General features: G+C 45.0%; 2 protein-coding genes and 1 pseudogene across 4 annotated transcripts; 1 reads left to right on the forward strand and 2 right to left on the reverse strand.

Annotated features, from left to right (window-relative positions):
* The first annotated feature begins 4102 nt into the window (after nucleotides 1–4102).
* COPB2 (COPI coat complex subunit beta 2) lies at nucleotides 4103–30623 on the forward strand. The gene is made up of 22 exons (XM_063114153.1): nucleotides 4103–4199; nucleotides 9427–9564; nucleotides 13058–13144; nucleotides 13349–13475; nucleotides 14344–14492; nucleotides 16318–16464; nucleotides 17284–17383; nucleotides 18034–18176; nucleotides 18431–18630; nucleotides 19947–20057; nucleotides 20443–20531; nucleotides 20620–20726; nucleotides 21798–21941; nucleotides 22580–22710; nucleotides 22964–23171; nucleotides 26239–26349; nucleotides 27506–27720; nucleotides 29163–29255; nucleotides 29344–29524; nucleotides 29716–29784; nucleotides 29942–30007; nucleotides 30254–30623. Exons 1-22 carry the CDS (start codon nucleotides 4197–4199, stop codon nucleotides 30347–30349), a joined length of 2715 nt encoding a protein of 904 aa, XP_062970223.1. The 5' UTR covers nucleotides 4103–4196; the 3' UTR covers nucleotides 30350–30623.
* Nucleotides 30624–31185: 562 nt separating this feature from the next.
* Nucleotides 31186–43183, reverse strand: MRPS22 (mitochondrial ribosomal protein S22). Of its 3 annotated transcripts, none has more exons than XM_063114156.1 (8): nucleotides 43002–43183; nucleotides 40275–40438; nucleotides 39012–39176; nucleotides 36851–36994; nucleotides 36471–36554; nucleotides 35004–35149; nucleotides 31930–32038; nucleotides 31186–31394 (listed from the first exon to the last, which is right to left on the reverse strand). In XM_063114156.1, exons 1-8 carry the CDS (start codon nucleotides 43171–43173, stop codon nucleotides 31299–31301), a joined length of 1080 nt encoding a protein of 359 aa, XP_062970226.1. In that variant the 5' UTR covers nucleotides 43174–43183; the 3' UTR covers nucleotides 31186–31298. The 3 variants fall into 3 exon arrangements, with proteins under 3 accessions (XP_062970226.1, XP_062970225.1, XP_062970224.1); XM_063114155.1 differs by having other exon boundaries at nucleotides 40275–40441; XM_063114154.1 differs by having other exon boundaries at nucleotides 40275–40468.
* Nucleotides 43184–44754: 1571 nt separating this feature from the next.
* LOC134390037 (gamma-soluble NSF attachment protein-like) lies at nucleotides 44755–74192 on the reverse strand (annotated as a pseudogene).
* Nucleotides 74193–144179: the final 69987 nt, after the last annotated feature.

Below are 144179 nucleotides of genomic sequence, written 5' to 3' on the forward strand. Positions count from 1 at the left end.
CTCCTTTAAATGTCAATCATGGACTTTCAGGATCTGAGCCTCATCTCTCTTTCTAGTACCATTTCTTAATCCTCCCTTACTCTCTGGCCCAGACATGCTAAACTATTCTTAGCTCTCTGGAAAAATCCAATATTCTGCAAAAACTCTCTTGACATTTGCCTGGCTAGCTTCTACTCATACTGCAAATGTCCATTTAGTTGCATGCCACCATTTGGAGTGTTATCATAAAGTAATTAATGTCAACCAAACCCAAATGAAGAAACAGTCAACTCACTTTCAGTAAGACATGTCTCACATCAACACTTGCCTTTTCATCACTAATCTCTTGGTAAAATAGTTTATACTCATGACCTTCACCTTCTTGATCATCCAATCATTTCTTAATCCTTTGCAAACTTGCTTCCCCTAGCATTAGTCAGCTCAATATGCTTTTCTGAAGGCTACTAGTGTCCTCATAATCATTTAATTCACTGGTAATAGTTTTTCCAACTAATAAGGGTCCTTAAGTTTTCTAATGCCACCAAAACTGTTAGTCACCCTGTTATGTTTCCCTTCCCTTTCCTTCTGTGCCATAAAGTTTTCCTGGGTCTCTTTCTCTGATTGTTCCTTCACTGGTTCCACTCTCATTCACTGGCTCCACATCTCTCTCTAATTAAAGATATTCTTCTGGGTTCATCAGATTCAAAACATCAGCAATAGGATGACTCCCAGTCCCTCAACTCAACAAACTCAAGTCACTTTTAAAAGATGACCAGTAAGGGGATCTCAACCCTTGACTTGGTGTTGTCAGCACCACGCTCAGCCAGTGAGCGAACCGGCCATCCCTATATGGGATCCGAACCCGGGGCCTTGGTGTTATCAGCACCGCACTCTCCCGAGTGAGCCACGGGCCGGCCCTCAAGTCACTTTTATATTCAGTTGACTCTAGCTTCCCAGGGAAAAAGAAATTACAGTCCAGTCAAAAGGGCATTAGTATCATTAGATATGACTTAGGTTCATATCTCAGGTCTGTCACTCATTTTTGAGCAATATGGCATGGAGCATATTACTTAACCTTTTTGGGCCTCAGTTTCTCATTTATATGTTTGAGAAAATAACGCTTATCTTTTAGTACTACTATATGAATTGCAGTACACAAAGTGCATATTCCAATGGTGGGTACACAGTGAGTATTCAACAAAAGTTATTCATTATTACTGTTATTTCCATACCAACTTCCCCAAAATTTGTATAGTCTCTCTGTCCCAAGTCATTTCTTCTAATCTGTCACACACATCAACAAAAGGTAGTCTTCTAGAGTACAGATATGAACAGATCTCTTTTCTGGTTCAGTTGTTCCCAACTGCTTACTAAATCAAAGCCAATTTCTCCCTATTTAGATATCTTCAGTTTCTAGCCTCAACCTCCCTCTTCAAACTTCTCCCTCACTGCTCTTTGAAATGAACACCATTCTCCAAGCAAACAGAATTTTTCTGGTCCTCTAACATACCATATACTCTTCACCTCAAATCCTGCGTCCTTTATGAAACTTGTGACCTCCCAGCTGGATATTTATCTTCAGAGTATTTTATTGGTACTTTTCTCTCAGGGCACTCATACACTGCCTGGTATTCAATTATTTGTGCATAATTGACCTTTCCTGACTACAGACTGTAACCCCTTTGAAGGGAGAAACTAGGTTCTTATTCACACTGCTATTTTACCACTTTGCTAAAAGATGATGCATGTATATTAAAAACAAACAAAAAAACCTAGACTTTCCCTCAAGGAATTATTTTCATTTCCTCAACTTCTTATGAAGGGGTAGAGATAGGATGAGGAGAGTATATATACAGCACTGGATACAGGCACTGCTGGCTGATTCCCACTTGGAATTCTTCTAGCAGGATCAAAAAGGCAGGGTTGAAACAGCCATCCTAGAAATTAACAGGGTAAGACTTTAAGATCTGTTGATCAATCGCAATCACCCTCTTGGGAAACTTTTTACTAATTTGCTAAGCTTGTCCATGTTTCTTTTCTTCCCCAGAGCTATTTTTTCTAAACTTCCAGTCTCCTCTAAACCAAAGAGTAAACAAAATATTTTATTTTAAACCTATGGTCGAACACACAGAGATATATATGCATATAGTTAATGTTAGTTTATATATTAGTTTATTCTGAGCATTTTACTTCTTTAAAATGAAATTTCTTGCAACCTAAATCCAAGACCAAATTTTTATGACTATTATCTTAGGGCAGCACCTAGTATAGTGCTTTGTATATTGTACAAATTCAGTATGTAATGGTTGAAAGAATGGATTAAAAGTCCACAACTGCAGAGCTTAATGTGGCTAATTGCAATGGAAAAATAAGAAAAGATACAATGAAAGTAAGCATGACATGTAGGGCTCAACCCAACATCAATACCAGCTAGATAAATCCATGTGTGCCTCCTGGTATACAAGGATTTAAGTATCCCTAAACAAGCCCCTGAAAATAGAGATAATCTATTATTTTATTTTGTGCTACTTGGTACTGTGCCAAATCCAAAGATACTCTCTCAAGTGCAAGAGTAGCCAGGAATCAGAAATCCTGGAAGCTCCATATTCAAGCAAATTAGGTAAAGTTCATACTTGTAAACTTTTCGACTAACTCTTGATCCTCACTTGCTCCAAAGAGTAAGCAAATTATTAGTCTCAATTTACATATCATAAGATCACACTGCTGGCACTAAAACCCAGTTCCAGACCCATTATTCTTTCTATTGAATGTCACAGAAACACAAGATAGTACAAATGGGAAGAACTTTGGAAATCATCCAGTCTAATTTTTTTTTTCCTGATTTTTTTTTTTAAGATGAGGAAAACTGAGGCCCACAAAGAGGTCACATTAATACAAAGCTCTTACTAAAAGCCAATTAACTTGATGCAGAATACACACGTGTCTCTCTTATTATCACATCACTGTCTACGCACACACGAGGGTACTTCAAAAAGTTCGCAGGAAAATTAAATTAAAAGATAATACGAATCCTTCCACGAATTTTTGAAGATCCCTTATAAATACATACATACATATATATAAACACCTATATATCTTGCCTTTCTGAAAATCTGGGTGTCTAAAAAGTCTCCAGGGTTTTTCTCAGATCAGAGATACATGTTTATATGTAATCAGAGGCAAATTTTATTTGGCCCACGGTGTTTTCTTCAAAAAAAAATTTTTTTTAAAGCAGGAATGGAGGGGAAGTGAATGGTGAAAGGCAAATGTTCCTGCACTTTATTTTGCAACTGCTATGGCACAGGCCCTTTTTGTAGAACTCAACTACCTTAACAAAAAGATACTTTGATGTAGTAGAAAGAGCACAGTCTGAGTTCAAATTCTGCCTCTACCACTTACTATGCGGTCTTGGCTAGGACACTTTACTCGTTGAGTCTTAGTTTCCCCATCAGTAAAATGAAGATAATACAGATGTGATGTGAAGATCTGAAAGTGTACTACGCACACAGCCGAAGATCGACAAATATCTGAATGAACGAATGGATCACAGCCGACACTCAATAAAAGGCAGCCCTGTCTGTCTCCTGCGAAGCTCCAGGGCTCAAGGCTCTTCGGCCTCCCTGGACTTCAGAAGCCTGAAGCTCCAGCCCGGAGTCTGACCCCATCTCCTCAGAGCCCGCAGAGGACGCTCTTGGCCGCGTTCTCCCGCCTACCAGACTACGCTGGTCTCAGAGCTTCCTTCGCCTTCTCTGTCCCCATCCTCCCAATGCCACAGGAGGCCCGAGAACGCTGCCCCGCGTCGGCAACGCACCTTCACCATAGGTGAAGCTTCTCCGCCATTAGCGTCCAGAGGTGATTACGTCTTTCGTTTTGCTCATCCTTCGTTTAATCTGTCTTTTCCGGGTCCACGCTCAGCAGCCCCAGGCCATTGCAGTCCGAGGTCCAGGCCATACCCCACCTCCCCGGCAGCGCCAGACCAGCTCCTGGCGCTTTGTTAGGCCACGTTGCTTAGGAAACTGGGGCGGAGCTTGGGAAACCGTAGTCCTAGTCCTGCTCGGCATTTGCGCAGGCGCCCGGGCCCTGACGCCCGACCATCGCGAGAATCTCCTCCCGGAAGTTCCACGTCAGTCAGTCGTCCGGTCTGCGGGGCGGTGGGTGTCTGAGGGCCTGCGTCGCGGGTGGCAAGTGAGGGCAACCAGGTGCGGACAGACGCAGCCATGGTAGGTCCAGACCCCGCAGGAGGGAGTGGGGGTCCTGTCGGCTGCGGCCGATTTCCGGAGCTCCTGGACTGAGGGCCGCGTTAAACAGCGGTCCGGGCTCCTGCCGCGGCCGCCGCCTTCGGCCTTGCGGGATCCTGGTCCAGTTTGAGTACTGGGTGGGAGGAGGAGTTGGGCCCAGGAGGCCGCGATGGTTTGGGGAGGCAGTGCCTGCGACTGAGGGGTCCCTGACTCGGCTAGCGTTTACAGCGCCTTCCAGAGCTTCTGCGGTCTGCAGCGGGCTCGGTGGTGTAGGGAAATGCAAGAGATGGGAAACCTTGAACTCCGTAGGAGGCTTTAACCAAACTACTTTATTCTGCCCTTAAAACAGTTACAGCTAATCTTGCACTCGTTGGGCTTGTTCCTGGACTAGTGTGTGCTGATAACGAACTACAAACGTAAAGAAGCCAGTAAATAAATAAATAAAGTATATATGGAGTCAAAGTGGAATTTCAAATGCTTTGGGATCCCAGCTCTTAGGTTTCTAGCGGGGAAAATAAGAGTTGGGGGCTGCTTATAACACTGGCTGGTGTGCTTCTCCGCATGTGCAGATACAGTGGCAGACAAGAATAGCAGTCATGACAGCACTTTTTTATCATCGCCCTCACCCTCAAAAATGCCCTAAAATACTTTGCACAAGAGTGTTATAATAATAAGGGAAAAGACAATAGTGTGAGAATATCTTTTCTGGAAAAAAATGTAAGAAAGTCAGTATTTAATATTTAAATATTTCCCTGACTTTTTTACTCGTTACGAAGCACAGCATCAAAGATTTGGGAGCTTAAAAATGATAGGGATTAATAAATCCAAGTTCCTCATCTTGCTGTTTAAAAAAAACAAACTTAAAATTAATTTGTACAGGATTAATTGCAACCAAATTGGAACAGAGGTTGATCTCTTGAGGAAACTGGTGAAAGTTATGGACACTCCCAGAAAAATGCAAAGAGAAACACATTTTTTTTTTTTTTTTGTATAAAATTTAGTGCATTCACTCACAGACACCTCCCCTCACGTCATCCACTGACTTTCTTGGGTCTCTAGGTTAACAGCTCCTCAACAAGACCTCTGGTTTCTTAATTATACCATTTCATGTTACTGCACTAATGGCCTGCTCTGGTCTGGTCTCCTGTGCTTCCAGTAATGGACATTTTTGGAAAACATCCTTGGACTTGCCTAATTTTGTTTTCTTTTGGAGTCTTTACATTTAAGAATGTATTTTTATAAGGAGATAACTGTCTTAGATATATTTTTAATCTTCTGTGCAATATAAGATGTGAATTTATTCATTCGCTCATTTACCGTATTTACTATGTGCCGTGCACCTTGCTTAATATTTGCCACTTAATTCTCACAACAGCTGGTAGATAGAGTTACGGTAATATTTATGGAGTGGTTACTATAGGCCAGCCAATGCTCTAGCATTTAATGCCAAATTTAGTTCATTCAGCACTAAGAGGTAGATAATAATAATATCCCTGTTTTACACAAGTCAAACATGAGAGGTTAAGTAAACTTGCCCACTGTTGCACACCTGAAATGAGTATTGGAAGTGAAATTTGAATCCCTCACAACTCTAGCTCTGTTATACTGTTTGTCCTTAAACCCCCATACCCAAATATATAAGGTGCTGTGGAGATAAGGACTTTTGTAAGTAATGACCCTGCCCTTAAAGAGCATCTGCTCCAAAAAGCAAGAAGAAATGTTTGCGCAAATATACTATGAATGGTTAAAATGAAATCCTATAGGATCCCCTAGGAAGGAATTCTTCAGGCTAGGATAATCAGAAAGGTCTTATTGGTGGCAGTGGTGTTTAAGCTGAGTTGTAAGTGTAACCACCTTTGTAAGATGGAGATAGACATTTAGACTTGATGATATAGTGTGAACATCTTACTCATCTTTGTCACAGAATGCCTAGTACAATGTCTTATTCAAGGTAGTCACTTAGGTGGTTCACAGCATTGTGAACGTAATTAATTCCACGCAATTTTATGTTTAAAAATGCTTCAAATGGCAGTCCTTATGTTATATATATATTTTACCACAGTTAAAAAAAATTTTTTTTAAAGTAGTCATTTAAATTTTGGGAGAAAAATCAGAGCAAGGGTTCTTGCATGTGCTTTTTAAACTTGCGTTTATGGTTTGTGGATATGTAGAGATGTGTTGGGGGTGCTCAGAGAACCCTGGCCGACCTTCTGGAGCATCACTTTTATTCAATAGTCAATAATTTAAAATATTTTAATGGTAAAACTTACACAGTTTATAAGCGTCCAATTTCCTCAGTTACTGGAGGAAAAGTGTCAGGTTGCTGGCTTATATGAAAACCCTTACCATGGTTCCTGGCACGTAATAAACACTTCATGTCTGTTGACTCTGAAGAGACCAGAAAAAGGAGTTAAATTTTGTGATAGTAATTAATGAGGCAAAATTCAGAAACGGATGAAGTAAAAATTCCAGCTTCCCTGAACTTGGAAGGAATGCGAAGATGTTTTGAAAGTAGAACGTTTGAGATGGAGAGGAAGATAGGACAATGGAAACATTTTTGAGGCAAGTGAAGAAAAGAGCCACTGGTAAAGGTTGTTTCTAAAAGTGAGTGAGGCATGTATAGAAGTAACAGTGAGGTTTAAAGTAGTCAATGACCCAAATGTGATAGAGATCTAAAAAGAGATGAGTAAAAGCGTTGTGCGGTGTTTGATTTGTCTCAGGATCTCTGCTAGATCTTCATTTTATGTTGAAAAGTAACTTTAAATTTCTGTCACAATCGTGATCATCATAGAAGATCACAACAATAAAGATTTGACAGTAACTCAACCTGCCAAATAGCTTTTAGGTTGTGTGTTTAAGACCTGTTGAAGGGCAAATATATTTTAAATCAGTCTTTCTCAACCTGACTCCAAGAGATAATTAAGCCTACTGCCCTAAGGCATCATTGTATGTAATGAATTAACTTTTCTCTTAGAATGGCATCCTCGGGAGAATGGCGAAAGTAATTACTCAAATCATTTTCTGTTCTGTGGTTCAGGTGAAGAATCTGGCTTGAAAAAGGCTGTCTCAAATTATTAGTATTTTCTGATTTGACAGTATTTTCATTTTTGTTTAAAGTTGTTCTAATTTTTATTAGGTTTCTGTGACTTAAATTAATTAAAATATTTCAAACGTTCCCATTTGATTCCAAAGGCCATCAGAGACATGGATGTAACCCTTCTTGCCTAGCATTTACTAATATTTTTGCCAAAATAAATTGACTACTTACTTCAAAGAACTCAATTTAATATTATGGTTTAGGGTTACTAGACTTCATGAAATAACACTTATTCAGAATATTTTCTGGTATGATACTAATAACATGGGCATGAGATTGTGATTTTAGTAGGTATTTTAAATTTACTTACTAGATATTCTATAAACTACGGTTTCTGAAAGTATGCTCTGTGATTTTTTTTTAGGAGTCCCCAATACTTTTTCAAGAGGTCTGCAAATTAAAACTGATGTTTTTGGCTCTTTTCACCATGTTGATATTTGCACTGATGGTGTAAAAGTAATCAAAGTAAAACTTCTGGTGCAGTGGCACCAAATCATACTGATAGTATATTCTTCATGGTCACACAATTTTTCAAAAAGCCAGTTTACTTAAGTAAGTCATTGATGAAGCAGTAAAAATTATTAATTTTATTATATCTTGACACTTGAGTATATGAGAGTACTTCAAAAATTTCATGGAAAGATTCATATTATCTTTTAATTGTATTTTTCTACAAACTTTTTGAAGTATTCTTGTACTTTTAAATATTCTATGTGATAAAGTGGGGAGTATGGATAAAGTGCTTTTACTGCATACCGGAGTATGATGGTTATCTCAAGAAAAAATACTTCTTCGGTTGTTTAAGTTGTTTTACTTGAAACAGTGACTGAGGAAATATGGTTATTCTGACTTGATTATTTGGTAGACGTTTTCTGAAAACTAAAAGAAGTTAGCTGGTACCTGACAGTATTTGTTGCTGATGATAAAATTAGAGCTCTCAAGTGAAAGTTAGAATTTTAGAAAACTTCTATCACTGAAATTGATGGATTTCCAATACTTAAAGATTTTTCAGTTGAGGTAGGTAGTGATATTAATGAATGTGATTTTTTTTTTTTTTTTGATACAGTATAATGACATGTGTCAACATTTGGAAGATCTGCATAACTCAGTGAACCAAAGTTTTCTGATTGACCAATGGTGATGTTACAAAATCATGCATAAGTGAATAATCCATTCAAAGTAAAGAATAGGTCAATGGATTTTAATGTAACAAAGTATAAAAAGATATGGTTTCAGATTCCACATTGCAAGTAACCTTTAAGAAAACTACCACTTCTGGAGTTTCAAAGAAGAATATCCTACTATTTGAAAAAACTATTCAAATATCCCTCTCTTTCCAACTACATATCTGTATGAGACCAGGTATTTTTTGGTATACTCAACCAAAGCAGTGTATCACAACATATTGAAGGCAGAAACAGATATGAGAAACCAACTGTCTTCTATTAAGGCAGATTTTAAAGACTTTTGCAAACACGTAAAACACTGTCATTCTTCTCAGTAAATTTCTTTTGAAAACGTAGTTATTTCTCATAAAAATATGTTACTTTAGTTAATACATATGGGTTTATTTTTGTTATTTGTAAATGAATTAATGCATATTTTAAAGTTGTCTCAATTTAAATTTTTAACATAAAGATAAAACCCACATAAACAGAAGATAAAACTCACATAAATAAAAGTTCTTTGGGATCCCTCAGAATTTTTAAGAATGTAAAGGGGATCTCAGACCAAAAAGTTTGAGAACCTCTGCTATAAATTTAAATTTTTTTTTTTTTTTTTTTTTTTTGTCTTTTTCGTGACCGGCACTCAGCCAGTGAGTGAACCGGCCATTCCTATATGGGATCCGAACCTGCGGCGGGAGCGTCGCTGCGCTCCCAGCGCTGCACTCTCCCGAGTGCGCCACGGGCTCGGCCCTAAAATTTTTAAATATTATATTTTGTATGTATGGGTAAAGAAATCGGTGTTTTTAGACTTGAAACTTTTTTTATAATTTAGCAAAGTAAAAAACCGAATTGTTTTGTAGGCCTGTTGACACACTGTTTTTAGTTAAGATCTCCAACGTGTTTTATCTGACTTAGCAATTTAATTTTTTATGTTGTTTCTCCTTAGCCTCTGCGACTTGATATCAAGAGAAAGCTAACGGCTCGATCCGATCGAGTTAAGAGTGTGGATTTGCATCCTACAGAGCCATGGATGTTGGCAAGTCTTTACAATGGCAGTGTGTGCGTTTGGAATCATGAAACACAGGTAGTAATTTTTAAGTACTTTATTAGAAATAAAATACTATGTTAGACTGTGTTTATAATGAAAAAGAAGATATATCATAACAGAGTCCAGTAACTATATGCAAACTGCTTTCTTAAATAAATTGGTACAAAATATTTTAAATAAGGAGGAACTAACATTTTTGAGAGGATAGTTTGTGGGAGAAACTGTTCTGAGGATATTACGTACCATATTTAAATATAACAACTCTGAATGTAGGTAGTTTAACTGTTTGAAGTTGAGAAAATTGACGCTAATGTATGATCACTTGCTCTACAAAAAGTATTTAATAGTTAATTTTCCATTCAGTGAATATTCTGACTGTCTTAAGAATGGGATTATTTATTTACTTCTTCCCCTTCCCCCCTCCATGCTCAGTGTCATGATATGCAGATAACTTTCAACCAACCATACAGATTATAGATTATATCAAGGAAATATTTGTAGTCAACTTTTGATTACGCATATGAGAGTATGCATCTTACAGATTGTCTGCCTTAACTTTATGTTTCATTCTCTTTTACCTGAGTAAATACAGTCAGCCCTCCATATCTGTGGGTTCTGTAACTGTGGATTCAACCAATTGCTATTAAAAATATTTGGGGGGAAAAATTGTGTCTATACTGAACATGTATAGACTTTTTTTCATGCCATTATTCCCTAAAAAAATACAGTATAACAACTATTTACATAGCATTTACATTGTATTAGGTTTGTAAGGAATGTAGAAATGATTTAACGTATACAGGAGGATATGCATAGGTTACATGCAAATACTATGCCATTTTATATCAGGGACTTGAGCATTTGAAGATTTTGATATGCACAGGAGGTCCTGGAACCAATCCTTCATGGATACTCAGAGATGACTGTAATATAGCCTTCAAATTAGTTTATCTTATATTTTCCACAGTCTTTCTAGACTAGCTTTACTCTTTTTCTTCCCACATTCAAAACATATAGTTAATACTATACCATATAGTTGTATGTCTACTTATAGTATAGTAATTATCCTCAACATCTAAAGTTAAGTTCTTGAAATCTAGGTAAAATTCACATTTGAGGAATTTAAGATGGCAAAAATAGGATTAGGGAACCAAGGTCAGGAGTAAACCTAAAAACACGCTTATACTCAATATAACGAAATTGCACACTAAACCAAGACCCCATCAGTGACTTTATACACATTGACATTTTGTTCTCTGCTGTATCCCAGTAATTAAGAACTAATGAATAATAAGCATTCCATTTATCACTAGTTCAGAACTTTTGTTCTCTGCAATTTCATATCTTTATCTTGTGAATTCCTTTTGTTTTGATGCAGATAATATGCATGCTAAGTGGCTTTTTTTTTTCCTAGTTCTTCATCCAAATGTTTAAAACGCTTCTGATTATGCTTAACAAATATGTTAATGTCCTCTCCCCCTAATTCTTCCTAGGGATTCCCTCCATCAGTTCCATTTACCCATCACTGTTGTGTGTTCTGAAGCCTCGGTGTACTTCCTTACCTTTCTCTAGGCTTTACTGTAATGTACCTCTGCTTTATCTGGGTCATCCACTTTGTCTCCTTTTTCCGCTTTGTACCTTTCCATGCCCTCTGACAGGACTGTCTGCTTCTCCTTTCAGTTTATTTCACTGATAATTTCGTGTTTAATTTCCCTTTTCTCCAAGAATGAAGAGGACAAGGATTACCCTAGTCTTATTTCCCACTGTTGCTTCAGTGCATAGGGCATAATCCAGCACAGTGTCAGGTTCATGATAGATACTCAGTAAGTCTTTGTTGAATGATTGATCTATCTTTGGTTCTCCCTGCTTTTTTTCCTGTATTTATCACCAGCAGGAGTTATTTACCACTCATGTATATTAAAAGTAAAATTCTTTAGAGAGCCAAAAAGGTTTTTGGAGGTAAATTCAAATGTACTTGAACTTCAAATAAGGGAATATTATATACTCTTTGAGGTGGTGGATCCAGTGATGTAAAAAAAAAAAAAAAAGTTTTAGAATGCAAAGCCAACCTTCTGATTAAATTATTAAGCAAGCCTTTTTTAACCATGGTTATCCTCAGTTGACTTATCTAAAATGAAGATGATATTGTTACCTTCCCTAAATCACGGGATTGTCAAAAGGATCGAATAAAATTAGATAAAATTGTGTATGAGACCTATAAAGTACCATACATGTATTAGTCATCATTTTTCTAACTTACATTTTGGGTATTTATATGTACAGCGTTTGTGCCGTTTCCTCTTTAGATTGTTTAGCTTCTAAAGGGCAGAGACCGTTTCTTATGGCAGCCACGGCACCTGTTTTGTTGAACCATGACTGTTTGTTCTGCAGCTGCTTTACTTTTACTGTTTAGCAGATCCCTGGATTTGTTGGCTCCTCATGAGCTTTCATGGATTTTTATGCTATGTTATAGATTGCATGTTCTCTCTGCTCTCAATGTCTGTGTCATAGTAACGGTTGTACAGGTTAGAGCTGATGCCCCCATTCATTCAGTCTTTGTCTGAAAAGTCCTTGAAGTTTAGTTTGGGAAGCCAGAGTAGGCTCAACAGTTCTTGTGACCTAGTCATTATTCTTTTTTTTTTTTTTTTAGTCCACATGGTTGATGAGTCAGTAAGATTGTATTGTGTTCCTTAGTTATTTTATTACTGCTCTCTGATACAAAAAGAGGGATTGAAAACTGATAGTTTGATTTTACAGTTTTAAAGAATAGACATCAAAGTGGGAGGACAAAGACATGCATTCACTTCTGTTCTTTCTAGGAAGGTCTCCTAGTTTTCTGCCTTTAGTCTATCTGTGTATCTAATTCCACCCTGAACAGCTGGAAGGGACATATAAATGACTGTGTTTTTATATTTTACTAAAAAAGAAATAAATGGCATTTATATGGAAGCATATTGCTAAAGCATGCAAAAGAATTGTACCCTGTTGATGGGTTTTAATTTTAAAAAGAGACTAAGGGCTAATTTATTTAACAAAAACATGTTACACACTAGTTGTATGCCAGCCACTGTTCTAGGTTCTGGGTATACAGTGATGAACAAGATTTCTGGCCTCAGAGAGCTTAGCAGGAAAGATCAACATCAAACACATATTTATGCTACATATTTATGAAAGGGAAATACAATTTCCATGGGTGGGTTTTCCAGGCAGAGGCACCAGGAGCAGAGGTGAGGCTGGGAGTAGCCAAAGGTCAGGCTGGAGAGGGAGGGAAGGGCTAGAGCACAGAGGATCTGGAATACCATCTTATGAACATTTACTTTGCCTTATTTTGTATTAGTGTTTTAATTTTGAATCTGTTAAAGGAAAGATGATTGGTCTATTTTTTTCATTTGAGTGTTGAGCTTTCATATTCTAGCCAGAGAATATTTTTACATAGTGATATAAATAATTGAATGTTTTAAATATAGCAGAACAGATTTTTCAGATATTTTCTCATAAACTCAGTGTGTATTCTTGTTAAATTTTAAAGACACTGGTGAAGACATTTGAAGTGTGTGATCTTCCTGTTCGAGCTGCAAAGTTTGTTGCAAGGAAGAATTGGGTTGTGACAGGAGCGGTAAGTAATTATATGAATCTCTAATCTCATTTTCTGAATTGGTCAGTGATTGTGTAAATTAGTTGCAGAATTTTGATTTCTGATTTATTTCGTTAATTAGCAGAGTGTTTCAAAGCATGGACCTCATTCCTTGAGCCTATAATATGGCTTTTTGCGCAATATACTTTGTAACAGTGATGACAGTTTTACAATTTCCATTTCTAGGATGACATGCAGATTAGAGTGTTCAATTACAATACTTTGGAGAGAGTTCATATGTTTGAAGCACACTCAGACTACATTCGCTGTATTGCTGTTCATCCAACCCAGCCTTTCATTCTAACCAGCAGTGGTAAGTGATGACCTGTTCTGGTCATGTGCATCTCTTTGGGTAATTCATTTTCATTCAGTGAGACAGGCTATTCCTTAACTGCTGTTAAAAGTAGAGTTTTAATTCCAAGCAGTCTTTAAACTATTTAAATTCATTACCATGTTATTGATGCTGCTTGCTTTTGTATTTTAATGAAATATCAACTGTATTTAGGATTTGTATAGCAATTGCTACAATTCCTGTCAGGGAAGACCTGAAGGTCTAGATGTTTAAACATTTGCTGAAGAGAAAGCTCATTTACATGCAGATGAGTTCGTTTTTGGCAGATTGCTGTAGGTCCTAGTCAGTTTTATCTTTATATTCAGACTAGTTTGTTCCTTGTTATTATGTATAAAAAAACAGTAGACCTTTTGGAGAGCAATTAAAACAAGTGGCACTGAATTGGTAGTAGCTCTTAGAAATGTTCTTACGATAAAAACTGAGAAATAATTTAGAACTTTGTTTAACCAGTCTTGTATTATAAGAGCAAATGCTTGTTCTCTAGTCAATGGTATCATTATTTAGTCATACTTAAACTCTAATCAGACTTGTATTATTCTTTTGTCATTCTTTAAATCCCACTGAGTTTTTCTTAAAATTTTTATATTTGCTGTTAGTAATCTATTTTATTTATTTTATCTCCACTCTTCTCTAGAGAGTTAAGTTTATTCTTAGGACAAAAAAAGATTTTGAAAAATCTATTCAGTTTTTATTCTATTTCTCTAAGTCATGGATGATTTTTGTTAGGTTTGCTGCCTTAAAAGGCACCAAGACTGTGTCTTAGTTTTGAAATGAAAAAAAAAAAAAAAAATAGAAATTGCAACTAACTTGAGACTTTCATTTGGCCTAGATGACATGCTTATTAAGCTCTGGGACTGGGATAAAAAATGGTCTTGCTCACAAGTGTTTGAAGGACACACCCATTATGTTATGCAGATTGTGATCAACCCCAAAGATAACAATCAGTTTGCCAGTGCGTCTTTGGACAGGACCATCAAGGTAGGGTTTCCACTCTTTGTGTCAGTTATGATTGTTAGTGAAATATATTTGTTTTAGGTGTTTTACTACTGGCTGGCCAGAGAGTTACTCCTTTCTTAGAAGTTTCTCAAAAACTCAATTTGAAATCAAAATAGGACTTCTCATTTTGATCCCAAAGGGCATGTTCTGTTTAGAAAAATATGTAGCAACTCAGTGCTCTTAATGAAGGAGTGTTTTACTATGTGGAAGCAGTATGTTGTAAAACTTTTTTAGGCTTTGGAAATCCAGAATAAAAAAAATGCTGACATCTTTTCTAGATTACCACTTTCCTCTCTTTTTAGTGCATTTGTTGTTGGCCTCTGCTCATTATTAATCTGTTTTATATTTAAATTCCCTCTGCCTATATTCTCTCTTTCTTACTCCATTTCTCCACTGCTGCCAGTTATCTTTCTAAAACATAGATTTCATCTTGTCAGCTCCTGATGTAAAGATAAAGTCCAAGTGCCTTACTGTGGAATACAAATATTTCTAAGACTAGCCTGGGCTAATATTATGAGACATCTCCTATAACCCTGGTCTTTTTTCCTTCCTCTACAAACCCATGAATGTTCACAGACCTTATTTTATTCAACTGTCGCTTCTGCCTGCAGTCTTCTTTATTCTTCCTTTTTGTTTTCCTCTGGAGAACTACTCAGCTTTCAAGACTTAGCACAAATATTTACTCTGAGAAGCTCTCATCAGACATCCTCCTCACCTTTACGCAGAGCCAGTTATGCTCATCCCATTCCTTCCATTGCTTTTTGCCTCTATTATGGCCTTTCTTACATGGAATCATAATTAATGTGTTTTTGGAAATCTTTATTTCCTGAAATGTTGGATGTTTGGGGCAGGAACTGTGTTTGTTCTTCCTTCCCCCAAACAGATACCCAGTAGCCAACAGCACAGTGCCTTCCTTTTCTGTACTAGATGCTTCATACATGTTGCAATGAGTGCAATCATATTCCTTTTTCCATCAGAATTTTTAAAATATCTCTATTTGCATAGATTTAGAATCATATTAACTTTTGCTTACGCATTTGCTTACATCTTTTTATTTTGCAACATTTTTATTAGTTTTCCTTTACCTTATGTAAAATGTAATGTGTCTGAATATCTTAAGGTTTTCACCTTACTTTTTTTTCCTTTCATTGATTGTCCTTGCTTTTGACATAGGTTGGAAACTTTGAGATTAGTTTTAAACTTTCTTCACTGAATTAAGTTTATCTTAAGAACAAGATTTGTCCTCTCTTTTGCTCCAGTAGAGTTTGTTGTATACAGTAAGTGGTAAGCATTTGTTTACACATCTTTATACTCCCCACAGGACCTCCCACATGATGGGTATTCAGTAAATGTTTGTAACGATAAGGCTCAATTCTGTACTGTGGTAATTTTTGACTACTTTATTATACTTTACATTTTTTAATTAAGCAGTTGTGTTCTCCTTTTAATACATCTTACCAAATACACTTGCATTAGGTTTATATTAAATCTCATAAAATCATTTCCTACCCTTAAAGTAGTGTTTCTCAAAGTATTAAACATCTAGATTCCTGGGCTTTACTGTAGATCAACTAAATTATAATCTCTAGGGATAAAACATGGAAATTGGCATTTTTAGAGAACATCATAGTGATCTGCCCCCTGAAAATTCAAGTAAAGTGTGTAAGAACAAAAACAAACAAGTGAAAAAAAAAAAAAGAATATTCCTTAGCTTTGGCATTTTATGTAATATGTCAGAACTGTGGCAGATCTGCTTTCTGAAAAGCAAGGCCCTGTATTGACAGGCAGATGCATTTGCTCTCTGAAGGTGTGGCAGCTGGGCTCTTCATCACCAAACTTCACTCTGGAGGGACACGAGAAAGGTGTGAATTGTATTGATTACTACAGTGGTGGCGACAAACCATACCTCATTTCAGGTGCAGATGACCGTCTTGTTAAAATATGGGATTATCAGGTATAGACTTTTTATAACCTTGCTTGCCATATAGTAGACGTATTTAGTATTTCTTACAGGACAGTTAAAAGATGTGTTGCTGAACTCTGTTCATAGCATAATAACTTAAGGTCTCAATATTACTCCTGAATTGTGGTCCCCAAAATTAGAAACTTTAACATTTTAATGTTAAATTATATATCCTCCAGTATCCTCTTTGGCAGAGTTCCGTTTATATTTGAACTAGCAGATCAATTAATAATGTCATGATATAACCATGGTACAACCATTTTGCCACATAGATATCTTATAAACCTAGTTATGAACTCTTATTAGCATGTTTTTTGCCTCCAAGATTTTCTTAAATTTCTATTTTTTTGGCTTTTTACATCACAAGTCTTCATAAGCAGTTAATAAAATGAAGCCTAGAAGACCAGTTTTACTTGGAAGCTTTTTCATTTTGTATTTAAATCCGGTATAAAAATATTAAAGGCTAAAGCAGCACTGTTATTTAGTCCACAGATGGTAGTTAAGTATTAAGGGGAAAATCCGTACCATAAGAAATAGGTGGAATAATATTCAGATGAAAACCTAGATCTTTTAGTGTTTTTTTTTCCCCCTTCTTTAAATATGGTGGTTACATTTATTTTTACCTGTTCTGTGAAATAGAGAAAATATTCATTTGTACAACAAGATAATTCTACTTCAAAAATTTCTGTATTGTATACTATTTAGATTGTCATAACCACTATCATTTGTAATGTATCTGTGCATTGAGAAAATTAAGGATGGTTTACCTGTTTTTTAATAATAAAAATGTTTTCTGTGTCTTGATTATAGAATAAAACATGTGTGCAGACACTGGAGGGACATGCCCAAAATGTGTCTTGTGCCAGTTTTCATCCTGAGTTGCCAATCATCATCACAGGTTCAGAAGATGGTAAGTTAGAAATGAATGTTTATTCCTGTGTTTGTAATTACTCAGAATATACTTAAACCAAGTAGTGTCCCTGCATTGTAACTGGAGGTTTCTAAGGATTTTGATATTTTTATTAGAGTACTAGACTTAAGGTGTGAAAGAATAAAAGGACATTATTATCATCATCACTCTAATGTATTCTGATTCTATCACTTAAATAAGAGGACACCCAAATTTTGTAGAGAAAATCTAAAAAGCATGCACTTCGGAGTCAAACAAAGCTGGGTTTAAATTTAGTGAATTTCATGAATGTGGTTTGGGCAAATTATGAAATAGGAACACACATATCCACTTTATAGGATTATAGAGAGAGGGTGAGAAAAAAATCACTTGTAGAAAGCATCTGGCACATAGTACTCTACTAAGGAAATCTTGTTATTATTTCATACTTAAAATCACATTTCTTAGTTTTAGGTTGTTATAAATTTTCTATTATTATATTTATGTTGCTTTATAAAACATTTAAAGACTGTAGATACAAAAATTGGTCATTAAGCTGCCAGGAAGTGTTTTCTATTTGAGTAGAAAGACTTCCATTTGGCCCATTAATCTGACACAGTTTATTGTTGGATGTTCATATCAAAAGGGAATATTCACATTGCTCTTTTTAGGAACAGTGCGTATTTGGCATTCAAGCACCTATCGGCTTGAGAGCACATTGAATTATGGAATGGAGAGGGTGTGGTGTGTGGCCAGTCTAAGAGGGTCCAACAATGTCGCTTTGGGCTATGATGAAGGGAGCATCATTGTTAAGGTAATTATACCGTCTCTTTAAATAGATGAACACAGGCAAAGCAGTTTTCCTTGTATTTTAGTACTGTCACCTTCCAAGTCACCACTTTTGTTAAACTAGCATTTCTTTCAATAAGCACTAGAGATTAAGTAATGGAGATTTAAAGTGGAAGAAAGGAAATAGAGCTTCTGTTAAATGAAAAAAAAAGCGTCTGTTTTGTTGGGGTTGTATTAGTTTTCCTTTTCATTGCTATGAGCCATTTGTCATTCTTCCAGCTTGGTCGGGAGGAACCTGCCATGTCCATGGATTCCAATGGAAAGATAATTTGGGCCAAGCATTCAGAAGTCCAGCAGGCCAACCTAAAAGCGATGGGAGATGCTGAAATTAAAGACGGAGAAAGATTGCCATTGGCAGTAAAGGATATGGGCAGTTGTGAAATATACCCTCAGACTATTCAGCACAATCCTAATGGGCGGTAAGCCATCACCAAAATCTCTCTCTGACCTTCTGTGTATGTTAGAGCAGGGTTTGTGTGTCCATGGCATATTCCTCTTTTTCCCTGTGGTAGGCATCTCTCATCATCCCTCACTGAGCTTTTGCCTTGGCTTCACAATCCTCAACACAGATTGAGGCACCTGTGCCAGTTGGTCGAGTTGGCATGCAAAGTGGAACATGTTTGCCCTCCTGGCCTTGTTCTGTACCACACGATTTTGAACTGTGAAATAGTATTGTGTTTACTTTTATTTCACGTGTGTTGGGTTTGTGTTCCTGCATGCTCCTTTGAGGGCAAGGATCATGTCTTATCCTGAGACTTAGCAGGTACTCTAAATACTTGCTGACTCATTGCTCTTAAGAAAATCAACTCTGAGGTATATGTCTTTTGAAAAAAGTTTTGGGATTGGTAATAATTCTGCTTCTCATTCATAATTTGAACTGTTTCTCTCTTAAGATTTATAAAACATCTTGTGAGAGAGGAGTTTCTAGCACAATGAGTTTAAACCTGTGGAACTTTAAAAATTATTTTACAGTAGATCTGAGCATCTTATAATGCTGTCCTGAGTATTAAAAAAAGACCAAGTATCCCACCTAGTTCAATAAATGGTATCCATAATTATTTGTAATATAATTGTCTTATGAAGGTTAAGAACGCATTGTATATATTTCCCCAGTATCATAAAACATTCTTTGATGTTAGTTTTGCATTACCTTTGACAATCTTTTGGTAAGAGCCATGACAGTATTCTAAAAGGTGTTGTTTTATGTCTATTGGGAAAACTTTATTTGACTACGCAACATTCTCTTTTACTCATTATTTAAATGTTAAAATATTCTGTTTACTTTGATAAATTTAACAGTCATTAAAAACTGGAGTAAGATATTTTTACTCATTTGAATAATCAGCTTTAAAATGAAGATAGTCTTGCAGTAGCAGTGCCTCCCTGTGGTGTAAATGTCATAAGCAAAGTGCTAGGCGTCTTAGTGCTCAACAAATACAGTTGAATAGTTGGAATCCTCCTCCTAGGCATTTCTAGCCATTCTCACCTTCCTGTCCCAAATCTCTTTTGTTTATAAGACATGGCCATTGTAATAACATTTTCAGCAATAACCCCATATTCATAAATTGCTTTTGGATTTGTTAGCTAGAATATTTTTGTCTAACTCTGTATTCAAAGAAGTGTATCATAACATTTGTTATTAAAATTATTTTACCATAGAGATGAATTATTGTTTCTTGACTTCTACATGTCATTGGTTCTCTGTACTTCCCTCCCTGGTCTTTGTACTTTCTAGATTTGTTGTGGTGTGTGGTGATGGGGAGTATATCATCTACACAGCAATGGCATTGAGAAACAAGAGTTTTGGATCTGCCCAGGAGTTTGCATGGGCCCACGATTCTTCAGAGTAAGTTTTGGCTATGTGATATCCAGCTTGCCATGGTTGCAAATGAGTGTCATGTGCCACTCTATAAGAGATTCTCAAAGCTCGATGTGGGCTGTTCTTCATGTTAAAAAATAAGCTCTTTGCCCTTTCTCTATTCAATATTGAGCTGGCTTATGTAAGCTGATCTAATAATCCCATTAAACTGGGGACTCAGCACCCATTTTCTTGATGGAGCCATGGCAGGACCTGGTGCTTATGGGCTTAAGGCAAAGTAGGCCCTCAAGTCAAGTCCTTGGCAGTCTCTTCCTATTATGTGGTGTCCTAATATTTGAAAGTATTTCTAACATTTGGTGTAATTATGGTTTAGCATATAGTATGCTGTGTTTGCTTTTCTTTTTTCCTCCAGATATGCAATAAGAGAAAGCAACAGTGTTGTAAAGATATTTAAGAACTTTAAGGAAAAAAAATCATTTAAACCAGATTTTGGAGCTGAAAGTGAGTGCTATTTATATATAACACATTTTTAGAAGCTTTGTAATGGCTCAAAAACATCTAAACAAAAATCTTTTTATATTCTTTTAAGGTATCTATGGAGGCTTCTTATTGGGAGTCAGATCTGTAAATGGCTTAGCCTTCTATGACTGGGACAATACAGAACTCATACGCAGAATTGAAATTCAGCCCAAATATGTGAGTTTTCATTCCTTTGTTGTTTTTGGAATGTTCATCTTTGAGATGAGTTCTGATTATGTTGGACACAGTGCCATTTATCTTATGATTACTTAGAAAATCAGAATTGTGATATTTGAACAAGGCAGCATACATTAGATATTTTGAAAAATATAAAAAGTTATGCAAATTCCAAGTGCTATTCATGTTTTAAATAGCTTTTGACAGAGTAAAAAAGCATGTTTTGAAAACAAGAAATCAGGGAATTCTTGACTTTGAAAGGTTTGAGAAGCTCCCACACAGTCCAAAATGCTTTTTCTTGCTTTACCTGATGATGGCTCCTTGAACTTTAGGTGACCATCTCCAGTGACAAAGTCTTCTATCTTTAGAACTGCCTGCTGCTTTGACAGCTTTCACTTTCAGGAAATCATCTATGAAGACAAAACCACCCTCCCTAGGGTCCTAGTTCTGTCTTCTAGAGCATGCATTCTCAATGTGGTTTATAGTACCCCCATCGGGGCAAAAATTGGTTGGGGAGGGGAGGGAGTGAAGAAAACTTTATATGTATAAAGCATAGACATACATATGCATGTAATGTATATGTGTGTATATATATATGCATTAGATAGATAGATAGATAGATAGATAGATAGATAGATAGATAGATAGATAGATAGATAGATATACAGTATACCTGTGGTATTAAAATTTTATCAAGGGAGGTGATTAAGAAAAAAAGTCTAAAAAATCTCCAAGTGGGATGAGTGATAATGCAAATAAAAGGTGAGAATGCTGTTCTAGAGCAATAGAGAATAGGTTGCTGCTCCTCTAAATTAATGTTTACTGACAGTTCTCCTTCCTGTCTCCCTTTTGCCTTTCCATTGCTAGGCTAAATAGAACAACCCTGCCCTAACCCTGCCCTATCTGCTCTCCCAAATATACATATAAGTTCGCTATGTAAAACTATTAAGTGCATACTTACTATCTTAATATAGGAAGATAATCCTTATAAGGAAACAAAGTATACGCAGTTTGTCATATCCACTCAGAAATCCAAATCATTTGTCTGTGTTTTTATTTGTTGTATTGCAGATTTTCTGGTCTGATTCTGGAGAGCTAGTCTGTATTGCCACTGAGGAATCATTTTTTATCCTTAAGTATCTGTCAGAAAAAGTCTTGGCAGCACAGGAAACACATGAGGGAGTTACTGAGGATGGCATTGAAGATGCCTTTGAGGTAATTGCATCAGTGCACCTTTAGCTTTGTTTTTAAAGGATTTATATTCTTATAACAGACTTCACTGATTTTAACATTTTATTATAAATTAGTTTGGGGGAGGCTAAAAAGCATTTAGGGGGGTTCTGGTGAAATATGAAAATTAATCTTGGCTTTAAGGTCAGAATCTGAAAGTAAATATGTTTAAAAGAAATTTGTGCTTAGATTTTAGGAACTTTAGATTTACTTTGATATCTTTCAGTAGGAAATTTATAGTTGTTTTGATCCTAAGACTATTTAGCCAGAGTGATTTAAATGAGCTCCCAAAACGTAAAGATAAATCATCCCTTGTGAGTATATCCTAGATGATTTAAGAAATAAATCCAGTTTCGTTTGTATTAGGAGGTTAAGATCAATTCTCTTTTAATCACAGTTTTGATGCAACAATAAGATTTCACATTACAAATACTCATCTAGAAATCTGTTCTTAAATGAAGAAAGAACAAAGAAATTCCAAGGAAAGATTTTCTTTCTTGAAATAGGATTTTACTTTGTATTCCTTATTCTACCTTATCACCCTCAATTATATTCAGCTTTTTGTTATTGACAGATTTCTAATGTTGGATAAGGTAATAATAGTCTTTATTTTCTTTCTGCAGGTTCTTGGTGAGATTCAGGAAATTGTGAAAACAGGGCTGTGGGTAGGCGATTGCTTCATTTATACAAGTTCTGTGAACAGATTAAATTATTATGTCGGAGGAGAAATAGTCACCATTGCCCACTTGGACAGGTAGCTGAGTATTGTTTTGCTTTTGTCTTAAGCATCCTAAATTTAAAAGTGTGCATTTTAAATAAAACATGTTACTGGCTTATAGCAGTGATAGGCTGATTTTTCAGTGTTAGAGATTTCATAGGTTACCTATTGTTAACCAGAATTATATCAATCAAATGGAAAGATTTTGGGCAAGAGACAATGGGGTGTGTGTGTGTTTGTAGCTGCAGATTTGAACTTACTTCTAATTCAGTTTCTGTTTCTATTATAGGACAATGTATCTCCTAGGCTATATTCCTAAAGACAACAGGCTTTATCTGGGGGATAAAGAGTTGAACATCGTTAGCTACTCCCTGCTTGTTTCAGTCTTGGAATACCAGACAGCTGTCATGCGGAGGGACTTTAGCATGGCTGATAAGGTCCTTCCTACCATTCCAAAAGAACAGAGGACCAGAGTTGCACACTTTTTGGAAAAGCAGGTAAGAAATTCTCTCTTTTCTTTTTGTTTGTTTTCCAAGATTAACAATTTGAAAGAATGTTAGCAGGGATTTGAAAAACTTTATTTGTTAATCACCGCTGATTCCGCTTGTTATATATGCACTTGTTACAGTATATGGTATGTTTCCCTAATATTCTCCATTCTCCTTTCTCAGTGCCCTTAGAATTTGTACTTCTTTTAAATGTTGGAGGAGATTTATTGGTCTTTCCTTTCTGTACACTTCTTTTCCAGTCTCCTAATATTTGCATTTCCACACTGCATTTTTCTCTCTGTCCCATCTGCCTTTTTTCTTTTTCTTTTTTTTTTTTTTTTTGTAGTTGTGGTAAAATACACATAATATAAAATTTCCCATTAGTGACACACCTTTTTTTAATGTAGTTTTCTAGTCAAAATTACATGTGCAGAAAGCATAAAGTAAGTCTTGCTGCAAGCCTTAAGAAAAAAGCAGCTCTCCCTTCTTTCCCCTCTCCCTTTCCTACTCCCTAGGGGAATTACTTTTAATTATTTTATCTAACTCTTTTGGTATTTATTTTCACATCTCTAAATAATATCTGATATATCAATATAGCTATTTCTTCATTTCTCAGCTTTTGGCATTTCTTATGATTTCTCACTCTGTAAAAGGTGAGGGTTCAGCTTTCTTTCACTCCCCTGTATCTGCCACTTCCCTATCCCCTATCCTTTCAGTATAGTTATATCACAATTTTGATTAGATCAGTATTCGATTTTTATGTTGTTATGGCTGTGTAAATAAATACTGTTCATAGATGAGCTATGTAGTGTATTATCACTTTCCCTTCCTGCAGTCCTTTTCCCTGGCGTTCATAATTGCCTTTTTTTTCCTTTGCTTAATTTTCTCTGTACTTAAGTTTAATTCTCCCTACACTCTACTAGTTCTCCAGTTTTCCTTAAGGTCTCCTTTCAGTGGGTTTAGCCGGCTTTAGATGGAACTGTTTTTTCTGCTCTCATCATGGATATTCCCTCACCATCATGTCGGGACTTCCCTTCGCCTCTCTCTCGAGTTGGATCCATTGTTTCTTATGTTCCCTGTATTCTTTACTGCTTTACTCTCTCATTTTGGTGGAGCATGCATGTCCTTCAGTAGTTTCCTGAGAAAAGGATTATTAATGGGAGGTAAATTATTTTTTGATTGAATATCTGAAAGTGCCATTGTTCTACCCTAAAACACATTTGACTGTTTTAATCTGGTGTAGAATTCTAGGTTGGAAGTAATTTTCTCTTAGAATTTTGAAGGTATTGTTCCATTGCCTTCTAGCTTCTGGTTATTATTGAAGTCTGAAGCTATTTTTATTCCTGATTCTTGGTACATGACCTTCTTTTTTCTCTATGGAAGCTTTTTGGATCTTATCCCTGTTGTACTTAAATGTTATGATGATGGTGGGCCTTGGTAGGGGTCAATTTTCATTCTTTCCGCTGGGTATTAGATGAGCTCTTTGAATGAGAAACTCATGTCCTTCATTTCTGAGAGATTTTCATGATTCATTCTGTGGTGATTTCCTTCCTCTGTTTTGTGTATTCTCTCCAGTGTTACTCAAATGTTGGAGCTCCTGCACCAGTTTCCTTATTTTGTTATTCTCTGACTTTTTAAATCTTACTTTTGTTTGTAGATGAAGGTTTGTCTTATCTCTCTGAGGATATGAATGATATATATTTTTTTGTTTTTGAAGTTTTCTTTTCCTCATATATGGTATGCTTACTTCAAGTTGCTTTTATTGATTCGGGCTTCCAAAATTTTGTTACTAATGTTTCCCCTCCATTTCTGTCTGTCCTTGGGAGTTTATGCCTTAAAAAATAAAATCCCTTTAGTTTCATTTTAGTGGGGTTTTGGAGGAAAACACAAGTGTATATATTTAGTCCACCTCATTTCATCTGCTTTGCTCTTGCCTGTATTTGTCTAGTTCAAAGATCTTTTATCCTCTACTCTTGGGTTTTATGTTGTCTACATCAGTGGTAGTGAAGAAAAGGAGTTAACGCTGATTATTTAGAATGTTTCATTTGTATTGTACTCATGGATAAATGGAGGGAGTGGCATTTTGTATAATGAGAAGCTAAAACATTTCAAACAATGATAAAGCCATCTTGAAGATCTAACCGGACAGAACTCCAAAAGCTGTCCAGCTTCTCCATCCTGACCATCACATAACTGAGCATTCTCCCCAGTCTTATGAAGAGGTAAACTAGCCTTGAGCTTTTTGTCTAACACACCACATCCCTAGAGCTGAAAAGCTTGCCCATAGGGCAGACCCTATCAGTACTGTCTGTCTTGGGGGAAAAACTAATTTAGTAATTACAGTTGTTGGTTTAAAAGTCCGTTCCTGATGGCTTAATGGAGTATGGGAAGGAAACTTTAGACTTTCCTGCTGATGAATAAACTGGACAGACATGAGACCAACAATAAAGGCATAGATGACCTGATCAGTGTCTGGACCTGAACAAAATGTTTGCTAAATGACCTACAGATGATAGAAAATCAGAAGGTTTTATATATGATTTATTTTTCTTTGTCCGTTTACTGCCAGTAATCTTCATCTGTAAAATGAGGAACTGGACTAGATGATCTCTATAGGCCAAGCTTAGATGAGTAAATTACCAGCAGCTAGGTTTAAATCCTGTGCCCGTTTTTCTTCTTTTGAAATGACTTTTGCTCAATCAACTTTCCAAAATCCCTTATTTTTGACATTTCTGTTAACGTTTACATTTCTAATTTTATTAGTAGGTGTTTTACTTGAGTTAAACAAGTAAAAAAATAGTATTGTCCAGCTTCCATTATCTTAAAGGGCAGCAGGCATTATGTAACTGAATATTGTGTCTGCAGGTTTGTTCTTACCAGTTAATTTAATGAATGTTTAATTTTTCTCTGTCTTCTCATTGAAGAGTATTTTGTTATCTATTAAGTAGTGGTGTTTCTATGTCAGCAAGGTATTTTTAGTTTGCTCTGTGTGTGTGTGCACTATTAACACATGCAACATACATACATTTTTCTATGCATAAATCACACACACACACTTTTTTTTAAATCTGTTTAGGGCTTCAAGCAGCAAGCTCTTACAGTATCCACAGATCCTGAGCATCGTTTTGAGCTTGCTCTTCAGCTTGGAGAGTTAAAAATTGCATACCAATTAGCAGTGGAAGCAGAGGTATGTACTAATTCAAGATGGAGAGGCCAGTGGGTACTTATTTGGTTTTGGTAAAAGGTTTTGGTATTGAAGTTTTCTGAGATGCAAATTAGTGATTCATTTTGGTGAGATTGTCTCTCTTTGATCTTTTTTTAAAAAGATCAAAGGGGCTGGCCAGTTAGCTCAGATTGTTAGAGTGTAGTGTTGTTAACACCAAGGTCAAGGGTTCGGATCCCCTTACAGGCCAGCTGCAAAAAAAAAAAAAAATCATTAAAGGATCCCCATACTGGTCAGCTGCCAAAAAAAATAAAAATTAAAAATTAAAGATGCATTATGTTAATCTTTGTGTAAATTAAATGGATTATATTGAAGATATTCTTATACTCTAATTTGTTTTTTATAAAAAATATTTTCATATCTTATGTGAGATCTGTCTTGTAAGAGAAAAGGGAAGATATAAGATAGTAGGTAAATAAGTCTGGGAACTCTGAAAGAGTACAGACATAGGAATTTGGCAGTATCCCAAACTAGCGAGAAAGATACTGGTTTTAAAGGATTCTGACATTTTGAAAGGCAGTTTAATGACATATTTGTGGATCTTTGTATATAAAGGGTTCCTAGTTGTGGTTTAAGTCTAGCATTTACTCGTAAAGTAATTTCATATGTGCAAAATAAATTTTAGCTATGTTAAAATCACCCCAATGTGCAGCATTTCATTTGATTTCTGATGAGCTATAAATGACAGATAGTATCTATTGTTCGGTATTTAAGGACATAACAATTTTCTCTTTCAAAAAATGTGGTATTAAATCACTCATTAAAATAATTGCATTCTAATTACCTTAAAACTTCAGTTAGATGGTTTTACTTTTAGTTTCACTTTATAATTACAAAATAAAAATATAATGGGTTGATGATTATTCATGCATCATTAAAATTGATTTGTGTATTTGAATTAATTTTGTATAAGTGAATAATTTCCATTTCTTCATTATACATTTTGTAATGCTGTTCTTATTTTAATTGACAGAGCCAACTTAACAAGCACAGCTCAGTATATATGTAAATATCTTCCATTGTCAGGATAGTAATGTTCAAGTTAACAGAATAATGTTGATGTTGGAAATTTAAATGGCTATTTCCAAAGATATTCTAACTTGGAAACTCTTTCTTATAGTCAGAACAGAAGTGGAAGCAACTTGCTGAGCTTGCAATTAGTAAATGTCAGTTTGGCCTAGCACAGGAGTGCCTGCACCATGCACAGGATTATGGGGGTCTGCTGCTTTTAGCCACTGCCTCTGGAAATGCTAGTATGGTGAACAAGCTAGCAGAGGGTGCAGAGAGAGATGGCAAAAATAATGTGGCATTTGTGAGCTACTTTCTACAGGGCAAGTAAGTATTAATCTAAGGTCTAAAAGACCTTGGTAAGCATAGTCATTAAAAGCAGTTATTTCTACATTGACTTTGAGGATGGTCTTTGGAGAGAAATGCGAAGAATGAACTGATGGATGGTGAATGGTGTTGAATAGTGGGGGCAGTCAAGGGAGGACAGTGCTACCTTGGTAGCAGTCACCTTCAGTAAGGGATGCTCTTAGCACATTTGGTCTAAATGTTTGAGCTAAATGAGCTGTTTGGGGAGGGTCAAGTGGGAGAAAAGTTAAACCCCTTTCTCAACAGCTCTGCCAGTTAATGGCTGAGGCATTTTATTTTATGACAGCAGGAGGCTATTGTGCTGCTCCAGTTGGTACCTGAATGGCAGGTGATTTTACCCAAATTGGATAATTTTGATCTATTTATGGCAAGAATAAAGGGGGATGAGCATGCCAGTTACTTTTAGATTCAGCCCTAACTGTAAAGTGTAAAAATGCCACGTATTTTTAAGTCTAGCACAGTTAGTGCATTTGCCCATTACTTGGCCGTATTATGAAATAAAACACAAAATTAATCACTAACCTTGCCCTACATACTGATTTTTTTAATCCCACACTTTATTAAACTTCAAATGTATACTCCAATATACGTATATTAATATATTTATAAATTTATATACCAGTAAGAATTGGTCCACTATTCCTTATCCATAATTCAAAAATCTAAAAATATTCTGAAGTTTTTTATTTGATGGCAAAACCTGACCTGCACTCTGACTTACTACTTTAGTTGCTTTAATGCCACTTGGTATATTTTAATCATATTTAATATTCATGTGTTATTGCAGAAATACGTTTGTGGCTTTTGTGTGATGCTGAGGATGTTAAGTAATATATAGTATATGCACTGTATTACCTCTCTAAAATCCAAAAACTTCTGAATCTGAAACATTACCTACTTTATAAAATTTGCAAAGAAAAAAACTGAAATTAAGAATTGAAGACAAAAAAAAGACACTTTCTATTCTCCTGCAGAGCACCACTGGATTGTCCCAGCCCATGCTGGTGACAACTGCCCTAGACATTCATACTTGTGAAACTGAATTTCTGCTCACATACATCCTGAAGCCCTTAATTGCTAATCTAACTTGCCTAAACTCCTCTTGAAAAGTACCTTTAGGTTCTTCTTAGGGGTTGTTAAACCTAAGCAGATTCTAGAAAGTGGTCACAAAAGCTGTCTTATTTCTCACACCCTTGGAGTCCATTGATTATGTAACATACCATTAAGAAAAGTAAATGGCTCAATGACAGAATTGAGATGTACATGGAGGAGGGCAGGGGAGAAGTTTGACTTTACAACACTAAGTCCACATTTCTTTAAGGTGTTAAGTACCATTATTATAGTATTTATTCTTGATAACAGTACCTCTTTTCTTTTCTTTTTTTTTTTTTTTTTATCTTTAGGCTTGATGCTTGCCTGGAGGTCTTGATTAGAACTGGGAGACTTCCAGAAGCTGCCTTCCTGGCCCGAACTTACTTACCCAGTCAGGTTTCAAGGTACAGAGTTTAGTTTTAGGAAGAAATGTTTCGAATAAAAACAGAACACACTTATTTATTCTCTTTGGTTCTGTGATGTCTATAATAGGGTAGTGAAACTCTGGAGAGAGAATCTCTCAAAAGTCAATCAGAAAGCAGCAGAATCCCTTGCTGACCCAACAGAGTATGAAAACCTTTTCCCTGGATTAAAAGAAGCCATTGTTGTTGAAGAGTGGGTGAAGGAAACACATGCTGATCTGTGGCCAGCCAAACAATATCCACTTGTCACGGTGAGTGGCCAGGGTGCCAAGCTTAATTTAGTGCGTCTACAGGATGGAAGAGCATTCAAAACTTCTGATTTTGAACTGCACTAAATAAATTATTGTTGGATTAAGAGCTAATATCTGGGATTTCGGCCAAATTCAGAGATGAATTATGATTTCAGGATATTTTATTTCATCATTGTTTTATTCTCTGATAGCCAAATGAAGAGAGAAATGTTGTGGAAGAAGCAAAAGGCTTTCAGCCCTCAAGATCTGCAGCTCAGCAGGTCAGTTCAAGTACTATTTGTGATGATTTAGTTGAGACTGTTGATTTTAAATACCATCTCCCACTTACAAATCCTGATCATCCTTCCCTCAGGGGAAAACTATAAATTCCTTAGAAAATCCCTTTGTCTTCATGTGTATCTCCACTTGGGCTTTCAGGAACTTGATGAGAAACCTGATTCTCCTCCAGTTATTGTGGCCTCCCACACAGACAACAAAGAAAAGGTAGGTCAGACATCATACCCAAACCTCTCCGTCCTTCTGTCCACCCCATAAATGTGGGCAGGATATACAGGCCTCTGTGGTTTGAGTGATGTAATCTGTTTGAGTTTCAGAACAGGGGCTTTGAAATGGAAAGATGCTCTTTTTGACTATTAAGAAAATTTTAGTTCTCACATCAGATTATTAACCATAGACATTTCTTTGACACAGTACTGTACAACTTCATCACCCTCTTCCTTTTGTTTGCAGAGTTTACTTGAACTAGAAGTAGATTTGGATAATTTGGAATTAGAAGATATTGACACAACAGATATCAATCTGGATGAAGATATTTTGGATGATTGAACGTAATGTTTTCCATTTACCTGACTAAACAGATCATTACTATGTACAGGTATTGATACCCGGACCACAGCACTTTGGACTATGTTCTCATAGAATGGAGATTTTTATATGTAAATGCTGTGGACCACTGGGAGCACAGCTGCCTCCGAGTCCTAAGAGGAGTTTAAGTGCAGCATTCAAATTACTGTGTTATCCTTGTTAACTAAAACAGACTTGGGCTATAATTTCTTTCATACTGTTATTAGGCCATATCTCATAAAATCTTTTGAATTAATGAAGATACTTCAGTTTCCTTACTGAATAATGAAAATAGGCTTCTAGTTTTAGAAGCTGAGCCAAAACTATACCTCACCTAGAATTCAGCCCCACATTCTCTTATCTTTGCCTAACTCAATCTGTATTTTCAAATATGATCAATCACATTTTCCATAGGACTGAATATCCATACTGTAATTCTCTGAGCCCTTTTTCTTGATCTCATTGCATCATTCCTGGCAGTGTGTGTAGCTTGGGTGGCATGGGTTCTTATGCCTTGCCCTAATTTTGTCTGGTAGCTACCCATTTCTAGAATCAGAGTCTGAAACCTGACTTCATTATTATTCCTCTGACCTCATTAAGCTGGCCTCTGTCTAAATTACATGTTGGCCTATTTGGTAACACAGAAAAGCACAGTACTTTCTCTTTTTTAACTGTGCACTTATCTAATGCGATTAGAGAAATTCATAACGAGGTGCTCAAATATATTTCCCCTTGCAGCCTAAGAAAGTGAGTAGGGTAATAAGTTTTTCTTTGTATTTCTGTCAGAGGCACTATCTAGAATTTCAAAAGCAAAGAAATTTATAGAGAACAAATCAGTATCTTTTAATCTCAACATTTATAAACATTCAGCTCAATATCAACAAAGAGAAAGGTAGTATTTAGTAAAATGAAATGTTTTTTTAAAAATATTTCAGGAAGCTGCAGAATGGCTAACGAATGCTTCTTGATAAGCTTGCAGTGTTAATTCTATATACGCTCCCCTCTGTGCTTCTGTTTTTGCAAAGACCTGTTTAAAAAAAAAAAAAAAAAGTTTTAAAGCAATAGGACATACAGTATTCATAAAGTTTGCAGTTTTAAGACATCATTAACATTTCTGTAGTAGCAAAGCCCAGTTAAAATGGCTTCCAAGTTTCACAATAATTTTTTCCCTTGATAAAAAGACAATAAGCATACATGGACAGAAAAACAGTATGCAACACAGTTTAAGCAATACTAATTCTAACCACCAGAAGTATCCTGTTAGGTTGACTTCTTTTTTAGCCTGGTACCCCCACTATCCAAACCTCTCTCAACTCCAGCTGCCAGCACACCCACTACCGGACCTATTTTACTGCATTCCTCCTCCATCCTGACCATCTGTTTCTATTGTCCAGGCTAAAGAAATATGCAGGCTGTAAACACACTGTTTTCAAGACCACAAATGTTCTATATTCACAGATCTTTTTAGTTACCAATAAAAAAATCTTTTTAGTTACCACTTCTCAACTTTTCCCAACTCAATTACCACCACAAAATAGCCAATGTGAAAAAAGAGCCTTTACCTTAATTAAATTTACTCCTTCAGCAGCCTGCTCTTTGGCCTCTTGAGCGGACTGGCCATCTGGATGGAGTATGTGATACAGGTGGACCAAGCTGGTGGCATCATCGATTCTGCAAGTGAAAGGCTTAGTGTTATAAAGCGATTTCTGCATTTGCTTCACAGTCCTCGAAAGTGTGTACCAACATCAAACTAAATTATATTTCAGTCTTTCCTTGATGTGGGGGAAGGGAGCCTTTAGTTTTATAGTTCAAAAGCATTTTCAGGAAAATTGACTAATTTAGGCCTCACAACAGTTCTGTGAGGCAGGGCAGGAGTCACTGCAGGAAATGCCCAATTCATGAAAGTGAATATTCCAAATGTGGCTGTATTCTTTTTGGAAATGGAGCATCATTTCTCATAGAAACAACATTCCTAATGGTGGTGATTTCCAGGGCGGTCTACTTCCCCAGCATGTGTAGTGTAATCCAACTCAGAGAGCAGAAATATAACTTAATCTTACATAAGCAGGAGGCTGGTGATCACAGGGAATCCTCTTGCCTTTAGTGACATCTGCTAACAAATTTTCATTGAGACTGAATTAGTGGATAAGCGCCTCTACAAGAGGCCCTCCAGGATTCCAAGGAAAGACTCTCAGGCCACCTAACTATTCACAGGAACCCATTAGTTAAAAATTAGCAACCTAGTGCAACAAATTCAAAAAAATGCACATAAGACAAAATGAAAGTCAGGTTCTACATCAGCAATTGGCTACCTTTAGTGTCGCACAACTACCCATGATAAAGCCAGAATAAGAATTCAATTTTTCTGGTTTTTTCTTACCTTTTTAGAAATGCATAAACAATTTTTTTTATCAACATTAAAACTTCTCTACCCTTTCCTAAACCAAACAATCACTATCTTCTCACACAGTCAACACCTTCCTACCTTTGCCACCTCATAGCTGGGGGGTGGGGGGAGGTAGATAAAAACCCTTCCAAAATTCTCGTGTTTTTCAGACTCTGCTACATACACCACTACTTAGCTAGTGGCTTCTTGTTGGGGGTCGAGGGGTGAGGGCACCCTAATTCAGTGTTTTCCCCCAGCTATCACTCTTCAACCTTCCCTGCTTTCCTTACATGAGCTGGGGGATAAAGAATAGGTGACAGTGGGAGTAGGTACAGAATTCCTCAAGCCACAGTGACCTTAGTGAAATGCTCTGGACTTACCCCAAGGCCCATCTACCCTAAAGGCCATCTCTTGGGAAAACTAAGAAACCAGAGCTGCTCCCATAGTAAACTTTCGGGGGGGGGGGGGGAATAAAAATGTTATTACAAATTAATTGTGCCTGTTATAATCTAACCAAGCCCAATAAATGTGGCAACAAACTATCTCTCCAAATAAAAGATAAAAATTCCCTTTAGAACTTCAACATGTGGCTCTATAAAGAGCTTGACTGGATTTCTGTTCATTAGAATTATGTTTAGGGCTTCATTAGGTTCATGGTGAAGTATAAAGCCGGCATCTCACAGAACAGTTTAAATTTAGCTTAATACCCAGCCCATACTTGAAATTAAGAGCAAATAAATTTATATTTTCAAAAAGATTTTAATATGTAATATGTAAGATTTCCATACAAAACCAATAGTGGGACTTGACTCTGAAATAAATGTGTGCAGATCCTAATTCTGGCTTGGGTTCCATTCAGCAAGGATGTGCACCTTCTATTGTCCAGCCTGGGGTTTGCAGTAAGCTCACTGCTATTCAGAATTACCACAGGAGGGGTTTTACATACCCACAGCAGGAAAAGTTATAGATGTACTTAAACCTCCCTCTCAGTATACATGAACCACGTCAGATACACAGCTTACATGTGATAATGAGTAATACTATAATATCACATATTAGTCCACATCAATAAAGAACTTCAGTTTTCAAACTTAACATTTCTGTGTTGCTCTAATTATTTACAAAAACATCATTTTAATAATATAATTTCAGAATGATTACATTTGAGAAACTTTATAAGTAGAAAAATCACTCGTAGAAGGCAGGTCACTTGAGCATCCCCATCACCACCCAGCCCCCTGCTTATGGGGACGAAGGTGCATTTCTGCCCTCTGAATTGGATTCCATGAAATATTCTGGTGAAGTGGGCTGGTTTGTGTGGAAATCATCACATTTAAGAATGTCATTTCAGTGAGAAATAATGCTGTTTCCAAAAACAGGCTGCATTTCTTAGACAATGCATGTGGAACCTTCTAGTTCCAAATGCCTTACCTTTGTGTGTCTTGTTCGGATTACAAGTAGGATACTCTGTGAGTCAAAAACTCCTAAGAGTCTGAAGGTGGCAATAACCACTAAACCCTCTTCTTGCAGTTCAGACTTTAGAGTCCAGCAAGGACATTTTGTGGAAAATTGACTTTCTTACTACAGCCATGCTGGTGTCCTTTCCTTACCCTACCTTACCCAACCGATAGAAAGATGCTCAAAGACAATTTTGTCTTCAGTTTTATCACTAGTTGTAAACTATACTATTATTTCTAGCTAGAAGCCTAGGCACACACCAGTTTGATGCTAAAATACAACAGACATTGTTTCATGCTACTTTGAAAAAAAAACTTTTTTAATGCCTTAAAAATCTTGGAAAGGGATTTCAAAAGCAAAAGTATTTTCATAAGTTAAATGATGACTTTTACTGAAAAGCCTAAGAAATAGTTCTGCCAGAAAACAAGCACCCACCAGAGCTTATGTCTACTTCTTTACATTTCCTATTTAATCCTTCTTTGAGTATTTGGAAAGTTCTTTGATAGCCAGCAGCACTGGTGAGCCCAGGATAAATCAATACTCAGGGTATACAGTAAAGATCCAAAGTCACTGTTTCAAAGAATCTAGCCCTGCTTATGCAACACAAAAGCAAAGACGGGGAAAACTGGGTTATGCTGGAAGAACAAACTCATGCGTAAACTGAGGGAAGTGAAAGCTTCATTTTGTCACTGGATGATATACCATTATCACTGGAAAACTACTATAGCTTAAATACAAATTTACTATTAAGGCAATAAAAATGATTCTATTACTTACTAAGATCATACTTACAAATCTCTCTGAATCTGGTCAATCAGCAAACCATCAATCTTTTTCTTATTTACAAAATACCAAGCCATTCCACCAAAGTGTCTTGTTGAGCGTAAAAGGTCATACTTTCCATGTTTATCTATATCTTCATAGGTCTGGTGATGAACCTATCCACATAAAATGCATCTTCAGAAACATGAAAATAAAAACAAGTGAGCAGCATTACTCGATAGGCACTGACTACCATGAGTGCTACCCAAGACAGTATGAGTGCAACTAGGTCTATTTATAGCTGCCTCCACTAACATTAACCAAAGAGATATGATTTAGACCATTTCTTGTATAACCCACCTTGGGTTCTATTACAAAAGAAGAGTTTGTCCAAATGACAGCAAGTCTGTGCCTTGTCCACTGTAGAAGTGTGTGGTAGCCTGGAGTAAGCTATACCAAGCATTTATAGCCCTATCAATTACTTTTCAGCAGCGAAAAGCACTATTTACTAAGCATCTATTACACATATACAGGCTATCGGAAATAATGTATCACCGTTTCTTAGTCACTAGGGGAAAAAAGAAATCAATTGTATTTTTTCACTCCTCTGCTTCTCCCCTATCCCATCAGCTAAGCCATTCTGTCTTATTAACTAATGTTCCTTCAGTTCTCCCTCCAGATTGACCTTCCTAAATGAGGACTATGACGAGGGCATCCTCTGTTCAGAAGGCTTTCCAAGGCTTACTGACTTTAAGTCCAGATTCCTCAGCCCAGTATCTGAGGCCACCTGTGATGTGTCCCCATCCACCTTTCCAGCCTAAATTTGAACTACTCGGCTACAAATATGTTACATGTACAAGCAAACCAGACCGACCATTTTTCTCAAGCATACTTTGTTATTTCCTGCCTGTTGCTCACACTGTTCTCTCTTTCTGAACGCCTCTCCTCAACCAACTCCACCTGCCACAATGTTCCCTGCCCCTGTAGAACCCTCTCTCCTGTGAACCCTTTTCTGAGGGCACCTTGTAACCTTCTCTCAGCACCTAACGTTTCATGGGTGAGGTGATACTTATCTGCAGCACTGTCTGCCAGTCGCTCCTGGACTGCAGCTGTGACAAAGCCCCTGTCCTAGCTTATGCCTCACCTATGCCACCCTTGATGGCACCTCACACACAGCAGGTGATGATGATACTCACTATTGTGAGTGGTAAGACACACACACAGCACTCTGACAATTTTAGTAAATAGCTTAGAACATTATTAGCTTTGTCATCAAGTCTGGGTAACCCTACTGCTTACTATGCTGTATAACGCTTAAGGAAAGGTGGTTGTGAAATTGAAATACACATCTGGCAGACATCTGTACTCAGATTTTCAGATATTTCCTTTCCCTTCCCCCTATATCAATGCCTATAACCAAACTCCTTGTGCTAGATTTAAAATCTTACTCATAACCATACTTAAGCCTATAATTTAGAAACTATAAAATATACTCACCTTTATATACTCAGCAGAGTCTGGCTCAAACTGGGCAATGCAGAGATTGAGGACATCTGCATGCCGGTCCTTGCTGTACATGGTCTAAAATCACACAGCAGAGTTGGAATCAGAGGAGAACACGAAAGTTCAGAACCTGTCCTGACACCATGACAGGCCACATCTGTACCCATCAAGAGGCATAAAGAAACGACATGGGCTTTGTAATTGTCATACCTGAATTTGAATCCCAGTTATGCCAATTACAAGAGAGAGAACGCTAATCCAGGTACTGTTAGAGATGTTTGTGTTGATCGAGGCAAAATGCCAAGCAGCACCAGAGCCAACTGGATTCAACAAGAAACCACTGACTCTAGGATATAAAACCTAAGTCACCTTACCTTAAGGTTTTCTTCCTTGAAAATTACTGGTGTCAAAACCCTACGACCTTCTTTTGGGAAATAAACTTGTATCATCCGGTCCCGTTCTTCCCAAGAGGCTTTGCGTAGCGTGCCACTTGGTTCTCTGACAACAATAAAACGCTCCTGAGATAGAAAATATAATCAAGGATGAGTTTGTGAGGACTTATTTTTAGATCCTGTGTCCCACTAAGACTATTATAAGAATAATCTACAATCAATATAAAGTGCAACTGGGAAACACAATGTAATCATGCATATGAGTTCAATGATAATTTTAAACCTCAAAGACTTGCCAAGGCTTGACACGCCCTTCACTAATCACTGCTGTGCATCTGAAAATTAGAAATCTAAAATGAAAGTACTTAGTAAGTACCAACTATGGTGCTAATATGGGTTCAATACATAAAATGGTTCACCTAAAGAAAGCTGATCTGAGATTCATCTAAATCCATTTTAGAGGAAAGAAGTGCTATAAGACCTTTTCAAATTATTTCATTTACCCATTCCAAAGTCTCACCTAAACAGGTGTACTACTTTATCTGTGCTTAAAATACTTGGGATAAAGGAACAAACCCAAGAGTATGGCACCTCTATGATTTCTCATATTGGCATCAGACATAAATATGTCAAGAGACTGACTGGTCCACCCGCCTCTGGTCTCTTCACTCTTGTAACAGCCAAATTCCAGGCCATGGGATCACTTCCTTCTCTGAATTCTAACCACTGTTTGTATCATTCAACTGGCAATTTATCATGTGGAAGACTCTTGACATCTCTCAGAAATGGTTAAATATCTGGAGAAAATGTGGATTATAATTATTTGAAACACCCAGAGTGACATACATACAGAGTTTTGCACATTGCTGATAATTGACACACACCTGACTAATGTATAAATTAACCAGATGGTACTGCCTCTCAACTTTTCAGATATATAAGAGCCTCAGAATGTGTTCTGAGGATAATGTAAGTAAAACATTCATCAAGCACTTCAAATAGAAAAGAAAAAAAAAAATGCCAAAATAACACAATTTTTCTACTAAAGGATTTTGTAATTTTTTTTTTTTTTTTTGTCTTTTTCGTGACCGGCACTCAGCCAGTGAGTGCACCGGCCATTCCTATATAGGATCCGAACCCGCGGCGGGAGTGTCGCTGCGCTCCCAGCGCCGCACTCTCCCGAGTACGCCACGGGCTCAGCCCAAGGATTTTGGTAATTTGAGAAATTTGAATTGCAAGTTCCTTTTCCCCTTTCAAGTTGTAAAATACTTCCACAACCAGCCTTCATAGCAGTGCACCACAAAACAAAAATTCTCATTAAAATGAAAACTCTGTGATCCCCGTTCATTATGTCAGATATGGAGATGGCTGGTGTAGACATGAACATAGTACAAATCATGTCTTCCCACCATGATCATCATAAAATACTAATATGGGGTGGTCCTTCTCCCAAATTCAGCATTCTGTAGTATCCTAATGCATTTTGTGGGCCAAATTATAAATTATCTTTTTATTCTTTATTTACAAAGGTTCAAATACAAAATTGTTATGTTTTAAAGTGCCAGAGTGTTCTTTTAAGTTGGCAATCAAGGGAAGAGGAGCCAAAAAATAATGATTAAAACAGACAGAGCAGTGATGTCCGAAAAATTATCTGAGAAACATCTGTCCTTCTTACTGAAAATTCTGGAAAGTGAAAATCTTTTGGGAAATCTAAGTTTCTTGACATCATCAAGGAAGGTACAGGATACAAACACTCCATCTTCTCAAAAAGCTTCAGCTAAGGAAATCAGTCTAACAGGCAAAACAAATTTCCTTCTCCCACTGCCTTATAGATTTTTTATCTCTGTGGTTTTGGGATGGGTTTCTGTCTGTATACCCCTTGTTCTATCTCAGCACATCTGTCTCTTTGCAGTCAATATGGAATATAGACTTTGTCCAAATCCGAAGGGAAATGGCAGTATAATGATGGAGGGCTGGTCTCCATTTCTCATCCTCCTCATACTGCATCTTCCAGAAGAGTCTCACCCAGTCACACAAATTTTGGTCTGGAAGCATTAGAGACAGCCAGGTCACATCAGCCCTCAGGCCCATCTCCACATGGCAATTCAAACTAAGGTCATTTTGCAATTAGACATATACTCACCCGGTGTGGTATGCTGTATGTTATATCAGTAAACACGTATTTGTCTGTTTCTGTTCCTTCCAAGATTTTATCTTCAGCTAACACATCATTTATTGGTGCTCGCTCATCCAGAACTGGTGGCATTTTTAACCGTTCCTTAGCTATTTCAACTGCCTGTCTTGTAGCCTATTGAAATAAAATATTTCTTAAAGAAGCCACAAGGTTACAGACCAAAAGCAGATACTAATAAAAATGCTAAAGACGGCAAAGAAAAGAAGCTGTAGCCATAAATCAGTGAGTGAAAAGTCAAACTTGAACTTGTGGGCCCTGGCCTTTGCCTCTGCAGAGTGGCTGAGCGTACAAGCCACACACTTAACTGTTATTCCTTTGTTTTAAACAGCAAAGGAATTCTCAGAGGCAGAGCCAGGACACAAAAGCTGTGTGAAATAGAATAAAGGGTTGCCTTTATTGGAGGCTTACTATGTGCCAGATATTGTTCAAATACTGTGATATATTTGGCTCATTTAATGCCCATAACTACCTTAGGAGCTATATGCTATTGTTATCATCTTCGTTTTAAGGAAGAGAAAATAGAGGCACACAGATGTTAAGTAAATTGCTAGGAAGTTGCAGAACCTGGACTTGAACCCAGGCAACCCAAGTTCAGAGCCCATGCTCTTAACCCCTGACTACACTGCTTCATGCCATACTGTTAACAGTGCTTACCTCTGAGAAGGGAAAAGGGGACTTTCACTCTTCACGTGATACACTATTGGATATTTGAATTTTTTGGTACAACTATAAATCACTTTTGAATCAGAAAGAGTATTAATGCTTCACATATTCATATATCAAAGTGTTTTCCACAAAGGACTCTGTATCCATGGCTCCAGGAGGACACTGGCGCCTAGAGTAAGATGTTGTTCAGTGGAATCTCATAATCTCACCAAAGCTTCAGCCACAAGGCAGCTCACAGCAGATGTTTCTTCAGGAAGGAAGCTGGAGCAGGCAGGAAAAAGGAAGGATGCTCAGACTGGCTTGGGAGCAGAGAGCAGACTCTGCTTGGACACCCAGACCTTACCCATCAGTTCAATTCTGGCCTTGCTCCCTGCTCCTCTCGCCTGCCTATTCACATTTCTTTTCTCAATTCTGTACCTGGTAGTCCCCTCTCTAGACTGTGGAAGAGCATCTAAAAGCATCTGGAGGGGCCTCTAGAAATCCTGTATAACCCCTTAAAGAAGGGTCTCTCTTTCCAAGAGGTCTATCATTTCTGTATTCACATACCTCTTCCAACTGTGCCTGGGTCATTAGCTTATAGGTTGGTGGCTTCAGTTCTTGTATAGCTGGCTTAAAGGTCTTCTGCAAGTTCAAGCCTGTCATCTTAATGAGAATGCTCTGGACTTCCTCATCCATAAATGCAGGTTTCTTGATCTCCGAGCTACCAGATGCTGCTAAAATGGATTTTAGCAAATAAGAAGCTGGCAAAAATGATAAGCCAACAAGACCTCTCAGTAGAAAAGTAAGTTAATAAAAACAATTAGCACAATGTCTGCCTCAGCACTGCATAATGCTAATACCTATGAGATTCATTCATCCATTCATTTAAAACTTACTGAGCATTCTTTATAATGAGGACATAGACACAATCTGCCAAAAAGACAGTCTACTGGAGGAAGCAATAGGTAACAAGTAATTAACAATAATAATAGCAATGGTCACTACCATTTAGAGTTGTCTCCTACATGCCAGGCATAACATACACTTTCAGGTATGCTTATGACAACCCACAAAATAGTACTGAGTATTGATATCCCAATTTTATAAATGAGGCTGCTGAAGCCTACCCCAAGACAACTAGCTATTTAGTGATAGAGCCAAAATTTACAGCAATTTACAGGTTTGTCTGGTTTTAAAGCCTAGATCATTTCCAGTCTACCATGGTGCTCCTCGATTAAGTGCTATATACAAGGGAGGCACAGGGACTTCTGTGACTACGGAGGAAGGAACTAAACATAGTCTGGGAATAGGAAGAGCATGACAAGGTCAAAGGCAGCTTCCCAGGAGCCTCAACAAGGGGGAGATAAAAGGGAAAGAAATGCTAGACTGAAGGGTTGCAGCTAGGAAAGAGAGACTTAGATCACTGGACATGATACTGAAGAGGCCGTGTGGAAGAACTCTGAACAGGAGAGGAGACTCAGATCTAAACTCTGCCTCATGCAGTTTATCTATTCCTTTGCCTAACTTCTATTTCCATTAGGAAAAAAGAAAAAGCCATTTGTTCCCAGTGACCTCTTCCTCTGCTAGTCCTGTAAACCTTGGTGTTCTTCAGGATTCTAAATTATGTCCTTTTCTTTTCTCCCTTCTCACATTCTCACTGGATGATCTACTATGACTTTAATTACCTTTATATGCTAGAGACTCTTTAAAATGTGAATCTCCAGCCAAAATTATCTTCCATCCAACTACCCAATGGTCATCTCACATGCACTTCAATATTGCCAACTAAGAGCCTATCAATTTTCTCTCATCTCAAACCTGCTTTTCCTGCTGTTCCATATCACAGCACCATCCAATCGGTCATGAAGGCTAGAAACCTTACAGTCATTCCTGACTTCACCTTACCCTCCACATCTAGCCAATAGCAGTAGTGATCAGAACAGTCATAACAACTATGATTTATTAGATATTTACTATGTGCTAGTCCTTACTAAGATACATACCCTATGTGCTCAACACATTTAATCCTCAAAACAATGCCATGAGGTAAATACTATGATTACCCTCATTTTACAAAAAATTAAAAAGACAATGACAGAACATACTGTCTGCTATACGTCATAAATTTTTTTAATCCTTTATTTCCCACTGTCACTACCCTATCAAGACCATCCTTATCTCTTGCCTTAGATTCCCTGACTCCATTCTGGCCCGACTTCAGAACATTCTCCAGAGCAACCAGGGTAATTTCTTTAAAATGTAATAAAGATACTCCCAAGCTTAAAACTCACCAATGGCTTCCAATATCATTTAGGAAAACAAGGCAAAGGTGTTCTGCTTACTTCACTGTGTCCCCTACTAGACGATGTGCTCTCTGAAGACCAGAACTCCCCATCTCTGGTACCCAGAGGCCCTTAGAGTGTCCAACACACAGTAGGTGCTCAGAACTACTCTCTCCTCAAGACATTCCCACCCATTCGCCCAGCTTTGGTTACATTTTTAGTCCGATGTCCCTCAATTTATATCTAACTGCATACTGAACACCTGAATCTCAAAGGCACCTCAAATTTAATGTGTCCAAAGCAGGTCTCCTTTCCCATCTCTTCGCCTCATCTACTCTTAAACACACTCCACCCCACCCCACCCCACCCCCCAAAATAACTGTTGCTAGAATTAATCTTCATTTTGGTACAAATGGGACTACCTCCACTCAACTACTCAAACCAGGAACTTAAGAAACAACGCTGATATTTCCTTTTAAATATAGACCTAAAGCCACAGCCAAGCCTTATTAATCCTACCTCCAAAATGAATTCCTCAAATACCTGTATTCAGCCTCACTTGTGGACACTTGCTTATGTTGTCCCCTCTGCTTGGAAGGCGTCTTGCTTTCTCCTTAGCATGGTTAACCAGGTCTCAGCTTCGGTCATATTTTCCAGAAACCTTCCCTGCCCTTCCAACCTAGTTTGCATGCCTCTGCTATATGCGTCCCCTATCACGGCACGTGTCACACTGCACTGCCAATTCGCCACTGGATCAGGAGTTCCCAAGGGAAAAGCAGTGGCAGTCTTAGTTCGCCGTATCGCCTAAGCTTAGCACAGTCTGGTGCAAGGAGCGGAGCTCAGTCTCTGATGGCTGAGTGAATGAACGAACAGATACAGGCGATAACAAACACTGCAGGTACAGAAGGAAGCCGACTGAGTCTGAGGACTCGCTAAGAGCAGAGCCGCGGAGGCCGCCGCATGGTTTCCACCAACCAGAAGCAGGTTCTAGGTCTCCCGGGAGGTCACTTACCAGCCTCGGAGCAGAGCCCGCGGCATGGCAGCCCCACCTCGAAGGGCCGGAGCAGCGGTTGGAGTAGGGAGCCGGGCCGGGACTCGGCTCGGGCCCGGAAACAGACCCGCTTCGTACCCCCAGAACCTGTCAGGAGAATGCACAGCGGTACTCGAGTCCTGAGGGCCGCCATGATTATCCGAGACCGCTTGCACAGGAAGCGACTGGAAGCAACTTCCGGGTCACGCGCAGTTCGTGCGGCATTCCGGGAAATGAAGTCTAGTTGAGGGCGGAGAGGGTAGGAAGTCTCCTTGATCTTTATAGACCGCTTCTTCTAGATCGCTCGTTCACACGTAGGTGTTCGTGTACCTCCCTATGCATACAACTAAAGATAAAACTTACACCTTTTTCCCTGTGTGCTCTTTTTCCTGGGCCTTTTATTCGTTTCCATGGTTCTGTATAACAAATTTCCACTTCCTGCCCAAACCTTTTCTCCCATCCCCAGGTTAAAATCTAACTGCCTATTGGACTTCTCCATTCAAACTTCTCACACACAACCAAATCTAACTCTTGATTCTGAGCCCTGATTACCACCACCACCAATTCATACACCTTATTCTATGTTTCATAACTTATTCCTTGCCTTTATAGCCCTCTTCACAATTTGTGATTATTTTCCTCATTTATCTGCTTATTTATTTTTCTCACACCATGAAGACAGTGAGTGACTCTATGTATTTTATATCACCTAGCATAGTACTCAATGCGCATGGAAAACATTTGTTGAATGAATAAATGAATGAGTGATTGAATAATTCTGTTCTTTCCCAACTGTCCAGGATGTGGGGGTCTTATCCTTCTCTATACCATAGACTGGTGCCTGTGCTAGGCATTTATCCTAAGGCCTGCCAAAAGAAGGTTAAGTAAACACTTGTTTGAATTAGCTAGATAAATAGACTCACCTTCTAACCTCACCTCTCTTTTCTCCACTCCCCATTAAGAGCTCTGTTTATGAACTCATTTCCTATTTGGGTGAAGGGAAGGAAAAGCTCTAGGCTTGGCACTGATTCAGGCTGCAGATGACCGCTGCCCCACGTTTTCCAACACTCTCTCTCACACCTACATGCTAGCAGGTGTCAGGGAGCGGTAATGGAATACTTGCAGGTATCTCCCAGCCTATGACTTTTATCTGAGTGCAGGCCTCAGTGACTTTGTTTTTCCTATAAACATCCCTCTGGACACAGCTGATTAGACAATGGGTAGACACTTAATGCAGAAGGCACAAATTCACTGGCTGCTGTATTAGTTTTCTGTGGCTGCTATAACAAATAACCACAAATTAAATGGCTTACAATAACAAAAGTACATTCTCTCACAGTTCTACATGCCAGAAATCTGAAATCAGTATCACTGGGCTGAAATCAAGGTAACTGCAGAACTCTGCTCCCTTTAGAGGCTCTCAGAAGGAATCTGTCTTTTGTCTCTTCCAGCTTCTGGTGACTGCAAGCATTCCTTGGCTTGTGGCTACATCACTTCTATCTTTAATCTGTTTCCATTTTCACACCAGCTTCTCTTCTTTTGTTTGTGACAAATCTCCCTGATAATCCAAGATAATCTCCTCATTTTAAAATATTTATTTATTATGGTAACTAAAATTTTTTCTTTATTAGTACTCAAAATCATGACTGCAATGAAGTACGCATACCCTTAAACCAGTCTCAACTCCATGAAACAGCATGTCAGGACTTTCCCTTTCTTTTCTGCAAACAAAATACTAGCATGGTCCTCCTGAATATTCATCTTCCTCTTCATCAGCGGCTGCAATGATGATGCCATTAGGCTTGGCCTGTGGTGTTGCAGGTGATTTCTTCATGATTCTCTCTCCTGGAACCACCACACTCAGGCCCAGCTTCACATAATCATTGTCCATGTACTTGAAAAGTGACAAGTTGCAAACCTCTGACACTTGATCTTGATCATGCTGGTCATATCTTTCGTGAAGCTGTTCAAGTGCAGCACAGTCTTGACTGCAATTGAACCCTGGTATGCTGTAGCTCTCCCAGACCCATCTTTCTGCAGCCACGTAGTCATTTCTGTGGAAATGAGCTAAGACTTGAGCAACCGTTTTCTTATAACAAGATGGATAATTCTCAATTTCCTTATAAATATTTTTTTCTTAACGAATAGAGTGCCGCCTCATCAAACTTGCGTCCTCATACCGGCTGTCTTGAGGCTTTTACCAGTAATTCAACTGCCTGCCCTAAGCGTTCCTCATTCTCAACCACATTTGCTATCTGTTGATATAACTGTACAGCCTTTTCTGGGTCTACATTTCCGGTCAGCTTCCGACTCACTCCAGTGCCACGGCCGCTGTGTCAGGGGTGCCGTTCTCTAGGTGCATCATACTGGCTTCCTCAACCAGGTGAACAGCTTCCGGTAGTTTCTGCATCTCCTTCAACATCATGCCCGTTTGCTCATAAGCTTCGACAGTACGAAAAAGCGCCCTATTGTTTTCACAGGCAACGGCTTCCCTGAGGCAGCATCTTTTGCTTGTTCAAACTGTTTGGCATTTTTTAAAGCCGTTGCTTCTGCTTTTCCATATTCAGAAGCGGCACTGTCATAATTTGGCTTCCATTTAAAAATCCAGTTTTCAGATATTTCTCTGCTTTGGCGATATGCTCCAGCACCTCGTGTACCTTCTGAGCCACCAGCTCTACAGCCGGCCCCTGACGCAGGGTCTAAGAACGCTCCTCCCTCCGGCCGCGCCACAGCCGGGCGAGCAGGCGCGGGAGCCGCGGAGGACTCTGGGAGACGCAGCAGCGACGGCGGGCCGCAGGGCTCAAACTTGTTGCCCTCATTTTAAAATCTTTCAATTTGATCCCATCTGCAAAGACTGTTTCCATATAAGGTAACATTCGCAGGTTTTAGGGACTAGAATGCAATTATCTTTGGGGGTGGGGGTGGAGGTAGGGGGACATTTTCCAGCCTACCCCAGCTGACTAGACACCGTATTTTCGATCAATAATTCAAACGAAGAGATACAGAAACTATAGTTAATGGTGGAAGCTTGAAGCAAACAACTGTTTAGAGTTTGGACTGAATCAGTCTTTTTCAGCAATTTACTCGTTGATGAATGAGCAGAGAAAGCCAGTCTGCAGAGAAAGGCAGGAAAGTGCAGCAGATCCTCAGAAGCAGAGGTGAGAGACTATGTATGGAGAGAATTGGAGAAAGGAGCTGTCTTGGCCAGAGAGCCTCCCACTTTCCTCTTACTAACCTCTATTACTTGGGCTATAGTGAGTTTTGTTGACATGGAATAACCAAGATTTCTGGTTCCAGCTATAATCTTGGGCATATGCCCACACATTTCAGAACCTCAGTACCTAACCTGAAAAAAATGGTTACAATGATAGTACTTATCCTGCAGACTTTTAGGATAAAGTACTTTCAGGATCCAATGCCTGAAATACTCATTTTTCAAAAAAGGGTGTTGAGAAGGTCATGTGGAAGCAAGTTGATCACATTCTGAAGAAGATTTTCAGCATGTGACAGAAATCTTTCCTGAGTAGAACAGAGATGGAAGTGATTGAAAGAATGTTGGATATTTCACAGAGATAACAGAAAAGCTGGATACCCAAGCCCTGGGAAGCACTTGAAGGATGGCAGTTCCACGGACTCCAAGAGGCAAAAACTCGAGAAATCTCTCCAGGAGGCTGCTATCACAACGACTTGGTTCCAACTACATGCTTCCCATCAGGTGTAAGTTCCTGGGGAAAGAGGTGATTGGTCTGGGTAGGAATCTATTCGCCCCTGGAGCATGGGGAGGGCTGGCCCTATGATTGACAGTTCCAAGACTATACAGCCACAGGTCCTGGTAGGATTCATGAGGTCATGTCTTCCAGAGAGATCACCAGCTCTGTGGAGCAAGAATGATTTCCTCTTATTTGAAAAATAAAAGTACAGTAATGTCTCAATTACCCAACTCTCAGTGATTTAACAGGGTCTGAACTTTTGTTTCTCTAAAGAGAGTAGGATTTTTCTCTGAGCTTTTAGTATTCATGATGGGGTTTACAGGGTAGAAGCCAGGGAGAGGGATGGAGAGAGGAAGGACAGGGCCCAAGAGAGAAAGGTGACAGTCTAGACAATCTAAGAATGCATGCGGTCTCCAGCAATACTCTTGCAACTTCTGTATAATCTTCCATACTCTATCCTTTAAGCCTCCCCCAGGGCCCACATCTGCCCTATTTTTGTAATCACCTAGACTTTTTTCCCCCTGCTCCTGCTCAGAATCCAAATCCCCAACATATTCCTATGGAGACACAAATTCCATGGTCAAAGTTCCCCTTTTCATGCTGAGAAGGGACTGGCAGCAAGGGAAAGAGTAAAGACCCAGACATGAGAAGGGACTAGTGATGCTGTGAGATACCTGGGGAAGCTTCAGGGATAAAAATCTCAAGTAGAGACATTGTCAGTTAGTGGGAAGGGGCCTTTGTATCAGGAGGCAAATAGTTAAAGATGGCTAGCGTGTGGATACATTTTGGGGAGAGAATCAAAGGGCCTACCTAACTCTCAGCCTCTGTTTTTCTGAGCAATGGAAAGTGAAGTCAATGGCTGAGAAGAGGTAGGGTTGTGTGGGGAGCTTCCAGAGGGAGAAGTTTGAAGTATCTTCTGGGGGCTGGGCACTTGGCTGTGATACAACCTACTGAGGCATGAGACAGTCTGCAGAAGAGTAGACGAAGAGCCAGGATCTGGCAGCTAGAATCTATTTCTGATCATTCTAGAGGGAGAGGGAAAACATTTGAAGACATGCCTGGAAGCCTGTGCAAGGTTGTGTCTGAGCAGGAAAACCTTGAACAATGGTGGGGATGGTGAAAGATGTGACAAAGCACAACCCCTTCCCTCTCACTCAAGCACATTACCTTCTCATTAGCCCTGTTAGTCTTCATGGCAAAATGGTGAGGAAGACAGGGCAGGCACCAATATTCTTATCTTCTTCAGCATTAAGCTGATGCTGTGAAGTTACAGGTCTTGCCCAAGACCTCCCAATTTATTCAGTGTAGAGACAGGCTAACCTTTGAGGTCTCTGGCAGCTGTTATGGTGGAAAAGCTCTGTTTCACAAGTGTTGCATGAAGTAAGGAAAAACACTAAGACCTCCCGAAATTGTATGGACTGTCTTCTGAGCCAGAATGTGGCCCAAAAGAGAGAGGGAAGGGACACTGTCCTCCACCACGAGACAGTGGGGGTGGATGAGTCAGTTCCTCCAACCCTGGAGTTATCAGTTGATCTCCAGTTTCCCACGTGACACTCTGTCTCTTTTCTTCTGACAGCATCCACTGAACTACGATTCCACCCCAAACTGAATACTCAAAATAGAAAATGATTGCCAGAGGCCAAAGCTGCATCTGTCTGTGATGATAGGCAAACCCTCTTTCCTGTAGAACAGGGTCGTAAATGCCAAAGGTACTGGGGCTGGCTCCTTTTGGCCACCTCAGCTGCCCGCACAGTGACTTCGGCCCAAAGCAACCACCCATGTCACAGCCATCATGGATATGATCTGTAATAGATGACACTTGGCTCCCCTGCTCCCAAGAGCCGGCTGCATCAGGTTTGGTATGTGGAACATTTTGTCTGAGAGACATGCTGGCCTGGGTTGAAAGTAATTCCCATCAGCTCAGAACCGGGTGGTCTGTCACGAGGTTATTTTTCAATTCAATCTCAACTCTGGAAGTCTTTTGGACTGAGAACTGGTATTTTCAAAGGTTAATAAGCCTATCAGAAATCTCTTTCATGGGAAAATGTGATGCATATGATTGCCCTGACTTGCATGCAGTTCCCAGTTCAGGGGCCTAAGCATAATTTCACTTTAGACTTAGGGCTTCAGTGTTCTGAAGATTACTGGGGTCTGGGTTGCAAGAGTCTGGCAGTGGGATGCATTGGTCACTGCTTATAGGAAGCCAGAAACAGAAGGGAAGAATGTATGTTCTTAGGGTGCCCTAGGTGTGTGCCTCTGTGTATGTGTACATGCATGTGTGTGTGCTTGCCTGTCGGTGTCAGGCAAATGTGTATGTGCATTCGTGTGTATGTTCAGGGGGCATGTGTGTGCATGCTTTTGTGTATGTATGTGGCCATTTTTGTATGCACACAAATATGCATGTGTTTAAATGTGTGCATGCATGTATGAGTACCCATGTGTGTGCATTATAGTTGTGTACATATGGTTGAACAGCTGCATGTGTGCATGTGTGTGTTTGCGTGGCCTTGCATATGTGTTCAGGTGGACATGCATGTGTTCACACATGTATATTGGCCTGGGAATAGGTACAGTTTAATGGTAGGAGCACAGGCTTTGGAACCAGACAGACATGGGTTCAAATTCTAGTTCCATATCTTATTAGATGTATGAGCCTGGGATATGCACCACCTCTTGGTTTCTTCACTCTAAGATGGGATGATAACAGCTTCCACCCAGGACTGGGGTGAGGGTTAACAGACATGAAGCAGATGGTGCTCTGGCACAGTCAGTGGCAATTGAGTGGTAAATCGTACCATTGCCATCGTCACTGTTACCGTCATCATCATCATTCTTATTTTATCTGTTCCCTCGCTGGGTGTCATTTATTCTGCCTCCTTTAGAAACTGTCCAGGGCTGCAAACATTTCAGATTGAAATGAATTGGCTTGAACTAGAAGTCCAGAGAAATAAGTGGCCAGACCAAGTCCCTCGCCTCCTGTGACTCTAGCTAATTCAGAAAATCACAATTTGCCCGTTAGTTAAATGGCAACAGTGAACATCCTTGCTCAGTGAGTTTCTTTCTATGCTGGTATGTCTTACAGGAACAAAAATAATCAAACCTTTGTTAGCCACCTTCCGCGTAACCTGGCCTAAAGCTCTGTGGAAAATATGAGAAGAGAGACACATATCCCTGACTTCAGCAATTTCCCATGGAGTTGACTTGTTTTTAATAAATAAATACACAAGTACACAAACAGGCATATTCAGGTATAATTGGCATGCAATAAACTGCACACACTTAAAGCATATAATCTGGTAAGTCTTGGCACATGCATACCCCATGTAACCACAACCACAACCAAGATAATGAACACCTCCATGACACAAAAGTTTCCTGGTGCCCCTTTGTGATCGCCTCTCCCACTCTTCCCACATAACTCTCTCCTCCTGGCAACCACTGCTTTCTTTCACTATAGATTGGTTTGCATTTTCTAGAGTTTCATACAAAAGGTATCACAAGTTCATATATTCTTTTTTTTTTTTTCTGGCTTCTTTCACCCAAAATAATTATTTTAAGATTCACTCATGTTGTCATATGTATCAACAGTTTGTGTCTTTCTATTGCTGAGTAATAAATAGTCCATTGTATGGCTGTGCCAAATTTTTTATCCTTTCACCTGTTGAGGGATTTTGTGTTGTTTCCAGTCTTTGGCTGTTACAAATAAAGCTCCTGTAAACATCTGTGACAAGTCTTTGGGCATATGTTTCCCTTTCTCTTGGGTAAATATCTAGGAGTCCATGGTTGAATCATATGTTAGGTGTATGTTTAACTTTTTAAGAGACTCCCACACTTTCCTAAAGTAGTTGTTCTGTTGTGTATCTCCATCGTCAGCCTACGAGAGCTTTTGTTTCCCCAGCATCCTCACCAGCACTGGATATAGTCATTCTTTTTCATTTTAGCCATTCTAATATGTTGTTGTGGTATCTCAGTGGTTTTTAACTTGTATTGGCCTAACAACTAATGGTGTTGAACATCTTTTTATGTGCTGATTTGCCATTCATCTATCTTTTTCAGTGATTTGTCTATTTAAATCTTTTGCCTATTTAAAAAATTGAGTTGTTCATTTTCTTATTGAATTTTGGGAATTCTTATATATTCTGGAAATGAGGGTGTATTAGTCTGTTTTGCATTGCTTATAACAAAATACCTGAAACTGGGTGATTTATTGAAAAAATAAAATTTATTGCTTACACTTTCTCAGGATGGGGAGTCCAAAGTCCATCTGGTGGTGGCGACAGTGACCCAGAGGTCTCACATTGGAAGATGGTGGAAACAGAGAGAGCAGAGAGAAAGACAGACTCTCCTCTTCTTTTAAAGCCCTCAGAACCACGCCCCTGACTGCCATTTTTCGTCCATTCACTCCTGCATGGTCCTACAGTCCAATCACCTCTTTAAGGCCCCACCTTTCAGTTACCTTAACAGGATTTCCCACCCTCTTAACAGTCACAGTGGGGGCTAAGTTTCTAATACATAAAACTTGGGGGGACACAAGTCAAGCTTCAGGGAGTTTGGGGGAGACATAATTTAATCCATTATATTCCACCCCTAGCCCCCCCGAACTCATGTCCTTTTCACATGCAAATATGTTCATTTCATCCCCAGAGTCTTAACTTGTTTCAACTCAAGGGTCCAAAGTTCAGAGTTCCATCTGTGAAATCAATACGAGTTATCTACTTCCAAGAGACGATGGTGGGACAAACTTAGGGTACATATTCACATTCCAAAAGGGAGAAATAGGCCAGAAGAAAGGTGTAACAGGTTCTAAGCAAGTCTGAAACCCAGCAGGACATGCATTGAATCTTAAAACTGGTGAATCTTGTAACTTGACTCCATGTTCAATGTCCTCTGCACACTGGTGGGGGCTTGGGTCCCCAAGTCCTCAGGCAGCTCCACTTCTATGGCTTTACTGGTCTCAGGTGATGCTTTAGCTCTCCCGGGCTGGTATTGCACGCTGATAGCTCCACAGGTCTGGGGTCTCCATGATGGTCCCACTCTCATGGCTCCACTAGATATGGTGCTGATGGGGTTTCTCTGCTGCAACTCCGACTCCACATTTCTGCTCAGCATTGCTCTAGTGAAGGCTGTCTGTGGTGAACCCACCTCTGTGACAGATCTCTTCCTGGGCCCCCAGACTTTTCCATACATCCTCTGAAATCAGGGTGGAGGCTCCCAAGTCTCCACAGCTCTGGCATTCTGTGAGCCTAAAGACTTAACACCACGTGGATGCTGCCAAGGCTTCTGGCTTGTATTTTCCAAATCTGTGGGTCCAGCCACACATGGGGCCAATTTAGCCATGGCTGGGGCAGGCAAAGCAGCTGGGGTGCTGGTGCTAGAAGCAGCTTCCTGAGGTGGCTCTGAGCAGTTGACCCCAAGACCATTCTTTTTTTAAAAAAATTTTTATTGAATCTAAATTGATTATATATATTTTTGGGGGTCAACATTGAGATATGTTGATCAAATCAATATTACTAGCATATATATTGTTACAAATCATAATTATTCTTTATGCCCCTTATCCAACCTCTCCCGATCCCCGTCTTCTTCCCCCCTCCCCACTCTAATTACCTTAGATTTCTTCTCTCCCTCTGAAAGAGTAATGGTTACTCTGTTGATTTGTTTCCCAGATGATCTCTCCAATGCTGAGAAGTGTGATCAGTTCCGCCAATATTATCACAGAGCAGACGTTTCTTCTGTCACTCTGAAATGGGCTTTGTGGAGAGAGACATCCTTTTCTTTTCTTTGTCTCTGCTGGTGACTCTCCTTGTGTCAATGCACTCCAGTGGCTGGCAGACCATCTGTGTGGTCGTTGTGGCATCTAGCCATTTTCAAAGCAGCCATGGTTATTGTGGTGGCTGTGGTGTGCCACCCACATGGAGGCGATGTTTTTGGCATGCTCCTTGGCACTGGCAGTGTGCCTGGTTGTGGGGAGTGTCAGGTCTCTTACTCCAAGCCTTGGGTCCCTGGGTGGCCCTGAGGTGCTAGCACGGTGTGCCTGGTTGTGGGAGGGGAGTCCGGTCCCCAGATCCATGCCTCGGGACCCTGGGTGGTCCCTGAGGTGCTGGCATGGTGTGTCCCCCAAAACCATTCTGTCTCCCTAGGTCTTTGGATCTGAAATGGAAAGGTTGACCCCAGAGGCTTCTGCAATGCCTTCATGGCCTTTTTCCCCTTCTCTTGATAATCCTGTTCTTTTGTGTTAATCTTCTTAGCTAATGGTCTCTGGGCTGTACCATTGCATGCTCTCTGCTTCTCTCCCACATGACCAGGCTGCAAATGTTCTAAATTTTTATGTTCTGCTTCCCTTTTAAATTCTGGCTTCACGTCATGCCTTTGCTGCCATAACTCAGCGTAGGCTGTTACAAGTAACCATGTAGTTTCCTTAATGCTTTGCTGTTTAGAAATTTCTTTTGCCAGACATTCTGGTTCACAGCTCTTGGGTCCCACCTTCCACAAAGTCCTAGGGCATGGACACACTGTACCCAAGTTCCTTCCAGTTCACAGCAAAGGTGAACTTTGCCCCAGTTTCCAATAAACTTCTTATTTCTGAGACGTCCTTAAGAATGGTCTTTACAGTCCATATTTCTATCAGCATTCTGCTCACCACCATGTAACCAGTCTCTAAGACATTCCAACCTTTCTCTCATCTCATCTTTTTATCTTCTTCTGAGTCCTCCAAACTCTTCCAACCTTTGCCTAACACCCAGTTCCAAAGCTGCTTCCACATTTTCAACTATTTGTTATAAGCAACACCCCACTTCTCTGGTACCAATTTTCTGTCTTAGTCCATTTTTTTGCTTATAACAAAATACCTGAAACTGGGTGATTTACTAAAAAAATAAAATTTATTGCTTACAGTTTCTCAGGATGGGGACTCCAAAGTCCATCTGGTGGTGGCAACAGTGACCCAGGGGTCTCACATTGGAAGATGGTGGAAGCAGAGAGAGCTGAGAGAGAGAGAGACAGACTCTTCTCTTCTTTTAAAGCCCTCAGAACCACGCCCCTGACTGCCATTTTTAGTCCATTCACTTGCATGTTCCTATAATCCAATCACCTCTTTAAGGCCCCACCTTTCAGTTACCTTAAAAGGATTTCCCACCCTCTTAACAGTCTCAGTGGGGGCTAAGTTTCTAATACATAAAACTTGGGGGGACACAAGTCAAGCTTCAGGGAGTTTGGGGGGGACATAATTTAATCCATTACAGGGAGGTCTTCCAAAAGTTCATGGAAATATTTATATTATCTTTCAATTCAATTCTTCCACAAACTTTTTGAAATACCCTCTTACAAATATATTTTCAAATATTTTCTCCCAGTTTGTGGATTTCCTTTGTATTCTCTTAACAACATCTTTTAAAAAGAAATTTTTTATTTTGATGAGGTTCAATGCATCAATGTGCTCTTTTATAGGTCACACATTGTTTAACCCAAAATCAAAAAGATTTTTTCCTACATTTTCTTCTAGAATGTTCATAATTTTACATTTCACTTTTAGGCCTATTTTCTATTTTGAGTAGGTTCCACCGGACGTTTTATGTAGACATGAATCATGTTGTCAGTGAATAAAGGCAACTTTAATTCTTTTTATTTTTCTTTTTTGTCCCTTTTTTTTTTTTTTTAAAGCTGGGAGGAGCCTGGCTACACTGGCTACAACCTCAAATACAATGTTAAATAGCAGTGGTGAGAGCAGCCATTCTCGTCTTGTTACTGATCTTAGAGAAAAAGCATCCAGTCTTTCACATTAAGTATGTTATCTGTGGGTGTTTCACAAATTTCCTTTGTCAGGTTGCAGAAATTCCATTTTATTCCTAGTTCTCTGAGAATTTTTATCAGGGTGCATGTTGGACTTTATCAAATGCTTTTTCAGCATCTATTGAGATTATCATAGGGTTTTATTTTTATAGTTTGTTAATATGATAGTTAAATTAATTAGATTTTGTATGTTAAGCCCACCCTACATTCCTGAGATAAATTCCACTTGGTGAGGATGCATTATACTTTTATATATATTATTAGATTGACTCGATAATTTTTTTTCTAGAATTTTTAGTCTATGTTCATGAAAGATATTGGTCTGCAGCTATCTTTTCTTGTAATGCCTTTGTCTGCTTTTGTTACTAGCCTCAGAATGAGTTGGGAAGTCTTTCATCCTCCTCAGTTTTCTGGAGGAGTTTATATAGAATTGATATTGTTTCTTCCTTAAGTATTTGGTGAAATTCACCAGTGAATCCATCTTGGTCTGGGGTTTTCTTTGTGGGAAGTTTTTAACTATCATCTTGCGATTTGGCTTTTATTTGTCCAATCTGTTCTTGTTTTCTTTTTTCTTTTTTTCTGCTTTCTTCCAAATTAGCTGAAATTTTTTATGATTCTATTTTATATCCTTTATTGGCTTATTATATTTTTATTTTAATGATCGTTTTAGGATTTATATAATACTTCTTTACCACAGTGTACCTCCAAGTGATCTTATACCACTTCACATCTAAGAACTTTAAACAGTATACTTGTGTTTTTCCCCTCCTAGCCTCTACGCTTTATTAGACATTTTGCTGTTTTATTATACATTTTGCTTTTATATATTTTAAAGCCTACCATGCATTTTTGCTATTTTTCTTTAAACAACTATCTTATTTATTTTTTAAGTCAATTATCTTTTTAAAATTTTAGTAGACCTATTTTTTCAGCAGACATTTATTTTTATTTTAAAAATTGGGCAAAAAGTACAGAGTTCCCATATACCACCTCTCTCTTCAAAACACACACATAGTTTTGCCTTTAATTAATGCCTTGCACTGGTGTGGTACATTTGTTGCCATTGGTGAACCCATATTGACACATTATTTTTAACTAATGTCCATAGTTTACATTAGCATTCACTCCTTGTATTGTAGAGTTCTATGGGTTTTGAGAAATGCATGTCCTATATCCATCATTACAGTATCAATCAGAATAGTTTAGCTCCCCTAAAAAGCCCTTGTCTTTCACCTATTTGTCCTTTCCTCCTCTCCTTGGATGCCTAGCCATCCCTGATCTTATTACTGTATAGTTTTGCTTTTTTCAGAATATCGTGTAGTTGGAATCATATCGTAGTCATTCAGACTTCTTTCACTTAGAAAATATTCATTTAAGGATTATCTATACCTTTTTGTGGCTTGATAGATCATTTCATTGCTGAATCATATGCCATTGTCTGGACATGCCACATATGTTTATCCATTAACCTACTAAAGACCATCTTGGTTGCTTCCAATCTCAGCCATTATGAATAAATCTGCTATAAACATTCATGTGCTGGTTTTTGTGTGGACATGTTTTCAACTCATTTGGGTAAGTAGGAGCACAACTGCTGAAATATAGTAAAACTATGTTTGACTTTGTAAGAAACAGCCAAACTGTCTTCCAAAGTGACTATACCTTTTTTTCATTCCCAACAATGATCTTTTAAAGAGATCTGAGTAATAAAAACATTATATATTTTCCCATGTAGATACCATTTCCATCTGGTATCACTTTTCTTCTGCCCGAAGGACTTACTTTAATATTTTTTTTTTAATGTAGGTCTGCTGGTGTTGAGTTTTTTCACCTTTTATTTGTCTGAGAAAAATCTTTATTTTGTTTTTATTTTTTGAAAGATATTTTTTCTGGGTATAAAATTCTAGATCATCAGTTTTTTCCTCTCTGTACCTTGAAGATGCAGCTCCAATGTCTTCTTGCTTACATTGATTCTGGTGAAAAATCTGCTATCCTCTATTTTTGTTCCTTTGTACATAATGTCTTTTTTCTCTTTTGGTTTTTAAGATTTTTCTCATTATCATTGGCTTTGAGTATTTTGATTATGTTGTGCCTTGGTGTAGTTTTCTTATGTTTCTTGTGCTTTAGTTTTGTTGGGCCTCTTGAATTGTAGATGGATAGTTTTCAGCAAATTTAAAAATTTTTGTTCACTGATTATTCAGATATTTTCTGTTCACTTTCCCATCTCCTGCTGTCCTTCAGGGACTCATTTACATGTATATTAGGCTGCTTGAAGTTGTTCCACAGCTCACTAATGCTCTTCCCTTTCAAAAAGATTTTCTCTATGTGTGTTTCATTTGGAATAGTTTCTATTGCTATGGTTTCAAGTTCACTAATCTTTTCTTCTGCCATGTCTAATCTACCATGAATCTCATTCAGTGTATTTTTATCTCAGGTATTATAGTTTCTATCTTTAGAAATTTTGATTTAGGCTTTTTTTTTTTTTTTTGGTAACTCCTATGTTTCCACTTAACTTTTTGAACAGATAGAATACATTTATAATCACTTTTAATGTCCTTTTCTGCTAATTCTAGGATTTTTGTCATTTCTGAATCAGTTTAGATTGATTGATTATTCTCATCATGGGTCATGTTTTCCTGTTCTTTATATGCCTGTTAGTCTTTATTTAGATGCTATACATTGTGAATTTTGCTTTGTTGGGTGTTGGATCTTTTGCTATTCTTGTAAATACTCTTGTGCTTTGGTCCAGAATGTAGTTGAGCAAATTGGTAACATTTGATCATTTTGGATATTCTCTTATGATTTGTTGGGTGGGTTTGGAGCAGTGCTCCATCTAGGACTAATTATTTCCCATTACTGAGGAAAGAACTTTCCAAATGTTCTACCCAATGCCTCATAATTTATGAGTTTTTCCATTCTTACTGGTGGGAACACTTCCCAGTGCTGTGTATATGTGCTGTCCACTGTTCTTTAACCCTTCCAGGTGCCCTCCCCAAACCCAGCTTCACGTTGTTTCTTCATACACATACTCTGATTAGTACTCTACCTCATACTTGAGAGGGACCCACTGCAGATCTTTACAGTTCTCCCTCTGTGCAGCTCTTTGCCTCTTCAGCACTGTGATAAACTCTAGCCCCCTTGGTCTCCCTGGACTTCTCAATTTCATCTCCGAAAAGCAGGAAGTTTTCTGGGCTCTGCCTGGGTTCCTCCTCTTTGCCGGAGCCTGGGAAATCTCTCATGCAGTAGGTTTTCTGTCTCTTGGGGATCACCGTCCTTCATTTCAAGATATTGTCCAGGGTCTTGAAAACCATTGTTTCATAAATTTTGTATATGTTGTTTGTTTGTTTGTTTATTTCAGATAAGTCTTGTCCCTGTTCCTCTATCTTGGATGGAAGTGGAAGTCCTCTTCAAAGGACCTAGCAGGACAAAAACACCTATATGATACCATTAGGGAGTAATTCAAGATGGCAGACTATGAATTTTCTGAATACAGACCATCAATGGATATTTTTCTTCTGATATAAAAACTATAGTTCAAGAAGACTCACAAGGCAATACAAATTATGAAGCAACTGTAAGAAAGCATGAAATTCCAGGAAACTGGAACTGTCACTGAATGTCTAGGATGGAAGGCCGCCTGGATGGAGACTACCCAGAATGGATGGTCAGTGTGGGCTGGAGGATATGGGTCACACTGCAGACAGAGGAGCACCCAGACTAAGGCAGGGTCCCTGTTACATGTGGCCATAATATCCCACCCTGCCTTCATCAGGCTTATGAGAATTTTAGTCAGATAATTGTTAGTTTACTTGGTTATTATCTATTTTACCTTCCTGACTGTAGGATCCATAAGGGCAAAGCCTTTCGCACTATATCTTCAGTACTCATCACCGTGTTGACACATAGTAGGAGCTCAATAAATATCCATTGATTAAATGAATAAATATATAAGTAAGTAAATAAATAAATAATGATAAGCAGAGTTAGGAGAGAAGGGTACAGGCCACCAGGCAAGAATTTAGAAGAAAAGAGCTGGAGAACAGCAGTGATGGTGACCTTGGGGGCAGGCAGACAGGGCTGCTGCAGCAGCATGAGAGGGGGTCCAATATGTGCTTGTGGAATACTTAATGCTGCTGCTGCTGATGACAATAATGATGTCTATTCTTATTTAAATTAGAAAGAGCGAAGATATCTGAATGTGGTCAGAAAGCTTAACACTATTGTTTTATTGTGTTTTCCCGTGCTATAAAAAAAAATAAGTAGGTTAGTTCCTGGTATATTTTGAAGTAGGGTACTTCAAAAAGTTTGTGGAAAAATAGAGTTAAAAGATGATATGAATCTTTCCATGAACTTTTGGAAGATGCCTCGTATGGCAAGTCTAAACAATTATTTGTAGAAGGATTAAATTTTTAATTAATTTTTTGTTGATCGGGTCTCTGCCAGCAAGAACTTCATGTACCAGTTCATAAAATACCTACCTATGGTCCATCAGAAACTTTCCTGAGACTTTCATGTCCCCAGGAAAGTGACAGAGGAGAGTTATTGGCAAAAACAAGGATTGAGATATTAACAAGTATGGGTTGAAATCTTGTCCATGTGTTCATTGACAAATTTAATTTGGCTATGTAGAAAATGGAGGTGACATCACCAGCCCTGTAGGGTTCTCTGAGGATGGATATGATGCAAATGAAGTGCATGTTTTATAACAGGCACTCAGTAAATGGCAGGTGCTATTGTAACTACTTGTTGGAAAATGAACACTTTGAGAGAGCTGACTACATGACTTGGCATTCTGCAAACAGAGGCACCCTGGGCACAATCACCTTGAGGATCCTGCAGGAGCAGAAGCCCTGCAGCTAGATGCTAGGATCACCAGGTGCTGCACGCTCAGCAGAATTCTCTGCTGAGGAAAGACAATGATGCTGTCCCCCCATTCCAACCCCCACCAAAAACACACGTGTGTGCGCAGTGGCCCCTAGAGAGATGAGATGGGAAGTCAGTGAACACGCAGTCCTAAAATGTCAGGTACAAGTCCAGAATGTCAATGACATGTGGGATCAACACAACTTCCCAATCTCTCTCTCTCTCTCTCTCTCTCTCTCTCTCTTCTCTCTCTCTCTCTCTCTCTCTCTCTCTCTCTCTCTCTCTCTCTCTCTCTCTCTCTCTCTCTCTCTCACACACACACACACACACACACACACACACACACACACACACTTTCTTTGCCTGGCCTCCTGGTAAGACACTTTGATATCTCTATAGCCTCTTTACCATGTGTGTGCTCAATACTCAGTGGCTGTTCACAATTGTGCAAGTTAGCTGAATGTTCTGGTTATCTTTTGCAGTGTAACCAACTCCCCCAAACGCAGTGACATTTATTTGCTCATGAATCTGCAATTGGACCAGGGTTTGGTGGGGACAGCTCATCTGCTCTCCCTTGCACTGGTGGCGTGGCTCAAAGGCTGTGGCTGGGATCATCTGAAGGGTCACTGGTCCGTCCCATGCTGGCCAGTTGATGCTGGCTGACATCAGCAGGACCTCGGCAGGAATTACCAGCCAGAATACCTACACATGGCTTCTCCATGTGGCCCGTGCTTCTTCACATCCTGGTGGCTAGATTCCAAGGGTGAGCACCCCGAGAGAGACAAATGGGCTAGGCCATATCACCTTTTCTGACCTAGTCTTGGAAACCACACAGCATCACTTCCATCTCCCTTCATTCATTAGAAACAAGTCGCTAAAACTAGCCAATATTCAAGGAGGTGGATTACACTCCACTTTCTGAAGGGAGGCATATCAAAGAATTTGTGAGCATGTTTATAAACCACCAAACAGAGTGCCTGTGGAGAGCTGCTGCGAGCCGGGCCTGTGTACCCTGGGGAGCCTAGAGCCTGGCTGAGGGGAGGAGATGCTGACACAAGAGTGGATGGGGTGCGGGCAACATGATATACCTCAATCTGGTGTCAGACTGTTTAGGGCCCCTTGCAGGGCTGTAGGAGATCAGGGAAGGGCAAGCCCCCTTACCCAGGGAGCTGGGTGGTCAGAGGGGAGGCGTCTGCGGAGGAAGAGGGGCCTGAGCTGTGGCAGGCGGGGGGCGCACTTCTGGGGAGGGTGCACAAGGTGAGGCTGTGAGGTGGGTCCGCGGCCTGTCTGGGCCGGACAGCTGCTGAGCCGCAGGGTGGCTTTGAACCCGCGCCTGTACGGAGGGAGGGCGTGTGTTCTTCCAGCACAGGCAGCTCTAAGAAGACGATGACGGGAATAGCAGTGGTTCCCTTCTAGCGGAGCCAGGGCTTTGGGATTAGCATGAATCCCCCACCCCCACCCCCCGGCTGTGCCTTCCACTAGTGGGGTGAATTTGTATGTTACTCCTCTTCTCTGAAACTCGGTTTCTCTTCTGCAACATGGGTTTGATCAGCTCCACCTTTCAGTGTTGCTGTGGGACTTGCTGTGGGATAATCCTCACGGGTTCTGAGAAGTTCTCAGTGAGTGGCACTTAGTCCTGCCTTTGCAAGGCACATTAACGTTTTACATGATGGCCTTTCCATTTGCCTCTCAAAATGACCCGACGAGAGAGGAAGGGCGGGGGTGATGTCCCGGTGCAGGTGAGCAGCCCGGCAGCGTGAACGAGGCGGTGCGGGCCACGCGGCCGTGCAGGTGGCCGTGAAGGCGCTGGCCCCGGTTCTGGCCTTTCGGAGGTGCTGTGGCCTCCTGGACAGCGTCCTCCCCAGCGCAGTGGGGGACGCGTATTCTCCTGGGGTGGCACTAGGTGGCGCTGCGGGACCGCTGTGGGGACGCAGAGCCGGCGCGGAGAGTCCTCCCGGGAGGCTCAGGCTCAGGCTTAGGGGAGCAGCCCCGCTCCGGGTTCGGCATCCCCGGGACTCACCCAGAGACAGGCCGCGTTCTCGCTTTTCCTGCGGCCTCACGCTCCCTCCCCCACCCGACCCGCGGACACAGAGACCCTGGACCCTCCCTCCTTCCTGCCAGCGTCGCGGGGTCTCCCAGGATGGCGGGGGCGGTGGGAGCAGGCAGGAGTACCCGTTCTGGGAGGGAGGCTGATCTTGTGGCAAAGGCCCTGTCTATGCCATAGATGCCAAAAGCCCACATCTGGGCATGCAAATCCTTCTTTCGAATTCTGGAAACGTGGTGATAAATCTCTGCCACCCGTCTTTGGGGACACTTTTCTACAAGACCCTGTTTAGGAGGACCAGAGGGCAATATCTGCCTCCCACCTGCACTTGGTAACCCCACCTGTGCCACAGGCCTGTGCCGGACCCTTCAGCGTGGGCGAGGGGAGAGAGTGCGCCAGGAGCCCCCAGCGCGGAGGCAAGCTCGGCCTCCACAAAGTGGAGATTTAAGATCAGGGTCGCTGTGGCCCCTTCTCTTAGGCTCATTTGCAAAGTGGAGAGAGTCATCCCTACTTCGTAGGGTTGTCCTGAGGAACACGTGCAGCGTCTCGCGGAAGCGCTTTGTTGGCAAGGTCTAGCTACCGGAGAGATGTGTTTATCAGAAAAAGATTGATAGCCTTGGGCAGCCTTGGGACATGTAGGAAATGGCTGGTGTGGGCAGCCGGTGCCAGGGAGATCAGAGGCCAGTGGAAGGGAGACGTGGGTGTTGAGCCAGATGTTGAGGATTAGCGGGTGAGGGGGGACTCACAGGAGCACAGTGACTGCAGAGTGCAGGTGAGGGGGGGGTCTGGCCCACATGGCTGGAAGAAGACAGAGCCACATCGGGAGGTCTTCAGTGCCTGGACGCTGAATCGAAACCTGCTACTGCAGCCATCAGATTTCTATGGATTCTCAGTCTCAGTCCAAGGAAGACAGCCTTTGGAAAGATCCATCTAGCAGCAGTGAGAATGGGAGAGACGGGTAGCCAGCCTGGGCTCCCGTAATCAGTGTGCATCTCATCCTGTTCTTAATTGTGATTTTAGAAAGGCTGCTCCTCCTGTAACTTTCCCTGACCATTGAAATGGGCGTGAGGGTTGAGGCTGGTTTGTCCTTTCTGTCTCTGGGGGACAGGACTGGCCAGGCCACAGCAGAAAGCACCTGACAGGTGTTCCCATTTGCACTGACACCATGAAGAATGTCCCCAAGGCATCACCTCCTGCTTCCTGGTGAAGCAGCAGCCCCCCACCCCCACCCCCCACCCCCACAACCGCAGACACACTTGGGGAGCGAAATGTGTGGTTTCCCATTCAAATATGAACAGAGAAAGCCACGCAAAACCACAGAGCCACGTGGTGTGCCCATACGCCGAGCATTAGCTCCTCTGCCACACACAAGGAGAACGTGCTGCAGCCGGTCCTGTCCCCTCCCACAATGTGGCAGGACTGGCTTCTTCTCTCTCCCTCCATAGCAACCTTATCACCAATCCTTGGAACTGTCGGCCAGGAGACCTTGGGTGTTGGCCAGAGGTCTCAGGCAGTGGGCTCTTCTGTTGGGCAATACAGGAGGCACCTGAAATCCCTTTCCTTTTTCTGCCTGCTGCTGCTGATCACCTTTCTGAAATGACACCTTTCACAGCGCCCATCATTTTTGGTGGCTATGGCTGAAACATCCCTTGAATGTTAACTCTGAGCCCAGCAACAGAAAGACCCCAGAAGGAGAAGGGCAAGTCATGGGGAGAAGTCAGCTGGCCTGAAGACATGTGTGGAGACCCCCTCTTTGGAAGAAAGTTTGAATCTCAGTTTATTTGCATGCATCATGATCCTTCCTCCTACAGGGAGAAGGCAGGATCTGGGACCGTGGGAGACTGGGTTTGTTGGGTTTGGACTTAGTAAGATTTATGTTCTGGAATCCAGGAGTAACTTCACATGTTGTGTGATATTTTCCCTTCCCATGACAGCCTGGCAAGACCATTGAGCCAGAAAAGAGACCAAGAAACCAGCCCTTTCTGGGCCCCTGGACAGTCCCCCAAAGCGCTTTGTGCTTCAGTTTTTCCATCTACAATATGGGGATAACAGTACACGAAGGCGTTTCTCAGGGTGCCCATGAGGACTAATAGATGTGAAAGAATATGGAAAGGACAGTGCACCATTTGGTGAAAGTCGTCTCCCCCCTACCCCAGTGGAGAAAAGAAGCAATATAGTCCTTACTACATACAAGTGAATCCTCAGTCCCCAAAACCGAGAGACTCTGAGCAGCGAAGCCAGAGGCAAACCTGGAGAGCTGTGGCTGGAGCTCTCGGTGCGGAGGACTTTGAAGCACAGGCTCTCCCTCCCTCTGATGGCTCCGGCAGCTCCCCCGGCCGTGCCTGATCAAAGGGAAACAGGCTCTATTGTGGTCGGACATATGCCCCAGATGTCAGGTTGCAACTCTGTTCAGCAATTAGCTCTCAGAGGTGGCAGCTGGATAGAGTGGAAAGGCCCAGGACTTGGAACCAAGCTGCCTGGGTCCCAGTGCCAGCCATGCCCTACACCAGCTGAGAATCCTTGGGAAGCAATTAAACTTCACCAGTGAAGTGGGGATGATACCAGCAGGAGACTCCTTCTTAAGGTTGCCAGATTTAGCAAAAAAAAACACAGGACACCCAGATAAATTTGAACTTCAGATAATCAACAAATAATCTTTTAGTACAAGTATATTCCATGCAATATTAGGGACAACTTACGTTAAAAATATTATTCAATGTTTATCTGAAATTCATACTTAACTAGTCATCCTGTATTTACAAGGAATTACCTGGGCGAAGAGGCTTCAAAACTGCAAATGCTTTGAAAGTACAGGTTGGAAGGTATTCTGGAAAGATGGGGCAGTAACTATAACAACCAAAACAGTCTTTCACTCTGAGCCCTCTAGCACTCCTCCCCTTCTATAACTACCCCCACTGCAGTGGACTCTCTTCATTTCTAAAGGGCTCTGCTGCTCATCCAACCCCTGATCCCCTCTGGCTCTCATGCCTCCCCACGCCCCCTCCACCCTGGGGTCCTGGAGAGACCCATTGGGGTTCCTGGAGGCTGCTAAAGTCATTCTCCACTCTGCCGCTTCCAGTCTTAGTCATCTCCAGCTGCCATAACTAGGTACCATAAACTGGGTGGCTTAAGCAGTGTGTTTATTTCTTATAGTTCTGGGGACTGGAAGTCTGAGATCAGGGTGCCTGCATGGTTGGGTTCTGGTGAGGGCTCTCTTCCTACTTGCAGACGGCCGCCTTCTTGCTATATCTTCACGTGGCCTGTCCTCAGTGTGGGTGCGAATGGAGAAAGAAAGAGATCGCCCTCTTCCTCTTATATATTGAATTAGAGCCCCACTCTTATGACCTCATTTAACTTCAGTTATCTCCTAAAGACTCTGTCTCTAGATGCAGTCATATTGGGCATTAGGGTTTCAACACATGAATTTCAGGGAGACATAATTCAGTCCATATCACTGCCCTCCCCCCAACTATCACTGTGGCTTGGACTCGTGACTGTGACCTCCAACTGCAGTGTGGTGTATCTTGGCTAACATGAGTGCTCTACCACAGGATCTGGGGACCTTGGAAAGACTGTCTTTCACCTCTGAGCCTCAGAGTCCTCATTTGTACAATGGAATAAGATTAGCCCTGTTTCAAAAAGGTTTTTTGAGAGGAAACTGAGATGATGGCAGTAAAGCCCCTATTATGGTGCCGGCACACAGTGCACCAAATGCACCTGCTAGTTAGCACTGCCACCCGCTCACCCACCCCTGCCATGCCAGGTGGCCTGCTGGCAGTCACCAGTGTCCTGCTCTCTCCCTCCCCATTGCCTGTGCTGCCCCACCCCGCAGCCCCCATTTCCCCTGCCCTCTTCAGCGGATATGCTAGCTTAACATGGGATTTTGGTCACTGTCATTGTTCCCAAAATGCAGCAGAGAAATAGACAAGCTCACACCACCAGCCCATTCCCTCCCCTCCCCAGCCAAGGCCTTCCAGAAATCCAGCCACCTCAGTGAAGCAGAGCCAGGGCCGAGGTGGGGCCCTTCTGCCTCCCTGTTGGGGCCCCAGTGGCTTTCAGGACAAGTGTATTTGGGGGTGTGTGGAGAGTGATGAGAAGGAGTGGACTCTGGGGTCTTTTGCTTTTGTTTTGTCAGCCCAAAGGGCAGTCAAGGCTGACAGTCCTACTGGGAAAGAGAAGGGTCAAGATACAGGAGTCTCTGGCTGCCTCCCCAGGAGCCCTGGGCCCATCCCTTAGCCCTGCTGGGCTGCAGGTTCTCTGCTGGTCAGGAGAGACCAGCCCACATGTGGACCACCTCCCAGAATCATTTATTCCCTCATCGAACATGCAGCCTTCTGCTGGGTTGGGGCACACACAGGGAAAGGACACATCCTTCCTTTTGTGGGGCCTCCAGGAGATGAGGCAGTCACATGCAGGGGGGAACAGCCAGGATGGAGGGAAGCCTGGACACTGGGGACAGCACGGGGGCAGGTTCCCAATGCGAGCAGACTAAAGGACATGTGAAGAATAATATAAAACGTGCACACGCGTCACTGACAAAAATATGAAAGCTGGCCATCTCAAGTGTTGGTAAAGATGTGGTACAATTACAATAGGAATGTCACATCCTGCAGATGGGAGGCTAATTTAATACAACTACTCAAAAAACGCTGGAGATGCCCATTCCCACTGGCCCAGAAAGTCCACTCTGCCCTAGAGAAACATCTACTTGTGCACCAGGAGAGCTGCACTGGGACGCCCCAGCAGCATTGCTCATAATGGCCTCAAGCTGGAAATAGCCCCCAAGGGCCATCAGTGCTAGAATGTGACTGAGCAGATGGTGGCATGTCCACACAATAGAACACTATACAGCATTGAAAATGACCACAAGGCGACTTCATGCAGTAATAAGGGTGACTCATAAACACAATGATAAGCAAAAGAAACCAGACACAAGAGAGTACAGACTATGATTCCATTTTTATGTGGTGTTAGAACATGCAAAACAAAACTATGTTGCTTTGGGAGACACACATGGTGTTACAAATCTAAAAATCAAAGCAGGGACTATCACCAAGTCAGAAAGGTGGTCTACCTCTATCTAGTGGTTTCCTCTAGCACAGAGATTGTCAGCTGGGGGGTATTTGGGCCCCCAGGGGATGTTTGACAATGTCTGGAGATATATTTGATTGTGATGAGGGGGCGAGGCATGCTACTGGCATGTGCAGATGCTACTGGCCAGGAATGCAGGTGAACATCCTACAGTGCACAGGACAGCCCTGCCCCCATTCCCCCACACCCCGACATACACCAAAGAATTATCCTTCCTGAAATGTTATAGTGCCAATCTTGAGACATCCAGGTCCAGAAAAAGTGAGATGCTTACTTGGGGTTTCTAAGATCCTGGCAATGTACAAGAATGATCATTTTATAAGTATATGTATGTCTCCTTTTAACCCTATGAAGGTACTTCAAAAAGATCGTGGAAAAATAGAATTAAAAGATAATACAAATCTTTCCATGAGCTTTTTGAAGTACCCTTGTATTTTATACACTCCAAAAATAACTACAGAAAATGCAACTGGGTGTTTGGGAGGATCAGCAGGGAGGCCCATGAGACAAGGTCAGCCTGGACATTCAGGTGCAGGGGAGGCCCAGGAGAGTGCTGTTGTTGGGGCCCCCTCAGAAGACACTTCAGATAGCTGAGCAGCCTGACACTTGTCTTCGACAGCCCTCCAAGAAGCCATGACACAGAGGACCTCCCCTTGCCAAGGATGAGTGCCCTGACCAGGGAGGTGAGTTCTCTGGGCTCTGTTCCACTGAGGGGCACAGCAGAGGACACAGGGTGCAGGTGGAGAGATGGCTGGCTGGCTGCCATCCCCCACCCCTGCTCAGGAGGGCCTATGGGTCTGGGGATTCATTGAGGCATTTTAGGTGGTGTCAGAAAGTAGATCTATCCAGTCCTTGGCTTCCACTTGTGGGGCCACCACCCACACGAGCTCTGAGCTTTTTCACCCCAAGATTAAGAAGGAAGGAAGCAGCAAGGTTTGAATTCTGGAATTCAAACTCAAATGTGTTTGAATCCCGGCTTGCCCCTTACAGCAGTGTGACCTTGGACAGGCTACTTTTATTATGTTGAACATGAGCTTCATCATGTGTAAAAATTAATGTCTGTGTCATAGTGTTGGCATGAGGAAAAGATGACAGCAGCATCTGGGAACTGCCACGTGCCATGTGAGTGGCACTGAGGCAGTGGTTACTGTGGGCTCTCAACCCTGCTGTGTTGTCTGCAGTGGTTCAAGCCTCTTGTGTCTTCTCCGTCTGTTTCCCTGCTAACAGCCCTTGGGACTGACTAATGTAAAAAATTATTAGGCCCTTAAGGAACCAAGGGAAGGATTTTGGTCCAGACCCAGACCAAGTCTTTGCAAGAGGGCTGGTGGTCCCGCGGCACAGGCACTGGGGAGCTTGCGCGTTAGAAGGAAATGGAGGCCCCTCGGCTCTACTTCCACCACCTCCATCTTCACCCCGATTCTCTTGCTGGGGTCTGAGTGCTGTTTTGTTTCACCAAAAAGACCATGTTCTCCATCAGTCAGGGTTCCAGCAGGCAAGAGATGACAACCTGAAATTCAGATCACTTGAAGGGTATTTAACGAATGGACTATTCAAACAGTGTGAGCGAGGGACAGAACTGATTCCAAAAGGATGGGAGGATGGAAGGGCTATCAGCACCTGGAAGGGGAAAATGGTTCAGACAGGGCTGCCTGGAGGGGCTGTGACCTTCAGTACAGGGACACAGGTGGCTTCCAGCAATCCTGCAGGACCTGCTAGAGGAATAAACCCTCCCACTCAGTTTCCTTCTGCCCTTGGATTTCTTGCTGATGTCCCACATTGGTCCAATTGGACAGGAAGATGGGGACAAGGTGCTGTTCACACAGTGCATTCTGGTCAGACTCCAGACACAGAGCAGGATGGAAGCAGGTGGGGTGCAAACAGAGAACACCCACAGGCACGACTGAAGGGGGCTTAATTCGAAGAGGGCTCTGTTTGGGGGCTCTCTCTGGTGATTGTCCCTGCCTCATATGTCTGTCTTGTGAAAATTCTGCTTCATGTCCGAGTGATATTTTTGAAGTCAACTCTGTTGAGGTATAATGGACACACAAGACAACGCATCCATGTTGAGTGCACACTTCGGTGAGTGTTGGCAAATGCACACACCCCGTGACCATCGCCACAGTTGCTGTGCAGAACATGCCCATCACTCTAAAGTGTCCTGTGTCCCTTCCCAGGCCACACTGTACTCTCAGCCCTGTAAGTGGAACTGCTGGTTCACTTTGGAAGTGTACGTTTAACTTTACAAGAAACTGCTAAACTGTTTTCTACAGTGGTCGGATTTTTTGCAACCCACCAGCAAAGCATGAGGGTTCCAGCTGTTCCACGTCCTCACAACCTCAGCATCCTCAGTCTCTTAACTTCAGCCATTCAGGGGTGGGGGGAGCAGTGAGATCTCACTGTAGTTTAATCTGACTGTAGTTTAGTCAGTCACTCTGTGACTGATGACATTCGGCATCTTTTCACATGCCTGCTGGCCATTCGGATATCTTCTTCTGTGAAGGCTCCATTCAAATCTTTTGCCTAATTTTTTCAGCTGTTTGTACACCTTCTCAGTGAGTTATTTCCTCCCAGTTCATGGTTTGCCTTTTTGTTTCTTAAAAGTGCATCTTGAAGATCGAACATTGTTTATTTCTCATTAAGACCCTTCTTAAACGTGGCCATTAGGCTGTATGAGAAGGACCAGTCTTCCTTACCCTGCCCCATTCCAAGGCAGCCCAGGTCTTTGTTTTGTGCCATCAGTTCTCGCAGGAGAGCCTGGCTGGAAAAACTGCCTCCATGTCAGATGAGAGGAGCACAAAAGAGAGCACTCTGCCCCTTCCCTGGCTTAAAACAGACATGGGGGGCTGCTCTGGGGGCCTCACACCTGGGACCCTGTTGAAGCTGCTGAGTCTACAGCCACCCCAACCAAGTCCTCCCTGGGTGTCAAGCCTTGGCCACGGTGCCCTTCAAGGGCATGTCCTAGCTGAGTGGCCACCTGGGGGGTGGGGTCACTGTCCTATTTGTTGGACAAGGAATCTGAGGCAGACAGGTATGTCCATCAGCAGAAAGGAAACATCTTTTTGACCAAGTAAATATCATTTAAGTCCCCTTAACAGGAATTGCAGAACTGAAAAGGCAAAAAGGGGATGCTGAGACATCACAGAGGTATAGCAGCAGCAATATATAAAGAGCTCTTACAACTCAGTAAATTAGAAAGCAATGCAATTTTTTAAAATAGGCAAATAATCTGAGCAGACATTTCAAAGGAAATATGAGGATGGCAAATAAGCACATGAAAAGACACAACATCAGGACTAACACCTAGGGCTGGGGGAACAAAGGTGAAAGTTTGGGGTTGGAGGAAACTGACAACTGGAACTAGCAGCTGCTGCCCAGTGTGGGACCCTCTTTGGGGCACAGTTGACAGGAACAGGAAGCAGAGGTAAAGGGGCAGGTATCTCTCTCTGCTCCAGCCCTGCAGGCTCCTCTGGCACCCCCCTTTGGCGAAGCCTAACAGACAGCTGCTAGCAAGGTATGAGCATGGCTGTGAGTCCCAGAGCATCCCAGCACAGTGCAGGCAGTGGGTTTGGAGTTGACAGACCAGCACCACAGATACAGCCACTTGTTCGGGTATACAGCTAGTAAGTGACAGAGTTTTTATCCAATAGCATGTGGGTCTGAGGCCAGCGCCTAGCTGGGGATGGAAAAGAAACTCTTGGAAAGTTCTAGAGGCCAGGCCAGAAAGGCTGATGGGTTGGGCACTGGGCAGGGCCAGAGGGCTGGGCAGGCAGCACTACAGCAGGCACCAGGGACCCACCATGGGACCTAAAGCAGAGGGCCACAGATGCTGCGGAAGCCAAGCTGGAGCAGCTGTGTGACTGGGGTATGTGGGGGACATGGTGCGTGCACCTGAGCTGGGCCCCCATCCCAGCCCACATGAGGCAGCAAGGCAGCCAGAGTGACCTGATGTCCCTGCTCTGGGCTCTGCACCCATGCCAGCAGCTCCAGCCAGGGCACCAGAAAAGCAGAGTCTGAGGAGCTGGACAGTAATGTCTCTCTCCTCCTTCCAGAGACAGCACCCTCTTCTTTAGCCAAAGCCTTCCCGGGACAAGGCCATTAGGATCCCAGATGAAACGTCCCCAGATTTCGTTGCAGTTTTCTTCTGAAATCAGCTTCTTTGCTGTGATGACCGTGAGCTGGCCACCACTCCACCTGTGAGTCCTTCTTTCTCACCTGTTCCTGGGGAAAGGGCCACACTCCACCTCAAACCGGGTTGGGAGGAGCTGTTGCGATGGAGAGTGCAGGCTGCTTTTCCCCGGCCCTACCAAACCTTCCAGTTGTGCCCAGGCAGACTGCACAGCCAGCAGCAGGAGACCCCCACCTGCTTGCTTGCTCCTCCCCTATCAGTCTTTCTCTGGGTGTGCAGCTGCTGAGCAGGACTCCCAGGCCCACGTCTAAGCCAGCCTCCCCCTGGAGAGCCCTGTGCCCCAAGCTCCCAGCTCTCTCTTCTCTGTGTTGGGGCCTCATCCCAGCTGATCTCTAGTCATGGTGTGCCCAGGAATTAGGGGCACCAGCTTTGGGCAGAAACAGCTGTGGGTTCAAATCCTAACTGTGACACACACTGGCTGTGGGATGTTGGGCAAAGTACTCAATCTCTCTGTGCTACATCGTGTTATTTGACAAACCGGCTAACACTAGTACGCCCACCCCCAGTCTTGTCAGGAGGACCAGAGAGGCCAGGCATGACAGCCCTGGCATGGCATCAGGCATATGGCTGGTGCTCAAGCAAGTGAGCTGCTGTAGTTAGAGTTTGCTTCAGATTTGGGGCTTACAGGGTCTCCTTTAGTCCTCTACCCACCTCCCAGGCATAAGCACCATCTGAGTTTTCCAGTGCCCCACACTAGCCCTGCACGGCATTGAACCCCTTTGTCCAGGGCCCCTCCGCATCTGGCCCTGCCAGTCGGGGCACCAGCCTCTAACTCCTGGCCCAGCTCAGGCTGCTATGATCTGGCTCTGGATGAGAGGAGTTGTTGGCCCTACCATGGACACCTGGGGCACTAACTGCTCAGCAGCTGGTGGGCAGGCCCCCTGGCCTGTGGCCCTCCCCACGTCGTGCTCCAGCCTCCATGGGCAGCGGGATGCCTGTCTCCTCTGCTTTGATCAGGACAGGGGGCTGCTCAGCAGTTGGTTTGGGACTATCTCTGTGATGCATTTTGACAGCCTTGGCCAAGCATATGCTTTAAATCCTAATGAGAAAGGGTCTCTTTAAGTGGAAAGGGGCCCACAGCAGCCTTCAAAGGGCTCTCTGGACAAATTCGGGGATATGCAGAAGACCCCTGGCTCTGTGTCATCCTGCTGCCCGGTGCAAGTTCAATGAGAGTCAGGGGAGAGGACTCATGGCCTGTCCTTCAGTCCAAACAGGTGACAATGGAGTTAGGTCATGACCTGACTCAGTCTCACCTTCACAGGGCTCCACCTCCCGCAACCTTCTCCCAGGTTTCCTTGTGCCCTGACCCTGACGGTCCCCCTAAGCTGGTCCACTTGGCTCTCCATCATAAACTGCCTTAAGCAGACCCTGAATTCTTTCGAATGGCTTCAGAAGGAGTTAGATAACTTGTAACTGACTCACTGGAAAAACTTCATGAGATTTAAGCTCAGTACTTCTGAAAAATAAACGATACCCAGCCATGAGGACTTAGAAAGTAGACAGAACATTCCAAACAAAAAGATTTTACCCTTTTGTTCTTCTTTTGTTATTAGACCCCTTCTTCTAGTTGATACAAATATATCTAGATGCAATTGCCTCCCTGGGGTCACAGCTCTCTGGCTGATGCAGGGTCAGCCTTTCTCCCTGAAGGTGCTTGGAGCCAGACTGGGCCTCCAGGAAGCCAGGGAAGGAAGCGTCACTGGAGCTGGCGTGTCCTTCTGTGTTTAATTTTCCCATAAGTCAGCTCTGATTATGGGGGATGGCCTCATGTTTCATGTATTCGGAGCTGAGTTCTGCAGAGCACCTTGCAGGGGCGGGGGAGCCCCCGGCTTGCACGCGGGGGCAGAAGGGTGGCGGCTCACCAGGTCACCCCCAGCACACACGTCTGCTCCCTATCAGATCTTGCTGGAGGAATGACCCTCAGGATGCTGAGCTCATCTGACAGCCTGCTCCTAATGAGACCCAGGGCTGCTCCCAAGCTTGTGTGGGAGGCTGGATCAAGAGGAACCCCCACCAACCAGGAGAAACATCTCTGAGGGAACAAAGATGTCCTCTTCTGAGTCTGCTTTGCTGAGTGATATGGCAGACCCCAGGCACTTCAGAGAAGCAGAGGCCTTCATGCTCCACTGTCCACCTGGGACGGTTGTTCTCAGGTCCCTCCAGATAAAGACGGGAATTTCAATATTTACTTATGACGTTCGGCATCTCTGTCACAGGCTCACAGCTGACAGCTTCAGGTGCAGGGGGAGGCAAGCTCAGTTCTCACCTCTAAGAATTCACAGTCCTCCTGGGGAGGCAGGACAGATGCCCAAGGAATAAGAGCACCCATGTCACCATGAAAGGGACAGTTCTGTGCACAGAGACACACTTCTAAAAGCGTAAGCCAGATTATGCATTCCTCTGGGAAATGCTCCACTGCGCCTCACATCACCTGGAAAAACTTCCAGATCCTCATCAAAATATTCCCGTCCCTGCCCAGTCAGGCTCCAGCCAGGGTGATTTTCTTTTGTTCTTCAAATGTGGTCTGCCACCCTGGAGTCTGCACCCTGGCTATTCCTTTGCCTGGAATTCTCTTCCTCCGGATCTTCACGTGGCTGCTCCATCTCACCATTGAAATTTTAGCCCAAATGCCATCTACCCAGAGAGCCCTTCCCAGACAATTTAGTATAAACTAGGCTGTCTCCCCGGTATACCTGATGGCACCAACTTGTCGCAATGTCTTTCTTAGCCTTTACCACAATCTGATATTTTTCCCCTTTATCGACTGATTGATTGATTGATTGTTTCCTTGACTCTCTCCCATGCTTCCCACTAGAACATAGCTCATGACAGCAGGGACCTTGTCTATCCTGTTCTATACTGTATCCCAGAATGCTAGGATATTTGATGGACCTAACAGAGGACTCATTGAATATTTGTTAAATATGTGATGGACGAGGGAAGAGGTTTTCTACACACAGCAGCTGCTTTGAAATGCTCCCAGCAGCCCATACCAGCAGCCAGGGTGGCACAACAATGCCCTCAACTTCACCCTCTGCCAGTGTAGGGGGCTGAGCCTCAGTTCCCTTGTAAGTAAAACAATAGGATTGTGAGGAGGATTAAGTGTGGACTGCCCAGTGAGGATAAAGTGTGAAACATAGTAAGCACTCAATAGCTTGTAGCTTCATCTCCACCACCATCACCATCTCACCATCACCATCTCCATCATCACCACCTCACCATCACTGTCTCCACCATTGCCATCTCCACCATCACCATCTCACCATCACCATCTCCACCATCACCACCTCACCATCACCATCTCCACCATCGCTGTCCCCACCTTCACCATCTCCCCCATCACCATTCACCATCACCGTCTCCACCATCATCATCTCACCATCACCACCTCACCATCACCATCTCCATCATTGCCATCTCCACCTTCACCATCTCACCATCACCGTCTCCACCATCACCGTCTCCACCATCAACGTCTCCACCATCACCATCTCCACCTTCACCATCTCACCATCACCATCTCCACCATCACCGTCTCTACCATCACCATCTCCACCTTCACCATCTCACCATCACCATCTTCACCATCACCGTCTCCACCATTGCCATCTCACCATCACCATCTCACCATCACCATCTCCACCATCACTGTTTCCACCTTCACCATCTCACCATCACCATCTCCACCGTCACTGTTTCCACCTTCACCATCTCACCATCATCATCTCACCATCACCATCTCCACCATCACTGTTTCCACCTTCACCATCTCACCATCACCATCTCCACCATCACTGTTTCCACTTTCACCATCTCACCATCACCATCTCCACCATCACTGTTTCCACCTTCCCCATCTCACCATCACCGTTTCCATCATCACCATCTCCACCATCACCGTCTCTACCATCGCCATCTCACCATCACCATCTCATCATCGCCATCTCACCATCACCATCTCACCATCACCAGCTCACCATCACCATCTCCATCATTGCCGTCTCCACCTTCACCATCTCACCATCACCATCTCCACCTTCACCATCTCACCATCACCGTCTCCACTATCACCACCTCCACCTTCACCATCTCACCATCACCATCTCCACCATCACCGTCTCCACCTTCCCCATCTCCACCATCACCATTTCCACCATCACCATCTCACCATCACCATCTCCACCATCACCACCTCACCATCACCGTCTCCACCATCACCATCTCCACCATCACCGTCTCCACCATCGCCGTCTCCACCACTGCCATCATTGCCATCACTACCATCATCATTCTTATCTACACTACAGCTCAGCAATGACCCACTTTAACTGTCTCCTCTTAGCTCTTGTCACATGAGGCTTTCTGCCCTACCTCCCTTTCCTTGCCTCGTCTCACCTGAATCATTGGCAGACACTGTTGGTTTCTTGACCCAAAGTCATTCCAAACTTTCTCCTTGCTAATGTAGCCCTAATTATATGATTATAGATGTCTTGATTTTGAGAAAGACAGGCTCAGAGATTGGTCTGGGAAGTTGGCACATGCACCTGGTTAAGCTTTTGGGAGAAATTTCCTTCCCAAAAAAGGGAGGCACATGACCCCGACTTGAATACAGTTGTATGAGAATGTGATGTCTGGAGTTATGGCATCAATATTATTACTACAAGGTAACATCCATGGGGACAAAAATGCTGACATATTGAGGATAAGAAATAGACAGCTGGAAAGAGCCTTGGTTCTTGTGGACATCCTTGAGCCACTGAGGTAACTTGGGATCCACCGTTCTTCACTCCTCCTGTTAAGTATCTATATTTTCTAAGTCACTCTTCATTAAATTGCTGCTTGCAGCCAGCAGATAAGACAGTAAACACAGTCTAAGGCTGTCTACGGAGCTCCAAGCTGGCACTCCTTGTAGAAATCTGCACTCCAGCCAGCCATGGAGCCCCTACAGCACACCAGCTAAGCTGGGCCTGCTGGGGAACCCACCCACCCTCCCTCCCCACGCTCCCCCACAGAAGAAGGGAAGCACACTGAGGTGCCCTAGGGGTATGGAATTGGAGTGGAGAATAAAGGAGGGATAGCTAGAACATTCCACTTAAAGGGAGCAAGGAGTGGGGCATAACTGTCTTCAAAGGCCTCCTGTTTCTGGGTCCTGAGAGATGAAAATGATGGTCCTGAGAGAGAGAAAAGGGAGGGCAACTTCACGCTGAGATCTGAGCCCGCAGCACAGACTTACGGCTCAATCTGAGGGAAGCTTGTTTCATGGTCAATAATTGAACACATTACATACTGCACTATGCCCCCAAATCAAGCTTTGTTTTATTTTTCCCTGTCAGGATGGTAGCGGGAAGCAGGGAGCCATTGAGTTTAGCAATGACAGGAATCCCAGTGTCTTGCAGGTAGATACTCAGTCTTTCCCGTCCCCCGCTTTCTTCCCAAGCAGCTTCTAGGAATAGGGGGAAGGTGACGTGTCCTCCATTGGTGGAGGGAGGGGTCTCAGGAAAGTGAGAGAAGAGCCGTGGAGTTGTCCTCTTGACCCCTTGACATATAACCACAAGCTCACTCACGCACAGAATGACCCTCCGGAAACCACATACAAAGGCTTGAGCATACCAAAATACCTTAAACACATACTGAAAAAGGAGGTTTAAATTGCACTAGGGGATGAAGATGCCAGTCTGCTCACACCCGGGAAGTCAGGGTTAACTAGATGGAGCAGAGACTGTCTCAAGACAAGAAAATGAGAAGATAGAAGAACGCAGTGACTGGGAGCATCGGCTCTCTGGTCAGGCAGCTGAGGGGTGCGACTCGCAGCTCTACCACTTCCTAGCTGTGTGACCTCTGGCAAGTGACTTAACCTCCCTGAGTCTTCATTGTCTCATCTGAACAGTGAAGACAAGAGAAACCAGCTTTGAGCAGGGTTGTGAGAGACAATCCAGATCATGTGTATGAAATGCTGAGCATGAAGTGGGCACATGGTAAGCACTCAATAAGCTTTTATTATCACTGTGAGGCACTCAGAGATGGGAAGTAAGGAGGGTCAGAAGAGCCAAGGAGAGCTGTGTGGAGGGGCTGGACATTGACCCAGCCTGTAGAGGGGTCAGGGAGATGGTGGGAAACAGTGCAGGCATGCGCAGCAGAATTCATACGTGCATGGTCCCAGCTGGCAGAGGGCTTACCCTACAGCTTGGAGGACGCTCATAGGAGATGCTAGCTAGCCTGGGGCAAATCCTATTAAAAATCTTCATACCCCAAACTCTTTTAAAACTCGTTGGAAGTCTTCAGTATCAGTGAGCACCCTTGGGTGTGTTACAGAAGCATCAATCTTCACGGTGAGGAAGCTCAGGCCCAGACCCCAGGTCAGAGCCCTATCGAAAGACCCATTGCTGCCCCAAATCACAGTGGAATCCAGAAGAACAGAAGCTTTGGAACCCACAAACCCAGCTTTGATCACTGCTCCCCACTTACTGGCCACATGACCTTAGACAAGGCAATTTGCCTCTCTGGGCCTCCTTCATGGGGTAGCCTAGCACAGTGTCTGGCAAACAGCAGGTGCTCAATGATGGTTGTCAGCAACCATAGCTCCTGTGCCAGCTGCCTCCCAGCCCTGTTTCCTGCCTAAGCTTTTAACTCCCTTTCCAGGGATCCAGGCCCACATGGTCACTGTCCGTGATGTTCCTCCCCTCCACGTGAATGCTAACGCTCCTCTTCTCTCCGGAAGAATTCAAAGGGCCCTGGAAACTTGTTTATTAGGAAAAGCTGTGGGAGTCTGCCCTGCTTGGTGGAGGCGCTGACCTCTCCCATCCTTGCCTGCATATTTCTCCCCAGTGACATCTTTTCATGTTCCCTGGTTCACTTGGGTGAGTCACAGATCTGTAAATCCCGACCACAGAAAGCTTGGCAAAGTTTGTTAGGTGTTTATTGGAAGGGGAAGGAGGCAAATGATCAAAACATTGGCTGTGGCTCTAGTCTCTGAAACTTGCAAGAGCAAGTTTTTAAATGTGTTCGAAACATCTAAACAGATTCAGGGAACACTTATTTTTTTAAAACCGTAATGAGAATAATATTGTAGAATACTCCTCAGTTGGAGTCAGATCTTTGGGCTGCCTTCGTATGGCGCTAGATATCTGAATGAGAGCTGAGAAACGTAATTCAGTTTTCAGTTTCCCTATTGATACAGGACACCATTTAGACATGGCCCCACTGACAAAAACACACAGGCTGTGTTCTCTGCACAGCCCCAGGCTGACTCATGCCTCCTACACGCCTTTGCACACGCTGTTCCCACTGGCTGCAACTCTGTTCCAGTCACTCCAGGAAACGTTTGTTGCTACTCTGTGCCAGCCCCTGAGCTGGGCACTGGGAACTGAGAGATGAATCAGACACCATTCCTGACCTCAAGAATTAGTGCAGATGGGAGGCTGACAGACAGGGGGATCCAAGTTGCGTCCTGACAGGTGGGTAGAAGTTCTCTGAAAGGACAAAGAAGGGAAGGCCTTTCCCACGTGAGCACATCTACTCATCCTTCAGGACCCAGCTTGTGTCTCCTCCTCTAGGAAGCGTTCCCTCCGGTTGAGTTGGTCACTCCCTCCATCCACACTGTACCTTGTACACACCCTCCCTTACCCCTCCCCCCTGACACTAAAACCCATGTCCTGGGTTATCTGCCTGGTGGTCTACACTTTGGAGAGTTGATGTCATTCCTTCTCTTCTGCATCTCCGGTGCCCAGTTCCAACTTACTGCATGGCAGGTTCACTAGGTGTTTGGTGGCATTTTTGAGCTGAGCATCACTGTCATTGGCAGGCAAGAGCCGAAGCAGCCACGTGGCAGTGTGAGCGTGCTGGGAGTGCCGCACCTGAACCCCACCCGCTGAGCCTTGTTGCTTCGAGCATCTGAGCCCTGAAGGGGTCTGGGTGGGATTAACCCCTGGCTCCCAGCCTCATTCCAGCATCCGTGGTTTGGTGGTAGGAGTGGGGGGGCCTGTTCAATCAGAGAAGAAATATGCTTTGAAATGAAAACGCTTCCCTTTCTGATCCGTCTGGCTCCTCCGTGCTCCCCGCCTTCTTAGTATGCATGTATTCAGCCCCCATTTCAAGACCTACCCACAGCATCCTCTCCACCCTGACGGCTGAGCTAGGCTCCCTCTCCGCGCCCCTTCCAGTCCTCTCCAGAGACAAATTGCTTACATGTGTCAAGGCTTTTCTGATTAATAGAGGAATACGCCATGGGATGTCATCAGGGGTTCAGAGGCTTTTGATCAAAGGGGGAGGATCATGCTCGGGCCACACATCCCTGCTGGTTCATTTATCAGGTCGGTTCAGCACCTTTCCTCTCAAGTGCCCCTGACAAAGGCCTCCCACCAGCCCACCATCAGCTCCCACGCTCCCGAGAGAGGGGAACAGAGAGGAGATGGTTCTCCAGGAAGGGGTCAGTGGGGAGCAAAGCACAAGGAGAGAGGAAGAGGAGCAAGTTGGGGGGCCATGGCCTAAGCATTGGTCCTTGAGACAGCGTACCCCAAGTTCTTTTTATTCTGAGAAGCCACTGTGATGAACATCTACCAGGCAATTCTCCAAAAGCGTGGAATAAAAGGGAGGAAGAGAGGGAGGAAGAGAGGGAGGGAGGGAATTCAAAAGGAAGGGAAGGAAGGAAGGGGGTCAATGAATGAATGAATGAGTCAGAGAGAGAAGAAGGGAGTGAGGGATCTAAGAAAAGAATGAGTAAAGGAGAGGGGGAATGGTTGAATGAATGAGTCAGTACATGTCCCAATAGGCTAATGAATCAATGATTCACGCAGTCCTTACAAAAGCTGGACTCTGCAGCGCAGGCTCAGCTCTCGTTCCTTCCTCCACTCGCCCACTGCTGGGTGTCAGCAAGACCCAGCTTGGAGGTGCAGCACTGAGGCAACCTGGGAGGAGTTCAGGCCTCACCTCCACCCAGCTCCTCCCATCTCAGGGATGCTTTTCCTTTTCTTTCAGCCCACGGGGTGTTTGTAACAGCCCTGTGAGGTGGGCAAGAGCAGGTGAAGCCTGGGGTGATGACCTGGTGAGGTGGGGGCAGCTCAAGAACAGGGTCTCTCAGCTCAGGCCTCCTCCTGCTCAGCCAGGTCCCTAAGGAGTGGCTGGGGCCTGCCACAGGCTCTGCGTGTCCTCGGGCTGCAAGGCCACTGCCCACTGTGTCCCCTAAAGAGCCTCTCTGCTGGGGGCTTTGCACTAGGAACTCCAGAGAGCCATATAGGATTTGCCAGGGAGGCTGATAAATTAGGCTCTGAGGATTTAGATTAGTCTAATTTAATGACACGGATGGCTGGCTGGATTGGAGTTCCTTGCTACAAGTTTTTTCTTTCAACTCACTCAACAATTATTTCCCTCAAGTTGGTTGCAGATGCAGCCTGCCCAGGAATTATAATCCATTCCTTACTGAGCAGCAAGGAGTCCGGGGAGATGCTGACCAAATTCATATGCATGCCACCCAGGCAGGGGGCCAGGGGGCAGGCCATGACTTGGAGCTTACAAGAAAGGCCACAGAGAGTCCTGCTGGGCTGGGCTGGCTGGCCAGGACCTGGCAGTGAGGGACTCCGTGGAGATGAAGCTGGCTGGCTCCTGACTGGGTGTGGCTGTCTCTACCCCCTGCCTCCAGCCTGGAGGGAGCATCCCTACACAGACACACAGCACACACAGCCACGTGCAGTCACAAAAGACACATGTGCATGCATCCAGGATGAGACACACATGGACATTCACACACATACACACCTCAACACAACCCACAGACCAAAAACACAGAGGTAATGAAAGTCACACACATGCTCAGACACACCAAGCCCACCTACCCTAACATCCCACTGTCCTCAGCCTGCACTCTCATTCAACCCAATGCAATAACCACTTAGGGAGTGCCATCTGAATGTGAGTACTTGAAGATCAGACACAGAAATGCCCATGGCCCTGCAAGGATCTCTGTGAGGACCCCAGAGGTACTCAGTTCATTCAGGCAGAGCTTAGTGAACAGTCGGGTCGGGAAGGCCTGCAGTAGGCTTTGAAGGCCACGTGAGAATGCATCAGCCCCAGGACTGTCCTCACGGATCTGATGACAGAGATAAAGAAACACCCATCATGGTCATTTTACCCAGAAGCAAGGTTTTAAAGAAGGCCTGCTCTGGGCTGGGCCCTGGAAGACACAGCCTGTGCCTTCTGGGAGGCCCATGTAGTCGGAGAGGCACACATGTGAACAGGCCATGGCACTGCCACATCCCAGGGCTGTGATGGAGGGGCTGTGCAGTCCTGAGGAGCCCGAGACTTCTCGGAAGGCTTCCTGGAGGAGGCTACAGATTAACTGAAAACACGGGAAGGGCATTGTGGGCATGCAAGGGGCCCAAAGACCCAAGGACACAGGAAGAAGCAATGTTCAGAGGACGGCAGTTCACGCATGGGGGCCGGGCCACGAGGGGGAGCACCGGAGGCCCAGCGTCAACCTGCAGGCTGTGCAGCGGCTGTGATTTCTGTTACAAACGCTTTGCCCTCTGAGTAGGCAGCTGTTTCGAAGTTTTGCAGAGCTGGCCGGCCGCACAGGCCACGGCTGTTGACCTTCCCCAGCACCGCGGGTTTCCAGTCTCTCAGAGAACTCCCCCCTGCCATCTGCGGGCCACTGCCATCTGCGGGCCACCAGAGCCAGAGGCTGGCCTGGATGATGCCAGGGGCTCTGCCAGCAGTGAGGCCCTGTGCCGGTCAGATCTTCCAGAGACCTGTCGCACACATGCCCAGAAAACCCAGATAAGTCCCTGCACAACCATTTCCCTGGGACTTGGCCCCTGGTCCAGCCTCTCCCCCTGGAGAGCCCCTCCCCACACTCCTCCCCATATTCCATCCTTCCCTTCACCTGGCTAACTCTTCCTTCCCCTTCAAGACCAAGCTAAGTTGACATCTCTTCCAAGAAGCCTTTCTGAACCCCTGTCCCCACTGCCCCAGAGGAGTTGGACACATTTCCTCAGAGCTTCCCTCTGTTGCTTCCTTATCAAACAACATAACCATCATCCGTCTACTCAGAGATCTCCCCAGAGACCCTGACAACTTTTCCTCCCCACGGCCTATGCAGTAACTAGCTATTGCCGCATAACAAATTATCCCAAAACTTACTGACTCAAAACGATAGCAGATTACCTCCATTGTATTTGGAGGTCCGAAATTTAGCACAGCAGGAACATCTTGTCCAGTGTCTGGGCCTCAGCTAGGGTCTGGAACCAGCTGAAGAGTCATTCACAGTGTCTGGTGGTTGATGCTTGCATTGACTGAGGAAATAGCTGGATCTCTCCAAATGGCCTGTGCTTCCTCCTGACACAGAGACTGGGTTCCAAGGGCAAGCATTCCCAAAGAGAAAGAGACAGAAATCTGCATCTTTTTATGGAATGATAAATCAGAAGTCATTTAGCATGACTTTCACCATACTCTTTTGGTCAAAATAGTCACACCTTAAACCCATCCAGATTCAAGGGGAGTAAATGTAGGTTCCCACTTCTAGGTAAAATGAGTAACAGTCACGCTGTAAGAAAAGCCTGTGGGGTGGGATAAACATAGAGGTGTGGCTATCTTTGGAAACCACAATCTGCCACAATCTGTTACCAGCAGAATGAATGAATGAATGAATGAATGAATCTTGATCTTCTCTGTCCTCAGACAATTCTTCTCAGTTAAGTCTCCACCCAACTCCTACCAGCCCACGTGGCAAGTCTCAGCCCCTCCTTCCATTTTGGAGGCCAAAGGGCCATGAAATCCCTCATAGCTTCAACATTGTCAGAACTGTCACCAGAGTGTCAGTGGTGCTCACTGGGGTTTTAGGGAACAGGAAAGTGGTGTCAGGAACCAGAGAGGCCACCACAGCAGACTAGGGGAGGCACAGACACAGTTTGAGGAAGCAGATCTATGGAATTAAAACATTAGGAGAAACTTTCTTTTTAAAGATTTTCAATATTTAAATAACTATCTTCAGTTTAATATTTTTAGGAGAAAAAAGTGCTATGTGTACTAGTTAATGATATTTTTTGAGCTCCAATTCAATTGTTGAACAATTACTACGTGTTTTCACATTTTTTCTTGTTAATAACAGAAAGCATTGGGATTTTGTGAAGGGCCAGGCTTTATGCTAAGTGCTTTGGAGGCACTATTTGGCTCAAAAATTACTAATATGTGAGCATTCAGAGGCTTCCTCCATTTGCCATATTATGATGCAGATTAGCTAATCAGTGGGCAGAGAACAGAAAAGCCTTTTGGTAAGTGAGGGTTTGGGAGCAGGTGCACAATATGGGAGAAGTGAAGGGAAGAGGGGAGCAACTTCGAGAATAATTGCGGTGAGTTATGGAATGTATCTCCTGCACTGTTCTTCAAAAGGTGTAACGAAGATCAAAATACTTTCTAAGTTACTTTGGGCTTCTGGACTGAGCTTTTTTCAATGTGACTCTGCACAGAGTCAGAGCCACTGGAACTTATAAGGGTTACATCTCACTTGATGCTCACAACAATGTGATGATATAGAAACACTCATCACCTCCTTTAAACAACTAAGAAAAATAAGATTCAGAGAGTCTAAACAATATGTCTAAGGCCACCACACCAAAAGTGGCTGAGCCATGACTAGAAGGCAAATGTCTGTGACCTGGAGTCTGATCTTTTACCCCCTGTGTCATACCACCTCTCGTCTTAAACTCGGTAGATAATTGGAAGAGAAGGGCATAGGCACTTTACTAGAAAAGGATTTCAAGTATTATTACCCAGGTGGGAGTGGGGTGGGCACGAAATCCAAGACAGGTAGGTTCCACTCTCCGGATAGGGCCTGGGACTCTGGCTTCCTTCTCAGAACAACATCCTAGATGAATTAAATCTTTCAAGAACACATACCCTCCTCCACTCCATTTGAGCCCGGCTTTGACCCCTAACAACCATGCTGGTAACTATCCCCCTGTTAGCCATGCTGTGACTTCTTCCTGGGGTGTCCTTTCCTCCAGCTCACCACCAATCCAGCTCCTACCCTTCACTTAAGGCCTTGCTCAGATGCCACCTCCTCCAGCCACATGCACGGAAATGGGTTCATCACCACACCTGGGCTGTAACTCCATGTGCAGAGACCATAGCTGCTTCTCTCTCTCTCTCTCCCCATATATATATGTGTGTGTATACACATACACACATGCGCGCACACACACACACACACACACACACACACACACACACACACACACACACACACATCTCTCTCCCATCCCTGGAGCAGCTGTCCTAGGTCCACGCACATGGTTAGTGTCCAGTAAGAACACCATGAACTGAACTGAGGAGGGGTAATCTGAGTGTCATGGGTTGAATGCTTGTGTTATGCATTGGGATTAGATTTCAACATATGAATTTTGCTCTTATAAGAGAGACTCCCAGAGACCTCCCTTGCTCTTCCACATGGTGAGGACACAGAGAAAAGTCAGCAGTCAGCAACTTGGAAGAGGGCTCTCTCAGAACCCAACCATGATGGCACTCTGATCTTGGACTTTCCAGTCTCCCAAACTGTGAGAAATAAATTTCTGTTGCTTCTAAGCCACTTGGTCTATGGTACTTTATTATAGCAGCTCTAACTTGACTAAGACACTGAGTCTGACAGGGAGCTTTTTAGAAAGTCAAATCCTATCAAACAAATGTGATGATTCCAAATTGGGAGTCTCAGTTTCTCCTATGTCCTCGGCTCTTCCTTTTGTGTTTGTTCTATTGAATGAAAGTCTGGGGAACCTTAAAATGAACCAGGGTCATTCCCAGAAGGCCCTGACCTCATCAATCAGCGCTCCTGCCCTCTTCCAGCCCCAGGTCCCTCGCAACAAATCATCGCGCGCGCGCACACACACACACACCCTGTTCTCATGTTCCTGAGGGTCCCATCTCAGTAACAACACCCAAACCCCTTGGCCTAATACACACAGACCCCGTCCCCGGGTCTGGACCCCTCCACCAGCTCAGCCTCATCTCTCATCACTCCTTGCCTTGAATCCTTAGGCAAGTTACTGAACCTCTCTGAGCCTCAGTCACGGCTACTTAGAACAAGAGTGATTATAATGTGTGACATACAGTAACAACTCAGGAAGTGTTGTGGAATGCACAAATGATCGCGTAGGACCTACTGTACAGGGCTATTCTGAGGACTAGTGGAAACATGAAGAGAAAGGAGCAAACAGCAAGCTCTCAATAAATAGTAGCTCCGAGTAGGTGGACAGACTGAGAGGCTGCACCGAGAGCCTTCTCGCCATTCACAGCCACAATGTCTCACTCTTCTGCATAACTGCATCTCTATCCGATCTAAGCGTTATTAAGAAACGGTAACAAACAAACAAAACACAGAAGGAAGACACCAGCAACAAGTGGGCCGGGCACTGTTGCCTGTGACCACACACCGACGCCACACGGAGCATAGCGGAGCGAGTCCGGCCACCACAGAGCGCGAGGTGTCCTGAAGTCCTGGGCAAAGCGAGCCGGGCGGGCCCCTTGGTCGTGAGTCGGGGGGCGGGGGGAGGGACGACTGAGGAAGGCCGTGGCGGGCGCGGTCCCCACGTGGTGGAGTCACTGTCAGCCTCTCATGCGGAAGCAGGTGCGTTGCTGGCCTCGGCGGCGTCTTTCTTCCTGGCACCTGCGGCTCCCGGTGCAGGCCAGCTTCTGTCCCCACGCTGACTCGCAGTGTGTCCACTGTCTACTCCCCAGGGCGGCGGGCCCGGCTGGACAAGCTCCGGTAAATAGGAGCGAGTGGCACTGCGGATGCAGCGGGGCCACGGGGTGCCGTGGGCGGGCTCCGTCCACTGAGCGCCCAGAGCCAGTCGTGGCCTGGCTGGGGTGCAAGCCACGTGGACCCTCAGCTCCGCAGCAGGAGGGCGTCCAGGGAGCGGTGGCCTGGGTTGGGTGGGCCCCGCACGCTGGACCCTGCCGAGCATCCTCGATGTCAGGGTTTCTCCCGACCTTCCAGCCATCCCTCTGGACCTCAAACCAGGACTTGAACTCAGGTTTCTTCCAGCCTGGAGGCTCTGCCTTCTCCAGTGCACTCAAAGCACCAGCGCCTCCCCGACGAGATACAGACTTTGTTTTGCTTTGCAGACGGCATGAAAGGAAGCCCGAAGCACCAACTCTTGGCCGGCAGGCTCGTCGTCTAGGTGAGGCTGCTTCCTCCTCCGGGGTCAACCTTGAGGCTTTGAGGGACTGGGCTCACTCCTGAGCAATGGGCAAAGCCGGCTCTGCTGGCTGTGTGGAGAAGGACCCCAGCCCCAAAGTCGCCCCCCTCCCACCTCCATGTGCACACTTCTCCCTGGAGAGAGGGCAAGCTGGAAGGCTGCCCCATGCCGAACATGGACATGCAGAGGCAGTGAGGGTGCTCGGGCAGCTCGGCGCATGGGTGCCCCTGACATTCCCTGAGCCCTCCCTCCCCTGCGCCCCATGGGAGCTGCCCCCACCCTCACAGTCTGGAGAGGCCCCAACCAGGAACGTGTCCCTTCTGTTTATCGTTATGGCTGGTTGGTGGGCTGTTTCCTCAAACTACACAAGTAGAGCTAAGTCTGTAGAATATTTTACGAACACTGAAAATTGCAGAGAGGCGATCAACATTTTGGCATATTTCCTTACAGTCTCCCCTTCCCCACCACCACCCCATTTATTTTCTCACCTTTGGCTTAACATTGTCAGCAGGAGTTTTCTCATTTCATTAAACTCTCTTTGTAAACACCACTTTTAAAGGCTGCATAGTCTTCTTTCCCTGCGCTGAGCCAGAGTTTATATAAGCATTCCCCTAGTGTAGGTTTTGTTTGTTTTGTGGTATTGCAACAGTAATGATATGAAAAGCTTGGCTTGCATTTCAAAATATTTCTTTGCGATAGATTCCTAGAAGTGGCATTACTGGGTAAAGTGCAGGAACATATTTAGGGTTCTTGGTCTCTTTTGCCCAATAACCTCTGGGTGGATGAGCCAGCTTACACGTGATAAACAGAATTTAATACACTGCTCTCAGGGTCTGTGATAGAGAATCCCTCAACCACAGCCTCACTGCTCCAAATCCAGTTATCTTGCCACCACTATCAATTCAGGGATTTCCAAGCACCAAACAGTGTCCTTTTCCCCCACATCCAAAGGCCACCTTCCCTACAAAATAAAAGACTTTGAACATCTTTAGAAAAAGAAATTGATGTAAATAAGAAAGAGCTATGGAGGCCCAGGAGATAGAAAGGCCAGGTTGTGAAACCTCTCGGTCACCAGTGATATGGATGAACTCAGGTCTTAGAGTTTTCATTGGTCAAACAGGGGGCTTGAACTTGGGAGTCCCTCATCCCCCAAAGCCTGTGAAACAGTCTGTCAGTACTGGAGTTCGGGGTCCAGGCTATGGAGTCAGTTTGGCTTGGTTTAGGACCCAGCTTTGCCACTTGCCAGCAGCATGACCTTGGGCAAGTTAACTGGTCTAACCCTCAATCTTATAATCTGTAAAACGAGAATGAAGGAAATGAAATTACCTACCAAATGATCGTGAGGATTGAATGTAATTATATACTGAAAAATTTAAAATAGTACCTGGCACAAAGTAAATACTTATAAAGAGTTTGATGCTATGGCATTTGCTTGCTAAGGATCATAAACATCACCACAACCGGAGGGGGTCTCTGACGTTGGTGCAGACAGAGTTGAGAGAGGGAGAGAACGCTCATAGCCCACTGTGGCCTGAGCTATCTGGCAGTTGCCTTGCCCACGTCTGTCTGGCCCAGGCTGGGCCCAGCACTTGCTTTTCATCTGACCACAGTCTGGCTGTGCAGCACCCCTCAGGCAGGGCGGCTCTGAAACGCGATGCCTCCACGGGAGGAGAGTTGAAGGCCGCTTCACCAGGTGGTTATCAAAGCCCTGGCCGCCACAGAGGCTTGGGAACATAATCTCCGGAAAGAGATTGTCTGAACTCAGCTCGCTAGAGAACAAGGACACCAGTGCTGATAAGCTGAGCGGTAGCCAAGGAGGATTTGGACATGGGGACTCTGGAGGGCCTCGATGACTCATCCTGCAGACATTTCCTGGGGGTTAGGGTGAGCCACAAGCCAGATCCATGCTCTGGGTGGTGGAGGTTGGGGAAGATCAGGACAGGATCCTCCCTCCAGGATGCGGATGGAGAGAAAAAGCCAGGATCAGAAACGTGCCTCGTTGTCAGAGGCCAGCTCTGAGCCTAGCATCCGGCCACTGGGCTGAGCTGGGATCTCCCAGGATGAGTGAGAGGTTAGGTCAGGACTTCCCAGGCTCTTACGCTGAAGGGGACATAACTCTGCTCAACGGCTGCCCTTAGCACCCCAGTCAGTTCTGCTCAGCAGCAATAGGTACCCCTGATTCTGGGACAGGACGCCCTCATCAGGGGAGAGCAGGTGGGAGCAACAGTTGGGATTTTATAGATCTCAACCAGAAACCAAGGTTGAGAGCAGTCAGAAAATGGGCCTGAAATCATAGAGTAAGGGGCCAAGCCAGAATGTGAACGTAAGACTCCTACATCTGTTTTCTGAGAAGATCTCATAGGCCTTACCAGCCCAGCAAAGAAGGTCAGAGCATCTAGACTATTTACTGATGTTAAACAAAGCCATCCTACAGAAAAGAAGTGAAATGACTCTATTTAACAGGAATTACGTTTTTGCAGCAAACTCTCTCCCTATTTTTTAATGGAAAGCATCAGAAAGCAGGTGCTAGAAGGTATTTTTCCTTTCTTGATGTCTTTGAAATTCAACATTCAGTCAACACTCAATGTCCACTTCAGTGGATCCTGCTACCTAACTGGCATCCACTCCCTCTCTTTCTCTTTCCAAATACAACCCTAATTTTGTTGAGATATTGATCTCCCTCCTGCCCAGCTCCATAGAGGCACAATAATTACCCTAAACTCATGGTCCCCAGACAATGCACCAAGGTGCCCCAGGGCGCTGCAGTGAATTTACAGTAGCACCAAGTGATATTCGCAATTTTCAAGAGAAACACAGTGACATCTGTCAGAATCATGAGAACTACTAGCTCAAAGTACTTCACAATTTTGATATTAATGACATCACAGCTTTGTGAAACCAGCTTTTCAGTGGTTGCAGTCATAAAAAAGCAAATACTGCACAAAAATTGATGTAAATAAGAAAAAAGGATGGTAGGTATCCAGTCTATCTCCCAGATTTGAGAAGGTATGCTGTATCCAACAGGTACACGTGTCCCAGTAGTAAATAAGTGTGGTTACTTAAGAATGATATAAAAATATTATTTTCTTCCAATTTATGTACTTTTTTTTTCAAATGGCCACTAAGTTGTTAAGACATAATTATTAAATTGTTTATACCTAACTACTTAATAAATAGAACTGTTAGGTATTTCTTTTGGTCTAGGACACTATGAAAAATTACTGAGGCACTAAGAGTGCCAAGAAAGTTAGGAAACCTCTGCCCTAAGCTAATCAGAACATGGTATTTCTCTGGTACCTGTGCATGGTCCAAAGTGGGTCCTCGTCCCTATCAGACTGAGCATGAAGACATACATGCCATGGTTGAGGAAACTGATCCTCTCTCTCATTCTCTCATGCTGGGTGAGAACAGAGAGGCACACAGATCCAAGAGCCATTGGCAGTCAGCTTGTGATCTCAGGGGAACCACTCCTAGCATGGCACCCATGCTGAGGACAAGAAAGCAGAGGGACAGGGAGACCTGGGTCTCTGATGTCATCACTGAGCTGTTGGGTCTGTCCACCTGCCTCTAGGCTTCCTATACGAGGATTAGGTATGAGATATGAGGTTTCCTTATTGGCTGAAGTAGTTTGAGTCATGGATTCTGTCACTTGCAGCCAGAAGCATTCTAAGGAATAAACAAACTTACTGTGATTGAAGCTGTGTTAGGAGAGGCTGGTGATGTGGAGAGGAGCAGGCAGAGCCTCTGTGCTGGGGAGTCATGGGGCAGAGGCCTCACCAGGACTCCTCGTGGCTAAGGTCTGTGCAAAGCTCTCCTGGGACAGAGGTAGGAGGGCTGGCTCTTCTTGGGCTGAGGCTGAGGGCAGCCCATGCAGGAGTCTTCCAGGATGGTGCTGTCCCCACAACATGGCACCCAGGCCACCTTCCTAGACTTCCCAGGCACATTGCACCAGAGCTCATTACTCCCGCATCTCCCTCACACACTGTGAGCTTCTTGAGGGCAGGAACTGAGTTCCCAATAACCCACCCAACCCAGCCCCAGACCACATCCAGGCTCATCAACCACAATGAATCAACCACATTGAAAGGACAGTAAGAGTAGCTAGAAAATGGGGTGAGGGGAGATAGAGGGCTTCCAGAAGGAGGGGCCAGCTGGGTAAAAGCAGTGATGTTTATTGACATACAAGTATCATGCGCCCGGCCACTGCTGGCACTGGGCATCAGCGATGACCACAGCAGATGGGGTTCCTTCCCTGGGGGAGCTCACAGTCTAGGGAGTGGAGGCGGGCTTAATGGAGGTTATACATGGGATTTCAAATCATGGGGAAAGAAGAGGATGCTCTGAGGCAGAATAACAGGGAGCCCTGCTACAGACTGGTGGTCAGGGAAGGCCTCCCAGAGGAGGTGACACCTAAGCTGAAACACAAAGGACGAGAAGGGGCCAGCCAGGCACAGTGGGGAAGAACACTGCAAGCAGAGGGAAACGTGCAGCAAGTGCCCTGAGGTGGGCGTGCGCCAGCAGCTGGGGGAGCAGAAAGAGCCCAAGCCAGGGCTTCCAGGGTTGGTGGCACACACACATGCACGTGCACACTCAAACGAAAGTCGAATTTTAATTTCAGATAAACAATGAGTATCTCTCTAGTATAAGTAGGTCTCAAATATTGCATGGGATATGCTTATACCAAAAAGTCTTCAGTGCTCCTCTGAAGTTCAAATTTAGGTGTGCATCCCTATTTTATCCACTAACTCTAGTCCAGGCTACCAGAGCAGAGTGAGCAAGAGAGAGATGTTCTGAGAGAGATCAGAGGCAGGCCAGGCAGATTCTGCTGGCCTGGCAAGGGCTGGTTGTTAATCTAAGCACAATGGGAAGCCAGAGTTCGGCGAGAACAGGGTTGACACACAGGCATATGGCATCAGTAGAACCAGCATGGCATGGTGGTTAACTGCATGTACTCTGGACCTTGACAAGCGGGATTATGGTCCTGCCTCTGCCACCGATAGCTGTGTAGTCTCAAGTAAGCTATAAAGTATTCTGTGCCTCAGTTTTCTTATCTATAAAATGGGCATGACGAAATGATAATGCTCTCCCCAAGGTTGTCGTGTGCAAAGCACCTAGAAGAGCACCCGAGAATCATTCTCTTAACAGTACTGCTCTTTAAACAGATCATCCTAGCTGCTGTATGGAAAGGTGGAGGGTAGAGGGAGGAGACTAAGAGAGGAGGCAGGGAGAGCATCGAAGAAGCTGTTACAGTCCTCCGGGTGAAAGATGATGGTGACCGTGGAGGTGGAGGGAGTGGCTGGACTCGAGGCTTGTTTGGAGGCAGGGCTGCAGGACTTCGCGAAGAGCAGGGCATGGCGAGGTGGTCAGCGTGGCTGAGCATGAGTGCAGGCACCTATCAGGTCCCTCTTCCCAGACTGCCCTGGAGGCTTCTCCAGGCAGATCGAATGGAGCTACCCTTCCCTTCTGGAAGGCCCGTGTGGGAAGGGAGACGGGCCCTCACAGAGGCCAGGAGCTCTGGTTGGGTGAAGGTCAGCCTCTGCTGTACAGTGGTTTCCACACTTCTCCCTTTCCTGCAGAGGTAGGACTTGGCCCAAATTTTGTGGTCACATGCAGCTGCCATCTCCATGGATCAAACTTGGCTCTACATGCAAATCAAGAAGGAAATCACAACAATGTGCAGCAGACTTGCCTTCCATTTCTGACACCTTGGTAACTTTGGAAAGTCCTGAAAATTTTAAATGGTTTGTCATTTCAAGAAAATTCCACCCCTGCTACCAGGGTGAGGCCAAGCTTGCCAACCTCCTGCCTAAACAGTCAGACATTTCAAACATGCATCATTGCCAAGAGGGCTCAGATGGGAAACTACAGCTCACTGCTTACTGCTGAACTCAGACCCTAGGGTCCATGTGCCAGCCCCTCCAGGCCCTGGTCCCTCTCCCTGTGGACCAGGATGCAGCAGCCGGACGTCAGCTGCAGCCACTGCTGTCAGCCTCTGGTCTGGGATCCAACAGGGGGCACCAGAGACTTGCTCAGAACAGCAGACACAGAGCAGCCAGGAAGCTGATGAGAACATTTCAGCCCCAGAATCTCTGGTCTTGGGAGCAGCAAAGATGGAAGATCATTGCACATTCAGAGTGAGCCCTTCCTCCCCATCTGTCTTAAAATAGAAAGAACAGAGATACAAACTCTCAAATAACTGTGAACAAACTCACACAGGGGACACCTTCTTCAACCCATACACAGAATATTGCAACAGCATCTGAGGGTCGAGGTTGATTAGCAATGTCTGTCATGAGCATGAAGCGGGGGACAGGGTTTTTCCATTTGTGGAATGGACACATCTTAGAACACAAATTTTATTAGTGTTCTCTAGTTTGAAGAGCTACAGTGATCCCTGCTGCCTCCAGAAAAAGCTAATTCTCGTGTCTTAGTCCATTTTCTGTTGCTGTAACAGAATACCACAAGCTGGGTAATTTATAGAGAAAAGAAATTTATTTCTCACAATTCTGGAAGTCCAATATCAAGATGCTGGCATCTGACAAGTGCCTTCATGTTGCTTCACAATATGGCAGAAGATGGAAGAGCTTGCGAGGACAAGAGCCAGAGACAGAGAGGGCCAAACTCGATTTTATAACTACCCACCCTTGTGATAACAAACCCAATCCTGCGATAACAACATCAATCCATTCATGAGGGCAGAGTCCTCATGGCCTAACTGCTTCTTAATGGTGCCACCTTTTTATTCTATCACAATGGCAATTACATTTCAACATGAGTTTTGGAGGAGACATTCAAACCATATCATTTTGTCCCCAGGTCCCCCAAACTCATGTTTTTCTCATGTACAAAATACATTCATTTCATTCCAAGAGCCCCCACAGTCTTATCTCATTTCAGCACCAACTCAAAAGTCCAGAGTCTCATCTGAATTACATAAGGATGAAACTTAAGGCAAGATTTATCCAGAGGAAAATTCCTCTCCAGCTGTGAGCCTGTGAAATTAACAAGTTATGTGTTTCCAATATACAATGGTGGGACAGGCATAGGGTAAAAATTCCATTCCATAAGGGAGAAATAAGCAAGAAGAAGGGGTCTCCAGTTAATGAAAAATCCAACAGGGAAAAAAGTATGTCTTAAAGCTGGAAAATAATCTCTTTTGACTCGATGTCCCACATCCTTGTTATACTGAGATAGGTGTTGGGCCCCCAAGGCCTTGGGCAGCTCTGCCCCATTGGCTTTGCTGAGCTCAGCTAGGGCTTCAGCTCTCCCAGGTTGAAATCTTGTGTCTGCAGCCTTCCCAGGCTGGTGCTGCATGCTGGTAGCTCTGCAGTTCTAAGGTCTCTGGAGCAGCTCCACTCCCACAGCTTCAGTAGGCATTGCCCAAGTAGGAACTCCCTGTGGTGGCTTTGATCTCAGATTTCCATTCAGCATTGCCCTTATAGGGGCTCTATGTGGTGGCTCTGCCCCTGTAACAAGTGTCTACCTGGGCCCTCAGGCTGTCTGCAGCATCCTTTGAAATGTAGGTGGAGAAAGCCATGCCTCCATAGCTCTTGCATTCTGCATGCCTGCAGAATTAACATCATGTGGAATTTGCCAAGGTCTACAGCTTGTACCTTCCAGAGCAGTGGGTCAAGAACACCCGGGCCTGCTTGAGCCATGGTTGGGGTGGCTAAGGAGTGTTACACCAGAATGCAGAGAGCAGAGACCCAAGGCAGCTCTGAGAAGCAAGTGCATGGAGGGTCCCATGAGACTGTCCCATGAAATCATTCTGCCCTCTTAGAGCTCTGGACCTGTGATGGAAGAGGCAGCCTCAAAGATCTCTAAAATGTCTTTGCGGATCATTCTCCCATTGTCTTGATAATTTCTTCTCTCCATACTAATCTTAGCAAACAGTCACTTGGCCACACCCTTGGCTTGTTCTCCCAAACATGGTTTTTCATTCTTTACATGGCCAGGCTGAAATTTTTCAAAATCTTTTCATTCTGCTTCTCTTTTAGTTATAAATTTCATCTCTAAGTTATTTCTTTCCTCTTGCATCCTACTGTATGTAGTTAAAAGTAGCTACATAGTTCGTTTAATATTTTGCTTAGAAATTTCTCCCACCAGATATCATAGTTCATTGCTCTTAAATTCTGCTTTTCATAAAGCCTTAGGGCATGGACACAATTTAGTGTTCTTTGCCAGTTTATAACAAGGATGGCCCTTACTCCATTTTCTGATAATATATTCTTCATTTCTGTCTGAGACCTCATCCGAATGGCATTAACTGTCCATATTTTTACCAACATTCTGACCACAACCACTTAAGTAATCTCTAAGAAGATTCAGACTTTTCTTATCTCTCCTCTTTTTCTGAGCCCTCACTAGAATTTCACTCAGTGCTCCATTCATGGAAGTCTCGGCTTTTTCTGGTCTGCTACTCCAAAATTTTTCAGCCACTACCCATCACCCAGTTCCAAAGCCACTTCCACATTTCCAGGTATTTGTTATGGCAACAGCTCCATTTCTAGGTACCAATTTTCTGTCTTTCTCTTTTTTGTGTTGCTATAACAAAATACCATAGGCTAAGTAGTTAATTAAAAAAGAAATTTATTTTTCACAGTTCTAGAGGTTGGGATGTCCAATATCAAGGTTCCATTATCTGGTGGCGGCCTTCATGCTGCATCATCCCATGGAAAAAGGTGGAAGGGGAAGCAAGGATGAAAGCAAAAGACAGAGAGGGCCAAACTTGCTTTTATAACAACTCACTCTTGCAATAACAAACCCACTCCCACAATAATGATATTAATCCATTCACGAGGACAGAGCCCTTGTCTTAATCCATTGTCTGCTGCTATAACAGAGTACCACATACTGGGTAATTTATAAAGAAAAGTGATTTATTCGGCTCATGGTTCTGGAGGCTGATAAGTCCAAGACCAAGGGGGTACATTTGGTAAGGGCCTTCTTGCTGCATCATCCCATGGCAAAAGGCAAGTGAGTACATGAGACAGACAGAAAATGGGGGCCAAACTTATCCTTTTATCAGGAGCCCACTCCTGTGATAACATTAATCCATTCATGAGAACAGAGCTCCCGTGGCATAATCACCTTTTAACTGTTCTACCTCTTAATAACATCAATTAAGTTTCAACATGAATTTTGGAGGGGACATTTAAACCATAGCACTTGGTATCCATGGCCATCCACAATCTGTATCCCACTTCCTCGGCCAGTCTTAACTCCACCTGTTACCTACTGAACCTTAAGCTTCAGTCAGACTGGCTGCCTCACTACTGGCCTCAAACATGCCTTCCGTATTCCCACTGTCCCTTTACTCACTGGGTTCTGCCTGAACGGGATGCTCTCTCTTTCCCTTTCCAAAGCCCACTAGTCCCAAGTCAATGCCTACTCCTCCAGGAACCTGTCCCTGATAACTCAGTGACCACCCTTCACTCAGCTCCTATAGCACCTAAGTGTTTGTGGCTTTTATTAGCCACTGCATTTTTAAGGCCTGGAAGAATTCCATGCACATGGAGCTTGTCTGCCCACCTAAACTATAAGCTCCCTGAAGGCGGGCATGTTGCCTTCTTCTTCCCTTGAGAAGGGAAGTGAAACACCTGTGCTGTGCCAGGAACCATGCTGGGGGTTTTCATCCATTCTTTCACTCAAGCCTGGTAACAACCAGTGACATGAGTATGACCACCTCCATTTTATAAATGGGAAAATAAAGATTCAGAAAGGTTAAGCAACTTATCCAAGGTTGCACAGCTGGTAAATGCAGGGCTAGAATTCAGACTCCAATTTCCCTGAATTCAAATCTAGTCTTCTTTTGCTTTGCTCCAGGATTCCTCTCATGGAGAGCTATATTTACATAGCGGACCCCGAAGAGAGCCATGCTGAACCCCAATGGATGTGCCTGACACTTTCTAGACACTCAATACGTATCTGTGGTCTGACTGATAAAGCTCTCGTGGTGGGGTTTGTCACATGAAGGCAGATGGTAGACGGCTTATTAGGCGGTGGGACTTGCCCAGCCCCTTGTCAGTCTTGGCTCCAGGCGACCACTAATTCTACCCATGGCAGGCTAGCACAGCCAGTAAGCCACTCTGATCATACGTTGTCTGCCTTTTTATTTGATGCCTGCGCCTCCCTCCATCCCCAAGATTCAGTCTTCAACTATCCTGGATGATTCAGCCTCAAATTGCTGAGGCTGACAGACTAACTGCTTCAACCACATGGAGAAGCCAGCAATGGCTGTCACTTGTGCCCTCGGTTTATCCTTAGAAGAAGAATGACTGAAAGGACCTCCACTGCCCAGGATGATTGTTTTGACAGGTTTTTATTGTGCATAAAATTGCGTCATTGTTTTGTTTAACATTGAAAGGAGTTAAACTGCTATGAACTTAATGCGCCACCCCCGGTAAACCATTAGGTCCCTTCTGTGTTCCTGACTTTATAAGTCTGTTTCCCTCAGAGGAACATCTGTTGTATACTTAAATGACCTTAGTTCAAAGGCACGATCAACAAAAAATGTCTTAGCTCCACTAGGAAGCATTGGAGGGGATCGTTTCTCTGCGCTGGTCACGGCGTTAGGGGCTTCTCCGTTAACAGCTGTGTACATCTGCCTGTGCGGGCAGAGGCCCCTCTCTTTCTGCACATCATTAAAGATGCTCAGGCCTGATTTTCAGCCTCATTCCCACTCTGATCCAGGCAAGTGAGTCTCGCCAAAGTCTCCATTTTCCGGGCATGGACAGCCAGGGTTCTACTCGAATGTAATTTTTACTTCACGTGCAGAGGGAGTGTGATGAAAGACGAGCAAGGGGTGCTCTGCTAGGCCTTGGAAAGGACAAGAATGGGCATTAGGAATTTCGAGCAACTTGACAAATGTAGAAAAAACAGATTGTCCTTAGCCAGACATGAAGGCATTTGAGAAGAAACATGAGCCTGTTGCAGAGAAAGATTACAAGGAGACACCATCTTGGAGGCCATAAAATTCATATTGGAAACAGAGAGCTGGCAAGGCAGTGGGCTCGCTGGCTTTTGCACTGATTAGCTCAGCCTGACGTTACCCCATTCCACAGATGAGTCAACAGGCACTGAGAGCTCCTGACGAACCAGAGGACAGCACGGGCGTCTTCCTCCAGCCCCATCCTGTCTTACCGGCGGCTCCAGCTCGGGGTTGAAATGAACCAGGCCACAGTTTGCAGGGATGAAGATAGTGATGGCATGGACAATCATGGTGAAGTATTTTCAATGTCCCTCACCCTCCAGCTCCTCTGCTGAGGCCTTGGCTATCGATGGGTCTCCATGAATTTACCTGATAGTCTCCTTTCTTTTAGGGTTTGGTCACATTTTCCAGGGAATGTGACTTTTTGAGGATGTCCTGATTGCAGGCTCACCAAATGTCAGGAAAGTACAGAACTGAACTTCTCCAGGGTTTGAGGAGAGGTGGCTGTCCCAAGTGAGCAAAGCTGGGCTTGCTGGGGGCTCTCATTGTCCAGGCTGCCTGGGGAGATGCCATGGGGCTGGGGCCTGACTGGGGCTCCAGGCTCTGTCTGGGGGCCCCTTCCCTAAAAGAGGTCTTGGTGTCTTCATGCACATGTGTATCTTTATGAGTTGTTGAAACTTTTCTGGAAGTTGGTGGGTTTCTGTAAGACTGGTTCATGGAATTGTGCCTTCTTGCAGTTGGAAAAATCATTACTAAAAGTAAAGGAAAGTTGGGTTTTGCCTTATTTGGAGAGGATTGGTCTGCACTGTCTCCCCCTTACTATGTTATCTTTTAGAGAAGTTGAAGGGCTTTAATCATGCAAAAAGAGTGGCTTTAAAAAGTATAGACCAAATTCTATTGCCAAGATTTTCAGAGACTGCTAGAATCTCCTTGTCAGAACAAAACGTTGTAGCATGTACTCTATGCTGGTGGTACGTGGATCCATCTGGGTCTAAGGAACTGTATGGGTTTTGTTTAATGTTGACCCATAAATTATTAGTTGAAATGAGATGTGACCCATAGCCACATTATTCTTTCCTTTGTCCATTCATTCATTCATTCAGTCAGTCAGTCAGAGATAACTGAAGACGATCTGTGACAGGCCCATGATGGGCTTTAAGGATGCAGAAATGAGTGAGTCACCGTTCTGCCCTGAAGGATCTCACCATCTGGCTTCAGAGGCCTGACAGTGACTGGCAGCCACAGCCCGGGTGCTCAGTGCTGTGGGGCTGTGCTGGGGGTGGGGAAGGGGGTCGAGGAAAGGACAACAAAGAAGGGCTTCTAACCCAGCCTAGGGAGCAAGGAAAGGGCTGCAGGGCTGAGTTTTACAAGACTTTTAAAGGGTCCAAGTGAAGAACAGAAGGAAGATGGGAGAGAATTCTAGGCAGAGGGGACAGCACGTGCAAAGGCCCGGGGTACTCAGGGAATTCTAGGCAGTTCCTTGGGCCCCACTGGGGGGGTGAGGAAGGGTTGGACACACCCAGATGCACAGCCAGCACCAGGGTGAGATGGGAGAGGCCAAATAAGACAGGACCTGCCCGCACTTACTCAATGCACGTCACTTCCCTCTCGCCAATGCTGCCTCGTCAGTCTGCATCTTCATTAAAACTTTGATATTCTGTGCATCGTAAATTTTTTTCATTAATAGTGATTTTTAAAAGATTGCATCAAAACATTATTTATTTTGATTGCTGAGTTTTTTGGTGCCCCCTTAAATTTTGCACCCAAGATGGGTGAGTGACTCACTGGCCTTACCCTGGTCCTGGCCCATCTAAGACAGGTGGCTTGGGAAGTGAGCAGGACAGAGCCTCAGGTGTGGTTCTCTCAGCTCAGGAGTTTACCTGTCGCCCTGAAGGCAGTGGGGAGAGACCGAGGATGGTAAAGCAGAGAAGTGACGCCAATGAATGTGTTTTAGAAAACCCACCAGCAGTGGGGTGAGCGGTGCTGCACAGGAGGCAGTGGGATTGGAAGCAGAATCCCAGGTGAGACAATGATGGCCCAAGTCAAGGCCGGGTAGTGGGGTTCAAGAGGAGGACCTGGTCAGGAGCAACCTATGCTGCAGAATCTTCCAGCAGCCCCAGCACCCAGCCTCCCTAGGTTCCCTTTAGCAAAGGGTGGGTAGAGAATTCCTGGACCCTCCAGTGGGCAGAGGGAGGTGTGTGGGCTAAAGTGGTCAGATGACTTGGTTGCAGCTGCCTGGGGCTGAGCTGAGCCCTGCCGTGCCCACCCCACAAGCTGGAGCTATCCTGCTCCCTGCAGAGTAGGTGCCACCTGCAGGGCTCTAACCCCCACTCTGCCCCCACCCCACCCCGTAGCCTGGCCCAGTAGGTCCATTGAGCAAGACAGGGGCACTGAGGGTAATGCTCTCAGCTCAGCACATAGGTATGAAGACACCCAGGAGGGCAGGTGGGAGGGCGGGAGGAGGTCTGGTCCCCATTAGGGACCATTTGCTTGTGGTATCAGGCCGCTGGGGCTGCAGGACGGTTAACAGGCATGGCCACAGGCTGCCGGGAAGGAGCTGCTGCCTTGAAATTGCATTGATTGGCTCTAATTTCCCCTGCTCAGTGCAGGGGGCCCGAGGGCAGCCTAATGCAGGGTGGCAGCCGTGGCAGCCGTGGCAGCCTAAGACAGCACGTCTCTCCTAAGAAAACACAGGGGTCTCTTTCTCTCCAACTGGTTCTTACAGATAATGCAATTTACCATCACTGAAATCTCCACTGATCAGATTCCACCTCCTCCAAGAAGCTTTCCTGCCCTTCATAACCCTTGGGCTCTGGCATCAGCCACACCTGGGTCCCTTCCCCAAGTCTGCCCTCTCCCCGCAAGCTTCCCACCGCAAACCTCTCAGCCTCAGTTTCTTTAGCTGCAGAACAGAGGGGCAGGATGCCCATGGCAGACAAGGGGACAATGATGGTTGGCATAATGACAGGGCTCCCTGCTCTGCATAGTCCCTTTCAGAGCAAGTGTGGGCTTCATATCCAGATGGCTGCTGCCACCCCGTCCCCACCCTGACCCCACCAGGTTTGACGTACTTCTCTGAAGCTACAGGGAAGGAACCTAGTTTCCTCCCTTGAACACACCACCCACTCCCCACCACCACCAAAAAAAAAGAATCCAGACCTCCAGGCCAGCCTTGGGGTCCCCACCATCCACCTCCAGCTGCCTACTACTACTGGCTGGGGATGACCTCGCAGGCACTCGGGGGCAGGTCTCACCCTCCCCGGCCCCCTTCCTTGCCCACTGCTCACTGCTCCGCTGTCTCTTCTCCCCTTTCTCCCTCCCTCCCTCCACATGGCTGACCTCCCTGGGTGGCACCTCATAGCCAGGAGAGGATGGGCTCCTTGCTTCTCTCTTTGGCCATTTCTCTGGCTTCTTTTTCTCCACCAGCCCCTACTCTCAAGCTTCTAGCTCTTTCCCTCTTTATTCAGCAGTACTTATCCATAGTCAACATTTTTAGGTTCCTGTTACATGCCAAAGGCTGTGCTGGGCAAAAGGCACAGAAGAGTGGGCCAACCGAGGGGATGTTCTAGTGATGCCCTCTCACTTTCTGTCATTTTCTGTCTTCCCTCAGGGTCTTTCTTGGGCTAGGAGGGTGATCAGGGCAGCCCTATCACCACAGAGCTGGATCCTTTCCTCTCTCCCCCTCCCTGGGATGCAGAGGCCCTCCCACCCCTCTCCTCTACCCCATCATCCTCCAGAGGCTATTCCTGCCCCACAAGGTTGCAGACGGGATGAGGAGGAAGCACCTCCTTTCACAGGCACTGCACCGTGGGACGGGACAGTGAGACTCAGGAGAGGAGCGGAGAGCTGCAAGGGGCGAGGCCGCCACCGAGGCAGGCCCAAAGCGCGCTGCTGCCCCCACTGGCCTGGCCGGCAGCCCCCGACCATTTCCAAGGGCTTGATAAACAGCGTGGCAGCCTTGTCTCCCCCACAGCCGGCCATGCAGCAGCACAGGCTGGGAGAGGCGGTCCTCCCTGCCAGCAGCAGCGCCGAGGGTGAGGTGCTCCTCTGCTGGGTCAAGGTGCTCCGGGCTCCTTCCTGGGCCAAGAACTGGCCGCCTCTGGCAGCCAAACAGCTGCAATCCCAACTGGCCCTATGAGGAACATCTGCTCACAGCTGGGGTCAGTGCCCATCCAGGAAGCACAGCCTGCACCCAGGTCCCATGTGTGGGTACTAGCCTGCTTGCACCCAGCACACTTGTGCACATGCACCCTGCACACCACGTCCACCTGCAGAGACACAGACACCCACCCGTGTCCACAGGTTCCTGTATACACCCAGATATGCACACATACGGCCACATCATCAAGAATATGTTCAGTCCAGGAATTGTATAACCAAGTGGATTGGAGGGGGCGGTAGGAGCTCTTTCAGCTGAAAAACAAAATATAGACTAAGGAGATTCTGAAACAATTTTAAAAGAAAAAAAAATGGAAGGAGCGAAGCCAACATCTTCATGCTCCTGATGCTATTAGATGGGGGTGAGCTAAGGCAAGGGGCTCAGCCCTGTTCTTCAGAGAATTGTTCCTCTCTGGGGGCACACCCAGCCCTCTGCCTGGCAGGGTCCAGCGTGGCAGATGCAGGGGAGCCGTGGCCTGGCCAGGAGCATCAGAGGACAGAGGCAGCTCCGCCCGGGGATACGCCCAGCCCCTACCTGACCCCTCCATGCACAGGGGTTTCTCCAGGCTCTGAATGATTCAACGGTCAGCCACTGTTTACCTGTCTGTCCTGAGGGCGCATGGAGTACTATAGCCCAGCACATGGGCTCTGGGGCCTGGGTTCAAATCCTGACCCTGCTACTGGCCAGTGGGTGCTACTTGGTGTGACTCAACTCTGTGAGTCTCAGTTTTTCCTTCTCTAAAATGGGTGTGATGATCCCATTTTACAAGGCCTTTGTAAGGATTCAATATAATAATGTAGGTAAAGTGACTGGGACCCAGTAAAAGCTCAACCAATGTTACAAACTCCTTTTATAGTTGCTGCCCTGAAATATCCACCACCAAGCTCTGGGGTGAGGCCCTGAGTACCAGCCCCTGGTATTGGCACCCTATAGCTGTCTGCCTCCCACTTGGTCACCATGCCTGCCTCTAGGCTGCCTGCCGCAGCCCTGCCCCCTCCCTCTCCAGACTACAGCCAGCACGCTGGAGGCCCTCCCTGCCCCTGCCGGCAGCCACGTGCACCCCAACCTCTGCCCTGCACTCAGCCTGAGTCCAGCTGGGCTGGGCCCAGCCCCAGAGTGGGAGACACAGGCACTTGACTTCAAAGACTTGTCAGAGTGAGCCTGGTTTGCAGTGGAGGTCAAAGATAAACCAAGGGACAATTCAGCCAGAAAATGGGCGGTGGGGAGGGGGACAGCTGTTGAAAGGCAACTGAAGCTTGTTTCTGCAGACAAGAGGACGAGGAGCCTTCTGCAACCTGGGCACCACCACCTAGGCACCCGCTGGTTAGTTGACCTGAAGGAGAAGCCTGGCCCAGCTGAATCCTATGCCCACCCACACCCTCCATCCCCCACCCTGCATAAGTTTGAATTGCATTTGTTCCATCCTGAATCCCGATCCCTCGTATTTTCTCTCAATAGTAACACGTGGTCAGAGCTGGGACCAACACTCGCCTTTACCTACGAGCAATTTGGTTAAAGTAACACGGTCGGGTGGGAGTGGAGCAGAGTCCGATGGGACCAAGGTGTCCAGGACAGGTGCTGCTGTCCACACTGCATGGAGCTGCCTGTGCTGCTCCTGCCCTCCTGAGCAGCTTCAGGTGAGGTCTGCATATGTCCTTCCAAGTGAGACTCACAATTCCCTGCATTGCCATGGCCACACCAGTACCCCAGGCAGCCCCTTCCCATTTATGTGCCCCTCAGGAGCACGGGAATGGGGTGAAGTTCTGAGAATTCCGTTCTACACTAGAGCAGTGGAATGGAGGGCAGCAAGTCAGAACAACATGGCGGGGTGAGTCCCCCAGGCCCAGCACAGGTGGTGACGTCTAGCGTGCATGCTGGGGAGGCTCTTTGGACTCCAGGCCTGCTGGGGACACCATGAGGAATGGGGCTGCCCCCAAGTATCAGTGGGGAGGGAGGTGGGGCTCAACCGTGTATGCATCATGCCATTGTGTGCTGAGCACGTCCACATGTATGATCTTAGTTAACACTCAGAGCTCTCTTTCAAGAAAGGTGTCAATCTCTCCCTTTAGAAAGAAGAAAGTGAGGCTGTGTGGGGCCTGGTGAGTCACACTGAGAAAGCAGCAGTGCCAGGATTGAAGCCAGGTTACTCCAAAGCCTTGGGGCCCGTTAGCCTCTGCTGTGCTGAGTTGCAACACAGCAGCCTCTGTGGGCAGCACCTGTGATCACTCCGGAGGGGCCACAGGCCGTGCCCATGTCCTTGGCATAGGGAGCACTCTTGTGCCTGCACTGTCCTCGCCAACCACACGGAAGCACTTGGATCTTTGGTCATTCACAAAGCCTGCACATAACCACCATGTCCAGTGGCCCAGTGAGGAGAGGTTGTCACCATCATCATTCCCCTTTTCAGGTGGGGAAAGTGGAGTTCAGGGAAGTGCCCTGCTTAGGTTTGCCCCTTGGGTAAGTGAGGAAGCTGGGATTGGAGCCCAGCTCAGACAGACAGACAGGTGCCCCAAGGCTAGAAGTGCTGAGATGTGAGGAGGGGCAAGGGTCCAGCGAAGGGCTGGGGAGCATGCTTTTGCCCTCAGGGTGTCAATGGATATTATATTTAATTGTAAACTTCATAGTGCAGAAGCATACAGAGTAAGACATGCATGTCCCCTTGACAATTCCAGTCCCTTCCCCAGAGCTGACCTCTGTTACAAGATGGCCATGGCTCCTTACAGAGAGTTCCCATGCACTTGCAGACATCTACAAGCACCTCTACACTAGAATTTTGTTTTTACAGAAAAGTGTCATACTATACATATTGTTCCATGACTTGCTCTTTTCACCTAACTTGTATTTCATGGAAGGGCTGCCCATCCGCACAGCAAGCTCCCACTGTATTCTTCTTGGGCTGTAGAGGCTATCCAGGGATGGAAGTCGTGTGGTCAGTTTATTCAGAGAGGCCAGCGCTGGCCACAGCCAGGTCCTATCTGTCTGTGGGCTGATGGAGTGGAAGCTGGTCCGCTGCCTGTCAGGCTGTTCCACACCCCAGGATTCCCGCAGGGTGATGCTGGCACAGGGGTCTTCCTGCCTGGTCCCACCCAGTCACTCCTCTCTTCCTCACCCTCCAAAGACCATCGCACTGGCTGGAACCTCTCCAGTCCGGTTCCACTGACCCATACTGGGGTATTTGAAGCCTAATGTACCCTTTCTGAGAGGGCTGGCATTATAAGAGGAGGCAGGGCCTTTACCAAAGGAAAGGTGCCCAAATGGGAGCTCAAGACATGATGGCAGGTATGTGGCAGAGACGTGCCAGGGCACAGAAGCCTTCTGCACCTCAGGTGGCACTACAGAGGGGACCCAAACCTCTTGCCTTCATGCTTGTCCAGCCTGCACTCCTGCCTTGTGTGAAGATGCCCATTGCCCACCGGGTAGGGCTTAAGCACCTTGGATGGGGACACTCAAAGCCCTCCGCAGTCTGGCCCAGCCTCCTGGCAGGCACCCCGGCTGCAATCTCCTGCACAGAGGAGGACTCGGACGCAAGGGCCGCCAGCTGCAGGCTCCAGGCTCGCCGGGTCACCCTCTCCCACTGCAGGCGGGTGTTCCACATGCTTCCCTGCCCCCATGTGCCCTGCGGGCTCCTGCCTCTCTGCTGTTGTCCCTGCTCTTCCCTCCACTCAGGATGCCCTGCCCTTCCATCAAGCCTGCCGAACCTGTACCTGCGCCCCCTCCTCCAGAGAACAGTCCCAGCAGCCACCACCAGCTCTCCCACTCAGGCTCCTCTGACATTAGAGCCATCTGTGGCGGTCACCACCCACTGCCTGGTGGGTCCTTATGTCAGCCCGGCTCCCGTCCACCCCACCAGACTGTGCATTTCCTAAAGCCAGGGACTGCGCCTTACTCATTCCCTGCCCCGGAGCACAGGCAGGGCCTGGCAAAGAGCAGGGTCCCAGTAGTTTCTCGGCCAGGTGACCATAGCCCTGGGCTCACTTCCACTCCTTCACCAGTAGGAAACTCCTCCTTGAATCACAGGGAAGCCCTCATGCTACAGTTCAAGACTGTCCTGATCATAATGAGGAAAGGACAGTGTAGCTACTCACGGTGGAGTCCCTCTTTGGCTCCCAGACATTCATTCAACAAACATTTATGGAGTAATTACTGTGACAAGCATCACACTGTCAAGTGATCACTCACTTCAAAGGCTTGCCATATAGTCGGGAGGCAGACAGTGTCCTGACAAGGGGAGCCCGGTGTGTGTGTGTGTGTGTGTGTGTGTGTGTGTGTGTGTGTGTGTGTGTGTGTGTGTGTGTGTGTGTGTGTGTGTGTGTGTGTGTGTTGAGCAGGGGCTCTGAGGGCACAAGAGACAAGAGTTGAGGGAGGCTTACTTGGAGGTGAAGCTTGAGCTGAGTTTTTCAGCTGAAGAGAAGTTTTCCAGGAAGACAAGGGATGGGAGGACAGTGCAGGTGAAGAGATGACACGAGCAAAGTCACAGAGATGAAGTAAATTGAAACCGCCCAGGGAGCTTCCTGCCGTGGCGTGCCCACTCTGGCTGTGACCGTCTCCCCTGCTCCCTGGGGGCAGGGACCACCGGTGACCTCCTGCACAGGCCTGGCCCGAGTACATTGCTCTGGAACACGTTGAACTTTGCTGAACCGAGGAGTCGCCAGCTGCTGCACTCCTGCTGGGGAAAGCCTCCTGAAAGGAAGGAGGGTGAGGTTTCCCAAGCTCTGACAGCCCCAGGGGCCTTTTCCACTTCCAAATGTTGCCTCCCTGGGTACCCAGGTCAGCTTTTCTCAGGGGGGCAGCAGGCCACCTCTCCAAGCCAGGGTGCCAACAGCTTGGCTCCATCTGGAGACTCTGGCCTTCAGAGAAGAGGGGTGGCAATGGGGGGACCCGCGGAGGCAGCCCAGGGCTGGATTCTCAAGCCCTTTGGTCCATGCTCAGCGAGTCCTCCAGTTTGCTGGGTGCAGTGTGTATATCACTTTCCCTCTCTGAGCCCTAGTTCCCAAAACTGTAATGAAGTCTTTGGTGATCAAAGATCCTCACAGATGCAATTGGGACTGCAACCTGGCCCGCTGAGAGACGTTTTCTGGTTCCAGTATTCTGTGATTGTAATTCAGAGGGTCATCTCAGCAGTCTGCACCCCCTCCTTCCTTGGTAGACATTCTACTCCCTCCCCCCATCCCCTCCTCAATGTGGGGCAGGGCAGGCACAAAGCCAAAGGGCCACATGTCAGGACCTACCTCTTCTCTTCCATGCTGCCCAAAGCCTTTGAGTCAGTCTTATGCCCTCAGGGATGCCCCTCCCAGGTGCACACATGCACAGCTAGCACTTCATCATGACCCAGGTGACCTCTGAGGACTTTGCCAACTCACGCTGCTCAGAACTGACCGTTGAAAAGAGCAGGGAGACCAGCTCATCGGCTCTGAGGCCAAGGTGTTCAGTAGCCCTGGCCAAGGTGTCAGACCAGCGGGGGTCAGGTTCACAATCGAGTGCCCGTTGCAGACGCCCGCATCCCAGGGGAGAAATGGACTCTCCTACACACATCTCCAGTCCTGCTTGCCAGAGGTCTGGCAGGAGAGCCTGACCTGGCCCACATTTTCACAGCAGTGAAGAAAAGAGAAAGCATCCCCCATCCTCACCCACTCTGATTGGCTTCCTGCAGCCCAGGTCAGGGAAATTTCCTTGTCTTACAGAATCTTGCCCCCAGGAGACTCCTAGGATCTTCCTCCAGGGGAACGGCTTCCTTTGGCAGGGCCCGCGGGGTGAGGGCTGGGAAGCAGAGACAGCTGCTGCCCCTCTGTTTGGGAGCCGGCATTGAAGAGCAGCCACACAGATAATTGGGGAGACGTCCTGGTACATCGAGGAGGCCCATTTCCAGATGGCACGGAGGGACTGCTTAGAGCAATTAGCCAGGGGAGATGACTCCACCTGCTATTTTTAGAGGGTGCCACATCTGGAGGTGGTATCTTTCGGTTGGAGATGTCTGCACCAAAGGCAGGGGATTTGCATCATCTTCCGTGGTTGACTCATCAAGATTTTTCCATCATGTTTGCAGCTTTTCAGATGACAAATCATTCTGGTGTTTTTGTGCATGGGACCTGGCCCGAGAGCAGCCTCCGGAAATATCCCCCTAATCCATTCTCGGTGCTGCGCTGGAAGGGGAGGACAGGGCCGTGCAGTCTTGCTTCCTGCAGCCCCATTGTCTAGCTCTGTCCACAGATGGTGGGCTAAGTCTGGAGAACCAGGCCTCAGGCATGGCTGGGGCTCTTCTCTGGATTCGTGGATCTGGTTGTTGGGAACACAGCTGATATGCTGTCCCAGGATCCCCAGGCAGCAGGCCACAGACAATGAGACAAAGGGAACAGACACAGACTTTGGAGTCAGACAGTCGTGAGCTCAAATCCCAGCCAAGCCACTTGTCGTGGCCTTGGGTGAGCTACTGGACCCTGCCACGCTTCAGCTCCCCAGCTGTCAAAGGGGAAGAGAGGAAATAAACACACTGCAGAGGAGAGTGTGAACTTTCACACTCAGCCCCAGTGGACAAAGTTGTGCCTTTCTTTATTTCCCAGCATAACTTTGCTCTTGAACCCTGTGTCCATGGATGGCTGGCAGCCCTTGGGCCACTTCAGAGGAGGCTGAGTCTCTACAGGATTTTCTCAACCATTCCCAGCCAATCTAGGTCAGCCCAGCACTCCTCCCCTCTCGCGCCCTTCCTTGTCCCCTGGGAGATGGAAGTTTCTGGCGTTAGAGGGAGGGACCCTTGACTCTCCCTCCAGCAGCCTCTGCCCAGTGCTCTATATCAGCTCTGGATGTCCTTGCCTGGCCTTTGTCCACTGGCCTCCAGCCTGCTGTGACTGCTGTTGCCACATCCATGTACTTCCATTCTCTGTTCACCAAGTCCACGTGGTCACTCAGTGTCCTTCCTGTTCTAATGCAGGATGTCTCCAGATCTGCCTGATCTGCTCTCAGCCACTTCCTCACCCCCATGGGGCCCAGCAAATTCATCGACACTCCCCCACACCACCCCAGGAGGTTCTTGGTGTCCCTGTTTGACATTCCTCCCTTCCCCCCAGAGCCTCTCTCCAGGAAGTCTTGCCTGACCACCAGTTCACTCCAACCAATGGCCTTTCTCTGCAGCAGCCCTGGCTCCAGCAGGACTCTGGGCTGCTGCATGTACTTTCTCCCGACTCACATGGGAGGCTCCAGTCCCTGCTGGGAAGTCCTCTCTCCCACCTGGCCAGGGCTCTGCCCCCAGCCAAGCCTCCTCCTGCGGTGGGTGGGGCTGTTTCTGTGACTGCCTTCTCACCCTCTGGTATTCTCTAAGGTTTATACAATCAACATGAATAACACTTTGTTTCTAAATTTTAAAGAATTTCTTTCTGATTTTTCTTAAAGATAAACAAGGCAGTCTTGGATGAACAACGGTCCTCCAGGCCCTCCCCAAAATGGTCGGATGGAGGAGTTGTTACAAGTGTCAGCTTTCAGTTCAAATCCCAACTCAGCCCCTGACACTGACCTCGAATGGGTTCTTTTCCTTCTTTAGCCTCAATGTCCTCAACTCTAAATGGGAATACTCACCACTCCCCTTCCCAGGACTGTCAGGAGGTCAAATGCCCTCACACAGCTCCCTGCTCGGCATAACTGCAGGAGAGATGAGCTTTGCTGTCACTGTTATTGTTGTCGTCTCTGTCTCCCAACAGAGCCAAGCTGGACAGACTCATTCCCAAGAGAATGAGGCTTCTCACACTCACCCTAGCCAAGCACCTGGGCACTCTCCATGAGCACAGTCACCCCATGGCTGGAGGACACCATTGTGGTGAGAGGGGACCCCCAAATTTCAGGGAGTGGAAGAACCTAGGACTCCTAGGAGAAGTCAGAGCCCTCCACACCACCAGGGCTCCCCAATGGAGCACTGTAGAAAGGACTTTGTTGACTCTATGCCACCCTGCACTCCCTTCCACCTCCCCCCAAATCCCCTTCCACCCCCATTCCTTCTTCTACCCACCCAATTCCTACCCACCCCCACTCCCTTTCACCTCCCAAATGCCATTCCTTCTCTTGCAAAGACAAACCAACTAGCCTAATGTAGCCCATTTCATATTCACCGGAAACACATCTTTCTTGTCCAGCCTAGAAAACAGCTGCAAACAAGTGAGAAGGCCACAGGAGAAACCACCGCCTACCGAGGGGTGTTTCGGATGTCCATATGAGGACAGAGCCCAAGAGACCAAGGTGTCATCCAGAAATAGTGGCCTGGGGCTTCTGACATCTCGGCCAGCCCTTCTGCAGGGTGTGGGTCCAGGAAAGGTGGGAGCTGTATTGGGGGCAGATTTTCATGGTGGTCAGAAGTAGCTTCCTAGAGCCTTAGGATCAGTGGTTATAGGCCTCCAGGGTAGTACAGGTGGGTGCCAGGCAAGAGGCAGTGGGATGTGTGCCCCACCAGGCCACCACCCATGCGGGCCACCCAGCTCTGGGAACTCAGCATCCCTAAGCCAAGGCCTTGCCTGGAACAGGAGGAAAGAAGGGGCTGGATTCTCACCCAACCCAGCTGGAGCTGTCAACCTTGGGAAAGTGAAACCCAAAGGTGGGCAGCACAGAGCAGAAGTTCAGACATTTAGTCAGCAACTGGAATTTTTCCACACCAGCTCACATTTGCCAATCATGTTTATATCCACTCTGGGGGTGGTTATGAGCTTGTGAGCCCTGTGATCAGACAAAAAGGCTAAAGCTCAGAGACACTCAGTGATTTGTCCAATGTCACATTGAAAGTGAAGGGAGAGAGGCACCAAAGCCCACAAGCGCCCTAGCCTTCAGTTCCAAAATTTCCCACTGAAAAACTGGTCCCTGCACATGCCAGCAAGGAAGTGGGCTTTTACTAAGTTGAACCACACGAGACTGCCATTTTTTTGCAAGTCAAAAATTGAAGATACCCAGCAATTTCTTATGTTTCAGCCAATATTTGATATGATGTGCAAACTCTGGGGAGATCCCCCACCTCCCTTCAAATCTCTCCCTGCCCGGGCACATGATATTTTACAACAGCAGTTTACGGCTGTGGCATCTCATCTCTTAGAACACGCAGGTGCCTATGCGCAGTAAGCAGAAAGGCAGGAAGAATCGTCCACCCCTGAGCGTGAAATAGGTCATCAGATGATTCCAGAGCAACCGCTTTGAGGGCAGACTGCTGAAGAGATGGCAGTGGCTAAGGGGGAGCAGAAGAGGTGATTTGGAAGGAAAGAAGAAAGCAGAAAGACCATGGAGCTAGGGCTTGAGAAGGCTCAGTTTGGCGCTGTCACTGTTATCCTCACATTCCCTAGAGATAAAGATGTAACGTGCACCTTTGGCAAGCCGCCTGGTCTCTCTGAGCCTCTCTGCATTCCTCCTCCGCTGGTGGGGACCAATAACCCTGCCCACTTAGTTCATATAAAACAGTGTTCAAGGCCAGCCTGGGGAAGCCTGAACCCTGAGGGTCATCCCTGCTTGGATCCTGTCCCTGCAGTAGTTGGAATCTTCTGCTCCAAGAGGAGGTAGCAGACAGTCCAGGTCTCTGGAGTGCTGACGAGTGTCTCTCTGCTCACCTCCAGGGGTCTTCCTAACCTTCCACAATTATAACTCCACTGCCTGTGCACCTCCTATGTGCCAGGCTCTGGCCTGGAGGTCATTCTCCCCAGTTTACAGATGAGGAACTAAGGCACAGAGAGGGAAGGTAGCCTGCCTGGGGTCACACAGCCTGGGAAGAGTCTCCGCCCCAGGATTCTAACCCTCATGTGGCTGATTCCAAAGCTCCAGCTTTCACTCCTTGGTCCCCGCCTCTTCAAGGAGCTGTGACTGTGACTGGTGTCTCTGGGGGTGAGAAGAAGAGGGCTGAGGGCTCTTTCAGAGTGTGCCAGGCCCTGACTTCCTGGGTAATACCTCCTGCATACTGGTAGAATGGAGAGTACACTTTGAATTCTCACAGACCACAGTCTCACAGAGCACCGTAGATCTGCATAGGCCAGCCACAGGGCGGAGGGCTAAGCGCCCCGCAGGCACCATCAGGCCTGCAGTTCCAGGAGTGGGCTTCCAGGAAGAGGCGGGATGGAGCCCAGTCTTTGAATTCTAACTCTGTAGGTCTATAATTTGGGAGAAGTGGCTTAGCCTCCCTGGCTATCAGCTTCTCCAGTTAAGCCCTCCTTTACAAGACTTTTGCAAGGAACAGTGAGGAAATATACATACAACATTCAGCACCATGCCCGGCCCCCAGCAGGCAGTAAGTACACGGGAATAATTTTTATCAGAGTTTCAGGGCAGGTACAAACAGTACAAAGAGGTATTCCTGAAGGACAGGGGTGTCAGGAATCACACTCCCCTTTGAGAAAAGGAATTTTGGCTAAGCATCACTAAGGTCTCCCCTGACCAAGAATTCTTTGAAATCTATGCCATGTCCCAACCACTCCAAAAAGCGAGTAATATTTCTATTTAATAGATGAGGAAATGTATTAAGAGAGGTAAAATAACTTTCTAAGTAGCACATAGGTGGGAAACAATAGAACTAGGCTTTAAAACTGGGTCTTCTTAACTTCAAATGTAAGCCCTTCCCCGTATGCCAGACAGCTCCAATGCTACAAAACTGAATTCAGAACTAACTTCTAGTCCTCTCAATTCAGCCACATCTCTTCTTTTCAGAAGCTCATAGCCATTGAAAAAACTTTTATTGTGAAATATACATACAAATGAGTGCATTAGTGTAAGTATATAATAAAAGGAATAATAAAAGGTATATATACTGAGTTGGTTAGAGCACAGTGTTATAACACAGAGCACAGTGTTATAACACCAAGGTCTAAGGCTTCATATTCCCGCACTGGCCTGCAACCAGCTGCCAAAAAAAAAAAAAAAAAAAGTATATATACTTAAAAGTAATGCATCTTTGATGCAGTTTCACCAAAATGCGTGCAGTTGTGAATTTCCATTTTTCATTTGAGACTTGTGCTTCTTAGATCTGAGCTTCGGTGTCCTTTAACAATTCTGGGACCATGTCAGCCATTATTTCTCTGAACACCGCCTCTTCTCCGTTCTTTCCGTAATCGTGTCCTTCTGGGACTCCAAGTACGTTTGTCATACCTTCACACTCTATCACCTATGTCTCATAACCTTGCCTTCCTCTTGGTCCTATCTTTATCTCTCTGAACTACATACTGCATAATTTCTTAATAATTAATTATCAGTACATTAATTTTCTGTTCAGCTGCGTTTCATCTGTTGTAAGTTCATCTACAGAATTTTCCATTTCAATTGTTATATATTTTTTTCCTATCTTCATTAAAAAAATAGTGTCCTAGGCTGTGCTCATATTTTTGAAACTTTTATTTCTTAGAACACAGGCAAAGTTATTTTCCACGTGTGATTGTTTTAATATCTGAAGTTTTCATAGGTCAGATTCTATAGTCTGTTGTTTCTGTTGCTTCCCGTTCCTGGTGCCTCATTTTCTGGCATGATTTTATGATTTTTTTACTTAAACTGAAACATTCCCTGGAACTTTACATCTATGGGAAATCTTTGAGGCATAGTCTGAACTTTGCTTCCTGCAAGGATAATGTGTCTTTGTTTTTGCCAGTTACTTGTGGGAAGCACCCACTCAGGACTAGTTCAAATTAAATTCTCGGCTTAAGCTTTTCAGTCTGCCTATGAATCGGATCACACATCCGTGCGAGAGTCAGATTTTGGTTAAGTATTCCAGGAGAGGAGTTGTATCATTCCATCCACCTGGGGCCCAGTCATCCTTGCTCTCTTCTGCGAGCAGGGTTGATTTCTTGGCTACTTTTATACTGAAGGTGTAGCCATTGGGGTTCCAGCTTTATGCAGGGGTCTTTTATTAGGCTTCCCATTTGGTCAGACCCCAGGATTGACCTGTTTCCTCCCTTTCCCAGCCCAGCATCAAACATAGAGGCTTAAGGTCACCAGGGCTTGGCAGATCCTAGAGCAAAAGCTGGCACTGTGGTCTACCACCCTGTGGCCACACTCTCTGTTCAGTTTGTCTCTGTAACTCCCCGCTTCCCTGTATTATAATTTTTAAAATATTTTGTCTGATATATTCTTGTTTACATCCAGCAAGTTGTTCGGGGCATCTAAGGCCCCATTGCTCCAGAAATGAAAGTCTTCCCCCAGGCATTTTGGGCAGACATATAAAGCACTTCCTGCCTCAAAGCTCGACTGAAGCAAATTCGGGCTGCTGGCAAACGTTTCTCTGAGACGCCGCTCTTCCTTTTCTATTCCTCTTTCAGTAATTCTCTCCCTTCCTTAAATGTACTTCATTCCTGTTGCTCGCCCTCTCCCCTTGCTAGAAAGAAATGAATAAACTAATTTATAATAAAGCGTTAATGACTAAAAATGGCACACTCCCACTCCTTATACATATCAGGAAACTGCTTAAATTTTCTTTTCCTTCAAGATTTACATTTTGAAAGGATTCGGGAGTGGACAGAGTTTGACTGAATGGAGTGACTCTGATTTTAAATTCTAGGGTGATCGTTCAGCCAGGGAAGCAATCCCTCAAAATTTTCCCCAGGCCAGACTGCGTAAGGACCACTCCTGTGGTCCCTACAGCTCACAATGTAGAAGGATGGCTAAGGAGTTAATAAATCTAGTTGTGAGCTGACCAGCCACGCCTAGAGCTGAGGGCATCTACATGCCTCACCTGGCAGCCCCACCACAGAGCTGTGCACATTAGCACACTAGATCTGGCCAAACGCACCAGCACGGTGGATGCTGAGCTCACACCAGATGGCTCTTTACAAGCCCACACGGCTCACTCTTCTCCCCCAGCACTTCCCATCCCGCCCCGTGCTTTAGGGTCACTGATGGATACAGGAAGAAAAATGGATTCTAGTGTTTTCAGCACAGAGAGCTTCTACCCCCAGCCTCTGAGTAATGCTTAAGGTACCTTTGTGTGTGAGATCCTGGGAGAGTGAACAAGGCTCTCACACAGCCTCTGGCCCAGACAGAGTGAGTGTCCCAGACACCCCCTCCCCATTCTTGTAGGGTGCTGCCCTCTCTTCCATCCTGGCCACCTATACCACGTGTATTCAGAGTCATGGACAGCTGCCCTATCTGCTCCTTCCCCTTCAGGAGGGGCTTCAGGGATGTCATTTGGGCAGCCTCTCAGTGGTCCCTTGAGGGACCACAGGAAGCTCTTCCTCTCACACATACACGTGACTGGATGGTGTCCTAGTTACGTAGGGCTGCATAAGAAACCACCCTAAAACTTAGTGATTTAAAAAAACAATCATCATTAATTTTGTTTATGAATATGCAAAATGGATAGAGCTTGGTGGGGGCAGCCCATCTTTGGTCATCAGTTGGGGCAACTCAACTGGGGCTGGAGGGTCCACTTCCAAGCTAACTTACACAGCTGGAAATGTGTTGATGGCTGCCGGCTGGGAACTCACCCAAGGCTGTTGACGGGGGGGCTTCCTCACATCATGGTGGTTGGGTCCCAAGAATGAATATTCCAAGATGTTGAGGCAGAGGCTGCAAGATTTCTTATGACCTAGGCTTGGAAGCCCAGAATATCGTTTCTGCTGTATTCTAAGTCACTAATGACAGCCCATGTTCAAGGGAAAGGAAATTAGATGTCACTCTCAACTGGAATAGTAGGAAAGAAGATATGGCCATCCTCAGTTTACCGCACATAAGTCCAGGCAGATAGGTACGTTTCAGAGTTTCAATGCGTGTGTGCGCGTGTGCGTGTGCGTGTGTGAGCATGTGCGTGTGTGCGTGTTGGAGATGGGCAGACATGTATCCATTCATTCAAGCACTTTTGAGAACCTGCTCAGGGCCATATGAGACAAAGTCCCATTGTCAAAGAGGTTCCAGCCACGTGGGGAAGCAGACACAGATGGACGCATGTGCGTATTTATTCATCCACTTACATACATTGTTTGAGCACCTGTTAAGTGCTGGGCTGGGTGATGTGGTACAGGGTGGCCATGCTGAACTGGCCCTGTCCTCATGGAGGTCACGGTTTGTCAGAGAAAATAAACATCAGCCCTTTTATTACAAAAGAGTGTGATGAGGGCTCAGACAGGAGCGGCAAGGGGCTGAGAGGTGTGTCCCAGTCTCCCAGGAGAAGAGGTGTTTAAGCAGAAACCTGCAGTCAGAGCTTGTGCGGATGTGCCCCTGGTAGAAGGAGCAGTTGTGTGAAGGTTCAGAGAAGCACTTGAGGGCATCCCAGACAATCAGTGTGGTATGTGCTTGTATGCCTGCATGTGTGTATGTACCTGGGCATGTGCACATTGGAAGTACGTGTGGGTCTGTGTGTATACAGGTATGAGCGCATGTATACGTGTGTGTCTGTGTGTGGTTACAGCAACACCAAGAGGTCCCCTTCTGTGTCTGGCCTAAATTGATGGAGTGTCCATACTCTGCAATATCCAGACGTGTGTGGAACAGCACCCCTCACCCCAGCTGCCACACATCCCAAGGGTACACGTGTCACATGCCTTTTTGCACTCTGGCCTGGATTCAGGATCCTGTTGGCAAGGCCCATGATTAATTAGCATATCACCCCGAGAAGAGGGAACAAGCTCCAGGCCCAGCCTCAAGGCAGCCCTCCCACCCACTCCTCAGCCTGCTGGGGCATCCGTGGGACCTCCCACCTCCCCTGTTGGGGCTGTGCATGATTTGAGCTCAAGGTGACACAGGGACAAGGGCACTGGAAGGGGCCCTGACACTAATGGACTGGACTGCCACCTGCAACCTGGACCAGCCCTTGACCATCTCTAGGCCTCAGAATTCTCTCTTGTGAGAAAGGGACCTACTCTATGAGGAAGAGATGCCCTTCCCATGGGAGTCAGGCAACCCCATCTCAAAGACATGTGCATAAAAGCTCTCCAAGACCCACTTTCTATTTTGGGGTCCATTTCTCCCTATTAGTGAGGTTAAGGGCTGCCAGGGGCTGGAAGGAGTAGGCAGAGTGAGTGGGGAGAGGAGGAACAAAGCTGGACTTATCCTGGCTCAGCCTGTGCAATCGCCCTGTCCCCAGGAGAAAGCCGTCCTAGCCCCACACCTTCACCTGGCCAGCCGTTTCTCCTCAGCAGCACACCACAGAGAAAAGGGGGGGAAACAACAGAGTGGTAGTAATAGTGTTAGGAATATTCTAATTATTCTCTTTTGATCCTCCTGTTGCCCTACAGGCATTTTCCTTCTGTCAAGATTTGGTTCAACTGCATGTAACAGTAACAGCAAAAGTTAACAGTGGCTTTCATAATATAAACATTTCTCTCTCATATAAAATAAGTCCAGAGGCAGGTAGTCTAGTCCTGGTATGGTGGCTCCACAAAGTCTGTAGGAAACCAGGCTCCCTCCGGTTCACTGCTCTGCCTTTGCTGGAGCCTAGTCCTTGTCTTCATGTCCAGGATGGCACTAGAGCTCCAGCCAACACATCTGTGGACGAGGTAGTTCTTTGTCATTTTTTTTTAATTAAAAAAATTTTATTGAGGTATAATTTGCCTGAAATAAAATGCACACATTTTAAGCATAGTTTGATGAGTTTTGGCAAATTTAAGCACACATGTAACCACCACCTCAGTTGAGATATAGAACATCTCCATCTTCCTAGAAAGTTTCTCTCATGCTCCTTTGCAGTCAATGTCACCCTCTGCCATTGTTACAGATTAGTTTTCCTGTTCTAGAACTTGAAATAAATGCAATCATTTAGCATGTACTCTTCTGCGTCTGGATTCCTTTGCTCAGCATGTTTTTGAGCTATATCCATGTTGTGTGGTATTAGTAGTTTCTTCCTTTTTACTGTTGAGTGATATTCCACAGTATGGGTGGACCATGTTTATCCACCCACTTGTTGATAGGCATTCACTTGTTCCCACTCTCCCTCTTTTAGGAGACTTTCCAGAAGTTCTGCATAACATTTCCTCTTGGATTTAGCCCAGGAATAGTCACATGGCCACACCTACTACAATGAAGCTGAGAAATGCAGCTCTTTATTTGGCTGGCAGTTGGGATTTTTTTCCAGGAGGAAGGGGAGAGTGGATGTTGGAGATGACTAGTGGTCTCATTTGGCATACGGAGAAACTAGTGTCTAGAGAAGTGACATAGGAGGTAGTCAGTTTGCCTGGGTTCGGGTTTCAGGACAGTCCTCTGGGTTTCAAGGCACTCCCCAAGGCCTCAGACCCCTCCCCTAGGCCCTCCCCTAGAGAAGAGTTAGTGTTGATTCTTGGACCTATTTTCAGCACGAACACAGTGAAGTTGAGACCACAAGGGATGGACTTAAGCAAATCCAGTGGCTGAGCATGCTCAGTAAAAGGAATTTATGCAGATTTATATGACCCTGGTGACCGAACAAGCTCAGTGGAAAGGAGTTTATCCTTTGAATGACCTTTCACTAAAGGTGCTAAAGAGCGCAGAATATTCTTGAATATGTGCATGTGATAGGATTTGACCAATGAACATGCTCCAAAAAGAGATCAAATGAGCATGTGCAGGACTGTGTTACATAACAGGGAGCCACCCCCTTAATTGAATATTTATTAGATAGCATGAATATGTATTAGATAGTGAAACTATAAAAGCCAAATCCCAGCAAAAGGCGGGGTTGTTGCTCACTTTCCTGGGGCTTTCCTATATGCTTTCTTTCTGTATCAGACTTACTTTCGGCAAGTGGCTGCTCACTCTCCTGAGCCAACTACACTCTGTACTAAACTTTAAGTGTGCATTTCTTACTTTTGTGGTAAACTTGATATGCGCCCCCTGCTCAGTCTGTGGAGCTAGGCTGCACTCTCTCTGTGAAATCTGTATCTCTTACCTGTTATATTAAACCTTTTCTCACTTTCTGCTGTGACTCTGTTCTTGAATTCTTTTCTGTAGTGGAGTCAAGAACCTGGTAAGAGGACGGGGTGGGTTGAGGCTGGCTATTGGGCCTCCCAGACCCTCTCCTCCAGCATCAGAAGCACCAGTTTCACCAAAGTCATCCAGGTCCTCACAGCAGAGGTGGGTCAAGACTCCAGATTTAGGGGCTTTCAATCTGTTGCTGGCAGACCACTTCACATCCAGTGGCAATCACGCACCAGCTAACGTCCAGAGTCTAGGGTACTAGTAGAGGGCACCATGAAGGAGCTGGATGGCACCAGGCAGGAGGGGTAATGCTGATGCACAAAGTGTTTGACTGAGCACTTGCTGTGTACCAGGCCCTGGGCCCATCCCTTTACCCAACATGCCAGCCAATCCACACAGCTGTGCAGTGAGCTAGTTACTCCTGATAGCCCCATTTCTCAGATGAGGACGTTGACATTTAAAGAGATGACTAACTTGTCTGAGGTCAGGCAGCTAGCCAATGGTGTCCATAGGGCTCCAGATCTTCAGTTCTGCAGAAGGCAAGTCTCGTCACAGACAGGGATACACTTCAGAGTTTTTCAACATCCTTTCTAACAGGTAGAAGGAAGTTTTATCTTGAGACTCATAAATAAACATTTCTTTCAGAGCCCCTGCCTGTCAGCCTCAGGGGCTGCCACAGACCCCTACTCTCCTAATTCACTCAGAACCTCTTCTCATAATTCTACTTTCTTCCATTTCATGCCTATAACGTATTAACATAAACAACGGTGCTGACAGCAGCTCAGCTCTCACTGGCTCATGCTGGAATCTGACTGATGATTTTCATCAGGGAAAAAGACTAAACAGGTTAAGATGATTAAATTTTCTTAAACCTACAGCTAAGCCTAATCAAAGCCATTTGTGCAGAGGTGTGTGTGTGTTTTCCTTTGCTGGAAAAGTGATTGGCAGTTTCAAATGGCTGAGTAAGACTTCTGGGAGAGCAGAGTTTTAAAAAAGCATTTTCTACGACTTCCAGTCATTAGCACAGGCTATTTCCACTTCCCCGCCTGGGCTGGAACTGTCATTTTCCCTGCAAAATATCTGACGCTGGAAATGAAGTTCAGAGTGTCTACGTTTTATCCTCTCCCTGATTTCCCCTCCACATCGAGTCCCTCTATAACTGGAGCACTCTGTCTAAATGAATAGGGAGATGCCACAGCTCTCTAATTTCCAGGAGTTTGGGGGCTTAGGAGCCTGAAGGTATGATCTTGGGCAACCCTTTGCCCTCACTGGGCCCTATCTCTCCCACCGGTAAAACGGGGAGGTTGGCTCTGAGGATCTCCTACCTACTACTCCAAGTCAGCTGGGCAGGAACACGACAGAAGGGGTGTGACAGGAATCGGTCTCCCCCACGTGTGCGATGCTCTTTGCCACACAGAGCTCACAAGGGGACTTGATGAGTAGGTTCTACGACCTGCCTGTCTACTGATGGAGCTCAATATAACAAGGGCACGCACAGGGCACAGCTTCAATGTCCCCTATCTGGCATCTTCAAAAATCCTCTCAAAACTGTCTTCACCCTCACAAGGTTTCAGGGGATCCCACAGCTGGGAATTAAATCCCACTTCCAGGTATTAAAAAAGCTCAGTATCATCCCATTTAAAGCTTCATTCTCATCTCCAATTCCATACTCTTTGCCATCTCCCAGTGTTCACCTGTGACGCCCCACCCGGGAACCTGCAGTGGGGTAGGAGGGATGGTCTCCTCCACTCTTCCTCTCCCCAGTTCCAGAGCATTCCATGGCTGGGGGTTAGGGAGTGCGGGGAAGCAACTAGAGAAAGGAGGAGCAAAGTCCTGTTTGTGGTTTTCTCTAGGACATCGCTGGCTGGCTGGCTGGCAGGCTGTGCTCTGTAACACCAGGCAACCAAACGCTGACCATCCCACCCACCCACTGAAAATGCATCTGCAGGCTCTCACAGGGACCTGCTCACTGCACAGTACACTTCCCCGGCTGACCTCTTGTGACCCATTCCTCAGCACCCCCAAGAAAACCTCCTCAAAGCCTCTCACTGCTCAGGTTTCTCTCCCCAATAGGCAAGTCCTGTCAACAGAGCTTGAGCCCCTGTACTTCCCATGGTGCCCACATGACCCACAGGAAAGTCTCACCTAAGGCTGCTCTACTGCCACTGCCCTTGCCCCTCCCTCTGCCACTTTGGACCACTCCAGCCAGCCTCTTGAGTCCCTGGAAAGAAGCAGGTGGCAGTCTGCGTGTTCAAAACCACACCCAAACTCCAGGTGATGCGTGCCACGATCAGGCTCCCTGTCCTTCCCTGTACTACAAGCAGCAAGAGAGCCCATGGGTTTCTGAAGCTCAGCAAATATCCTGCCAGGGGCTGGTGCCAGACTTCCCTTCTGACAGCCTACCCCCAAGTTCTCCAAGTACTTTTGAAGTCCTATTAACCTGTTTGAGGGAACACTCCCTCTCTCCCCCATGGGGTAGAGGAGATGGAAGGACATAAAGACTCTTGGATTCCTTTCAAATATCTATTTTCTTTTATTTAGGCTGGAGGTATGGGGTGGGGATGGATAGTCGCTGGACCACTTCTGCTACCTTCTAGTAATCTGCGTGGGTGTGGCTGGCATCTTACTTTATAATGTATTTTCACCCTCGAGGCTTCAACCAATCTCCTGAAACATCAATATTGTGTTATATAACTTTTAGTGTTTTTTCCAGTACTTTCCCCTAAAAGAAGAGCAAACTAAACCCAAACTAAAGAGTAAACTGAAGCAAGAAGGAGAAAGGAAATAAAGGCTAGAGTGAAAATATATGAAATAAAGAATAGAAAAACAATAGGGAAAATCAATAAAACGAAATGTATCTGTCCATTTCTGTTGCTGATAACAAAATACACTGAACTGGGTATTTTGTAAAGAAAACAAAATGTATTGCTTACAGTTTCAAAAGCTGGACGTCCAAAGTCCAGGGAACACATCTGGTGAAGTCTTTCTTTGGTGGTGACTTCAGTGACAGCAGGATATCACATTGCAAAAACAGCACAGCAGAGAGAGAGATAGACTCTCCTTTCTCTTCTTTAAAAGCCCTCAGAACCAAGCCCCGACCACCATTTTTAATCCACTCACTCTGGCATGGTCCTACAATCTAATCACCTCTTCAATGCTCCACATTTCAATTACTGTAATAGGACTTCCCACCCTCTTTACACTGTCACAGTGGGGACTAAGTTTTGGGGGGACATTCAACCAAGGCACCAAAATCACTCTTTGAAAAGATCAACAAAATTGACAAACTTTTAGCTAGACTGATAACAGAAAAAAGAGAGAAGACTCAAAAAACTAAAATCATAAATGCGAGAGGGGACATCACTACTGACCTTACAGAAACAAAAAGGACCATAAGGGAATATTACGAACAACCATATGCCAAAAAATTAGATAATGTAGATGAAACAGACAAGTTCCTAGAAAAACACATATTACCAAAACTGACACAAGAAGAAACAGAAAATCCGAATAGACTATAATAAGAAAAGAAAATCTGTCATTTTAAAATTTTCCACAAAGAAATGACCAGGTCCAGATGGCTTCACTGGTGAATTCTACCAAACATTTAAATAATAATTAATACCAGTACTTCACAAACTCTTCCAAAAAATAGAAGGCAGGCAGGATTCCCAACTCACTCTGTGAGGCCAGAATCACTCTGATATCAAAACCAGACAAAGACATCACAAAAAAAGAAAACTACAAATCAAAATCTCTTATGAATATAAATGCAAAAATCCTCTAGCAAACTAAATCTAGAAACATATAAAAAGGATTACACACCATAATCAAATGGGATTTATCCCAGGAATGCAAGATTGGTTTAACATCTGAAAACCAATCAATGAAATACACCATATTAATAGAAATAAAGGACAAAAATCACATGATCATCTCAATAAACACCTAAAAAGCATTTGGCAAATTCCAAAAGCAAGGAGAAGGAAAAGATGCTCCAAGCAGGGACACAACCTAAACAAAGGCAGAAGGAGGAAAATGTTTTATTTAGGGAATATACAGGTGTGGAGGGTTAGAAATCTTGATTCCCATTTTTTTTTAGAATAGGGTTTTTAGGTAAATATATATTGGGGCAAAAGCCCTTGCATAGGGTGGCCATGGCCCACAGATAGCCGGGCCACAGCCCATCTAATCAACTCTAATCACTGCTTAGATATGGGATAGTATACTTTAATAATTTTAGAGCTAACAGGTGGTTGTCATACCAATACTGTTAAGATATTTTAAGAGTTGCTGAAGGAAAAGATGTGAAAAAAATGTTTGCTACGGGCAACCTGTCTATTGGGGGAAACTTTAGAGATAATTGTACTTAGATTTTATCATAAGAATATAACTTTTGCTTAAGGAGAGGTTATACTTTAGATAATGAGCCAGTTTGACCAACTTAGCTTTTCACTAATTGTACTTTGGAATGTCCCATTGTTAATTTTACTGATGTTACTAGTTTCCATTGTTAAGCTATACTTAGCCATAGATAACTTTTGTCACACTGCCCATGTCCTTGTGTCCTTTTGTAATGATCGAATCAACTGAATTTTCTTGTGAAACTTCCTTGTCTTAACAATAAAAAACAGAAGCTGACTTTGAATGGCTCTTGTACCCAGTTTGCTCTGGGATACAGACCCTTCAGGCTTCCCCACACATTCACGGTGCTTTGAGTAATCCTTTTTTCGTCTCCGTTACACAGTGAGAAGTGTAACATACAGGGAGTAAAGAAGATATATTCAGAAAGGAGATGGGAGTCAATCCAGTTAAGGGATCAAGAGGGAGCCATGAGGGCTGGCCGGTTATCTCAGTTGGTCAGAGTATGGCGTTGATAACACCAAGTACCGGGTTAGATCCTTGTACCAGCCAGCAGCCAAAAAACAAAGCAAAACAAAAACAAAAGAAGGAGCCATGAAGAGTTTTCAGCAGAGCTTTAACATATTTAAGTGGTATTTTAGGAGGCTAATCTGGACTAAATTATCCAGTTATCAATTTTTACACAACAATGTGACTCCAAGATACAGAGAAACAATCACCAAAATTTTCTGGAGAATAAGTTGCAATCTAATTTACTCCCAGGGTGGATCCAGGTTTAGCAGCTGGAAATGTATACAGTTTTTAAGGCCCTCTTTAAGAAAAAGAAAATAAAATTAGAAATCAAAGTTAGGTGCAGAAGTGAATATTTACTTAGAATGAGAAAAGAAATTATGGCGTGCTCTTGGTTATTCTAAACCATTCGGTACAAGAGGAAATGTGATGGAGGGGACGTCAGAGTGAAAAGAGGCAGGAATCTTAACCAATTGTAGTTATTCCATCTGATTTTTGCCAACTGTACAAAAACACATGACCACGTGAACACAGTGCACGAGTCTTGGAAGGATCCCTGCACAGGAGGGCCCGTGAAGCTCGAGCCTCCTCAGCCTCGTGGCGAATCGGCCCTGTAGTGTGATGCAACCCGTGTGCACAAGTTTGTGAGCACCAACTGTTAGCACCTCTTCCCAACTTCACACTCAGTGACATACTGCTGAGAGCTCATGATCAGCCATGGTAGGAGTATTTACACTACAGAAGTTGGCAAATGCTGCAGATTTGGGCTCTCCACTGTCCCCAGAATGCCGGTTGCTAAATATTTGCCAGCACACCACTGAATGCACTTCTATTTATGGCTAAAGTGTAGTGTCAGTTCTCGTCCTTAGCGCCAAGTCCCTGTCATTGGCCATCACAGCTTGACTATTCAGAGGTCAAAGTCATTAGACTCAGTGTCAAACCAGGAGAGATCTCTCTGGGAAAGTGATCTCAGAGCCTCCCATCTGTGCACTGTCTACTCCCCACACCACACCCTCTTCACTCTCTCACCTTCTCTGCCTCTCACCCACCAAAAGAAGTCAAAGCAACCCTGCCAGCATCTCTGAGTAGGTGAGATGTGAACATTTCAGAGCAGGACTGAATGTGAGCATGGAGCTTTTCTTTAGGTCTTGTAAGAGCCAGGACACAGGATCACAGGAGAGGGCAATCCTCTAAGCTACTTACACAGGGATGGATGGCTTTGGAGTCCTCCAGGTTAATGACCCAAAAGATGAAGCTGTACCTCGACCCACCTCACGATCCGTTGGCCCTATACCTGAGGTGACCCATGTCTCCTAGATCAGCTGACATTTCCAGACTTTGGCACACAAAGCAGTAAGGTCCTGAATCTCTTTCCCAGTACTCAGACCATGTCTCACTTACCCTAAATGTGCTGACCTCCAGTTCTAAGAAGCCCCTCATTCCACTATGATGGACTGGGGGAAGAAAGCCATGCCTCTCTCCCTGGGCTCTCCAGGCCTTTCCTCTGCTCTTCTTTCTCTCCCCAGAGGAAGGCTGCCTCCGGTTTTAGTGGGTGTCATATAGCCAGCATTCTCCACCCTTTCTCTGGACCTCAGAGTCCATTCCATGGATAGGGAAACTGAGGCTCATAAATCAGGAGTCACACTGAGGCCTGTCTGACTCCAACGTCCATGCACTTTTTATTCTGCTAGATTGCCTCTTGAATAGGTGTGGACTCTGTCTTCTGCCAGCATGGACTTGTTCTATGCGGGACTCATCCCCAACTCTCCCTACAGGGTCTGCAGTGGCACAGAATTCCCAAGGTAGCCACCCCAGCCTCAGGACAGTGCTGATGAACAGGCAGGAGACAAGGCAGGATAAAGACAGGGAAGAGAAAGGATTAGGAAGGAACAGGGCAGTGTGCCAGGGATATGGCCATGAGGACATAAGTGAGTGGTACTCAGTGGTCCCTACCTGGTTCCTGACCATCCCTGGGGATGTTCACATCTTGGGTGTGCAGCCAGTGTCGTAACTGCCTGTGCACACACCTGCCCGGGCTCTACATGGGGACCCTTTGAGAATAAGCACTGGAAACCAACAGTAGTTTAGGGAATGCACTTTGAACCAAAAGCTGTAGGTTTGAATCCTGGCTCCATTACCAACTAGCCTTGGGACCAAGGAGAAGTCACCTAGACTTTCTGAGGCTCAGTTTCCCTTCCTATAAAATGGAGACAGTAAAAGTACCCACCACATGGGTTATCAGGGGGATTAAAGAAGATAAGGCACGTAAAGCACTTACTGCCCAGCACACAGGAACCACCCACAGTGGTTATTACTATCAGTGCTAAGATCGCACTGCACCTGACAACTGTTTTCCGACTAAATGAATGGCAGTCCTTTCCCAAAGCATCCAGCAAGCCAAGGACGAGAGGCCAGCGCACTCAGGGGAGGCGGTGTGGACAAGCGGTCAGGCACACACACTTTGAGGTCGTAGCACATAGGTTCGTCATCCCAGCTCAACCATCTGCAAACTGGGGATGATCCAGGACAAATTACTTCACTCCTCTGTGCTTCAGTTTCTTCGTCTGTAAGATGGGACAATAGCAATACCTAACCAATACGGGAGAGAAACAGACAGGCACTGATGTAGGTATACGTTTTAAGGTTTAAATGGATTAATATTTGTAAAGAACTGAGAGCAGTACCTGACACGTTTCAAGTGCCATCGCATGTCAGCTATTGCCACTATCCAGGCCTGAACCGGTGGCTTTCAGCCTAGATGAGGACACTGGCCCCCAGGGCTGAGTTACTCACTCCAGGAGCTTTTGTGCCAGCTACATCATCCCATACAGAAAGTCTCCCACAGCTGCTAGACCTCTGTCATCCATCCCACTGGCCCCACCACTCACCCTTCTCAGATTTCCAATTATTTGTCTTGTTTTGAATTCAAGTGGGATATTAGCAGCGAGTCCAGCTTTATTAATGGCGGCGTCTTTAGTGTTACCGACTTTCTCACTCACTCTTCGCTCTCACTCTGAGAAGCTCTGTTTCCTTTAATTAAGTCTCATGCTAAGTGCCGAGCAGGTGATGCGAGTCTGGAACGGCTTTGTTCTGGGATTTAGGCGCTTTCTCATGGGCTGGGGTTTGAAGAGACAGCGTGCTGCCGCCTTTGAAGTCCGACACCCATCCCCACAGTCAGGGAGGTGGGACAGCATGGAAAGCCAGGCCAGAGAGGCAGGAGCCCCACTCTGTCTGCAGTCAGCCTCCCTACCTGTGAAGTGGGGAGAAGTGCAGAAGAGTAGCTCTGCCATCCCTCCCAACATCGTGACACTCTGCTTCTACTGAGGATTGGAAGGTCAGCCCAGAAGAACAGGCAGGAGGCTCCATTCTGCAGACTCACTGGTGGGGTGACAGAGCCACAGATACCCCATAGGCAGCAAGGCACAGAGAAAACAACCCAGACGTTGGCATTACTTAGCCTCGGTTTGAATCCTGGCCCTGCAGTGCTTACCTCAGCAAGTTGTAAGCATATCGAGCCTCAACTGTCTCCTCTGTAAAATAGGGTAGATGGTATGAACCTCTCAGGAGATGATATATGGGAGTACCTTTAATGCCAGCCTTGCTCACTGTGCAACAAGCTTGCTGTTCAAAGACTGCTCCTTACACCCACCTCCAATCCCTGCTTGGCCGTCAGCACCTCTGCATGCTTCTCCTGATCGCATAGACACAATGAATCTTACTTTTTTTGTGTGCGTATTTCTGTACGGATGCATACATACACCATTGCATACATCCCACAGTACTGAAATGATAGTGGACATGTCTATATTTCTACCTAGGGCCTGCTTCTTATTCTCTCTTTGCCAGATGAATGGAGAGGGAGGCAGGATCAGTAAATGGTAGGTACTTGGTGACTGAACCAGTTGAGTTCAGCTCTATTTACTTTACAGTAAGCTATCACCATAGTGGCCAAGCAGACACTCACCCTGAACCTGGGTGAAGTACACCTACCCTTGGTTCGGGGCTTTATGCCTTTCTAAGCACCATCAGAAAAGTGAGAGCCATGGCAGGTTATTCACTATTAAGAAGCAAGGACACCAAAAATTGCCTGCAAAACACCCAGCACGGAGCCTGCCACATGGAGATGCCTGGCAAATGTCTAAAATTGTTGTTGATGCTGCGAAGGCCTTAGAGAATAAATACCACCGTGAATGTGACCAGCTCATGCAGACAGGTCTCCTCACCCTGCACCCCTGCCTCACGTGTGGTGGAATGTCCCATCACCTTCCAGCTGACCCCAATGCTCACACATGCCCCCAGACAATCACAGTGTTCTGGTTCTTCTCCCAACCAAGGGGGCTGCCATGGGGTGGGCAGGAAGACAGTCTCCCTAGTGACCTCTACCAGGTGCTGAACAGCAGCTTTGAGGCCTTTCCTGGAGGTCTGGAGTATGAGGCCTCAGTGCTGCCAATGCCATCAGTGCTGGCGCTGCCACTGACTTCCCCATTCACCCTGTCACCCTTCCCTGAGAGCCTACCTCAGCTCCCCCATGAAGCCCTGCCACCCTCCTAACCCCTGTCTGCTCCTCCATCGAGGGCTCTCAGAGTCCCATGGTCCCAGCGATGTTCCATGGCACAGGGCACCAGCTCTTCCCCTCAGCTCCTGGCTTGCAGTTAGCCTGCTTCTCTTATCTCCACTAACAGACCTTGGGTTCCTCAGGCTGGGTCTGCCCTGATTCTTCTCTATGTCCCCAGCACCTAGAGGAGGAGCCAACCCAGCACAGACATTCAGAAAAGTCTGGTAAACTGGCTTGAGTCACAGATGCCCAAATCATGTCCAAAGATTTTTGTTTTTATTATTTTGATAGTTTCTAAATTTCATTCAGTTCTAGAAGCGTCTACCTCTCAATCCTGGGCACCAGTCCTATGCCCGCCTGTGTGAGTCAGAACTCCTGGTCCCAGCGTAAAAGACTAAAATCCCAACTCAAAGCTGACACAAGCCAGAGGAGGAAGGTACTGGATTAAAGTGCGCATGGATCACCCACAGCTGGTCTTCGGTGCTTGACTATGGCCCCACGACTCTGTTTCTCAGCTCCATTTTCCAGGTATTGGCTTCACTTCTAGGGACGCCCCCGACGAAGTGACCAGACGGCCACCCCAAGCTCCAGGCTTTGAGTCTCCCAGTCCAGCAATGACGCAATCAGTCCCAACAAGGCCTCTCATTGGCCAGGACTGGGTCAAGGGGAGCTGCGCTGATTGGCTGGGTGAGGTCACGTGCCCACCCCTGGCGCAGAGGCCGGGGAGGAGTAAAATGAGCCCCGCCCTAAGCACGTGGCCTGAGACTGCGGCCGGGTGATTCCCTAAGTGGGTCAGGGGGTTTCTTCGGGAAGCCGGATGGGCCCTGGGCAGGCAAAACTGTGAACACTCACCGGAGCTCCTCCATTGAGTAAGGCAAGAAGAGCATTGAGTCCAGACTGCAGCCCTCGGGAGACAGCGCACCAAGCAAACGCCACCCGAGCCAGCGGCTGTGTAACTAAGAGCCAGCTCCGTCTCACTGAAGCCGGCCTGTGTGTCGCAGACTCTCCGGGCTGCTGGAGATGAAGAGGGCGAGCGGGCTGGAGCAGCTTCCTGAAGGGGAAGGTGGGGCTGCAGGGACTGGATGGCCCAAGAGAAAGGGCGGATGGATTCGGGCTGCTATGCACAGACGTGAGGGGGATGGTGCTGGCCCTCGGATGTCACCAGTGCCCAGAGCTGCCACCACGACCACACTGGGGACACGACAGTTAGGGAGGGAGGGGGGCAGGAGAGCCTCACCCCTCGAGAGGGCCGGGCTGCACCCAAGGGACCCAAGCCAGCAAGATCAAAATCTAATTTACTCATTAGGCGTGTTTCTTCTGTACAAATCAAATCATGGGCTATTTTTCCACATCGTAAATATTGTTTTAAACCCTTGCTCACGGGCAATTAGATTACAAGCGTCGCCTGGTGAGCTACACTCCAGCGCATTTGGCGGGTCTCTGGCTGCTTTGCGAGCAGTTTCCTTTTAAAATGTTTCCCAATGACTTTTAAGGGTCTTTGAAATCTTCTCCCCGGTGATGCATGAGGGCCCTTGTCTGTGGCCATTAATCTCCATAACAGCCCAAGAGAGACTCAACCTCGTCTGTGTTCTTTTCCAAACAGCCCGGGTGAGCTCTGCACCCCCTCCTTACATTTCTTGCGTTGTTCTGACGGCCTTACCAGTCGGCTAGCACCCTCCCGGCCTCTGTCTTTGTGCTAATTAAAGACCCAGGAAGGTGTACACCATAAGCACTAGCCCTCTGGAGACTTGCATGCCAGCGCCAAGATCTTCACTCATTTGGGGCAAGTTATTCCCTGTACCTTCCTTGGGCCTCGGTTTTGACCTCTGCAGAATGGGATGAATTCTTGCCTCACCCAAGTGGCCCCCTTTTCTCCTCTCCTGGCCTTTCTGGGCCTCTATGTCCTTCCATGTCTCGGCCAGAAGGCTTTCCTTGTTACTCCCCTAAAATGCTCCCTCCCTTTCAGGCCAGCCCCTTGCCCACTTACGTGCTCTGCCTCGCTCCCCTGGTTCACCGTAGGCCTGCCCTGGAGTGATGGCTCTCTCCCTTGAGACCCACATAACCCCAGCCTGATCTGCTGAGCACCAGGGCCACCTCCTCCAGGAAGTGTTTCATGACTGCCTTGGCCATCAGTTACCTGCCTCTTCTCTGAACTTCCATCCTACAGTTCACTCTTTAGTCCCTGATAACAATAACTATAACCACCTTTTACTGAGCACCTATTATGTGCCAGGCATTATGGTAGAGGCTGTCTACACTCTTTCTTTCGGTTCTCCCAACAATCTTGCAAAGTAATTATTATTCCCATTTTACAGATAAGGAAACTGAGACTCAGAAGTAAACTGATGTCTCAAGGTCACACAGCTTTAATGGCTGAGCCAGAATTTGAGATTTTTATCCCCTAAAAAGAATGATCTTGAAGCTGTGCCTCATTTAATCCCCACAACAGCCCTCCATGAAGTAGATAGTGCTATCCCCATTTTATAGAAGAGGAAACAAAGGCCCAGAGATGTGGCATCTTACATCCACAGCTTCTCTGCCAATACATGGAGTGAGAATCAAAGTTAGATCTGCTGACTCCACAGGCCTACTCCTCCTCCTCTTCACTCCACTCTCACACAGCCCCAGAGGTGTGGTTGCCTTGTCCCCAAACTGGAGGACAGCCCCACTTTCCAAGGTATTGGTGCGCCTGCCTGGAGACAGTGCACCTGCTCTAATCTGTGAGTGTGAAGGAGGAAGGTCAGAAGCCACCGTCACGGAGAACGGTCCAGAGAGCAAGACGGACTGTGAAATCTCTTCTGACGGTCTTTCTCTCCCTCCTTCCCTCCCTTCCCTCCTTTGTTCCATCCACAGGTACTTACAGAGCAGCACTCTGTGCAAGGGGTTGTTTGGCTCTGTGTCGCTCCATGCTTTAGAAAGACAAAGTCACTGCCTGTCTCCCAGCTGAGGGCTTTCTGGGGAATGCCCCCAGGACTGCTGATTCTCCTAGAGAAGGTGTTCCTGAGAGGCAGTTATGGGCACAAATGTCCTGGAGGCTGCATACTGAGGAAGGATTGAAGAAGGAGCCTTGATCTGGAGCTCCCAGCCAATGGAGGGACACGGCCCAGGGTTCCCAAAGTCTATTCCCAGGGAATGCTGTCAGCTCTGCCCTGAAAAGGAAGTGGGCTGGCCTTTATGGGGCTTCAGGGACTTGTGAGAGCAGTAAAGGACCTCTCCCACCCCCCTATTCCAGCAGTGCTGGGGTCTCCTGCATCCCCAGCACAGACCCCTCTATGTGCCTGAGTTTGAGATGGCCTCCTTGCAGCACAGGCAGCCTGCTCCCCAGAGTCTGATTCTAGTCACCCCGTTTATTTCTCCTACAGTTGCTTTTACTGAGCTGAGCCTTGGCCTACACCAAAGAGTGCTGTGAGATGCCTCCTGGTGAGATGTCCCATTGTCACTGTTCAAGGGTGTTGCTGCAGAGGGCCTCGTCTGTCATACCACGTCATCCTCACGAGTGGAATTTTGGCTGTCCTACTGAAGGAGTCCAGAGTGCCCTGAGAAAGGCTGGCCAGACTCCTTCCCTACAGTGTTCTCCAAGATATGAACCTGGGTCTTGGTTGCTGTGCAGTCTGTTGGGGGAAGTGATCTTAACAGAAAATCATCTATAGAGAGGAGAGGATCTGTGGGAGATGGGGCATCCTAGAGCTCTTGCCTCCATTTCTCTCCAGTTAGAATCAGGGAACAGCATGGCTGGAAGGCATTGCTTAGAGAGATCTAATCCATCTGCCTTGTTTTGTCTGTGGAAAAACTATACCCAGAGAGGGAAAAGGACTGGCCTAAGGTCACACAGCAGTGTAAGAACCTCCTTGCCTGCCATTGACTCCAGCCAAGGCCTCTCTCCTGAACTTCAGAGCCATCTCCGATTTCCCACTTGACACCTCCAGTTAGATGGCTGCTGATGAGTACGTCAGCCTCAGCACTCTCTCTGGACTCCTTCAGAAAGACAATGTGGGATCCACACAATGAAGGCCTCTGGGTGAGGAGAGGCTGCTGCACAGTGAAGTGGTTTGCAGTGTGAGCTAAATCCTCTCTCTTTCTCTCTACACACACACACACGCGCGCGCGCGCGCATGCACATTTGGTCTATCATTAAATCCTGTCAAACAGATTTTCACCACTTGTCACCCACTGACCCGAAATCTTTTCTCAGCATTGGAGCCAGAGTGCAAATATAAATAGGATCATGTCATTCTCCTGCCCACAACACTCCAATGGCTTCCAGTGTTCTCAGGATAAAGGCAAAGTCCTCTCTGAGATCCACAGCTCCTTCATGACTTGTTCCCTCTCGGTCCTCTATTCACTTACCTCATCTCCTACCACTCCCCTCACTCAACTCCAACCAAACCTGCCCTTTGCCATGTCCCCCTCAGTCTGCACTGGCTGTTTCCCCACATGGGCACTCTTCCCCCAACATCCACATGGCTTGTTTCCCCACTTCCTCTGAGTCTGTTTACTCAGAAATTACCTTCTCCCCCATATATAAGGTCCTATGATTTTCTACAGGGGTGACAAGACCATTCACTGGGGAAAGGACAGTCTTTTCAACAAATAGCATGGGAAAGATGCATGTCTGCATGCAAAAGAATGAAGTTGGAACCTTACCTAGTGCCATATACAAAAATTAACTCAAAATGGATCAAAGGCCTAAACATAAGACCTAAACCTATAAAACTCTCAGAAGAAAACACAGGGGAGAAACTTCATGACATTGGACTTCACAATGATTTCTTAACTCTGATCCCAAAAGCCCAGGCAACAAAAGAAAAAACAGACAAATTGGGCTTCATCAAAGTTAAAAACTTTTGTGCATCAAAAGGACACTAACAGAATGAAAAGGCAACCTATGGAATGGAAGAAAATATTTGCAAATCATATGTCTGATAAGGGATTAATATATATCCAAAAGTCCATATTAATAATTTCTTACATGCCTCAGATTGTTATTCTTTAAATCATCACTATGTTTTCTGAGTCAAGTTGTTAAATAAGAAAAGTTCTTTATAAAGATAAATAACAACTATTTAGATTTTTGGTACTACTTAAAAGCAGGAGTTTTGTCCTAATTTTGAGAAAAAAATAATATTGGCTATAAAAAAAACTCTGAACATATAAAGAACTCCTCAAACTCAAAGAAAGCAAACAACCCAATTTTAAAAAGGGCAAAGGACTTAACCATTTCACCAAAGAAGATATACAAATAACATATGCATATAAGCATACGAAAAGACAACATCATTAGTCATTAGGGAAATGCAAATCAAAACCACCTCAAGTACCATTTCACACCCATTAGGATGACTAATATGAAAACAAAGAAACAAACAAAAAACAAGTGTGGCGAGGATGTGGAAAAGTTGGAACCACTGTGCATGTCTCGTGGGAATGTAAATTAGTGCGGCTGCTGTAGAAGACGGTATGGAAGTTCTTCAAATAATTAAACATTGAGTTAGCATATAATCCAGCAATTCCAGTTCTGGGTGTACACTTGAAAGAACTGAAAGCAGAGACTCAGGCAGATATTTATACACCAATGCTCATAGTAGCATTATTCACAATAGCCAAAAGGTAGAAACAACCCAGATATTCATCATCAGATGAATGGATAAACAAAATGTGGTATTATGTACATTCAATGGAATATTATTCAGCCTTCAAAAAGGTGAAATTCTGATATGTACCAAAATGTGGATGAACGTGGAAGATATGATGCTGTGGAAAATAAGCCTGATACAGAAGGACAAATATTGTGTGATTCCATTTATATGAGGTATGTGGAGTAGTCTCATATGAGGTACACATGTGGCATATTATTACACTAGATGAGGTATAGTCAAATTCATAGAGACGGAAAGTAGAACAGTGGTTACCAGGGGCTGGGGTGAGGGGGACGTGGGGGGCTACTGTTCGATGCATACAGAATTTCAGTACAGGATGAACAAAAGGTTCTGGAGATGGATGTGGTGACGGATGCACAATGTGAACATACGAATGGCACTGAGCTACACACTCAAACACGGTGGAGTGGCAAACATTATGTAGATTTTACCACAGCACAAATAAATTTTTTAAATTACCCTCTCAATAAGGCCTTCTCTGAACACACTCTCTCAAATATCAACTCTCCCCCAGCTAGATATTTCATATCTCCTTTCCTTGCTTTATTTTTCTTAGTGCTTATCCCTGTCTCATACATTATTTTTTCACTTATTTCATTTATGTATTTTTTAAATTTTTTATTAGCATATTCATTGTTACAAATCATACTTATTCTTTATGCCCCTTATCTAATCTGTACTCTCCCCATCCCCCATCCAGTAACCCTAGATCTGTTCTCTCCATCTGATAGATGAACTGCTCCTCTGCTGGTTTGTTGCCTGGATGGTCTGTCCAGTGCTGAGACGGGTGTGATCAAGTCCTCCCCTGTTATCATAAATGAGATGCTGCTTCTATTACTCTGGAGTGTGCTTTGTGGAAAGGGAGGATTTTTTCTTCTTCTTCTTCTTTTTTTATTTATTTGGTCTCCGCTGGTGCCTCTCCTTGTGTCAGTGCAATTGAGAGTCTGCTGTGCCACCTGCACAGTGGCTGTGACTGCTGCTACAGAGATTAGCTGCTTCTGTGGCAGCCATGGCAATTGCAGTGGCTGTGGGGGGCTACCAGCATGGAAATGGTACCTGGTGGCAGCTGGATTTGGTTTCCCCTGGCTCCATGCCTCATTCTAAGATGTTGCTGCAGAGCAGTTGGAAGGGACAGGGAGAGAGGAAGGGGGAGGGAAACAGGATGGGAAGAGGAGAAAGGAGGGGAAGCATGATTAAGGCCTGTGGCACCCAGGGGGTGTCCTTCCAGCAGGGGAGAACAGGGGGATTCCTGCACTGCTCAGTGGTCATCGCTGGGCTGGTTATGGATACCAGGGGGACGTGGCTGAGGCCATCAGCCCCCCACTGCCCTGGCTCAGGACCCAGGGCACTTCCTGCAGTGGCTCAGTGATCCTCGCAGGGTTGGTTGTGGATGTCGGGGGGCGTGGTGAGGCCCAGGGCCTCCCTCCTCCCTGGCTTGGGAGCCAGGGGGGCTTCTGGTCCTTCTAGGTTGTATAGGTGTTCTTCAGTGGTGTTAGACCTTTACTAGTTATTATCAAACTTTGTCTGTCTCTGGTCTGTGGGTATTTTGTTTTTCTTTCAGTTCTGTGTTGGATTATTCGCTGTTCCCACCACTTAAACTCTGCACTGGAACTAATCTGTTGTCCTTTGCTTACTTCTAAAATGGGAGAACTTCCTGAGGGGACCAGGACTTGAGCCCTGTGGTTGTTTCATTGCTGCTGATTCCCTGGGGAAGACTTTTTGTGCAGCTCAGGTTTGGATGACTTTGTAAGTACTTCCTGGTCTCATGAGTTCTGGCCCACCTGGGTTGTGTGGAAACTCTGGTCTGGGCCTGAGTCTTTTCAGCAAACTGCACCCCCTGTAGTTCTATATTCCTGACCAGTCTCCACTGAGTGGGCCAATGATGATTGGGGGACAGATCAGCTGTCCATGCTGTGCCCCAGTGTTCTCCCCATGAGTCCATCTCCCCACCACCCATACTCCAAACACTTCCCATGGGACAGGTCTTGCAAGGACTCACTGGCCTATGAGTGGCTCCTTTTTTCAGTTGTTGTGGCTGTTCACTCCTATGTGAGTCCACAGGAACCCTGTTAGTGGTCTTGCTGGCCTGGGGGCCACCAAGGCCCTCTTCTCCCTTAACGCCTCCAAGCAACTTCATAGGAAAGGCTCAGGAGTGGCTTTTGCCAGCTCTTGCTCTGTGCACTCACCAGGGCCAGCCTTGAAGTGCCAGGGCTCGAAATGGTGGAAGCGGTCCTTTCTTTCTCTCATCATAGTTTCTCCTGCCTTCATGCACTCAGTAGGTCTCTCCTCCTCTTCCCCTGAGCTCTAGCGGCTCAACCTTGGCAGTTGTTGCTTTTTAATAGTTGTAAATTGGTTGATTTGTGGGAGAGAGTGACACTGGGGACCATGTATTCCTCCATCTTAACTGGAAGCCACCAGTTATCTTCACACATTTTACTTTGTTTTTTGTTCACTGCCACCACCCTACCACCACCACCATCACCGCCAAAAAAAAAAAAAAAAAACCTAGAATATAAACTCAGTAAGGGCAGAGACTTTTGTTAATCACTGTATCTGCAACACCTAGACAAGTGCTTGGCACATATATAAATATTTGTTACATGAATGTAAGACACGAAGCGGTATATGGGGACTGAGAAGAAAATGCTTCGGGCCATCTCTAGGGGATTCACAGCTCCCAAGAGGGGCTGTGACCCAAGAATGGGGCAGGGACCCTGGATGCACTTCTGGGCTGTCTGGCCCCTCAGCTACTCTCTGCCACCTGGAGAACTGCTCTATTAGATTATTAGTTCAGTTCTGGAAGGGCAGAGAGTTCATGACAAAGGAGCGCATCAGAGCCAAGAGGGAAACCAGGAAGGATCCCCTCCTGCTGCAAACACTTCCCGTCCCCTGGGGAAGGCGGCTGATGGGGTGGCCCCAGCAGGAGCAGCTGATAGGCCAGGCTCTGGGGCAACAAGCCAGCTGCAAGCACTAACTGGCACCCACTGTTGCTGAGGTTATGGGACCCATCAAGAGAAGTGCTGAGCTTCTTGGAGTTTTACTAGAGGAAACACACATACCAGTGGGTGATACCAGTGAGAGCTCAGTGCCCCATGTATGGGGTAGGCTAGGCAGCCTGACAGTGTCCCTTCTCTTTTTCATGGGTTCTCATCCCCTTTTATGCAGCCAGAGAATTCCTGCTCCTGGCCCTGTCTCACCTGTCCACTCCTGCTCCCAGGTGAGTATACTGTGCTGGTCATTTACACCTTAGTGTGAAATTAACCTAAATGTTCTTTCTCTTCAAGGGATTTGACATCTAATATTCATCTTTAACTTTCCAGTGAAATTTCTTATGCCCTAAGAATTGAGTTTGAGGCTTCAGGTGTGGTTGGGGGAAGTTCAGGTGTGTGTGGAGAGTTCTTTCAAGGAGTTGAAATGGGCCCCCGGAGGACATGTAGTTCCTGACTCCCTCTGTGTGCTGATGCAGTCCTGGGGGGCCTTAAGAGGTGATCACAGTGGGCTGGGAGAGATGCTACTGAGGGGAGGGTTGGGAAGGGGTCTCTCCCAGAACAGGTTGGGTGAGACAGAGAAGTGGGGCCAGGCAGACCACGACACCCAGCTGACTAAAACCAAGAACTAAGGGAAAGAGGCCATGTTTTCCTTCCAGTGATGCAGGATTCATGCTGAACTGGCAGACATTCATGGAACCTCCCTGTGCCAGGACCTGGGCTAAGCACTGAGTACACTAATGCAGCAGATATCGCCCCCACCCTCACAGAACCCACATGGAGACCATTACAAAACAGGGGGCTCCAGAAGCCTGGGGGAGCCCAGAGAAGGGGACCCTTGTTCAGCCTGCAGGATCAGGGATCGCTTCTAGGAGGGGACAACATATGAGCTGGGTCCTGAAGGTGTAATGACAATTCCACAGGTGCAGATGTGAAGGAAGAGAATTCTACCTCAGAGACAGCGTGTCCAGAGGCCCCACGGCCACTTCAGCAGTAAATGCTCAGTGGCTGGGAGGTTGTCATGTTGTGGGTAGGGAGAATGTGGAGGTTGGAGAGGTTGGTGGGGCTAGACCCTGGGGGGCTTGGGTGTCACAATGAGCCCTTGGTGTCTCGCCTTGGGTTTAGATTTTGAAGCAAGAGTGTGATATGGTCAGATAGGTGATTTAGAAGATTTTTCTGACTGCTTTGTGGAGACTGGATAGAATGGATTGGCAGGGGAGACTGGATCTTATGGAATCTGTTGGAAAGTTACTGAGTAATCCAAAGGCTAAACCAGGGTGGCCCAGATTCGTATGCCACTTGAACTTGGTGACTAGCCAAGGATAAATCAGACATGGGACAGTGAGAGGAGGGATTGTCAAGGGACTTGGACAGCTGGGTGAATGACAGCTCTAGTCCCTGTGTCTGGGGTATGGAAGGGATGGTGCAGTGTTGAGGCGAGATGTCTGTTGGACAGCCAGGTGGAAACCCATGAAGCTCTGGAGCTCGGAGGAGAGGCCTGAGCTGCAAATGTGGATTTTAGAACCACCTCTACATACAGGTTAACTGAAATAACTAGAAATGGGGTCACCCAGAGAAGTTGTAGTAATGACAAGAGAGTTTAAGAAGCACCCCAAGGAATGCCAGCATTTGAGGTTGAGCAGAGAAAGACAGACACCAGACTAGGTGAGGAAAGAGCAGCCAGAAAGACCAGCCCTGGGAGTGAAGTGGCCAAATGGCCATCTTCAGGGGTGGTCATTCAGTCATTCAACACACATGTGTTTTTGAGCCTGAGACTAGAGGGAGTGCAGAGAGGGGCTGAGAACTGTTTCCCCCCTTAGGGAGCTCAGGCCACTTCTGCAGCCTCCCTCGGTTGGAGTTCACTGCAAACCCAGCATGGTGGGAGCTCCTGCAGTCCTTCTGCCCACTGCCCTCCCTTTCTGGACCATCTATTCCATGTGTGCTGGGAGCCAGCATGGGTCCTGGAGTCAGATCACATGGGCTTAAGTCTCATCTTGACCACTTACAACTCTGTGACCTTTGGCAACTTATAGAACTTCACTGAGCCCTAGAGGTCCCGTCTATGAAATGGAGACCACAGCTGCCTCTCACAATGTTGTGAAGATCAAGGATTATATGTGTAAAAGCACCCACTAGAGCTCCTGGCACATAGTAGGGGCTTCATATCCACCATTTATCCACTGAGTGTCTTCCATGTTTCCAGACACCAAGGCAGGCCTGGGAATACAAAGATAAATACTGCAGGATTCCTTTTCTCCAGGAACTCACAGTCTAGTGAAGGAGACGGCAAGCAGCAGACAGTGGCTGCCCAGTGACATCAGCACCCTGGGGCTGGAGCTCGGGCTGGCATGGGGGGGCTGGGCTCTACGCTGACTCTGCTGTCACTCGCTGTGTGGCTCTGAGCACTAACTTAGCCTCTCTGAGCTCCAGGTTCATCTGTCAAATGGAGATAATCGCATCTGCCTAGGTACTCCCTGTTGTGAGGAAATTCACAGGAAGAAGTAGTCGAAGTGTCCAGATTCAGGATGTTCATTTCCATGGTTGCTGGGAACTGCAGGGAGAAGCTGAAGTGGAGGCCAGAGGTAACAGAAACAATTGGAAAGAAAGGAAGCAGGCCAGCAAGAGAAGAAGCCAGATCATCGCCCTGTGGCTCCCACGGCCTCCGCCCCCAGCTCTACACACACGCAGGGGAGCTGCTGAGGACTTCCCAAACCAAAATGGAAAACAAGTGCATTCTTGAGATTAGCCGAGGCAAACAAGAGCTGGGGGCCTCACGTTCCCATGGGCCCCTGGTGGTAGGGGGGTTAGGGCTTCTGGAGAGGCCACACCCATGAAAGGGCACCCGCCGGCACCATCCTGGCTCCAGCAACCACACTTTGGGCTTCTGCTCTGTGTTTCCCTGGCCCAGGGCTCTATGCACTGCTGGGCTCATCGAACACTTGCTGATAGCTGGACTCCCTCAGCCACCAAACACCTGTTGAGGCCTACCAGGGACCAGAGCCTGTGCCAGGCTTGGGGGACACAAAAACCATAAACAGAAGCCATCACCCTTAAGTCCCCTGAGGTGTCCCTGTGGAGTGAGCTGGAAAGACCAACAGTGCGGCCCATGGTGAGATGGGGCCAAGGCCCAGGGGTCAGAAGGAGGCCTGAGGTTGGCTTCCCAGCGGAGGCGGCCACAGAACAGACCCCCGGAGCCCAGATCATCAGGCAGTTATTTTGGAGTTGGGTAGTCAGCGGGCCACTGTTGACCAGAGGCCCGGCCGCCTCGGGGTTCTGAAGGCTCAGCCTGAAGTGCGGAGGCTGGAAATCTCAGAACTGTCATACTGCTCCTCCTGCCCCCGGCCCCCCAGGAGAGTTAAAGGCTTCCTCAGCCCCCCTCTCAGGGTGGTTATGTCTGAGAAGAGGTCAGGCCCTGTTCCACAGGACTGAGGTTCCCGGGTTAAACTTTCAGGCATTAGGTGGGTAGACGGCCATAGGCCCCGAAGTTCACCAGCAAGCGCATGCCTCCTCTGCCCACACAAGAGGTCTTCCTTGAGCATCTCAAGTGCTGTCAGGACTGTCTGTATGTCTGTCATGGAAGGAAAGGCCAGAAGACCCCAAGTCCCAGGGGTGTCCCCAAGCCAGCCCCTTCCCCTCAGGCTGGTCCCTCTTCTCTCTTCTTCATTCCCTTCCCCCATCCCAGCTCTCCCTGCTTACTCACGAGAGCCAGGATGACCCTCAGAACCCCAGGAGAAAGATGAAGGGCAGACAGTTACAGCAACACAGCAGGGCAGGGGGAGAAATCAAGAAGCAAAAGGTGTGTATCTCTTCCTGGGCTGCAGCGAAAGCATCGGCGAAGAAACGGAGGGAGTTCTGCCTTTGCCTTTCATAGGCAGGGGAGCCAGGCCCTTTGAGTTATAGACTTCCTCCTCCCTGGGGATTTTAGAGGTTCACAGCAGGAAAAAATGAAGAGAGAAGTTGCCTGGGGTTAACTGCAAACGAGGTTTCTTTTTAAAGGTCTACATCCATGAAGACAGTCAAAGAGTGTCCTTGCCAACCCCAGAGAAGGTCCTCATGACCAAGGTTGCTGTGGAGGAGTGGGACAGGGTTGATAGAGTTGGCAGAGCTGCTGCTTTTGAATAGATCTGGTGGGTCTGCCCAGTGGTGTCTGGGCAGCTGCCATGGGGCTGCAGACCTTGCCCCATGAGCTTCTGGGGCTGCCAGAGTTCTCGGGACAGGGAGATGGAATCTCAACTCACAGAAAGTGACCTTTCGTGTCCTCAAGTTTTGTAGATCGATTTCACAGCTGTTTGATACCTACCAGCTACTGGGTTGCTGATCTGTGTGATTTTTCTCGAATTGATACTTAGTAAAATTAATTTTAAACAGTAAATTTGCTTTAAAAATAATAAATTAAATTGTCCCTGGAGATTTTGTCAAGATGGCACACTGAACACATATCTGTCTGTCCCTCCACAAATGACTAAGTCAAAAAACAAAAAATGTAAGAGCGGTGGAAACTAAGATGCAGTTCCAGTGGTGACCAGAAATTAAGAAGAATTCTCGAATGGTAGAATACAGATGGGATTGGGCTGATGGAAATAAAACCAGTCAAAGAACCTCAACTGGGGACCACTGTGAAATACAGCACAACCCTGGGGTGCTCCAAGCTAAAAGGTGGTTGGAATAAGAAGTAGAAAGAAGTAACCGTCAGGATAGTTGTTTGAGGTGTGACACTTGGAACAGCCAAGCAAGTGGGTCCCTTTCTCCCAACCCTTGTGCCAAGCATCAGGCAACAAAAACTTCAGCCTCCATGCTGAAGCTGGAAGCTTAGACCGGAGGGTTCTAAGATGAGACTTGATATTCCTGCCTGTAGTATGCACTAGTCTCACACACCTCTGTTCCCTGATACTCATCCCAATCGCTCTCTCCATATAGAAATTACGAGATGCAGGCTGATAGCCATATGGTAAATAGACAGTATCTCCAGATCAGTAGACAGGGAATCTCAAAAACAAAATTAAAAAAAGGAAACACCAAAGAATCACCAATGTATGAAAGCAAGGCACCAAAGTCAACAAGTAGTAGCAACATCTAAGGAAAGAGAATAAGGAAACAATCTGACAGCATCTTCAAAAGTATATTAATGTCCTCAACAGGATAATAGAAACAAGAAAAGGCTGACTCTTTACAAAAAAATTAGTGAGCTAAAGGACTATACAAATTTCTTCAAGATTCAGAGCAGAAGTATAAATTACCAGAAAGCACAAAAGAATAATTAAGAGAAGCGTGGACTTAGAAATCAGAGTGTCTATCTTACAGGAGTTTTAGGAAAATGAACAGAGGAAAATAAGGGGGGGGGGGTGTTAAAATTACACAGAAAGTAGATGGTCCTTCTAAGAAAGCAAACCAACACATGTATGTGCAGGCTCATTCTTTAGAATCAAGTCCTGGAGACACCCCAGAAGATAAAGGGAGGCTGGTAAATCTGCAAACCAATATGTAAACTCTGAGATGACTCCACCTCCCCAAGGTAATAGAAGGTGGCTCCACTGTGATGTGTGTGCTGGGAAATGGCAGCTCAGAGCATAAGAGAACCAGGCACCATGAATGGGAGACAGGGCATGGGAGAGGTTTCAGACTGCCCTTTTCTCCCCACCCACCACCCCCACATTGCTCTGGGAATAACGTGGCTTTCCCTTGACTCCTGTGAGGCAGGAAGCCAGCAGCCAGATAATATGAAGATGGCTCTCAAGTCCCACTAGGATGGGGAGTAGTTACTAGCAGGTAAAGAAATGTTGGCTGAATCCTGTATTTGCTCCTCTACTCACTACCCGCTATAGCCCCAAACTACCTGGCTGCAGTGAGTGGGGTCATGTCTTGAAAAATCAGCAGTGCCAAGATAGATATAAAGAGTCTAACTCCAGAGGCCTCTCACCATGAGACACATCCACGCCATCTCCCCTTTGTCCTAAATACATTAGGAGGAGTGGCAGAAGCCTCTCCCTCCAGCTACACTCCATCAGTGTAGGTAGCTAATGCCTCTGCAGGTCCACGAGGTCAAATACCAGAGGCATCTTAGGAATGACTGCTATAAGGAAAAGATGAGACTGAACAGTCTCTACCAAGTGAAACAGAGCTAATGGGAAAATAAAACATCTTAAAATAGATATTAAATTTCCTCAAAGATATGTTAAAGATATTGGAAACAGAAAGCAGGAATCAGAAGTCACAAAGAACCAACTGAAAATCCTGGGTATGAAACATATACTAAAGGAATAAAAAACTCATGGGTGAGTGGAGCAGCAGAATGGATATAGCCAAAGAAATAACCTGTACACTCCATGATCAGCTGAGGACCACCCCAGATGGCATTATGAAAATATTGACAAATATGAAAGAAAAGTTCAGAGATAGATAAAGAGGATATAAGAACAAATGTCAACTCACAGGACAAGTTAACTCCCAGAAATAGAGACAAAAATAAGCACAGGAAGAAATACTTGAAGAAATAATAGTTGAGAATTTCGCAGAATTAGAGAAAGAGATAAAAATCTCAGTTAGAAACAACTTGAAAAGTGAAATGATATAAATAAGAAAAAAGATCTCTTTATAGTGAAAATGAAAAGTACCAAAGACAAAAAGAAAATTTTAGAAATAGCCAGAGAGCAAAGCCAGATTATCTATGAAGAAACAAGATTCAGTTGGCATCAGTCTTCTCAACAGCAACACTAGATAAAAGAAAACAGAGAATGTTATTTTCAGTGGGTGGAATAAAAGAACTTGAACCCAGAACAGTATATACAGCAAAACTATCATTTAAATGTGAGGTTAAAATAAAGACACTTTCAGTATTATGAGATCTTATGTGCTTTAGCACACACAAACTCTTATTGAAAAAAACTCTCAGAGGACATACTCAGAAATAGAGAAACAGGAACAACAATTCTGCAGAGGATTCTATGAAATATGGAGAATTCTAGAAATATGAACAGGGTTGCCAGATTTGGGAGCAACAACAAAAGGACACCTCATTACATTTGAATTTCAGAAAAACAATGAATAATTTTTTAGGATAAGTATTTCCCATATGATATTCAAATGTATCAAGGCATCTTGTGTTTTATCTGACAACCCTAGATATGGGATATAAATATGGGTAAATAAATTAATAAGGTTAATTGTAGTCTAAATCAGTAAAACCCTAATAAAACAAAAATAATATAACTAAAATTCCAGTACTAAAATTCTCAATTCAATATATGATTGGGGTAGGAGAAAACCAGAAGGAAATAAGAGATGGCTAAGGAAATTGTCATATTCAGGAAGAAAATGTAGAGGTGATAATAAGCATAAGATGATAAGTCAGAGGCAACCACAGAAGAATAAATACAGAATGCACAACTTTCATATCAGCAGAAGAAAACTTGATCTGTCCAGTGGAAGCTAGGAAAAGAAAAAATAGAAACAATACAAAAGGATAGTAAACAGAAAACAGGAACTAAAATCACTGAAATAAGACTCAATGTGACAGTAATTACAGTAAGCTTGATACTCTAAATTAGGTTAAATTCACCAATCAAAAGACAGACTCTCAGAATGTTTTTTTTTTAATCAAATAATATATTGCCCAGAAAAAATAAATTCTAACAGAAAAATATAAAATGTTGGAAAATAAAGGGGCTGATGAAGATATTAAAGTAGGAGTGGTAATTTTGATATGAGATATAATAGATTTTAAGGCAAAAAACCTCATAAGGAGAAAAATCTATTTCCTAGTAAAATGAATAATACATCAATAATACACAAAGATTATATACACATATAAAGCTAAAGATAAAGATAGCTCCAAAATATACAAATTAACAACCAATATATTATAAAAAAAATAGACAAGTGAATAACTTTCATTGGAGATTTTGAAAAACCCTTCTCAGAAATTGATATATCAAGCAGAAAAATATTACTACAACTAAAGGTTAAAATTTACAGTTAAAAATTATGAGATATTTACATGTGATTGTATTACATATCAAAACCCATTGAGCACAGCTAAAGTAGTACTTAGAGAAAATTTGTTGCTTTAAATACATTTATCAGACCACAAATAAAGTAGGCATTCTAATTAAGAATCGTGGAGAAAATAGCAAAAAATCCGAAAGAAAAATAAGAAAGATGAAAATAATACAAAAAATTATCAGCAGAAATCAATAAAATATACAGCACTCAAAACAATAGAAAATATTAAATTGGTTTTTTAAAAACATTAATAAAATTGACAAATCCATCAAGACTTACAAAGGAACAAAGAGAAAATTATAAGCAAAATGCAGGATAAAAAGAAG

The sequence above is a fragment of the Cynocephalus volans genome, chromosome 11 (assembly GCF_027409185.1).
Source record: "Cynocephalus volans isolate mCynVol1 chromosome 11, mCynVol1.pri, whole genome shotgun sequence".
In the NCBI taxonomy this organism is placed as follows: Eukaryota; Metazoa; Chordata; class Mammalia; order Dermoptera; family Cynocephalidae; genus Cynocephalus; species Cynocephalus volans.

Bases quoted from the DNA above. Each gene is read 5' to 3' on its own strand.
- COPB2 (XM_063114153.1), top strand. The intron at 9,565-13,057 runs GTAGTAATTTTT...TAAATTTTAAAG, and splicing joins TTTGGAATCATGAAACACAG to ACACTGGTGAAGACATTTGA. The intron at 16,465-17,283 runs GTATAGACTTTT...TCTTGATTATAG, and splicing joins TTAAAATATGGGATTATCAG to AATAAAACATGTGTGCAGAC.
- MRPS22 (XM_063114154.1), bottom strand. From the start codon at position 43,173: ATGGCGGCCCTCAGGACTCGAGTACCGCTGTGCATTCTCCTGACAGGT. The intron at 35,150-36,470 runs GTGAGTATATTT...TTATGTGGATAG, and splicing joins ACTCTGCTGAGTATATAAAG to GTTCATCACCAGACCTATGA. The intron at 32,039-35,003 runs GTAAGTATGATC...TTTCACTTGCAG, and splicing joins GACCAGATTCAGAGAGATTT to AATCGATGATGCCACCAGCT.